This window comes from Chiroxiphia lanceolata, chromosome W (genome assembly GCF_009829145.1).
Source record: "Chiroxiphia lanceolata isolate bChiLan1 chromosome W, bChiLan1.pri, whole genome shotgun sequence".
Classification (NCBI taxonomy): domain Eukaryota; kingdom Metazoa; phylum Chordata; class Aves; order Passeriformes; family Pipridae; genus Chiroxiphia; species Chiroxiphia lanceolata.
Genome location: NC_045670.1, coordinates 9,380,157 through 9,502,052, shown reverse-complemented (window position 1 = coordinate 9,502,052; position 121,896 = coordinate 9,380,157). Strand labels below are relative to the sequence as shown.

Genomic DNA, 121,896 nt, shown 5'->3' with positions numbered 1-121,896 from the left:
GGACTGCCTGTGAATAGGCTTTGAGGAGTTGCCTCTACAGACAAGCAAAATGTGTGCCTCAAACATTTAATTCTTTGTGTCCTGTATTAGCAGAGGTGAAAAAATATGGCAAGAAGGAAGTCAAGACTCTAAGAATAAAGATCATCTTGGAATCTTTTTTTTCCCCTAGCATATCTTGCTTGTCCTACAGAAAATGTGTACTCATTTCTTACTTTGATAATAATTTTTTAATAAAAAATCCTGCTTCTAAATTATTTTATTTATTTATTTACATGTGGCACAAGTGGAAAAGAAATGGGAAAGTACATTCATCAAGATAAGACTTTATAGTGAGAACTTTTGACAAGGACAAGAGGTAGATCCTCCTCCTCTTAGCTTGAAAAAATTTTGCCCTGAACTGGATTCAACACTTAATTATGTCCTCAATTTCCTGAGATTTTGCATAAATATATGTATTGCCAATAACGAAACAAAAAAACTGACAGAAAGGGAAAAAGTTAGGATCTCAGAAAGTAGGGTATCCCACCCCTTATAAACAGGTGAGGCTTTCAGGTAGTCTATCATCCTATAGATAAACAGAGCATACACAAGGACAGACACCTCACCTCCCTCTGCCTTTCATGGTCCATTGGGTGTATGTGACAAGAATCAGGGACTACTCTATGCCTGTCACAGCCAGTTCCAGCCTGCTCAGCAACAAATCTATCACAGGTCAAAGCTGAACCAATCAGCAAAGCTGGTGGCACCTCCGTGGAAACATATTTTAAAATGGGAGAAGACACCAAAGGAAGAGGGGAAAAGGGAACAAAAAGAAGTGAAAGACAACAGAGGAAACACCAAGGTCAGAATAGAAAGAGTTTCATAGTAGAGTGAATATTCCTGAAGGAACTGCAGTCTGCAGAGAACCCATGACGGAACAAACAGAGAAAAAGTGACAAGGAATGAGCAGCAGAGAGAAGCTGCTATATGTTGACCATAACAACCCCCACATACACACACACTGCATCACTGAATGGACTGAGTGTAACCTGCAGACATAAAGGGCAAGGGGAAGAGTTCGGAGTGAAGTTGAGGCTGGAGAAGGAAAAGTGTTTCCCTAAGTGTGTTGTCCATAAGTCTTTTAATGTTTGTTTTGATTCTGTTTCCCAATATTTGAATTAGTAATTTTATATTTAATCTTATATATATATAGATAGATGAATAAATTGGTAATAAATTAAGCTTTTTCAAAGCCTCACTCCTCTGATGATTAAATTTCCCAAGTTGAGTCTGTTTTGCTTGGGACAGTTAATTGGCAAGTGATCTCCCTGACTTATTTTTGACCCACAAGCTTTCTTGCTCCTCTTCTTCCTGTTTTCTCCCATCACATCCCTGCTTCATATTTAAACTTGCCCCACCCCCACCCAAACATACAGTCTCACAGAATTGTGGTTAGAGGCCTCAGCATGACTGACAACTAGGATGTTTATTCACAGCAAAGAATCCTGTCTCAAGTCATTATCATTTGAAAATGTACTTTTCATCCAACATTGATACAGTTACATCTCTAGTCATATGAATTAACTTTGCCTCATCATCCTGTCTATACAAGCCAACACTGCTATAACTGAGGGTAGGAATCAATCAATCCCCCCCAACTTTAAACAAGTGAACTATTAGAACTCTTAGGACAGCACATAAACCATAAGAGAGGTTGCTTGCTCTCTGTCTTATGGTTGATACCTAACAGTGAAGTATGTTTATACTTATAAAATGGGGGGGGACACATGACACACACAGAAGATCAAAAGAGAGCTAATTCAAAAATACAACAAAAATAAGTCAGTAGTCACCAGAGGTGCCCTCAGCAGTCAATGGACCAAGAGAGATTTCTAACTTGATTCCCTTCTAGGAAAAGCCTTTTCCTCAGTAGAGAGATGACTCTATGGGACCTGAGGGCAGCTTTTGTGAATGTTCCCCCTACCCACGACATGTCAAACATAAGTACCCAATGATTGCCAGTTTCCTATGTCAAACACCTGTGTATTCCCCAACTCCAAAAGCATTTAAGAGTCAGATTTTTGAAAAGTATTTGCACCACACAAGAGACACAATTTTATCTTAAACTGTTTTTTGAAGACACTCCTGTCAGTGGATATTTTGACAGATCAGATATCTTATAACTGCAGTTCAACTGATGGCAAATTAACCATTAATGAAATCTTGTGTCTTCTTTCAATATTAAGACAGAGATCTTATGACTGCCCAAAATACATGAGATTAAGGAACAGGATGGGCAAACAACCATCCAAAATCATACAGATGTAGCTGTCTTTTGAGTAAGAGATGTGTTAGACAACCTACATTTTCCAAGCCTTATTTTCATTATTTGTATCATTCCTAGAAAATTTAAAGACAGTTTACTCTCCAAACATTTTACAATGCAAGTTGAAGACCAGAGATAAGTTACAGACATACAGAACAAAAAAATGCTCATCAGTATGATGATGTCCATTATCTAAGCATACCAGACTTAAGAACTGTACTGAATTTTAGTTATGTTTGACATAGTATTTGAAAAACAATAACAAGAAAACTTAATATAAATGTGTTATGGGCAAAAAGGTTTACTGATTTTTGGGGAGTTTCAATCAATTTAATTTGTTGTCAGTTGAAAACTTCTCATTACCAATTCTGTTACTGAAACAAACAAAAAGCCATACTCATTCTCTTTCAGAAATCACAAAGTCACAGAATGCTTGAGGTTGTAAGGGACCTCTGGAGGTCATCTGGTTCAATAACCCTGCTCAAGCAGGGCCACCTAGAGAATTGTCCAGTACTATGCCCAGACAGATTTTGAATATTTCTGAGGACAGAGATTCCACCATCTCTCTGGGCAACCTGTCCCAGTGCTTGGTCACCCTCACAGTAAAAAAGTTTTTCCTTATGTTCAAATGGAACATCCTGTGTTTCACTATGTGCCCATTGCCTCTGGTCCTGTCACTAGGCACCACTGGAAAGAGCCTGGCTCTGTCTTCATTACAGCCTCTCTTCAGGTATTTATAGATAAGATTCACCCTGAGCCTTCTCTAGGCTAAACATTGCCAGCTCTCTCAGCCTTTCCTCAGATGCGAGATGCTCTTAGGCCCTTAATCATCTTAGTCACCCTTCACTGGACTCTCTCCAGTATGTCCATATCTCTCCTGTGCTCTAGAGCCCAGAACTGAACATGGTACTCCATGTGCAACCTCCCCAGTGCTTACTAAGGGAAGGATCACCTCCCTTGACCTGCTGGCAATGCTTTGCCTAATGCAACCCAGGATACCATCAAGCTTCTTTGCCACAGGGGCACATGGTTGGCTCACGTTCAACCTGGTGTCCACCATGATCTCCAGGTCCTTTTCTGCAAAGCTGCTTTCCAGATGGGTGGTCCCCAGTGTGTATTGGTACATGAGGTTATTCCTCAGGGGCAGAACTTGGCACTTCCCCTTAGTGAATTTCATGAGGTTTCTGTCAGCTCATTTCTCCAGCCTGTCCAGGTCTCTGGGTGGCAGCACAACCCTCTGGTATATCAGTCACTCCCTCCCTTGCTGAGGGTACACTCTGTCCCATCCATCCAGGCCATTAATGAAGATGTTGAACAGGACTGGACTCAGTATTGACCCCGGGGTACACCACTAGCTACTGGCCTCCAACTAGACTTTGTGCTCACCACTCTATGGGCCCAGCCATTCAGACAGCTTTCAATCCACTTCATCATCCCTTGCCTCTGCAAAATCTCTCCTTCCCTCTGTTTTTTTCTCCAATCCCATCACCACACATAAAAGTCTCTTAGATGAGGCAACAGGCAGCTCAGGAAATTGGGGTCAGTGTGTGGTGGTTCCTGTACTGGTAGCAGTCCCTTTAGAGTCAGGCCTTGACTCCTGCTCAGACTACTGCTTGAGCTCCTGCTTTCCTCCTGTTCCAGCATGGTCTTCTGTCTCCTCTTTCTTCTGCTCTGCTGTTATTTCTTTTCTTCCTTTTTTTTCCCCAGCATTTACCACCCTTTCTTAGTTTTATTTTCACAAAGGCACCACAAAGTTTACCTATGGACTATCTTTGACCTGCAATGGGGTTGCTGATGAGCTGTGAGGAACCAACTGTAACCAGTGCAGGGCAGTCAACAACTTTCTCCCACAGAGGTCATTCCTGAAGCCCCCCAACCTTGCCAATTATACCCAATACAAAAAGTGTCACAAGGGAACTATTCCAGAACATGCTTTCTTCTATGCTGCTGGGAAATTCCAGATTTAAAAATCTGAACAGCAAGTTTGAAGTTATACAGTGCAATTAAACTACCTTTTTTGAACACACTAGGGAAGAATTTTTCATAAAGAAAATATATACTAGGAAAACTATTTCTGTTGTGAAAATTATTATTTGATCTCAACACATACCAGACCAGAAATATGATGTTTGATATGTCTTTCAGTTTTGCTTCTTGGAGTAAGAGGTTCATTTCTACATTTAAATGTGATTAATACAGGTTCAGAAAAAAAATAAAAGTAATTTATATTTTTCAAAGGGGGGGGTCAAGTTAAGGTGTAGATAGGTAAAGGTTTTTTTTTCAGAAATTAGCATAGTGGCAGCTTTAGATCAAGTCAGTGGACACTACTGAAAAAGTCAAGCTTACTTCTTAGTGACTGGCAGCATACAGGCAAAGTAATATCACTTTAGAAGCAGCACCAGTGGTAGACATCAGTTTGCTAGGTAAGGTTATACTTTACAACCGAGTCACCATAGTAATCTTAGAATAGTTACCCATGTTCCCTATATTCATTACTTGTTCTGACCTAATAGTAATGTGGGGAAAACAAAAGCCCACCAGGCAATACAGTGGATAGAATTAAAAAGCCTTTGAGGTACACATTCAGAGGGAATTATCACCTTAATAGGCTACACCCACAGAACTCGATATTCAGGATTACCTCTGAACCACTAGGAAGACTGAAAACAGAAGGACAAGAGATCAGCCAGTGACCTTAAATAAAAGCAACATATTTTATTGGAGCACTTTCATCCTTAAGCATTTCCAAACTTGCAGATACAAGCAGTCTTAAGCAAACAGATAAGCTCCCCAGTATTCTGACACTAAATCAAACAACCAAAAACTCCAAAAGGGAACATTAAGACTAGCCAGGTTACCACACACCACTGATCACTCCCAGGAAATGGAACTGAAGGGATTGAATCCAAAGCACTTCAATTAAAGTAGCTGGCACTGGTAATACAAGGGGGCTATCAGCTACAACATGATCAAAGAGTAAGAAAACATTGTCTTCAACCTCTCAAATAGTCAAATCAATTCACTTCCTACATTTCTGCATGTCATCACCAAATTTACATTTTAGATTAAGACAGAAAGTCTTAACCACATGGTGAAAAAAGTAATAAGCACTGTATATTATTCAATTAAATAATTTCACCATTACTTGAAAATTACTTTAGTGATTCCAGGCCCATTTTACACTGTTTATAGATAAAATACAAATTAGTTAACTAATTTTTAAATTAGTTAATGACAGAGTAACAGTGCTGCACAAATTCACCGACATATCAAGGTACAGACTTTTGCTCAGACTTTTCCATCTACAAATATTACAGTTGGCTTGGGAACTATGACATGAATATACATTTCAAAATGCAATTTGGATTACTCCAATCAAGTTTTACATTGTGGTAAACTCAATACTATAATTTATTGTCTTCTCCAGTTAATCATCACTTGTTAATGCAGATGGAAAAAGCAGGAGGAAAAAATAATAAAGAAATTATTAATATATGATACATAATTCTAGCATTAAAATGCAGTAACTACTTCTATCTCAATAAGAACAATGCTATGCCAGTGCTCCTCCACTAGAAGCTTCCAAGGCAAAGTAGCCAAAAAACAAAGTTAGGACATTACTTTAGGACACTGCTCTGATAGAAGTCATGGCTATCAATGTGTTCATGCTTTGACTAAAGACTTTGTTTTTAAATATAATCTTTGAAAATGAAACATTTACTATGAGTTACAGTAACACATGTATTTAGAAAGCAATAGAAAGCATCACATCCTTTGCACCTTGGGTACTCATCCTTAAAACCTAGATATGCTGTTCCCTAGCAGATCATTTTAGGTATGCCCAAGAAATTAAAATGTTATTTTGGCTTTATGTCATTAAAAAAAAAAAACCAACAAAAAAACCCCAATCCAATAAAATATAAGTTGTTTTCTTTGAAGCCAGAAGGGAGTACTCTAAATAACTGAGGTTGGGAGGTGCTGATCTGAACATTTATCTTGTGTTAGAAGTCAGAAATATGCTGTCTTGTAGTTCAGTATCACACTTCAGTTCACAATGCCATACCTTTTCCTTTTAAGAAAAAGTGCTCCTTTTAACAACAAAATCAACACGCTTCTGTTTGTACTATTGTCATCACAAGGGCAAATAATTCTGTGACAGAAAACTAGCATCACAAAGAGACCTGGCAAGTGTTAATTCCAGTTTTATATCCTGTGATCTGTGAGCTATTTAAGATAGTGACAAGGAGATACAAAGAGAGCCAAGAAACCCCAGAAAACCTATGCTATGGTTTTTCACTACACAGTGCCTATTCTAACATAAGTAATTCAGTTTTTTTTAATAAGACTGTGCCAAGTTGATACCTTATACTGAACTACATCCCAAAATGAAAGAAATTACTAGATCATTTGGCAAGCATAATACAGTATTTCATCTCCGCCAGCACTTTGGTGCACCAGCCCCCTCCCCCAAAGAGATACGCGCATTCCAACCAAGCCTCTCTCAGCAGGGCTCAGCCAATTATCCCCCTCCCTCCAGGCCTTGCTAGGTTTCCAAAGCCCCTCTGATTTTAGGTTTGATTTTGTTGCAAACAGCAAAACGAAAGGAGAAAGCCTCCAAAGTGATAATCCTTACCCTTGAAATCCCGCCATGCGCGCAATAAGGAGGGTGATTTTTTTTTTTTTTTAATGGGAGATGAAGGAGAAGAAACAAAAGACTAAATGGAGGAGAGGCTAAGCAGCGGAGACAGAGGGAGAAAGAGGAGAGCTTGGTGAAGGAGTAGGGCGAGCGTCAGCCATGTTGTGTGTGTGTTAGTCCAGTATTTATAAACCTGCAGCTGTAGCAGCGTTTTGAGTCTGGAAGAGAGGGGAAAGAAGGGAGGGGGAAAGAAAGGAGAGGAGGGAGGAGAGGGAATCGAGGGAGGAGGGGAAAGCGGAGACAGCAGCAGACAAAGGAACTCAGAAAAGCGCGAGCAGAGCGCGCGCATACGTACACACTCTGGGTGTCCCAGACAGCGGCGGTGGCGTGTGTAACTCCAGCGCTGCCAGCCCGACGCGTTAGCAGCTTTCACAGCTCCAGCCTTTGGCTACTGAGTCGCGGCCGAGCCCGGCCACCACCCTCACATCCCCTTCACCCCATTTTCTCATGGGGGGAGCGAAGAGGTGACAGGTCAGAGACATACCTGCCTCCCCCAACGTGCACTATCGACAGAGAGGCTTATCGGCTGGGAGCCCCTCAGCGGGCCCCAGCCCACAGTACAACAGCTCCACAGACAGGAAGGGGGAATGTGCAGCTGCGACCCCTTCTCTCCAGCAAGGGACGCGATGTGGGCGGGGTAGATACCGGGAGAGGCCATGCCAAAGGAAGGCAGCAGTTCCCCGGAGCCCAGTAAGAGTGGAGGTTGCCAAGGAACCGGGGCACTACGTGGAAAAGGAGCCCAAGGACCCCCCCCCCCCCCCGCTCTCGCCCGCCTCCCGCGGCTTCCAGGCGGGCTGCTGAGGCAGGCAGTGAAGAAGTAAAGGGTTAAGAGACGGAACATCGCAGGTATATAAATAACGTCAGCCTCGGGGGAGGGGAGGGAAAGCTCCAAGCTCGTTCCATAGCGACTCCCTCCGGTTCTACCCGGTACTAGGCTAGGCTAAAGGCGGCACGACGGGCTGCGCTTTCCTTTCCCTCCCCCCTTCCCCCGCATTCATTACTCACCTGCTGGGGGGATAGGCGCCTGGAAGTGCCAGGAGGATGGCATAGAAGCGGTAGCGCTGCAGCCGCAGCAGTCCTCCTATCTCACTAGGCCACTCAGATTCTCTGCGGCAACAGTAGGGACAGCTGCTCCCCTTGTTTCACTTGTCCTACTCCGCCGTTGTTACTGCTATCTCCTATTCGCCTCTGCTACATTTAGATCCTCCTCTCCGTACACAAACTCCACCGCCAGGATAGAGGCCTCCTCACCTTCCTGCCAAATAGTGAGCTACCCGCATCGAGACGTTCAAAACACGGGACCGGACACCGCCCTCTTCCCCTCCACCTCCACCAACGCGCAGGCGCACTGAAAATTCCGAACTGCGACAGGAGCGCAGGAAACCATCCTCCACCTAGTCCACCGCTACTCCCTAGCGCGCAGGCGCACCTTTCGCTGCTGCCGCTCCTTTTCCTTCGCTGGCGTCTCTCGGTCCTCCGTCGACGGTCGTAGCTGAGAGTGGCGTGGGCTTGTCCGCAGATGGCTGTCTGTTAGCCCTTTTCCAAACGAAGGTCACTAGGCCCAGGGACGTTGAATGTCTGTCTTTACCCTCCCATCCGCCCACCTACCGCGGTGGGTCTAGTGCTGCCTCGTGAGGTGGCCACAGTGCTTTATGGCAATGGTACTGCTTCCTTAAACAGACCTTGAAAGCCAGTGGCTGTACACTGCCCTCTAACCATCATAGGAAAGAAAATGTGTAAGCCATCATAAGAAAGAAAAATCAGCTGTGGATATCCTGTGTTACAAATTTGGCCCGTGACGACTGAGGAGAGAGACTAGGACACAAAGAATAGAATTACAAAGGTAAGTATTTATTCATGTGCGTGAAATGTCTCAGCCAAAGAAGGGATTTTTAGGGTTTTATACCTTATGCTACAAGGGTATGATATGAATCATCCACCTACTGATGCATATTGTCTAATCATAAATGTGGTACAGCATAGCAACATACATTACAAAAATGTATTTTGTAGGTCTTACAGCATAATTATCTGTCAGCATCCTTGTGATTTATCTGTTAATCCAGATGTTTCCATCATCAGCTTTGCAAATTTATTAGGCATCAGTAATTCGTGTTTCTCTTAGATATAGATCTTTCAGTTAAGGAAACCTCTGTTCTTGCAAAAATTATTTTAGTTGATCACTTGCCTTTAGTAGGGGTCTTGGGTCTCCAGATAATGATTCAGCAATTATACACTAATAATGTTCTTAGCTCCTAATGACTATATGGTCTCAATAATTTATATAATGCCTACTAGAAATGAAAATAAAGATTTGACCAGGTGCCTTGGGACCTTCAAGGCCGGTAAGGAGGGGAGTAGTCAGCATGGCACCCAAAAACCTAGAGGCCAATAGGGAAGGGGAGAAAAAGTCTGCCTGGTGTGCAGGACCTTCAAGACCCAACGAGGAGAGGAAAGGGGACTGATACGTAACCAGCTTGGTCACAGAGAATGGCCATTTACCTTATAAAATGGCATTAGTTATGCTAACCGTATTACCAGAGATCAGGAGCAGGAGGTACCAGTCACAGCTGTACATACACTTCCTAGTCTTTTTGGATGCTTGGAAGTACCACCTAGTTTGGTTAGGAATAGAATGGCTGAACTTTTATAGGAGCTTTGAACGCTATTGAGTAGCTTTGGGTGAGAACCAGGTTCCCTCTGGTCCCAGAAAATTTTGCTTTTTTGATATCCTCCCAGCATAAAGAGAATCAGCATTAAATGATGAAATAAAATCACAGCCCTCTTGATTTGATGGTAGAATCAAGAACCCTCAGAATTCAAGTGGCTAGATCTTTGCTTGATCTGAATTTGAAGGAGGAATGATATCTAGCTTCTGATCTTGGTCTTCAATTAATATCTTTAAATGCAAATACCACTTTTGCTTTAATGTAACCTTAAAGGAGCAATTATCTGTTTGAGATAACTATCTGGCTAATTTGTCTTTTCCAAGCAAGCTACTATAGAGCTATCAAAGGAATTATTTAAAGTCATCAGAAACAGAAGCCTCCTTCCAATGTGTTTGCTTTCTGACATGGTTACAACATTGATGAAATTTATCATGCCAGCAGGAGCTAACCATCTATTTTTTAGCAACTTGAATAAAACATCAATAAGTTTCAAATTCAGGTGATGTAAATTAAATGAATAGTTCCAGTTGGAAGGGACCTACAATGACCATCTAGTCCAACTGTGTGACCATTTCAGGAAAATTTGCCTTCTTTAAGTGAATTCTTGCATACTACAGGAAGTAGTGAATAAAGCCCAGCTTTATTCACTCCTAATATCCATCTGGCCTTTTGGCCACCAGGGAATTCTGTTGGGTCATATTTAGTTTACCATGAACCAAAACTCCTAGATCCCTTTCTGCAGGGCTGCACTCCACCTCTTGTCCCCCCAATCTGTGTACATCCAGGATTACACCACCCCAGGTGCAGAATCCGGCATTTGTCTTCGTTACATTTCATAAGGCCAGTGATTTCTCAGCACTCTAATCTATCAAGATCTCTTTGTAAGGCCTCTATACTTTTGAGGGAATTGACTCCTAATTTAGTATCATCAGCAAACTTAGTGTGCACTCAACTCCTGTGTCCAGGTCATTGATAAAAGCATTGAAGAGAACTGACTCTAAAATTGAGCCCTGTGGAACACCACTAGTGACTAACTGCCAGCCAGATGTTGCCCCATTTACTAGAACTCTTTGAGTCTGACCCTTCAGCCAATTGTCTACCCATTGTATTGGATGCATGTCTAGCTGTATGCTAGACATTTTGTCCAGAAGGTTACTGTGAGAGACAGTATCGAAAGCTTTGCTAAAATCCCCCAAACCCCACTGCCACTGCCTTCCCTTTGTCCATTAGGTAGGTAACCTTGTGTCGTGGGTTGACCTTGGCTGGATGTCAGGTCCCCACCCAGCCACTCTATCACTCCCCTTCCCAGCCAGACAGGGAAGAGAGTAAGATGGAAAACAACTCGTGGGTTGGGATAAGGCAGTTTATTAAAGCAAAGCAAAAGATAACATGGTTTATTCTCTACTTCCCATCAGCAGTGATGGTTGGCCACTTCCGAGAAGCAGGGCTTCAGCACGCGTAATGGTTCCTTAGCAGGCAGCCATTGGAGACAATGAATGCCTGCCTTTCTGCTCATTTCCTTAGCTTTTATATCTGAGCTAACATCATATGGTATGGAATATCCCTTTGGTTAGTTTGGGTCAGCTGGCCTTCTTGGGTCCCCTCCCAGAATCTTGCCCTCGATTGGGGAAGGGATGTTACAGTGCTGATGCTGTGCTCAGCAGTAGCCAAAACACTGGTGTGTTATCAACACCCTTCTAGCTACCAATGCAAAGCACAGCACTGTGAGGGCTGCTATGGGGAAATGAACTCCATCTCAGCCAGACCCAATGCACCTTGTCATAAAAGGATGTTAAGTTAGTAAGGCATGACTTTCCCTTCATGAACCCATGTTGGCTTTGACTGATGACTTTCAAGTGTTTTTCAATAACTCCCAGAATAATCTCCATATTATCAGGAACCAAAGGAAGACTGACAGGCCTATAATTACCAGGGTCTTCTTTCTTGCCCTTCTTGAATATGGGAATAATATTTGCTATCTTCCAGTCAATTGAAACCTCTTCAGTTTCCCAAGGCCATTGATAAATAACTGAGAGAGGTCTTGCAAGAACATCAGCCAACTTTCAGTACCCAGATGGGATGAATCCCATTGGGCCCCATAGACTTGCAGCAGCAAATCCCATACAAGTTCAAAGTTGACTGGAAACTTAGCATTCCCCCAGTTGATGCCTAAAATGGAAGAAAAGAACTTTCTAGACAATTGTAGTGGGTTTCTGTGGCTGGGTTTTGGTATGGGGGGGGGGGGCTACAGGGGTGGCTTCTGTTAGAAGCTGCTAGAAGCTTCCCCTGTCCCACAGAGCCAATACCAGCCAGCTCCAGGACGGACTTCCTGCCTCTGACCAAGGCCAAGCCAATCAGGAGCAATAGTAACACCTCTGTGATAACATATTTAAGAACAGAAGGTTGTTGCACAGAAAGAATTCCAGCCAGGGAAGAGCAGAGTGAGAACATGGGAACAACAAGGTAGACACTAAGGTCAGTGCAGAAGGAGGGGGAGGAGGTGCTCCAGGCGCCAGAGCTGAGGCCTCTGCAGCCCGTGGTGCAGACCATGGTGAAACAGGCTGTCCCCCTGCAGCCCATGGAGGACCATCGGGGTGCAGAGACCCACCTACAGCCCATGGAGGAGTCCATGCTGGAGCAGGTAGATACATGAAGGAGGCTGTGACTTCGTAGGAGGCCCAGGATGGGGCAGGGTCCTGCCAGGGACCTGCAACCTGTGGAGAGGGAAGCCCATGCTGGAGCAGGTTTTTCCTGGGTAGGACTTGTGGCCCCTGTGGGGGACCCATGCCGGTACAGCTCATTGGTGAAGGACTGCACCCCATGGAGAAGTGACCCATGGGACAGCAGTTTGGGAAGAGCTGCTGCCCGAGGGATGGACTCACGCCAGAGAGGTCCATCAAGGACTGTCTCCCATGGGAGGGACCCCACGGGAGCAGGGGAAGGACTCCTCTCCCTGAGCAGTGGTAGAAACAGTGACTGACCATAACCCCCATTCCCTGTCCCCCTGCACCGCTGGGGGGGAGGAGGGAGAACATGGAAGGAAGGAGGGGTGGGGGGAAAGTGTTTTTAAGACTGTTTTATTTCTCACTCTTTGGCTCTTATTCTGTTAGTAATAAATTTAAGTAATATCCCTGCTTGGAGTCTGTGTTGCCCATGAAGGTAATCAGTAAGTGACCTCTCCCAGCTATAATTTCAACTCATGAATCCTTAGCTGTTTTTTTTCTCTCCTCTGTACAGTTACAGAGGGAGAGGGAGAGAGTGGCTTTAGTGGGTACCTGGCATCTGGCCAGGGTCAACCCACTACAACAATATTGGTATAGATAAAATAGAGAACAGGTCTTTAATTAAAGTGCTTTAGGTACACTAAATACATAAGTGCACAATACAGCATAGGGCTCCTACAGTTTTATAACACTAATTAACTATCATATCTAATGCATACATCCAACCCAGAATTGTCTGCCCCCAGAACCTCCCTCAGGTCTTCCCCTTGGCACACCTTCTTGGAATTAAGTCGGAGGTCTCAAGACCCCTTCCTTCTTCACCATCATCATCTTCAGCATCACATGCTGCCTTTGGAGTTTCTCCAAGGTTTCTGGGCCTTCTAGGTTGCTTTGACTACAGTGATATTATGTCCTTCTAGGTACATGTCCCAAACAAGATGTACTTGCTAAAACCTTTTTCCTTGAAAAGAACGTTAAACAAAATTTGAAGAATTTCGAGAATTTGACACAAAGTGTGAGAAATGTGGGGGTTTAGTAACTGTTAACTGCTATTTTAAAGTGTTAGAAACTATACAGCTTTATTAAAAATCTATATACTACAAATCTTAAAAATCTTAAGGCATCACAGTCATAGCCCTCCAGCCCAGGGCTCCAGGGGTCCTAGGGCCCATCATTGGTGTTAGAGGTGAAGAAGGTATTAACTGTTTCTGTTTTATCTTCATCTGTATTGGCAAGGTGACCAACCTCATCAAGTAATAGACCAATGTTTTCTTTAGTCCTCCTTTTGTTAACATATGTAAAAAAGCGTTTTTTGTTATTCAGCACAGTACTGCCCAGCTTCAACTCCAATTGAGCTTTCATACAATTTTTTTCCCTACAGTGGTGAACGGCATCTCTGTAGTCCTCCTTTGTAGCCTGACTTTGCTTCCAAAGTCCACGCACTTTCTTTTTCTGCCTAAGTTCCAGGAGATCCCTGTTCAGCCAAGCCAACCGTTTATCCCAATTGCTTGATTTCTGACACACTAGAATTGCCTGCTCCTGTGCTCTTAAAAGATGTCTCTTAGAAAGTGACCAGCATTTATGGGCTCCAGTATCCTTGAAAGCAGATTCCCAGGGGACCTTACTAGCTCCTTGAACAACCTAACGTCTGTTTCCCCAAAATCCAGGGTAGCAGCTCTGCTTCCAGTTTTTCTCATATCACCAAAGATTTTCAACTCAACCATTTCATGATCACTGTGGCCAAGACAGCCACCAATCATCACTTCACCCATGAGACCATCTCTATTTACAAACGACAGGTCTATGAGGGCACCTTTCCTAGTTGGTTCCTTAGTACCTGTATCAAAAAGTTATCTTCAAAGTGCTTCAGGAATTTCCTGGATCTATTTGTGTCTGTTGTCTGATAGTCCCAGTTAACATCTGGGACCCTGAAGTCACCCATAAGGACAAGGGCAAGTGATTTAGAGATTTCCTTTAATTTCTTATAGAATAATACATCGATGTCATCATCCTGACTGGGTGATCTATAGTAGACTCCCACAACAACATCCACTTTATTAGCTTTTCCCCTAAACCTTACCCAGAGGCTCTCAACCATGTCATCCCCAACTGCAAACGTAGTACAGTCCAACCCCTTCTTTACATACATACTTCTTTACATACATTCTGGTGTGGAATTCCCCCTGGTTTACAATTTAATCAGTTGCAAAGTCATAGAATCACAGAATCATAGAATGGTTTGGGTTGGAAGGGGCCTTTGAAGATCATTTAATCCAACCCCCCTGACATGAACAGGGATATCTTTCACTAGATCAGGTTGCTCAAAGCCCCATCTAACCGGACCTTGAATCCATTCCAATGATGGGGCATCCACAGCTTCTCTGGGCAGCCTTTTTCAGTGTCTTACCACCCTCACAGTAAAGAATTTCTTCCTAATATCTAATCTAAATCTACCCTCTTAGTTTAAAGCCATTGCCCCTCTTCCTATCACTACATGCCCTTGTAAAAAGTCCCTCTACAGCTTCCAGGTTGATCTTCCTGGAAGTTGTACCTGTGGTTTCTTGATAGGCCATCAATTAGTGTGACTGGCAAGGTATGTTTCTTGTCATTGCCTCCATATTTCTTTTTTTCAGGTCTGTGTCTCTATATTTTGTTTCTGGTTTCCCCCTATAGTCCCTAGAATATAAATGGTTACAAAACAATCTATACTTTTTCAAAAAAATCTGAAAGATGTTAATTTCAGTGTTTCATTGAGGCAAGTATATTCCTGCCTAAGCAAAACTAGAATTTCACCTTAATTTCATGTGAAAGTGTTATTTTAACTCTCCTCTACAGTGATTAAAACCTTAGATTATCATTGGGGAGGATAAATAATATCACATGAAAACTAAATAAAAATTGAAAACTATAGGAAAGTTACCTCAGACAGTTCTAGCTGTCTTTATAATGATTCAGATGCATCTGAAATAAGCACAACAGCCTCACAGCATTTATACTTCTTTTGATGCGTTTTTAGACATAGGAACATTGACCAACTAATAGCCTTCTGCTGGTTCTGGTGATGCAACACTACTGCAGAAAGAAAATAAATTGAAAAAAGAGTCAAATTGTTCCCATTAATTTTTGATCCAGAATGGATTTAAAAGCAAATCAAATTATAATTTCTTACTGTTAGGATATGTTTAGAGTTAATCCACAAGAAGCTTATCATGTAATGAATTCTTGTAGAAATTGTCAGCCTTTGTAACAAGATTGTATCTGAATATTTTAACATTTGAGATATAGCTGATGTATATTGTAACAAGATCAAAGGTGATCCTTGAAGTTTTCTGTTTGTGGTTCCAGTAAGTCTAATGGTATGTTCTGCATTAGATAGATGGAAAATAATTTTTTTTTTTTTTTTTACTTTTTAACCAGCTAATGAATTGGAAGAAACAAGTAACACAAACTGATTAGTTAACACCATCAAAAAGCACCCATTTAGGAGGAAGGAGGGAGCAGTAAGTGTAGCTAGAGATACCAAATGGGGATTTAGGTTGTGGCTGTAATTTTTTCAGTAGCAGGGCTTGATCACAGAATCACAGAATGGGTCCGGTTGGAAGGGACCACAGTGGGTTCTCTGGTCCAACCTCCCTGCTCAAGTAGGGTCATCCTAGAGCACATTGCATGAGCTTCCCATTGCAAAACTTCCCATGTAGACACGTGATAAGGGTCTTACCTTTGCTGACAGAGGTCAGAGTCGAGTGCATGAAGTTTGGGTTAAAGAGTTCATGGTGTAAAATATTTATGGTGTAAAATGGGTGTGGCACCTTCCACTGAGGTACCCCTTTGCACTCCTCTCAGATGCATCCTAAAACATTGGAATAAGTTCAAAGGGAATCCCCTAAGAAAAGATAAGCTTAAAATGTACTGTAATCAATTGTGGCCAATGAATAATTTGGATGTTGGGGAACAGTGGCTGGAGAATGGGTCATTGAATTATAACACTATTTTGCAACTAATGTTTTGCAAACAGTTGGAAAAATGGTGGTGTATGTGGATTTGTTCATCTCTTTAAGACGAAAATGCAAGGAAATCTGGATCCCTTTCCCCCCATGGCGTGGGGAGGCCCAGTTCTAGTTCCATTTCCATCTGAGGAACCATTTCCGATGGCTTAAGTGGATGGGGGGGGGACTCCAGCGCCAGGGGTTTCTTCAGGTCCTGAGCCTGGACGGGAGAGGTGCTCTCCCCTCCCCCCACCCACGTGGCTCCATGGCAGGCACAGAGACAGCACACTAGCGTGGAGAGGAGGCAAGAGAGAGTTTATTGTTGGGGGGGTTACATTTATAGGGTTAGAAGGACTCGCAGAGTAACCAATTAGAAGTCTCAAGGGGCTTACAGGAACACCCAATCACAGGAAAGGGTTAACAAGGTCCAATGAGAACACCTTAGGACATCTTCCCAGGACATTCCTGCATGGGATAACACTTGTCGTGGGGGGTCTTGGGAAGAAGAAAGCATGAGTTAGCAAAGAGACTACAAAAAGCCATTTTGAAACATGTTTAAACCACAGTTTTCTCATATACTGCGGATTTACTGCCACATGGAAATGCAATCTGTTAATGAATAATGCCAATGGAATGTATGCTCTGGCAGAAAGTGTGAAAGGAAAAAAAAGTGAAAAGTTGTTGTGCAGGATGTGATGCAGGAAAGCAGTGTTTTAAAGAAAGTGATGAAGGAGAAAAGAAAACAAAACAAAAAGAGATGAAGATACAAACCTCACTATATACAGTGGCGACCACAAGGTATGCAGGCAGAGGACAAGGAAGTGCCAATAGGGAAAGGGCAGAAGAAGAGGTCAAAGAAATAGCGTAGGACACAGACAAAGATTTAACACCCAAATGCGTGCCCCATTGGGCCTTAACCAATGTGCCCTCTGCAGAAGGAAGGACCATTGGAAGAGTGGATGCCCACGTAAAAATAGATCCCAGACCAGATTTGCTGGTCAGAGTGGTGATCCAATAATGTTCAAAACTGAATGAAGGGGACTGGGGGAGAAGATTAAAATATCCCCAGCTGATCCCCTGGTTCCAGTAAAGCTGGGAGATGAAACAACTGATTTTCTAGTAGATAATGGGGCAACTTATTCTATAGTAACCAGTTGTAAAAAACCTTTGAGTAAAACTTATATGCTGGTCATTGGGGTCACAGGAAAGTGAAAATTAAGACCTTTTTTTTGAAACCAATGGAATGTACAATCAGAGATACTACTTTAACACATGAATTTTTATATATGCCAGAATGTCCCTTGCCACTTTTAGGATGAGACCTGCTATGTAAACTGAAGGCTCAAATAACCTTCTCTGACAACTCTGTCCAGTTGCATGTGCCACAGGAAACAGCATGGAAAGTGTAATTATGCTTATTAACAGAAAGTGAAGAGGAAACTACTGAGATCCCCGATGAAATTCTGAATTCTGTAATCCCTCTGGTATGGGCTTCAAAGAAACTGGGATGAGCCAAGAATGCAGTACTTTACCTTTGAGTGGGAAAGTCCAACCACTGGGAGAAAGACACAACTTTGTTGGACCATGTTGCCTCAAGGATTTAAGAACAGCCCAACCCTGTTTGGTAATGTAATGGCTAAAGAGTTGGAACAATGGCAAGGTAAGAACTCTAATATTACCTTGCTAGAGTATGTGGATGATATACTGTAGGGAAGTCTTTCCTCCCTAAGAGTACTTTTCTCAATAATAGTTGGATGTTTTTCTTTCCCTTCTCCTTTTGCATTCCAGAGAAAAGCTGCAGTTTCTCTCTGGTCTGAGGAGAGAGAAACCCTCACAGTGTTACAGACCATGCTGGTGGTGAGCCTGGGGGGAGGGAGGTCAGAGAAGATAAGAAGCCTGGATGAGATCAGGAGACGTAACTTTTTCAGGCCCAGCGTTTTTCCACAGTTGGTGCAGATTTTACTTTGTAAGTTTTTAGTGTTCCTGCCTTTGAAATAAATCTTTTTGGATTCTTTCCACTGCCTTGGCATTTTGGGGGGATACCTGCATGTATCTTACTTTACATATACCATTGAGAGCAGGCACTGAATCAGAATGCAAGCAGGTCACAATTAGCTTACTCAATTTCCTGGGATTAGCCTCATATCGAGTCTTACAGAAGAAAGCCCAGTTAGTGAAAAAGGCTGTGACTTATTTGGGCTTTGAAATATCAAGGGGACAAGGACATTGAGTGCAGAACGGAAAGAAGCTATTTGTCAAATAGCACCTCCTAAATCTAAAAAGGAGCTCAGAGGATTCCTGGGAATGGCCAGCTGTTATAGGCTATGGATACCAGTATAGTATGGCCAGTCTTCGCGAACGAAGATTTGGGAAGGGTCTTTACCCTTCGAGCCTGCGCAGTGGATTTTTTAGGTGAGACACAGTGTGCGCTGAGCTGAGCCCACCCTTTAATCCTGAGGTTCATCTGCCGGGGCCGAGCAAGCTTGGACGGTGGCAGTGAGGTCCTCAGGATGTAGGTTTGTATAGAGTGACCTTCTCTTAGATGGATGGCCTTACAGGGCTAACGAGCTCCATCTACCCGGGGGACTTTTTCTCTGACCGGGAATCGAACCCGGGCCGCGGCGGTGAAAGCGCCGCATCCTGATACCAAACTTTAGCCTATTGACCAAACCATTGTACAAGGCCGTTAAAGGACCAGGAGAAAACCTCGAATGGACCCCTGACTGCCAGAAAGGATTCAATTCCATAAACACTGAATTAATGAGTGCTCTGGCTTTAGGTCTCCCAAATCTGTCAAAACCATTTTTACTATATGCCCATGAGTGACAACATGTAACATTGGGAGTGCTCGTTCAAAGATTAGGGGAATCCAAGAGGCCTGTGGCTTACTTCTTGAAACAGTTAGGTGAAGTAAGCAAAGGATGGCCAGACTGTCTAAGGGCAGTAGCAGCAGTAGTGCTCCTCATCAAGGAAGCCCACAAACTGACCTTGAGGCAACCTATTACAGTGTTTGTCCTGCATGCTGTCCTCACTGTTTTAGACCAAAGAGGACACCACTGGATTTCCCCTAGTAAATTGTCTCAGTATCAAGCAGTACTAATCAAGCAAGATGATGTAACACTGAAAACCTCCTCAACCTTGAACTCTGCTACCCTGATGCCTGCAAATGAAATACAAGAGATGAAACATAATTGTTTGCATGCTATAGAACAGGTCTATGCCAGCCAACCAGACGTGAAAGACATGCCATTGGACAACCCAGACATCAAATTATTCACTGGTGGAAGCAACTTCATGATGAATGGAGAAAGAAAAGCTGGATATGCAGTGGTAACTTTGCATGAGGATTTAGAAACTCAAACATTACCTTCCAATACCTCTGCCCAGAAAGCTGAATTGATAGCTCTGTTAAGGAAAGTTCCTAGTCTGACCATTCACAAGACTCTGGCAGTCACACTCCCAAGGCCAGAGTTTTTAACTGCTGGGACCAAAGCCCCTTCATGGTGGGCGGCTCCAGTGAACCAATGGGTGCCCCACTTGACTCCCTACACATCCCACTCACACACAGTCAGACCGGGTTTCCTTAGTGGTTAAACCCCAGGATTCCCATAGCAGAGTCTCAGATGTCTTGTTCCATAAAACCATTAATTCATGGTGCAGTAACACAGCAACAGCTCAAGCTGGTGCCTCTGAGGAGGGACCTCCAACAAAGGACTTCCTGGGCTTTTATACCCTCACAGTCTCTCCTGCACGCAAGACTCACTCTTCCTCCTCTGTCCCCATGTCCATTCACCTCACTGGCATCACCAGTCTTCATCTCCATTGTTATCCAAAAGGTCCGGATTTCCCAACTCCTGCTGTGTCTCAGGGTCCATTCACCTGGCTGACCTCACCCATCTTCATGCTCTTTGTTATCCTAAAGGTTGGCAGTTCATGGCCTCTTGTCTCGAGCTCCCACCCAGAGCTCAATCTGAATTTCAATCTGCATCTCAATCTGCAGATTTTGAGTCCAGCTACCTGGACCAGATGTATTCCTCAAGAGCTCTCATAAGAACTCTTGGACTATTGGCAGGAAAATGAGCAAATATTTATACTGACTGCAAATGCACATTTGGTGTAGTTTACACACATGGGGCTATTTGGAATGAAAGAGGACTTATCATCACAAGGAACTCCTATTAAGTATGGGCCAGAAATTCTGGACTTGCTGCAAGCTGTTCAAAAGCCATTATGCCATTATGCACTGTAAAGCCCATCAAAAGGGTCAGACAGAAGTAATAAAAGGAAACAGAAGAGCTGATGAGGCAGCCAAAAAGGCTGCAGAGACCAGACAAGTAATCACGGCTCTCATTCCTATAGGAAAGGTGGATTGGGAGCCCCCACAGTATGCAAAAGATTAACTCGCTAAATGACTAGAATGTGTCAAAAGAGCCAAAGGATGGTGGGTAACTAAGTACAATCAGGTATTGATCACCACCCCAATGTTGAGTGAAATCTTGAAAAAGACTCATGATGAATCTCATGGGAGCTGATGCAATGGTTGTGAGCATTAAGCGATATGCAATGGGACCCTATGTGCAAAGACTCAATAATATCATAGTACAAAAATGTCAACTGTGTTGTGTAAATAATCCTAAAATAATAAGAAAACCACCTTTGAGAGAAGTAAGAAGGGAACAAGCTCCTGAAGACCACCAACAAATAAATTATACAGAATTACAAAGGTGAAAACAGTATAAGTACCTCCTAGTTTTGGTTGATAGATTTTCTGGGTGGCCTGAAGCTTTTCTGTGTTGTACCAACTGTGGTGGTGCACATCACACACACCCTCACCCCAGACCACACTAAGATCTGAGAAATCCTCATTAGGCCTCGGCCTTGACAAACAGCACCTGGACTAAGCTCCTCTTCAGCTTATCAGAAACATTTTATGTTCCCAGGAACTAGTGCTGGCTGACAAGCTCCTGGTTTTTAATGAATAGCCTTGGAAACTTATTTTTCTTGCCTGAATAACACCTCGAGTGGAATAATATTTTCATTATCAAACTTTCAAAGAAAATTGCAGCCAGGATGGAAATTTACTATGACTAAAGCCCACTCTCTTGTGACCCTATGAACAGCAATCCAAAATGAGACCCTTTGAGCTCTCCTGGACCGCAGTGGGCTGCAACCAGCAACCTCCCTTTGAGTGGGGCCTCTCAGAGCCAGCAAACTCCCGAGTTGGCTGTACTTGGAGAACCAGTGAACAACGATGACAACAGATCCTGGGCTGATACCCCAACTCCTCGAGGTTCAACCCTTCTCCCGTTGAGAAGATGCAATGGCGTCCAAAGTGAGTATTTCACTGAATTTGAGGAGCATTTTTCACAAGTATATACCTTGTACATACTCCTTTAGGTCTGTATGTGTGCTAGTGTGAATATGCTATAGCAAATGTACTAAGAATATTGTTCTAGATCTTGTAGTGCTTTAGATTTGTTAGGCCTGTGAGTCACTCTTGTGCTGCAGTAAATTCTATATGAATACTTTGCTAAATTCTTTAACTTAAACTATCAATTAAGTCATGGCTAGGCTTCACGAACAAAGATTTGGGAAAGGCTCTATCCACATTTGTTACAAGCACGCTGGTGGCTAATAAGGCCAATACGAGATAGACATGTCTGATTGCAAAAGGCACAGCAGAAAGACTCCCCAGGTGGTATATTGTGCAAGACACGGTTCTTTCTGCGTTGTCTTTTCTCCTCGAGAGTGATCCTGCATGCATTCTCAAAGGAAGCAGCAGCGTTACAGATGGTGTGTCTCCAGGCCTCCCGATTTGAGGCCAGAGTAGACCAGTTATGTTGATCAATATGACCAAGGCTGAGATGTTGTTTCAGGGAGTCCTTGTACCTTTTTTTGGGTCTCCTCTCTTGCGGCAGCCAATGGTAAGTTCACCATAAAGCATGATCTTAGGGAGGCAGTGGTCCTTCATATTTGAGATGTGACCTGCCCAGCGCAGCTGTGTTCTCAGCAACATGGTCTCAATACTTGTGACTGCTGCTTGTTCTAGAACAGATGTATTGGTTGCATAATCTGACCAGTGGATATTTAGGATCGTACGGAGACAGCGCTGATGGAAGCATTCCAGGCGACACAGGTGGTGGCGGTAGATGACCCATGATTCGGATCTATATAAAAGAGTAGACAGCACTATGGCTCTGTAAACACTGATCTCGGTACTTTCCTTCAAGTGTTTATTACGCCATACTCTTTTATGGAGTTTTCCAAAAGCACTATATGCCTTTGCTAACCTGTTGTCTATCTCTATCAATCTTACCATCCGAGGAGATGAGGCTACCTAGGTAATTAAACTGCTGGACTGATTTTAGCTCTGATTCGCCAGTGGTGATATGGGGATGAAGGAAGACTTCCTGAGGTGCCAGTTGATAGAGAACTTCTGTCTTCTTTAAGCTGACTTCCAGCCCAAAGAGCTTGGCAGTGTCTGCAAAGCAGGATGTTAAACGCTGCAGAGCTGCTTCTGTGTGGGTGACAAGGGCAGTGTCATCAGCATAAAGCACCTCCCAGACAAGATGATTTAAGGTCTTAGTGTGGACCTTCAGTCGCCCTAGGTTGAATAGGCTTCCATCAGTACGATATCGAATGTAGATACCGTCCTGATCATCGAGGTCTGCCGTGGCCCTTTGGAGCATCATGCTGAAAAAGATTGTGAATAGAGTTGGTGCAAGAACGCAGCCTTGTTTCACCCCATTGGTAATTAGAAAGGGTTCAGAAAGTGCATCGCCATATCTGACTTGGCCGCGCTGATCCTCGTGAAGTGAGATGGTCATTTTAAGGAACTTGGGGGGACATCCTAAACGTTCCAAAATCTGCCATAGACCTTTTCTGCTCACAGTATTGAAAACTTTGGTGAGGTCGACAAAGGTTACATTGAGACCTTTGTTCTGTTCCCTACACTTCTCTTGCAGTTGTCTGAGAACAAATACCATGTCTGTGGTGCTCCTGTTGACTCTGAAACCACATTGGCTTTCAGGTAGAATTCCTTCTACTATAGCGGGTATTAATCTGTTCAAAAGTATTCTTGCCAGGATTTTGCCAGCAATGGAGAGCAGAGTAATACCACGGTAATGTGAACAGTCTGATTTAACTTCTTTCTTCTTATACCAAGTGATGATGACAGCATCACGAAGGTCTGATGGTAGTTCGCCTAGTTCCCAACAGCGCACCACAAACTCGTGGAATTTAGCATGGAGTACTTGGTCCCCATGTTTCCAGATTTTAGGTGGAATTCCATCAACCCCACCTGCCTTGCCAATTTTCACCTGCTGTATGGCCTTAAGAGTTTCTCCCAAAGTGGGGGCAATATCCAATTCATTTTTCACCGGTTGTTGTGAGATGGACCAATTTGCAGAGTCTTGAACTACACGGCTAGTACTGAAGAGAGTCTGAAAGTGTTCAGACCAACGATTCAGAATGGAGGTTTTATCTGTCAGAAGCGTTTGACCATCTGCGCTGAGTAGAGGGCTTTGGACATGGTATGTAGACCCATATGCTGTTTTCAAGATCTCATAGAATCCTCTGTGATCGCCTGTATCTGTGCATAGAGTTTTTTCAGCTAGATTGATCCACCACTTGTTCTGGATGTCACGGAGTTTCTGTTGGAGCTGGTTGCATGCAAGACGAAAGGCTGCTTTTCTTATGTGACAGGAAGGCAGTACAAGGTATGCTTGATGAGCAGTTCTCTTCTTCCTCAACAATTCCTGGATCTCTGGATTGTTTTCATCAAACCAGTCCTTGTTCTTCTTGAAGGAGAATCCTAAGGATTCTTCAGAGGACTGCAGGATGCTGTTTTTAATATGGTGCCATATTGTTTCAGGAGAGGGATCTATAGAATCTATAGAATGATTTTCGAACCTAGTTTGAAGATTTGCCTGGAATCTGTCTCTCACTGTGGCTGATTGGAGATTGTTAACTTGGAATCTCCTCCTTGGGATACTGCCCCTTTTAGGTTTGAACTTAAGATTGAAGTTAAGTTTGCAGCGCACAAGTCGATGGTCTGTTTGGCATTCTGCACTAGGCATCACGCGGGTGTGATGGACATCGCAGACATCCCTCTGTCCCACCAAGACATAATCAGTGAGGTGCCAATGCTTAGATCTGGGGTGCATCCAGGTTGTCTTCAGACTATTTTTCTGTTGAAAGATAGTATTAGTGATGGTGAACTGTTGCTCCGCACAGAAGTCTAGCAGAAGGCGACCATTATCATTGCAGTTTCCAACACCATGCTTGCCTAATACTCCTTTCCAGGCTTCAAAGTTCTTTCCTACTCTGGCGTTGAAATCACCAAGGATAATGATCTTATCATCTGCAGGAACCTTCTGGGTAAGGCGGTGCAGGTCACTGTAAAATTTATCTTTTTCGGCAGGGTCAACTTGGAGAGTTGGGGCATATATACTAAAGAGAACAACATGTTGCTTGTTGTGTAGTGGAAGGCGTAGGGAGATAATGCGGTCAGAATGACCTGTCGGCAGATTTTCGAGTTTAGGAACAATAGAGTTTTTGATCATGAAACCAACTCCTGAGAGATGCCTTTCAGATCTGGGTTTACCTGACCAAAAGAGTGTGTAACCGGCACCGTGTTCTCTAAGGCTGCCTTCCTCGTGGAGACGGACTTCACTGAGAGCAACAATGTCTGTGTTGAGATGTGATAGTTCGTGGGCGATTAGGGCAGAACGATGCTCAGGGCGTCCACTATTCGCAGTGTCAAGCATGGTTCTGATGTTCCAGCATGCTAGAGTCAGTTTGGTTACACCTTTGGAGGCAGGTGTATGCCTTTGTCTCTTGATCTTTGTGTGACCGCATTAGTAGAAGATGCCCGTTGACCGCGGTTAACCAACCAGGTGAAATGTGGAGATGAGCTTTGGTTAAACCACCTTTTCTAGGCCCCTCTCTGAGTGGAGCAAGCAGTGCTGTCCTTGAAAAGGCTGTTTGGTCGTTCAGGGTGCTACCCCAAGAGACTGTCATCTCCGGTCAGTCTCACATGACCAATATCCTGAACTGCCTGCATGCAGGGTTGGGTCTGCAGCTTCCAGTGCACCTTTCACCTGCCGTTTCGACCCTCACCCGTCGCTACAGGGCTTTGTGAATGTGGGTAAAGCCTTTGAGCCTGCGCAGTGGATTTTTTAGGTGAGACGCAGTATGCGTGGAACTGGGCCCACCCTTTAATCCTAAGGTTCATCTGCCAGGCCCGAGCGAGCTTGGATGGTGGCAGCGAGGTTCTCAGGACGTAGGTTTGATTAGAGTGACCTTTGATGGATGGCCTTACAGGGCTAAACCAGCTCCATCTGCTCGGGTTTGGAGTTAGAGTTGTCCTTCTCCTAGGATGACTGCCAGAAGGCTAGCGGGCTCATCCTACCCATGGATATATTGTGTCTGACCCTGCGGTTTTGACCTTTCTGGCATGGGAGACCCTACCAAAGGCATGTACCATCGCCAGCATAGCTCACAACTGCAAAGGGGTACACAGGCTTCTTTCCACTAAAGCGGATTGAGGCAAGCCATTCACCCCCCTACTTTTCTGCCACCCATCTATGCTCAGTCTCAGGGAAATACCCAGGAACATCCCTTTGTCCTGACCATCCATTCAGGACGCAGTAAATATATCCAAGACATACCGAACCTGGGCAGTAGCCACAGGTGAGCCAAAACCAAACCGTTCCAGCCCCCGCACCCACCCCAGGCTCAGGTACTTCCCAAGGCCCCAGCCCGGTCGAGACCCCCCAACCCCCCAGACGAACCCACTATCCACCCTGACCTTATCCTCCCCCCACCGTGTTACCACATATCTTCCCACACACTGCTCACCCATGACACACCATACACTCCATACGGGACTGCCCCTCCCGGCCTCCCACCAACCTGAGGACCCCCATGGCCCACCCGACATCCCACCCCTCCCCCAAACCGGACCGCCAAACCTCTGTGTGCTCCGAGGTTCTCCCTCTTCTCTCCCACGAGGGCTCAGTCCTTGCCAGTGAAGCTCCCCCTCTTCTTTCTCCCCTCTGGGGGCCGGGGGCCGCCCCGGGGGGACCACACACCCACGGTGCATGCCCTATCAATGAAGTGCTATTAAGTGCTGTTAAGGTTTAGTGCAGTTGGGCCTTTAGATATAAACTGTTGGTCAAGTCTGGGCTCAGTTTAGCATGGGGATCTACTCTGAACTTTGTGACTCAACAGGAGGATCGTCCATATTCCTTTTTATCCTTATCCTTACTCTTTCCTACCCTTATCCTTTTTTTTCCTCCCCTCCCCCCCAGTGGGGATAATTTTTGGGTTGATTTTGGTTTGTGGAAGTTTGGTCTAGGCCTTCCTTGGTGACCAGTTTGTAACCAAGGAAGTGCCTGGATTTATCCAGTATTCCCTACAATTTTTTACCTAAGCTGGGGTATAAGAAGAAAGGAGGAAAGACCTTCACTCTCTTTCCTTCCGGCGGCTTTGGAGGTGCAGTCTGCTGTTGAGTCTGTCGGGTTGGAGAGTGAGGCCTGGTAAGGCTTTACCAACCTTGGGAGGCGGAGGTTGCCGGCAGTCGCTCCAGCGTGACTCTCTGTTGTCCCAAGGAGAGTAGTAAGATATTCTTTGCTAATTCTTTTAGTTGCTAGATCTTGGGCTATATATATATTTTATTTTGGTTTTGTTCCTTTTTTCCCTTCCCCCTTCCATTTCCCTTTTCCTTGTGAAATTGTATATATAATTCAGTTGTGTATAACTGTAATATAAGTGTAAATATATTTCTATATATTGCTTTAGCTGTCTCTCTCTCGTTTCGGTTTTCTTGGTTGTTTTTTCCCCTCTTCTCCCTGAGGTTTGGGGGGGGACGACGACTTCTTGTGGCAGGGAGCCAGTTTCAAACCATATCAGGTTTTAGATGGATTGATTTTAGGTTTTAGTTTACTTTTTTCTTGTGTGCTTTAACCGTCTAGTAAGTAGTAGAATGAACCTTGCCAACAAACTTTGTCATGCTTTTGCTTTTATATTAAACCTGTATTTGCCGATACCTTTACCAGTGATTCCTTAAGCGACCTTAAAACACTCATTCACAACACCAACAAAGCTAGAGAAGCAGTTAGGATATTGCTCAAAGAAATAATTCCTAGATTTGGTATTCCAGAGGAATATCATCAGACAATGGACCTTGTTTTATTGCAGAGATAATACAAGGAATTTTGAAGTTTTTGTGGATTAAATGGGATCTGCATACCCCATGAAGACCACAGTCTAGCAGTAAGGTAGAGAGGATGAATCAAACACTAAAGAGAAACCTTGCAAAGCTATGTCAGGAAGTACAACTAAATTGGGTAGATGCCCTGCCTATAGCTCTATTGAGAATTAGAATTATCCCCAGGGCGTAAGTCCTTTTAAAATTACGTATGGGAAACCATATCATGTAACCTTAACACGAAACCAAACCAAATGCATATAAATGGGGAAAATATGTTAACAAAATATTTGCTCTCTATGTTGCAGACTTTGTTATCCTTGCACAGATCCTTGAATCAAAAAACTCCATTGCCTTTAGACACGCCAGTCCATGATTTCCAGCCTGGAGGTGAAGTTTATGTCTGGACCTGGAAAGATGAAAGGAGAAGTGGAAAGAACCCTACTTGGTGCACCTGACCACTTATACAGCAGTGAAAGTCAATGGTATCAACTCATGGATTCATTACACCTATGTGAAAAAGGTCCCGAATGAAGAGTAGAAGTCAGAAGAAGTGGAACTCCTAAAATTAAAACTCACCCAGACTCCATAAATTGCACGTGGAATAATTGGGAAGTATACTTTGAACTAGACTGTCCAATTGGACTGGTATTTTTCTGTTTGGGAGTAATTATAATAACACTTGTTGGGTTATTTTGTGTTTGTAAAAATACTGATTTCCTCAAGATTAGAAATGAAGTTACAAAGGGGTTGGTATTCCTGTTGAAAGAGGCTATATCATGATGGTCCCAGTTATAACCTAAGAATCTTAAAAGTGTTATAGTTTAACCCTTACTGCTTAAACTTTGTAACTTTGAAACCCTTACCTAAATACTGCTAAAAAAATAAAAAGTAAAAATTAAAGAGGTCAGCAACCTATGCAGCTGTAGTTTGAATTAGTTTCAGAGACCAATACACACTAGTGAGCTAAATCAATAGAAAATTGTTTAAGTGAAAGTAGTCTAAGTCTAATCTTTAACCAAAGGTGGATAATGACTGTAACAATAAGATATGAAAATACACTCTAGAAAGCTAAATCAAAGATTAAGTAGAAGTTTAAGTTATCTTTAGCTAAAGATTGATGTTGATGTCTTGTAACAATAAAATATGAAACTATTTAAAAGATTGTTTAAGTAAAAGAAGTCTAGGTTATCTTTAACTAAAGATTGATGTTGATGTCTTGTAACAATGAAATGATTAACTGTGAAGGAAGGACTTAAGCTGCTAAAGTGTATAAAAGCTCGCAAAATCCTTGTTTCAGTGGAGTGTTTATGGAGGAGCTATCCTCAACACTACCCCAGCATCGTATTAAAGGAATGCTGGCTTAACAGTATCATACTGTTGAGTTTGATGTCTTTGAATCATTGTGTTGCCTTTGGTTTTGTGTTCAAATTTGTGATATGAACCTTTCTCTACAATTAATCCAGTCTTTTGGGAGAATCCACAACAAGGTTTTGGATTCTCCTTAACAAGTTGGCTCTGTAGCCTACTTCAAGGTGTGATATATGTTTTAATTATCATAGCAATTTTGTGTATCACTTTGAGCTGTGTTAAACAATTTTATGTGCAAGCACTGGAAGTTATGTAATGTTATTAAAAGACATAATGAAGCTTATGAGCCTTACCTGAATGGTAACACACATAAACTTCAAAGGGGGAAATGATATCTCAAGGGTCAAAAATAGTTAACAATTCGCCCAGAGAGTTACAGAGAATGAGAATAGGGTAGTGAACCCACGAACCTAGGCTTTTATATGCACAGTCTATGCTCAAGATAGTCTGGAGTCTTCCTGCTGAACCGTGGGTTCTTCCTGCTGTCTCTCAGTGTCCATCACCAGTTCATGGCCTCTTGCCTCGGGCTCCTGCCACCCAGACCTCAATCTGCAGCTTGCACTGCTGCTGCACCCTGAGCCAACTGGGTAAAAAGTAATTCCAAAGGGGGACATTACGACCACCAACTCATGGCCCACCAACTCAAGAAAACCACCAACTCAAAAGAAGAGAAAGACTGAGCATATGGACTAATTAGCATGAGAAGTGAGAGAATCATTCAACCAATAGAAGGTAGAATACTAATTAATAAGAGAACAATGTAACTTGTAGCAAATGAATGGTGATTTGTTTGCTAAAATATATAGTGTAAAGTTTTGAGAATCAGTGTACTTGATTTGTAGATTTACCACCTAGCACCCATCTTTATACAAATATGAAATAAACAAATACCTTGTCTCTGTGTGTGAGATGAGCTTACTGCACACTGGGTGACGAATTTTAGGGACAACACTATCTGAGCACAAAAGGGATGTTAAGGTTTGGCACTGGATGCTAAGGGGACAGGCAGGTGTTTTTAAGGATCCTTGGTAGAATAAGAACTGACTCCAGGATCGTAGTTATATTTAGAGCTTTATTACTTATAATTTAGTGATCAGCATAGCTTATCATTAGACAGATTTTCTAGCAATTAGCATAGCTTTCCTATTAGCTAAAATTTCAGTTACCTAGACTTTTCAGTCACCTGGACCCTCTACAGATTGGGTCAAATTCTTAATACTGCTGGTTGCCTGGGAGAAGAGACCGACCCCCACCTGGCTACAACTTCCTTTCAGGTAGTTGTAGATAGTGATGAGGTCTCCCCTGAGCCTCCTCTTCTCCAGGCTTCATGTTCATGCAGGTAAAATCACAGGTTACCCCATGGAGCGTACCCTCTCTCCCTAGCTGGGGGGCACCTGATCCTAATAGCAGAGAGTCTGGTCTGTACTAGCGGGGCATGGAAAATTTCATGTCTAAGCCCCCCTCTAAGTTTCTGGTGGCCCTCTTTAATATCCCAGCATCAGAGTAGCCAGGTCAATATGGATTCACTTGGCTGCTGGCTGAATTCTTTCCATATATTGCACAGCTCACTGGGGGATAGGGATCAGGTGATTATCTCTGGTCCTGTCTCTTCCACTGTTTGTGAGGGCCCTGCTTCCTCTTCATCCTTCACTATGCAAACTGATTTGGTCTTGGATTTCTTCTTCTGAATAGGGGCGACTGCTACTCGCTTGGGTTGTCCTTCTGGTTCAGCTGAAGTTTGAGTGGACACGGTTTTTGTTGATCTATTTTCCTTCCCATCCCCCTGAGGATGCTGTCTAGTGATGAGCAGTGTCCGATAAATAGTAGCCAGGGCCCAGCACATCGCATAACTTTGTGCCTCTCTGGAACTGCCACAGCATTTTTCCTTCACTTATTTTATCACTTTAACAGGGTCCTGTAGTTGCTCAGGGGTGAACTTCCAAACCATTGGAGAAGTCCTCCAAATATTGACCCATGTCCTCCTGCATTCCATGACACTCATGGCTATCCACCCCTGGGGCAGATCTCTGGATGACCTCCCTAGAAATCTCTCTCCTGACTCTGAACATGGTGTAAACCATACAAAGGAGACCTGGAAGGCATAGCAACAAGAATATGCTGTCCTTAACATCCAGAGGAAATTCAAGATTCTCAAAAGCTGTTGTAGTAGACCTGAAGGAGGAGAAGGGGGTGAAAGGTTGGGAAAAATCACCCTCCCCTGTTTCCCTCACAGACTAGGTACAATTATTAATGAACCCCCAGAGGTAGCAGCCAAGACCAGGTGAGTGGGTTTAATTTTCCTGCTGGGTTTTTAAACCACACAAGGGTTTAACATTGCAATGGACTATACCCCTTGTCCCTGCTCTGGAATGGGCATATCCACAGTCCCTTCAGGTGTATACCTCCTCCAGTATGGACTTATCCACAAGCCATAGTCCCTTTTAGGGATGTATCTGTACTGGTGTGGATTCATCCATGGGCCACAGTTCCTTTGAGGTGTACCTGCTCTGGTGTAGATTTATTCACAGGTCACAGTCCCTTCAACTACAGTTAACAGTGGAGCCCATGCCCAGCTAGCCCAGTCAGTAGAGCATGGGACTCTGAATCTCAGGGTCATGGGTTAGAGCCCCATGTTGAGCACCAAAACCGACTGTGCTTCCACCACTGGGACAATTGATTCCAGGTATATTGGACATCCCTCCATGTGAAAACAAACCATGACCTGTATTCTTCTGCCAAAGAGATAGAGAAAAATGGATTGGTAATATCAGTTGTGGCATACTGTAGCAAACCAAGCATGAGAACAAGAAAAAGGCCTGAGAAATGTCTAAAGATGACCTCATGTTGTTTTCTCTGGGCTGTGATTTACTGCCCAGAAATGAGCTCAGCTATCCTGTTTGCATTCTTACCATATGTGGGTGTAAAAGGAGTTCCTTGAAACTCCAAGGTCTGTGTGTGTGTGCTGTTTGTGTGAAAAGGCCCGCCTGAGTGAGTGATAGATGTGTGACTTGCTGCTGTGTTCTGTCTTAATTTGCTTAACCACTCCCAGCTAAACTTGAATGATATAAAAACCCTGAGTCATGGGGGAATAAAGCGATTTCTGTCCATCAAGTCAGGAGTCCGTGTAATATTCATTCCATCCATAAATGGTTCCTGAATGAGGCTGAATCATAGCACACAGTGCTCCGTGACGGAAGCTGCAGCCGAACGGGGTCAGTCATTTTGCATGCATCGTCCTTTGTCGAGATCAGTCCTGTGTTGGGATCATCACCCATCATCATGACAGAGGTGAGTGGCTGCAGAACTATGGCCCATGTGGTCAAATTGCTCGTATGGGTTAGAGATTCTTGTCCCTGGTTTCCTAAACATGGTTCTTATGAGACTGTGTTATGGGCTAGGGTCGGTGAGGAGCTTTGAACAAAGACTGACTTAGCTTCAAATATCCCGACTGAAGTTGTAGTTGCTTGGAAAACTGTGTATATGGCTTTAAGAGCTGTGGAACAGACAGACACAATTTCGGAGGCCACTGGTCCCCCGCCATATGCAGACGAATCCTCCAAATACTTAACGACCAGTTGACAGTGACTGATGAGCCTAATGAGCCCTTTGATCTGGATCCTGCAACCCCTGAAAAAGAGACAACTCTATATCCCCTAGAACAGGCAAAACTGTTATCGGCTTCTGCTTTGACAGCAGAGGAAATTTTACAGGCACAGTATAATCAACCTGAACCTCTGTTACCTGTGCCGCTACATATGGTGCCAGTGCAACTGGTGTATCCCCCGGAGGCAAATGTGGATTCCTTTATTTTGGAGGACTGTAAATTGGCTACCTTAAAATGCGGGGTTGTTGAGCTCTTGAACGCTATGCCAGTACTTTATAGGCCACACCGCCCACCTCGATTTGAACGCCTTCCCTGTGAAATTGTAAAAGAGGTTTGTAAATCCATCAAAGAATATGGGTCGCAGTCATTGTATACACTAGGGTTGGTTGTAGTTATGGGAGATTTTTATGTTATGACCCCGTCTGACTGGAAAGGCTTTTTATGTTTAATCTTGTCTACTGCACAGTTTACAGTGTGGGTTGCTGAATATCACGAACTGGTCAATGCTCAAGTTAGGGACAATGTCGTGAATGGGACGGCTATCGGCCATGATGAGCTAATGGGCAAGGGGCAATATCTTACCGCAACGACACAGATCACATTGCCATGGCTTGTTTTCACTCAAACTACTGATCTGACCATGAAAGCCCTTAGAAAAGTTCCAGACACCAAAAACACAGAGCCATCTTTTGCAGCTGTTAAACAAGGCCCACAGGACTCTTACGTGTCGTTCATTGATCAATTGCAGACTGCAATTTCGCAGCAACACAAGTTTTACTTTTTCAGTTAGCAATCGACAATGCAAATACAGACTGTCAAAGAATTCTGGTGCCTTTAAGAAATCAGACTAAGTCAGTTGCCGAACTTATTACAGCTTGTCAGCATATTGGTATGGAATCCTTTAAAGCTTCCTTGCTTGCAACTGCATTAGCTGAACGGAGGGTTGTAGCCCGCACTGCTATTCGCTGTTATCAGTGTAACCAAGAATGATATATTAAAAGAGACTGCCCCTTGGGGAAAAAAAAGGGCAATATTCCCCCCCTCCCACTCGTGTCCAAAATGTGACAAAGGATTTCATTGGGCAAATCAGTGACAGTCCAAATTTACTACTGACAGCAAACCCCTTTCAGGAAACTCCAAGGAGGGGGCATGGTCCAGTGCCCCGAAACAAAACAGGGTCCCACCTGTCGAGAATCACAACGGAGCATGGAACTTTACATTTCACAGCCCTCAGACAAACAAGGCATACGCGGTCTCCAACCTGCCACCTCAGGAAGCGCCGGGCTAGATTTGACCCTCACCACAGGAATAAACATACTGGATGATGCCATTGCTGTAGCAGGTATGGGTGTTTATGGCCCATTGCCCGACAGTACGTGCAGCCTTATTTAAGTTTGTTCATCTGCCAGCAAAAGTGGTCTTTTTGTTATTCCTGGACTCATTGATTCTGACTACAAAGGTGAAGTTAAAATAATGCTGTGGACTCCATGTCCCCCATGTTACATACCACAAGGGGAAAAATAGCACAGCTATTGCTATTGCCTTATGTGAAGCAGCACAAAGATCGTCAGAGAGAACAGGAGGCTTTGGAAGTACTAATACACCACAGATTTATTGGCCGACTTTAATCTCAGACGGCCAACCATTGTTAAAATTGCAAATAGGAGACAGGTACTTTACTGGTCTAGTGGACACTGGGGCAAATGTTTTCATCATTGATGTTAAAGATTGGTCTCCTGATTGGGAGTTTGAAATTACACGAGCAGCAGTTACAGGAGTCGGTGGCATGCAGGTTCTGCAGTAGAGCAAGGCAGTGTTATCTGTTATAGGCCCAGACGGGCAATGGGGAACTCTCCACCCCTATGTTCTGTCCCTTCCTTGTACTCTATGGGGAAGAGACATACTCAAACAATGGAATTTACAGCTAATCATGCAAGTGGATTCAAAGTAGGATTTTTCTCAGAGGCCACTGTGCAACAGCTGTGCCTCAAATTAGCCTGGAAAACAGACACTCCAGTTTGGTTGGACCAGTGGCCTTTGAAATCAGAGTGGTTAGAATGGGCACAGAAATTAGTACAAGAGCAATTAGAAGCAGGACATATTGTTCCATCTAATAGTCCCTGGAACACACCTATATTTGTAATCCTGAAAAAGTCAGGAAAACGGAGATTACTGCAAGATCTAAGAGCAGTGAATGCTGTCCTTCAGCCTATGGGAGCATTGCAGCCTGGAATTCCTAATCCAGCACTTATCCCTGACTCTTGGGACATGGTTGTGCTGGATTTGAAGGATTGTTTTTTTGCCATCCTGTTACATGAGAAAGATAGTGAAAGATTTTCTTTTTCTGTTCCCAGTATTAATCATAACGCTCCTATGCGACAATACCAATGGGTTGTATTGCCTCAAGGGATGATGAATAGCCCTACAATCTGCCAGTTAGTCATTGATTCTGCATTACAGCCAGTGAGACAGCAGCTCCCGAAAACCCACATATATCACTATATGGATGATATCTTAATAGCAGCAACTAATTCAGTGATGGTTGAGCAAATTTTCACTGTGGTACAACAGTGCCTGCAAATTTATGGCTTACAGATAGCGTCAGAAAAGGTACAAAGAGAAACTCCATGCAAGTATTTAGGCTGAAAAGTTTTTGAAACTAGAGTATTTCTCTCTTCTATAAAATTACACACTAATGTCAAAACACTCAGTGATTTACAGAAATTGCTAGGGACCATTAACTGGATTCGGCCAATGCTCTAAATTACTACAGAAGAATTATCCCCTCTTTTTGACCTGCTGAAGGGTGACCCTGATTTATCATCTCCATGTCAATTCACTGAAACAAGCCAGCAAACTCTGCAACTGGTCATCCAAAAAATTCACATAGCTTTTGCAGGCCCTTGATGTCTGAATGTCCTGATTCCTTTATTTGTAATTTATAGTTCTTTTCAACCCTATGCTCTGATAGGACAATGGGGCACAGAGGAACAACAAGTCATAATTTTAGAGTGGGTTTTTTTATCACACGTTTTTCCTAAAACATTAACTAGAACTGTGGATATGCTAACTTCTCTGGTACACAAAGCACATCAGCGATGCCAAGTTCTGGTTGACTTGGATCCAGCTGTAATTTATCTGCCTTTCAAGAAAGATGTTTTTCATAGTTCACTTTTTCAGTCTTTATCTTTGCAGACTGCCTTTGCTGACTTTTTAGGAGAAATCGCCTTTCAACTGCTAAGACACAGGTTTTTACAGTCATTATCCTAATTACTCATTCAGCCATAAGATCTCTGTTCCAGGACTCCCATAGCTAATGCCATCACTGCTTTTGTTGACGGTTCAGGTAAGACGGGAAAAGGTGCTGTTGTATGGAAGCCTGATAATCATTCTCCCTAGCAGTCAGCAGTGATTACCATTTCTGCATCAACACAGATTGTCAAGCTTTCTGTGACTATAAAAGCATTTGAGTTATTCAGTGACCAAGCTTTAAATATTGTTTGTGACTCTCTATATGTCATAGGTATCATAGCTCAGATTGGAGACTCTTTCATCAGAGAATCCTCTAACAAGCTGCTGTTTGAATGCTTTATCCGCCTGTGGGGGGAGATGGCAGGCCCATGGAACCCCTGGGCCCCTTGGAAGTGGAAGAGCTGGAGGCATTGAGGGGAGTAAGACCGTTCCCCTGAGAAAGGTGGAGGTGGCTGCATATTCCCATGGAAGCGGCCCTGAGAGTTGGACGGCACGATGTGGGGGGAAGACACAGCCCCACAGCTGAAGTCTGAGGACTTTGGAGTATTGTGGAGTGTTAGACCATTTTTCATGGGAGCAGTGAAGCCAACCAGATAATCCCCATGGACACAGCCTTGAGCTGTGTGCAGGTGCACATTCCTTAGTATTTTTGTAGAAAAATGTTTGTGTTATGTGTGAGAAAGTAGAGGTAGGAAAACCTAATAAAAGGCTGCCTGCTGCTCTGAGCAGGCAGACATCCCTTTGTCTCACCATCCTTATGTGTGTCGTCTGTCCTTCTTTCCCCTTTGAAGCCGAGACCTTTCGACAGATACCCCACAACAGTTGGTGCCCTGGTGGACCACGCGAACAGAAGAGAAAAAGACTGTCGAGTATTGCCTGGGTCATAGGGGTATCACGGCTGGAGGCAGGTGAGCTACGGGGAGCGGCGCAGCGGGGTCTCGGTGCTCAGGAGCTGTATAGCAGCGGGGTGCGCTGCAGGACCCGGGTCTGATTTTCTCTACACCTGCACACGAGTGTTTCTGCCGCACTTGGAAGACACGAGTTGCCTGGGAAGCCTGGGTGCATTTGGCACTTGTCAGGCGCAGGTGGGTTCCTGAGAATTTTTTTCTAAGTCACCATGGGGCAGACCATGAGTGCAAACGAAAGGCGTGTGTTTACCGCCTGGAAAGCTTTGTTACGGCGTCGTGCTGTTAAGTACTACGAAACTAAGTTACAGCGTTTATTACTTTGGTGTCTTCGGGCTGGAAGAGAGGCTGCGTTGCCCACGGCGTTCAGCATCTCTGCCTGGGAGGACACTGGCAAAATGCTATTAGATGCTATTGCGGAGGGTAATCGTGAAGTAGACGGACTGGTTCCTACGTGGAAATTAGTACTTTCTACCCTCAAGGACTGGCAGGCGGAATTACAGGGCCAGGACAGTCCCGGGACAGCCGCGGAGGACGATCTAGTGGACGCTTTAGCTAACTTCCACCTTAAAGAGCCTTCTGTTTTTTGTCCAAGCAATGCCGCGGGGCTGCGCGATGCGCCTACTGCCGCATCCCCGGCGCCGGGTCTCTACACCATGGCGCCGGATACCGGCACAGTTGTGTCGAGTCCGCTCACTTCGGGTGCTTGCGGGACGGCACCGGGTGCCGGCGCGGTCGTGGCGGGTCCATCTGCGGCACCCGCCGCGGTGCCCGCGGACCATCGCGGCGCGCCGGCAGCCGCGGCTCCGTGTGCGGACGCGGCGCCCGGCGCGGTTGCGATGCCGGGCGGGGCGCCGGGCGGCGCGCTGCCGGGGGCCGCGGTGCCCGCGGATCCCCGCGGTGGGCCGCCGGCGGCGGCGGCGGCGGCGCCGTGCGCGGTCGCGGTTCCGAGCGGTGCGGCCGTGCATGCATTCACAACAAGTTCATATGTGCCGGCTACTCTGGCGCCGACCCCGGCCCCGGCCAGCGGGCTACCGGCGATCGTGCCGGCTGCGGCGCCGGCTTCTAGCGGCACCGCGTCGGCAGCGGCGACCGCGTCTCCTTTCGGTACGCTCGCGGCCGCGCTGCCGGCGGCACCGGCCCCGAGTGGCGCGGCCCCGGAGGTGGCGGCGGGGGAGTTTCCCTGCCCTTTCTTCGGTAATTTTTTACGGCGAACGTTTCCCCTGGCAATCCTCCTCTCCCTTGCAGCGCATCTACAGCAGCGTTGGCTCCGGGAGGTTCCAGGCTAGCAGCCGCGGGTCCGGGTGGCACAGTGGGAGGGCAGTCTGTCTTCTCTCCTGTTAACCCCCCCCCTCCCCCTCCTGTAACATATTCCTCGGCAGCTGTTCCTCCTTCCCCCATACATTATCCTTCACCGGCAGATCATTTGGCACAGTCGCGACATAAGGAGGGCAATGACAATTTGCCCCCCCTTATAGATTTTTCCCCTCATGAACCCTATCGCTCCCGCCCTCCCTCCCCCTCTTCCTCTGACTCGGATGGTGACAACTCCCTGAATGAGGCAGCACTTTTGCTTCGAGGGGGACCGAGTTCTCAAAAGACACGGGACACGCAGAGCGGGCTTAAAGTTGGGAAAGGGACAGACAAGACAACAAAGGGTGTGGTCCTACCCCCAGCTGAAGTGATTGTGCTACCTAGAGACCCTGGCTCTTTTTGGGAAGGTTTAAGGCAACAGGCTGCCCTGAATGGAAACTGGGATTTTTGTGATAAAATAGGATATCATTGTTCCACCAGAAAGATTGAAAGTTCCCAGAATAATGTCTTGACCTTTCCTGTTATAAAGGCTATACCTAATTCAGGGGGAGCTGATCGGCACGTAGCTTATCAGTGGAAAGTTGTACAGGATTTGCAATTTAATGTTGGCAAATATGGCATAAATTCCCCTCAGGTTATGAGACTGCTAAGAGTTTTAAATGCTGATTTACTCGCTCCCTACGATCTTACACATCTGGCACAGGTCCTATTTGAACCGGTACAGTTGCAATTGTTTATGCAGAAGTGGACTCAGCTGGCTAATTGGTCAGAGCGAGAAAATCTCCTTAAGGCTGAAGGGGACCCTTTGAGAGGTGTAGGTGCACAGGCTTTGATGGGACTTGGTCCATATTCTAATCCAGATGTTCAAACTGCTTGGAACCCCGCTGTGCTCCAAGAGGTTCAAAAGCTAGGCATGACAGCCTTGTTTCAAACTATGGAAGTTTCATCCCCGAAGCCGAGATATACGGCTATTAAGCAAGCTAATGGGGAACCATTTTTACAATTTGTTGAAAAATTGGCTCAGTCACTAGAAAAACAGGTAGAGGATGAATCCTTGTGGCAGAAGCTTTGTTTGCAGCTAGCATGTGACCAGGCTAATGCCGATTGTAGCAAAATTATCGATTCTTTGCCCGGTCAACCTACTTTAACTGACATGATAGAGACTTGTTCTAAGGTGGGGTCTGTTGAGCATAAGATGTCTGCTTTAGCAGCTATCTTACGTCCCTCTAATAAATGTCACAACTGTGACCAGGAAGGGCACTTTAAGGCACAGTGTCCTTCGGCGAAAAAGAGGTTTTTCAGGGGAAATGTTGGGCCTTTTAAGGGGACCTGCGGTCGTTGTGGTAAACTGGGACATACTGCAAAGTACTGTACTTCTCAGTATGATGTTAGGGGACATCCCTTGTCGGGAAACGGGAGGTGGAGCGCGAAGGGGCGCGTGAAGACACAAGTACCCCCAGCTGTACCACAGGGGCTCAGGTCATGTCAGGATCCACCAGAAACACCGATGACATTCCCTTGTGTGAACGTCTCACAGGAAGAACCAGAGGGTCAGAAGGAATGTATGTCTCCACCGCTGACACAGTAACCATTCTGTCAAGAAACGTGACTAAGGTTCCTTTAGATGCCTGGGGACCTATTGGACATGGGTTAAGTGCCTTATTAGTCGGACGTTCTAGTAGCACAATTGCAGGCATTTTTATAGAGGTCGGAGTCATTGATGCTGATTATACAGGACAGATCACTGCTTTGGTGTCCACACCTTATCCGCCCGTGACAATTCCTAAAGGGACGAGGATAGCTCAACTTATACCTTTTCCAAGTTGTGTTCCTCGAACAGAGCCTCGTGACCGTGGAGATGGGGGATTTGGTTCTACTGGTGCACCACGAGTCCTTTGGTTCATTGTTGCCGGGACAGAGAGAATGAACAATTTTCCTGCACTCTGTAGGCCTTGCTTGCCATGGAAGTGACAAGCTGTATTGTTTATACTTATAGACTGTGTGAAAATATGTGATGCTTATACTTGTTAGCTGTGTGTCTAATTATAAGGTTTGAGAACATAATATGTTTATAGAAAGAAAACCTTGAGAAACTGAAGATAATGAAACACCTGCAAATTTAGTAAAACCCTAAAAGCAGATTAATTAGAAAGAGGTTTCTATGCCAAGGATGATTTCAGGTCGCGTGGACAGAACAACAGGTCCAATGAACTGGGGACATGAGACGCGTGCACAGACTGAGCTATCCAATCATCTTATTATGAACATGTACCCTGAGCAAACTAAACTGTATAAAAGTTAACTGATTTAAATAATAAATGGACATATTGCCGACCATAATGGCCTGTGAGCATTATGTTCATGCCTCCCCATCGATAACTGGTGCCCGAAACGGGACGGGACATCCTCTTCGTCGAGTTCTGAGGGACGTAAGGCGAATAGAAGGACGTGGGAGAAGCAGCCGTTTACAGGTAGCGTGTCCCCTGGCGCTATGAAAGAAAGCCATGCGCATGGTGAAAAAAGAAATCTTGCCCTGATCAGGTGAGTCGGCTGAAGAAAGGAGAATCGGGGTCTGCAGAAAGAGGCAGTGCAAACGCTCCTTTATTTTATTCTCTCTGAGAGAGATTCTAATTATGATGAAAAAGTTCTTAAAGAGTTACTAATCCCCACAGTTAAAGCTGCCTTTGAGGTATCCATTTGGGATGCTATTAAGGAACTGTTAAGGGAAAAAATCACAAAAAATTTGACGAAGCAACTCGTTATTTTACATTGTGGCAGCTGCTGACTGAAACAGAGCAATTTCTAAGGACTGAGAGGCAAGTTACAGCTTTAGCCTATGCTGCGTTAGCAAGCAGCGAAACTGAAAGCAAAGAAAGCGAGTCATTTTATCAGCTTTTATTCATTTTGTCAACGATTGTGCTGCCGGCGAGTTTCAAAGTGCAGGCTTCTGCCCGACCGTCAGCCAGCGGCCCCAAGAGCAGTTCATCCTCAGCCCCGGAGAATTCCAAAGTGCAGGACGTTAGGGAGGCCACTGCCAGCTGCGCCTTCCCTCGCGGTGAGCTCTCCACCACCCCGCCCGCCGCCGCTTTTCCCGCCGCTGCTTCTAAAGTTGCTGCCGCGCCGCCGCCTAAAGCCGTGCCCGGCACTGTCCCGCTGCTGCGTGGAGCCGCTCCCCCCACTGCTCCCCCGCCCGCGCCGAGCCCCGGCCGAGAGTCCCGAACTGACGGAGCCCCTCCGGCGCCACCCTGGCCAGGAGCCGCTTGCCCATCTGCGAGCGCTGACCGACCACCGTCGCACCCTGATCGACATCATCACCGCGCGACACCGACCCCGACCCGCCGAACCCGGCAAGAGACAGTCTCGGGAAGAAGAAACGGGGAGGGGGGAAGGAACCACAAACCAGCCCACTCCCGTGCCGCCCTGTCTACCGCTGCTGCCGTCTGCCCCCCTGTTCCCGATTCGACATCGGACTACGAGGACAGAGAGAAAAGACCCGAGTGCAGCTGCAAGAAAAGTTTTGCAGACATCTGTGGCAGTACAGAAGTTAAAGCGACAAAACCCCTCTTGCCAGCTCCCTGTACCCCCATGCAAACAGGTTTCCCCAACCCCTTTTTTTTTCTGTCGCTTCCACCACCTCCTCAAACTCTATTTCAGGGAGGGGGGAGGAGGGTGGGACCGTGCTGGAAAGATCTGTAAATCTGCTGTTTGAAAGATCAGGGGCTGGCGAAAGTGAAAAGTCTGGAGCAGAGATAGAAAGAGATTCTGTGAGATGCTATAATAAAAACTTTAGTTGTTAACTCCTGACACATTTCCAGTTATAACAGATGCGAGAGACAATAGAAGTTATTAGGCATTAAATTAGAAGATGCTAAAAGAAGCTACATCTATAATTATTCAGTATGGGTTGAGAACAGTTTATACTTCATTTGTGTTACAGCATTTTAAGAATAAGTATTATCTTCAATAATAATGATCTTTCTTTTTTTCTTAGCTCTTTAAACTTTATCTGAGATTCTAGTAGCAAGAATGCTTGTATAAACTGGAAACACTGAAGTCTGTAAGAGTCTGTACTGTTCCTTGATTAAGTAAAGATATTGATAATTCAAGAATTCTTAACACACTTTTGCAAAGTGAAAACGGGGAAAGAAGGATATCAGTTCTCCTCTATTGACCTGCAAAAGTGTTTCATGTGTTTAAGTCTTTTGCAGACAGGTGTTTTTTGGTTATCTGCATGATGGATGAAGCCTTGCTAAGAAGCTGGTTCTTTAGAACAAGGTTGATGTTGTTCCTGCAGGTGACTGTGACACCAAAAGTTGTTGCAGCTAACAGTCTCTTCAATATTATTACAACACAATTTTCTGGTATTATGAGCACAATTTTTCAATACTCTTAAGGCACATAATTTTAGAAGTTAAGAGGTATATAAGTTATAGAGGGTAAGAATTTAAGTATAATGTATTGTATTACCTTTAGATTACTCACTAAGTATTGGTAAGGGAAAGTTTATCTATCTGGTTAATTTTATCTGTTTGGTTGAGAAACTTTGACATTATAAAGTACTAGAGAATAATTATGGTTTCTTAGTTCATGAAACACAGTGACATGAATTTCAAAAGTATGTCTGTGTGAAAGTTTGTTTGATGGTGGCCACCATGTGAAAGTGAATGAATGAAAGCGTTTGCATGTATGTGTGTGAATATATGAACAAATACACAAACAACTTTGACACAAACACCTTAAATAAAAACAGAACACACATAACCCTAAGTTGAATGAAGTTCCATTTACAGAAGTGTTTTTAGATTGAATAAAAGCTTCCAAGAATAAATCCTATATTTAGAAACACCTTTAAGCACAGAGTTAAGAGCACAAACTTTGAGATCAACAAGTGGTTAAGTTTGTTAATGGTAGTGGTATTATTATATGTAATTGTGTTTGTTAATATGTTATAGGTATGATGAAGAATGTTGCAGGAGTGCAGAAAAAATTGTTCAAAGCAGAACTGGGGAATTGTTGCCGGGACAGAGAGAATGAACAATTTTCCTGCACTCTGTAGGCCTTGCTTGCCATGGAAGTGACAAGCTGTATTGTTTATACTTATAGACTGTGTGAAAATATGTGATGCTTATACTTGTTAGCTGTGTGTCTAATTATAAGGTTTGAGAACATAATATGTTTATAGAAAGAAAACCTTGAGAAACTGAAGATAATGAAACACCTGCAAATTTAGTAAAACCCTAAAAGCAGATTAATTAGAAAGAGGTTTCTATGCCAAGGATGATTTCAGGTCGCGTGGACAGAACAACAGGTCCAATGAACTGGGGACATGAGACGCGTGCACAGACTGAGCTATCCAATCATCTTATTATGAACATGTACCCTGAGCAAACTAAACTGTATAAAAGTTAACTGATTTAAATAATAAATGGACATATTGCCGACCATAATGGCCTGTGAGCATTATGTTCATGCCTCCCCATCGATAGTCCATGCCAATCTCTGCGTAGCGTCCACAACTGACGTGCACTCTCTACAATGCCCGAAGCGTGCCATCATCTGTCCAGACGACTGGACTTCTGGATTCTGGAGCTGACATAACTATAATTGAACAGACATCCTGGCCAGCCCATTGGCCTTTGGTCACGACAGGAGCCGGGGTTGTGGGGCTGGGAGGTACTGCTCAGAGTTTTGTTTCCAAACATGCTGTGCTCATTACTAATCCCGAGGGACAAACTGCTACTGTCAAACCATATGTCACTGTGGCACCTTTAACCCTATGGGGACGAGATGTTCTATCTCAGTGGGGGGCAAAGATCACTACGGATTTTTAACTGGGGTCACTGTATTGCAGGGTGTGACTCGACCCACCATTGCTTTAACTTGGCTTACAACTACTCCTGTGTGGGTTAAGCAGTGGCCCCTACCGACAGAAAAGTTGTTGGCCCTGCAAGAGCTTGTTAGGGAACAACTTGAAGCTGATCACATTGAACCATCTCACAGTCCTTGGAATACCCCAGTTTTTGTCATAAAGAAAAAATCTGGAAAGTGGAGACTGTTGCATGATCTCAGACGAATTAATGCAGTTATGGCTACCATGGGGGCATTACAACCTGGTTTACCAACCCCTTCAATGCTTCCTGCAGGATGACCCATTGTCATTATTGATTTGAAGGATTGTTTTTTCATGATCCAGTTGGACCCCAGAGATAGAGAAAAATTTGCATTTTCAGTTCCATCTATTAATCCTACAGAACCTTACAAGCGTTTTCAATGGAAAACCCTCCCCCAGGGAATGAAAAACTCTCCTACGATTTGTCAGTGGTTTGTAGTTTTGGCATTGTCTCCTGTACGAATGCAATTTCCTGACTGTTGTTGTTATCATTATGTAGATGACATCTTACTGACTGCAGCCACTGAGGATCAGTTGGGTGTGCTGGAAACTGAAACCAGAAAGAGTCTACAATCTTTTGGCCTGATAGTTGCTCCTGAGAAGGTGAAGCGAAAGGAACCCTGGAAGTATTTAGGGTTCAAAATTGCACGAAAAGCAGTCATTCCTCAGCCAGTCCAATTGGATATTAATGTCAAAACTCTAACTGACATACAAAAGCTGTTAGGATCCTTGAACTGGATTAGGTCATACTTAGGATTAACAAACACCCAGATGACACCTCTATTTGACCTACTCAAACATTCCGATGATCCTCGAGAACCGAGGGAACTGACTAAAAGAGCGGTTCAAACCATCCAGCAAGTAGAGCAGGCTTTAGATTCTAAATTTGTTTCACGAATTGATAATTGTCAAATTGTCCAAGTTTTCATTCTTGCAGACCACAGTGTTCCTTTTGGAGCATTGGTACAGTGGTCCGACCACTGGTCTGACCCGCTGCACATCCTAGAGTGACTGTTTTTGCCTTATCGGGCTCAGAAAACTGCTCCTGGATTGTTTGAGCTCATAGCTCAAATCATCATTAAGGCTAGAAAGAGGTGTGTAGAGTGTACTGACAGAGACCCAGCTCGAATTGTTGTACCTGTACAATCTCATTACTTTGAGTGGTATCTGGAAAACAAATATGAATTGCAAGCTGCTTTAGCTGGGTTCCACGGCCAAATTTCTTATCATTTACCTTCGCATCCCCTTCTTAAGTTTTTTAGGGAAATTCCGATTGGACAAAAAATACTACGCAGCGCAGAACCCCTCGATGGTCTTACAGTCTTTACGGATGGCTCGGGGAAAACAGGTAAAGCTGCGGTAGTTTGGAAAACAGAATGTGGATGGCAACATCAAATTGTTCATCAAGAGGGTTCTCCTCAAGTTGTGGAACTTCGAGCTGTAACTCTTGCTTTTCAGTTATTTCCTAATCAGTCTTTAAATGTTATTACTGATTCTGCATATATCGTTAATTTGTTACAACGACTTGATCAGGCGGTGTTGTATTGTCCATCTCCAGGCCTTATTTTTCAGGTCTTGTTTGAACTCTGGAGAACACTTTTGCAGAGGTCTGTTCCTTATTTTGTGCTACATGTTCGTAGTCATACCTCTTTGCCAGGATTCTTCACAGAGGGTAATGCCCGGGCAGATGCTCTTGTTTCTGCTGTTGCTTCTGTCTGCAAATCTGTCAAAGATTTCTTTGCTTCGTGGGGGGTCACCCATGTGACAGGTATTCCACATTCTCCTACAGGACAGGCTATCGTAGAGAGGATGCATGGTACCCTGAAGCAATTGCTTCAAAAACAGAAAGGGGGAATGAGGGGACAACCCCCTCAGTCTAGGCTAGACAAAACTGTGTATGTCTTAAACTTTCTGACCTTCTCTGGCAACTGTCCTTATTCACCTTCTTTTCGGCATTTCTCCTCTCTTTTGTCAGCTCAGCCACTGTCTGGCAAAGCTCCTGTGCAGATACGGGATCTTATCTCGGGTCAGTGGTCTGGTCCACATGAGTTGATAACTTGGGGAAGGGGATATGCTTGTGTTTCCACAGGTGATGGCCCTCGTTGGGTACCTGCCCGGTGTATTCGTCCTGTGCTTGATGATCCTTCCCGTCAACGGATGGATGGTCCTGCAACCCAAGCAGAATGTGTGGGTGACCCTAGCTGAGATGATCCATCAGGAAACCTTGTGCCTTTCTCTAGCCAACCCAGAGAATCCTTTTTCTACCTACTTAGTCGGACTACCTCTGGATAAGTGGCCTTGTCCAGAGTTCCAGAAAGTCTGCAACAGCTCTGCACCAAAGATTAATGTTGATAACTGGGACCGCATTTATGCATACTTACCTCGAGTAACACAAGAACCTCAAGAACTGGAATTGCTAGGCTCAGTGGTCATGGATGCTTGTATAATGTTTAATTATACATATAACTCAAAAAGAAGAGGACAGAGTGTGAATGCAACATTACCTGTATATAGAAATGCTACTGCTTGGTGTAATTATACTGCTAAACATATTTCACGATCTTTTAATGTACCTATTGCCTTACCTAGTGGGGTTTTTCTTACTTGTGGAGATAGAACCTGGAGTGGAATTCCATCTAGACTGAATGGTGGACCATGTAGCTTGGGGAGGCTTACTCTGCTCACTCCTAATATTGCCATGATTCATAATAAAAAGCGAGGGAAACGCAGCATTCATCAATTTTCAAAACAATGTGATGATCGGGTAACCTTTTGGGGACCCGGGGAAATTATAGCAGCATCAGCGCTTGCACCTGGAGTTGCAGCAGCGGCAGCATTAAAAAAGTTGACAAACCTGGGATGTTGGTTGAGTAAGCAAACCAATGCTACTTCTATTGCACTGAGTGGTCTATTAACTGACGTAGATAGTGTTAGGCATGCCACACTGCAGAATAGAGCTGCACTTGATTTTCTGTTGTTAGCACAAGGTCACGGTTGCAATGAGCTTGATGGAATGTGTTGCATGAATTTGTCGGACCATAGTGAATCCATACACAAAAGCATTCAGCTTTTGAAAGAAGGGGTCCGCAAATTACAAGTTGATGATGAATGGGATTGGTTAACTAAGTTGTTTGGTAAATGGGGTTTGTCTGGTTGGCTGTTATCCATCATGCTGCCGTGTTTAGTATCGCTCCTGCAAAGGGCCCTGCAGGATATGATGCGGGCAGTCTTTGTAGCACAATTACAGACAGGGGGAATTGTGGGGGAAGATGGCAGGCCCATGGAACCCCTGGACTCCCTGGAAGCGGAAGAACTGGAGGCATTGAGGGGAGTAAGACCGTTCCCCTGAGAAAGGTGGAGGTGGCTGCATATTCCCATGGAAGCAGCCCTGAGAGTTGGACGGCACGATGTGGGGGGAAGTCACAGCCCCACAGCTGAAGTCTGAGGACTTTGGAGTATTGTGGAGTGTTAGGCCATTTTTCATGGGAGCAGTGAAACCAACCAGATAATCCCCATGGACACAACCTTGAACTGTGTGCAGGTGCACATTCCTTAGTATTTTTGTAGAAAGATGTTTGTGTTATGTGTGAGAAAGTAGAGGTAGGAAAACCTAATAAAAGGCTGCCTGCTGCTCTGAGCAGGCAGACATCCCTTTGTCTCACCATCCTTATATGTGTCGTCTGTCCTTCTTTCCCCTTTAAAACCGAGACCTTTCGACGGATACCCCACGACATCCGCCTGTCTCATTTGATACGTTCTCATCATCATGCTTATTTTGTTTGTCATATTTGTTCTCATACCAACTTGCCAGGACCAATCTTGGAGGGTAATTCAGTGGCAGATAAGTTAACCATGCCAGCTGTGGTACCAAATCTTTTTGAACAGGCGCATCTGTCTCATTCCTTTTATCATCAAAACGCCTTGTCCTTCCAGAAATCTTTTCATTTAACAAGAACGCAAACATGGGATATCATTCATGCATGCCCTGATTGTCAGGTATTTGCCTCATTACCCACAGCAGGAGGAGTTAATCCACGAGACCTTTCAAGCAATGAACTGTGGCAAACTGATGTTACACATGTGCCCTCCTTTGGGACCCTTAAATACTTGCATGTTACAGGTGGCACTTTTTCTGGTTACATTTATGCATCTGCTAGAACAGGTGAAAAAACTAAAGACGCTTGAAGCCACTGGCTTGCTGCTTTTGCAGTCACAGGTGTGCCAAAATCTATCAAAACAGACAATGGGTCTACCTACACTGATACTTCAACGCTGCATTTCTTTCAGGACTGTGGAGTTACGCATGTTACTGGTATCCCTCATGTTCCCATGGGCCAAGCTACTGTGGAACGTACTCATCACACTCTGAAAGTGATGCTGGAAAAACAAAAAAAGGGGAACCCCTAACCTCAGTGCATGATCGGGTACAAAAAGCCCTGTATGTTTTAAATTTTTTGAATATGCAGGACGATATCTCTCCAACTACTGCAGTATGGCAACATTTTTCAGCAAAACCCTTTTCAACATCTAAACCAAAGGTCTGGTATAAAGATCCTGAGACACATCAGTGGGGAGAACCTCTTGAGCTAATTACTTGGGGAAGAGAGTACGCGTGTGTTTTTCCTGCAGATCCTAGGTGATTGCCAGCTAAATATATTTGACCTTATCATGAGTTGGAAGGACGAACTGCAGAATCCACTCCCAGAAATCCAGGGCCTGCAGGTGGTACCTTGGAACAACAGAGCCAGGAAGAGAGAACAGATGACCAGTGACACCAGCATTATCTGGGGTCAACTCATATTTCTAGATGAGCAAGTATAATGTATCATGACTGTGCTGGTTTGAAAGTTAACCAGCAGAGGAAACCAAACCAACTCAAAGAGAGATTACAAGTCAGAATAACAATTTAATAAAATAATACAATAAGTACGACCACACAGACAAGCAACAGGCACTAACCTACAAAGTCCAAATGTACAACCCAGTACCCCGGGGCACAAACAAAGCGGTGCTACCTGGGCCCCCCACTGAGTCCAAAGCAAAGGGAGAGGGGAAAAACCTGCTGGTGGGAGAGCTGCTGCAGTCCAGCCAAAAGTGGTGATTGTAGTCCAACCGAGGGTGGTGGTGAGCTGCAGTCTGGCCAAGAGCGGTGAGCTGCAGTCTGGTTGAGAGTGATGAGCTGCAGTCCTCCTCTGGATCCCACGAGTGGTAAAAAGGTTCCGAAACTCCAGGTTTATATACTCTCCAGTTCAGGCAGGAATGTTCAGTCCTTCCCTCAGAGCAGGGAATTCCATAAAAGGATGTTTAGTCCTTCCCTCAGAGCGGGGAATTCCATAAAAGGGTATGAGGATGCTCATTCCATAAAAGGGTATGAGGGCGCTCAGGAACATCCCCCCCCCCCCCCCCCCCGCACCTCACAGGCCTCTACTGACAACAGTTTCTGGGAAAATGGCATGGAAGGCTATAGAATACACAGTTTTGGGCTACACCCATCCAGTGATGAATTGGTCCCAGTTGTTCTAACCAGGACAATGACAACAGTGGGTGTGGTGTAAACCCCTGGCAACTTCCGTTTAGCTTATTTTGCCTTGATCTTTTCTGTATCTAAGGTCTGTATTGCTTAGCTATTCCGTATCATATTAACAGTAGTCACTTTAGTTACTGCCTCTGTTGCAGTCACCTTATTAACAGAAATCTGTGTAGATTACACTGCCTCTAATAACATCTTGCAAGAACTATGAATTTAAGCAAGTTAATTAAACCCTTATGGTTTGTTTAGATGCCTTAGAATCTGCTATCATGTGGTTAGACAATAGATGACATGCCTCGTAAACTAGAAGTAAGTTGTGGTGTGAACTATAGTAATCTTAGTTAAGTTTTGCAGTGACTACATTGAATTTCCCATCGAGCAGAATCAAGCACCGAGCGATGGCTGTCTTCCTCCATCGTGCTAAATGCAGTAAGGAGGAGATGTAACAAGGCAAGCATGAGAACAAGAAGAAAAAGACCTGAGAAATGTCTAAAGATGACCTCATGTTGTTTTCTCTGGGCTGTGATTTACTGCCCAGAAACGAGCTCAGCTATCCTGTTTGCATTCTTACCATATGTGGGTGTAAAAGGAGTTCCTTGAAACTCCAAGGTCTGTGTGTGTGTGCTGTTTGTGTGAAAAGGCCCGCCTGAGTGAGTGATAGATGTGTGACTTGCTGCTGTGTTCTGTCTTAATTTGCTTAACCACTCCCAGCTAAACTTGAATGATATAAAAACCCTGAGTCATGGGGGAATAAAGCGATTTCTGTCCATCAAGTCAGGAGTCCGTGTAATATTCATTCTGTCCATAGCATACCATGTGACTGCCTTTAACTCCCCTTCATAATGGAATTCTAACATGTTCACTATGGCAGCACTTCATGACTGCATGACTTTTTTCAGGCCACAATAGTTTGATTTTAGCCTCCATCCTCTGTCAGACTTTCATGCTGGCTATATGGGACTATCAGAGGCTGCGTGAGTCTTACTGATTACTCTCTGGCTCTCCAGTTGAGGAATCAACATGGATGGTAACCAGGGGGACTTGATGTGATATTGCCTCTGGTGCATCGTCATGGTAGCAGTTGGCACCTGTCGTTCTTTAACACACAGCAACCCCACCACAGAGGGATCCACTGAGAGGCCAGGTGTCATGGTTTGAGATAGCCCCAAAATCCAATCCCCTAGCTTCATCCCCCTCCCACATCTCAACCCAATGTGAGATGGGTTTTTCCAGACAAAACACAACCAGACTCAGAATGGGGGAAAGGGAATATATTACAATGACTGTACAAATAAATACTACAATACATTATATACAACCTTAGCTATCTCTACTATGACATAAGTATTTACAATGGATCAGATCTCTTCTTCCCTCCAAATAAAAGTCCGGAGGGAAAGAAGGACAGATCCCTTCTTCAGAGCAGCAATGTCTCTAAGGCAGCAGTCATCTGTCCTTTTCTCATGCAGCGGCTGATGGTTGGATCTCTACCAGCACTCACAAGGGAGGTCTCCAAGCTCCTCTCGACCCCTTGACGCAGGCAAAGGGGTCTTCCGTGGGCTGCGTTCACCCCAGACAAAGGTTGCTTCACCACGTCATATCACGAAGACGCAGGGGGTCTTCGTGACGGTCTGGTATCTTCAGGAGACTCCAGCTCCTTGCAGGGCCTCTGTGCCCTGTCTCAGGCTGCGAACTTCTTTGTAGCTTGCAGCAAGGGAGGGCCCCCAAGGCCAACCTCCCACACCGTCCTGACTGAGCTCTCAGGACAACCGAACTTCTTAACTCCTTTACTCCATCTAGGACTTCTAATCAGTTAGAGTCCACCCCCTCCATCTTGGAGGGATCTCAAAGAAAGTTTAGGGGAGTTTTGCAGTTCTTACCCCCAAACTCTCTCCCTGTACAACTTAGTTCTGTTCTCTGTTGCTGTTCTTTCTCTCCCAGCTTGCAGAAGTTCTGTCTGCTTTGCTGCATGGTTGTTTTGCTGCTCTCTTATCTTCTGACTCCGTGCTGCCGCTTTTTCTCTGGTCAGTGCTGGTCTACCGCTGCTTTCAGTATCTCTTCTGCGGCTCAGAGTGGGGAAGGATCTCCTAGCTTATAGCTACAGATACATAGTCCAGCTTAACACTGTTCCACGTCCCTGTAGCCCCCCACTGGGGACTGGGGGGGGGGGGGCAGAGGCTCCCCCCAGAGGGCTCCTGCCCTCTCCTCGTGGATTTTCAAAACATGGTCACTTCTTCTCACAACCAAAAACTACAACTCTTCTCTTCCGGTCTGGTTGTGATATGTTTACACTTTTGCAGGAGCGCCTATTGGGCAGAATTTCAAAACTTCCAGGGGTTTCCACCCCTTGGGGGTTACCACTTTCTTAACCTCTGGGGGAAAACAAAATCCAAACCACTACACCAGGTAAGGTAGACAACTGTTTAATCTTCTCTGCATCAACAGAAGCTACACCAAAACCCCATCAGTACCCCTTTGGATCTTCAAAATACCCTCTTCTGAGGTAGTCTGCCAAGGGCACACAGGGCCTTTGGGTCAGTCACAATAGGATGCTTCTGCCACTTCTTCCTTGTCAGACTCACAGCATCCTCCAACACAAACAACTGTTGTGATCTGTTGCTCCAGAAATTCAGATGGGTTCTGCCCCACTTGTATATTCCTAATAGCATTAGAGTCATATTGATCACCATAACTGGTCTACTCTGGCCTCAAATCGGGAGGCCTGGAGACACGCCATCTATAACGCAGCTGTCTCCTTCGAGAACACACGCAGGATCACTCGAGGAAAAAAGGCAACGCAGAAAGAACCGTGTCTTGCAGATTACACCATCTAAGGAGTCTTTCTGCTGTGCCTTTTGCAATCGGATATGTCTGTCACGTATTGGCCTCATAAACCACCAGCGTGCCTGTAGCAAATGTGGATAGTGCCTTCTCAAATCTTCGTTTGCGAAACCTAGCCATGAATGAATGAAGAGTACGCTGTGCACCAGTGTCCACCAGAGCCTTATACTCTCATGGGTCTGATGTGCCAGGTCATTGAATCCACACAGTCCTGTGTCATGGTTTAACCCCAGCTGGCAACTAAGTACCACACAGCCGCTCACTCACTCTATATCCACACAGGCCCCCATTACTCAGCGGGGAGGACAATCGGAAAAAAAATAAACTTTATGGGTTGAGATAAGAACAGTTTAATAATTGAAACAAAATAAAATATAATAATAGTAATGAAAAGGAGAGAGAGGAAAGAATAAAACCCAAGAGAAGCAAGTGATGCACAATACAATTGCTCACCACCCACTGACCTATGCCCAGCCAGTCCCTGAACAGCCATTGGTGGCTCCCTGGGGCAGTTGATTCCAGGTATAATGGACACCCCTCCAAGTGAAAGTGAACTGTGGCCTGCACTCTGTTGCTAAAATGATTGAGAAAAATGCATTAGCAATATTATTTGTGGCACCACTGGGCTACCTTTGACTTCAGCTCATATCGAAGTTCCATCATGTCCAGTACGGCAGCACTCAGAGGCAGCAAGACTTCATTCAGGTCATGATAATCTACTGTTACTCTCCATTCTCCATTAAACTTTCACACTGGCCATATGGGACTGTTAAAGGGTGAGCAGGTCCTGCTGATCACTCCTTGGGTCTCCAGTTGATGAATTGGTTTATGGAGGGAATCACAGAATCTCGGTGCAATATTGCTTCCAGTGCACTGTTGTGGTAGCAATAAGCACCTGTTGTTCTTCAAGTTTCGGTAATTCCACAGCAGAAGGGTCCTCTGAGAGACTGGGCAATGTAGACAGCTTCTTATTTTCCTCCATCTCCAAGGTAGCTATACTGAAAGCCCAATGGTACCCTTTTGGGTCTTTGAAATACCCCCTCCTGAGACAGTCTATGCTAACGATGCATGGAGCCTCTGGGCCAGTCCCAATGGGGTGCTTTTGCCACTCATTCCCAGTCAGGTTGATTTCAACCTCTAATACAGACAGTTGTTGAGATTCCCCTGTCACTCCAGAAATACAAATGGGTTCCACCCCTAGAATCATAGAATTACAAGGTTGAAAGAGACCTTTAAGATCAAGTCCAACTGTCCACCCAGCACTACCACTGCAACCCCTAAACCATATCACCCAGTGCAAGATCCAGACGCCTCTTAAACACCCCCAGGAATGGTGATTCCACCACCTTCCTGGGCAACCTATTCCAATGCCTGAACAGTGAAAAATTTTTCTCTAATATCTAATCTGGATCTCCCCTGTCTCAGTTTAAGACCATTTCCTCTAGGCCTCTCACTGAATGCATGGTAGAAGAGACCACCCCCCACCGCACTACAACCTCTTTTCGGGTAGTTGTAGAGAGCGATGAGGTCCCCCCTGAACCTCCTCTTCTCAAGAGTAAACAAACCCAGCTCCCTCAGTTGTTCCACGTAAGAGCTTGATGCCATTAGGGTACTCTGTGCAGTGGTATCTATTAGAGCCTTATACTCCTTGGGGTCTAATGTGCCAGGCCATCAATTCCTCACAGTCCAGTAAACCTGGTTGTCCCTCTCCTCCACCTGGATGGAGGTAGGGTCCCTCTAATACTCATCATAGGATATTCCACCTACTTCTTGTAGAAATGGATTAGAATTTCTTTTCCATAGAATCGGGAATAAAATCAGTCCTTCCACTCTGCCTGGGAAACTGCCCACTGGAGACTGGAGCAGTAACATTCCTGGAAGAACCCCCATTTGTGAATGTTTTTCCCTGCAATTCACTTACCCGTGCCTCTAGGGTCGAGGTAGGTTTTCCATCCCACTTCCTCATGTTCTCTCTGTGGTCTCAGCTAAAACCACAGGGTACCCCATGATGTATGCCTTCCATATCCTCTCTTGAGCAAAAGAATGCTTACTGTTAATAGCTGAGATGCAGGTCCATACAGATGGGGGGTAGGACATATCCTCTTTTTGTTGCTGGAACTCCTGGAACAGTTTTTCCACACCTTTCAGACAGTTTTTCCACAGATGAGACAAGGGAGGAAGAGATAATTGTCTTCATATTCAGAGTTGGTGAACCACTGCATCCACTGTTGGTAACCTGTCGTCTTTCCAGATTGTTGTTGCCAATAGGTTGGTGTCTTGGGTTAAAGACAATGTATGCCAGGGAGGCAGGACCCTCAAAGGAATAGAAACCCCTCCCCCCAAAAATTGTGCAAATTTGAAATTATGTGACTCTTAAGTAAGGTGTAGAAACAAAATAATGGTTTACTAAAGACAGAGAGAGCAAAACACAACAAAACAACATTCACACAATAACAGAGAAAATGTCACCCAGAAATCACCGACAACGCACTGTCATGTGATCCCAGCAGCGACTTCTACCACTCAGAAGCAACCACAATGGCGATGTCAGGCAGGGACGGGCAGGCGGCTCTGGCTCTGCCTGCTGTGTATTGGTGCTGTGTATAGGCAGTGGGAAGCAGGCAGGTCTCTGCAGTGAGTGGTAGGAAACCAGCAAGAAAAATTCTGCTACATGGTGCGGCCCTGGAGATGGACGCATGGGGTGGGTACCTTGCTTCAGGCAGTCAGCAGGCTCCATGCGAGTCAGGCTCCAGGAGTGCTGTGGGTCCAGCTGGCACCACGCAACAGCGAGTTTGCAGTCAAAAAGTGGCAGAAAGTGGCAAGACCAATTGGGGACCTGCCAGGTTCCGTGGAAGGGCAAGAGAGACATTGGTAGCTGTTGTCCCAAGACAAAGAGCGGCAGTGACGGTGGGATGCCAGCATGGGGGGGAATGCAGAAGCTGGCACAGAGGTTTCCCGGGTCTGTGTGGGTGGCGGGGTTCACCAGGCAGAGAGGGAAACCAGAAACTTCTGCATCTTTTATTACCCCAGTTCTCATGCAGTTCCCGCGGGAACCTCCATTTTCTCCCCTGCTCCTCCATGGCTGTTACCTTAGCGGTGGTCAGAGAGCGGCACTGTCAGCATGCAGTGCAACGCAACCCTCCTCCCCCCTCCATGGCTGGTATGGGGAAATTCAACAAGACAATCTAATCTACAACAGGGTGAGACAATGGTGCACACCTCACAAATTTCCTCCACATGGGTCCTGTGCATTGGACTTCATCTGGATCTGTGAGTAACTGTGCATTGTTCAAGTCAAAATAATTCATCTTCAGCACAGCTAATTCCCTCAGGTACTGGATACCTTTCTCTACTGTGGTCCACTTCCCTAGGTGATGTATAACATCTTCCTTGAAGGGATACCATTCCTTCATGCTTGACAGTAGTCACCTCTAAAGACTAAGGATTCATCTCCCTCTTTCAATCACCTTGCCAATGCTTGCTTCCCTAGAAAGTGATCCCGGTTGTTTGGCTTCCACACCCTCTAATTCCAAACTGTTAGCCCTGTGTTGTAGTTTAGTTAACTGAGGAAAACTTCAGTAATGAATATTCATTCACATTACATCATCTGAAGCAGCAGGGGACGCTCTTGCCTGTGCCACCCAGAGAACAGGTGGAAAAAAAACCGGAAAAGCAGGCGGAAGGAACTTCGGTTTCCTTCCTTCCCCTGCTCAGGATGGGACCTCGTGGTGATGGGTAGCTGCAGGGAGACACTTTGCCACTGTGCCGAGTACCTAGCCCCCCCCATCATCCTAACTGGGAACTGCCACCACATCAGTCCAGAGGTAGTCCCAGTCCCCACATGGCTTTTGATTTCCCCGCTGCAACCACTCAACTCACTTCCCCTCCCCCACCCTGGACCGCACCACCATGGCTCATCGCATGACCGATTGCCACTGCCACCTCACCCCTGCACCAGCCCAGTGCTGCTTTGCCCCAGCCCGGAGCCGCTGCTGCATCAGCCTGGGCATCGCCCCCTGCCTCAGCCACAGCTGGTCTCTCCCACCCCCGCCATAGCCACAGAACTTCGCGGTTCCGCATTCCAGCCAAGCCACCTAGCCCCAGCTGTGGAACCATTCACAACATCTGCCCAGAACTGCAACTGGAGTCCCAGTGCCATCTGCCTCCACAGCTGCTCTGTTAGGAGATTTCAAAAGTAAAACAAGAGCCACGCAAACTCAAGAGAGCGGTAACCAACGGCAACCCGTTTGCTACAGTAGTTTTCTTTGTTTCCTCAGACCGCGTGAACCAGCAGTGCGGGAACGAGAGCCATTGTGGGGGTTTTTTTCTTCCCTAGGGGGAAGGCTAAGTAACATCCTGTTACTGTTTGTTCTTTTTGTTGTTGTCGTTTCTTTCCCTTTTTAGTAAAATTGTTATTTTTTTTCTTCATTCAGACTCCTTGTAATTTTTACCCTCTCTGTATTGGGGCAAGGAAATAAAAAGGGGAGAGTTCAACTCATTAGAGGTCTCAACCTCCCGAATATATATAGTCATTAAACCAAGACACCCCATTATCCCAGCATGGGAGCAACCAGGTGGTAATGTGCTCACTAGCTGACGGCTGAAATTGTTTCATGTATCCTGCAGGTCACTTAAGGATAAGGATCAAGTGGTTATGAAACAAAGACAAAAAAATAAAATTTAGCCATGTTAGTTGAAATTTATCATGAAATGTGACTTTGCAAAATGTAGCCTCCTGAAAATAGGGGTCTGCCCAATTGTGGGCAGTTAAGATAAAGGGAACTATGGCTTGCATGAACGGATAAGATAAGACACTGACAGAGAAAGTGGGAAAAGAAAGGCTTTTAGCACATAGCATTGCAAGGGAGACAGGAGAGGGGTGGGGGGAAACATAACTGCTTGAAATTATAAAACTTTATGTAACTACTCTATAGTAATAAAAATAGGGGATAGGTAACCGAATATCTATTTAGATAAGGCAGACTTCGTACCAATTCTCAAAGAATGTATATGATAGATAATTTTTGAAACTTACTTCTTCCAAATGTATAAAGGTTTGGTGTTTCTTTTCTCGGTGGACATGCACTGGGGGCAAACCCCCTCCCTGCATGGTCCCGGCTGTAATAAAAGTGTGCTTTACATATTGTTTAAGGATTTCCTTGAATCAATTTGGCACCCCAGATGGGATGTACCTCTGCTCGTCTGTGAGACCCTGCAGAACCGGGGATCCTCTGAGCGCCCCAGGACGTTACTCTGGTGAGGTTCCCCAGGCTCCGCTGGATCATCACGGGAGTGGACGAAAATCCTGTGCAAAGGTATACAAATTCTAAAACACTCTTTTATTTTTCCCTATGGTTTTGGGAAGGAAACAATAAATCGTACGCTGTTGTCCTGGTTAGAACAACTGGGACCGATTCATCACTGAATGGGTATAGCCCAAACTGTGTATTCTATAGCCCTCCATGCCATTTCCCAGAAACTGTTGTCAGTAGAGACCTGCGAGGTGGGGGGGGGGGGGGGGGGGGGGAATGTTCCTGAGCACCCTCATATCCTTTTATGGAATGAGCACCCTCATACCCTTTTATGGAACTCCCCGCTCTGAGGGAAGGACTAAACACCCTTTTATGGAATTCCCCGCTCTGAGGGGAGGACTGAACATTCCCACCTGAACTGGAGAGTATATAAACCTGGAGTTTCGGAACCTTTTTACCACTTGTGGGATCCAGAGGAGGACTGCAGCTCATCGCTCTCAACCTGCAGCTCACCACCACCCTCGACCGGACTACAATTACCACTTTTGGTTGGACTGCAGCAGCTCTCCCACCAACAGGTTTTTCCCCTCTCCCTTTGCTTTGGACTCAAGGGGGGGCCCAGGTAGCACCGCTTTGTTTGTGCCCCGGGGTGCTGGGTTGTACATTTGGGCTTTGTGGGTTAGTGCCTGTTGCTTGTCTGTGTGGTCGTACTTATTGTATTATTTTATTAAATTGTTATTCTGACTTGTAATCTCTCTTTGAGTTGGCTTGGTTTCCTCTGCTGGTTAACTTTCAAATCAGCACAATTTTGGTGCCCACTCGTGGGGCAGAGAGAGAGAAGTCAGAATCACAATTTCATTTTAAGCATTTGTCTATTTGGATATAGAAACTCCCTGATCACCATGTTGTTTGATGCATTCACGTGGATGTTGTATCTGAACATGTTCATATTTCCACAAATGGTGAACTATTTGCCTGTTTTGATGCTCTTTTTAAAACCAGGGAGAGGGATCCAAATTGCTTTATTAGTTTACTATATTTATGTCATCATAACATCAGAAGCAATGAGTTTCATTGTAAATGTGTATTCAGTCCTGTTTGCCTGTCCTGGTTTGGGTTGCTACCTCTGGGGCCTCATTAAAAATCACACCCAGCCCTTTGGGGAAACAGGGGGGAATGGTTGTTTCCAGCCTCTCACCTCCTTCTTCCCCTTCAGACCTGCTACGACAGTTTTTGAAAATATTGAGTTCCCTTTTGATGTTAAGGACAGCATAATGTTATTGTTAGTGTTGCTTTGTCTGCTCTGTACTGTCTACACCATGTTTAGGGTCAGAACAGGGCCTTCTAGGGAGGTTGTTTGGACACCTGCCCTGGGAGCAGATAATGCTGAGTGGCACGGGAAGTGGGAGGACATCGACCAGTATTTGGAGAAGTTTTCTCCTCCAATGATCTGGAAATTCACCCCTGAACAACTGCAGGATCCTGTTAGCATGATAAGACTGGTAAAGGGAAAATGCTCTGGCAGCTCCAGAGATGGCCAGCTCACAGCAACCTGCTGGACCCTGGCCACTGCCTGCCGGACACTACTTGACATGGTACAGTGCTGTCAGGGGGAGGAGAGAAGGAGCAGATCCACAGGCCCCACGTCCACCCAAACCACAGTTGAGTCAGAGGGAGAAAGAAATAAATCAACCGGCACCGTGTCCACACAAACCATCGAGGAGCCAGAAGAACAACCCAAACCAATAGCAGTCGCCCCTGTCCAGAAAAGGAAATCAAAGACTAAATCAGTCCGTATAGCAAATGATGATGAAGAGGCAGGACCTTCACATCCACCGGAGGAGACAGAGCCAGAAATAATCACTCGGTCCCTATCCCTGGGTGAGCTACGTGAGCTCCGGAGAGAGTTCACACGACAGGCGAACGAGTCCATTCTGACCTGGCTGCTCCGAATCTGGGATGCCGCAGCTAACGATACAATCCTAGATGGGAGTGAAGCCAGACAGCTGGGATCCCTGTCTCGAGATGTAGTCATTGATCAGGGGATTGGAAGGAGGCAGGAAACTCTCAGCCTCTGGCGGCGACTGTTGTCCAGTGTGAGGGAGAGATACCTTTGTAAGGAGGACCTCCACGTACAGCAAGGACAGTGGAACACGATGGAACAAGGTATCTGGTGCTTAAGAGAATTAGCTGTACTGGAGATAATCTTTTCAGAGGATGAAAGATTCCCTAAAAGTCCAGATGGTGTACAGTGCACATCCCAGATGTGGTTAAAGTTTGCACGACTCAGGTCAGAAATGTATTCCCGCTACTTAGCAACGCTGCAATGGAGGGAAGGAGAGGACAAGGTGGGTGCGTTGGTCAGTAAACTCAGGATTTATGAAGACACTGTCACCGCCCCATTACGAACCCACGTCTCATCTGTGGAAACCAAACTGGCCGAACATGTCCGAAGCCTGGAAGAGAAGATTGAAGAGGGACACCAGAAGCTAAGAGAAGAAATTAAGGAAGGGATCTTCCATATCGCGCCAGGACAAACAAGAGTCTCTGCTATTAGGAGCCAACGTCCCCCAGCTAAGGAGAGAGAGTACACTCCACATGGCAATCTATGGTTTTACCTCCGTGAGCACGGAGAAGATATGAGGAAGTGGGATGGGAAACCCACCTCTTCCTTAGCAGCCCGGGTACGTGAACTGAAAAGAGGAACAAGTACCACAAGGAACTCTTCAAGGGCAAATGCTACTCCAGTCTCTCGTGGGCAAGACTCCAGACGGTACAGGAATGATGATACGTCTGATCCTCTTGAAGGGACCTCCAGGTCATACTCACAAGAAGAGCACAATGAGTACCATGACTGGGACTAGGGGTGCCCTGCCTCTAGCCAGGTAGAGGAGAGGGACAATCGAGTCTATTGGACAGTGTGAGCCACAAAGATATAAGGCCTTAGTGGACACCGGTGCACAATGTACTTTAATGCCATCAAGATACGTAGGGGCAGAATCCATCTCCATTTCTGGGGTAACAGGGGGATCCCAACAGCTGACTGTACTGGAAGCTGAAGTGAGCCTGACTGGGAAGGAATGGCACAGACACCCCATCGTGACTGGCCCAGAGGCCTCGTACATCCTTGGCATAGATTACCTGAGGAGTGGGTACTTCAAAGACCCAAAAGGACTTTGTTGGGCTTTTAGCATAGCTACTGTGGAGACAGAGGAAATTAGACAGTTGAACACCTTGCCTGGTCTCTCAGAGGACCCCTCTGCTGTGGGACTGCTGAAGGTTGAAGAACAATTGGTACCGATAGCCACAGTAACAGTGCACCGTCAGCAATACTGCACCGACCGAGACTCTGTGACCCCTATACATAAGATGATCCGTGACCTGGAGACCCAGGGGGTGGTCAGCAAGGCTCGGTCACCCTTTAATAGCCCCATATGGCCAGTGCGTAAGTCCGGCAGAGAGTGGAGGCTGACAGTGGATTACCGTGGACTCAATGAAGTCACACCACCCCCAAGTGCTGCTGTGCCGGACATGCTGGAGCTCCAGTACGAGCTGAAGTCCAAGGCAGCCAAGGGGTATGCCACCATTGACATTGCCAATGCCCTTTTTCTCCATTCCTTTGGCAGTGGAGTGCAGGTCACAATTTGCTTTCACTTGGAGAGGTGTGCAGTACACCTGGAATCGACTGCCTCAGGGGTGGAAACACAGTCCCAGCATTTGCCATGGACTGATCCAGACTGCACTGGAAAAGGGCGAGGCTCCAGAACATCTACAGTACATTGATGACATCATTGTATGGGGGAACACAGCGGGGGAAGTCTTCGAGAAAGGAGAGAAGATAATCCAGATTCTCCTAAGAGCTGGTTTTGCCATTAAATGAAGTAAGGTCAAGGGACCTGCTCAGGAAATTCAGTTCCTAGGAGTGAAGTGGTAAGATGGACGCCGCCTAATTCCAATGGAGGTGATTAACAAAATAGCAACCATGTCCCCACCAACCAGCAAGAAGGAAACACAGGCTTTCCTAGGCGCTGTGGGTTTTTGGAGGATGCATATCCCCGAGTACAGTCAGATTGTAAGCCCTCTCTACCTTGTGAGACGGAAGAAAAATGATTTCCAGTGGGACCCTGAACAACAACAAGCCTTTGAACAAATTAAACAGGAGATTGCCCATGCGGTAGCCCTTGGGCCAGTAAGGACAGGACAGGACGTGAAGAACGTGCTCTACACTGCAGCCGGGAAGAATGGCCCTTCCTGGAGCCTCTGGCAGAAGGTGCCTGGGGAGACCCGAGGACGACCGCTGGGATTCTGGAGTCGGGGATACAAAGGATCTGAAGCCAGCTATACACCAACTGAGAAAGAGATCCTGGCTGCTTATGAAGGAGTTCGAGTTGCCTCAGAAGTGATCGGCACTGAAGTGCAGCTCCTCCTGGCACCCCGACTACCAGTGCTGGGCTGGATGTTCAAGGGAAGAGTTCCTTCTACACACCACGTCACCGATGCCACATGGAGTAAGTGGATCGCTCTGATCACGCAGCGAACCCGGATAGGGAATCCTAATCGCCCTGGGATTCTGGAAAATATCACCAATTGGCCCGAAGGTGAGAGTTTCAGACTATCCTCTGAAGAAGAAGAGGAGCAGGTGACACGGGCTGAGGAGACCCCACCATATGACAAGTTACCAGCAGATGAAAGGCGATATGCGCTCTTCACGGATGGCTCCTGTCGCATGGTAGGGACAAACCGAAAATGGAAGGCAACCGTGTGGAGTCCCACACGGCGAGTTGCAGAAGCGACTGAAGGACAAGGTGGGTCAAGTCAGTTTGCAGAGTTTAAAGCCGTTCAGTTGGCTTTGGATATAGCTGAACGAGAGAAGTGGCCAAGACTCTATCTCTACACTGACTCATGGATGGTGGCCAATGCTCTGTGGGGATGGCTGGAGCAATGGAAAAAGGCCAACTGGCAGAGCCAAGGGAAACCCATCTGGGCGGCAGAGATGTGGCAGGACATCGCTGGCCAGATAGAGAAGCTGAGTGTGAAGGTCGGTCACGTAGACACTCATGTAGGCAAGAAACGGGCTACTGAGGAGCATCGTAACAATGAGCAGGCGGACCGAGTTGCCAGGATTAAAGTCTCTCAGGTAGATCTGGATTGACAGCACAAAGGAGAATTATTTCTGGCTCGATGGGCCCATGATGCCTCCGGTCACCAGGGGAGAGATGCAACATACAGATGGGCTCGTGACCGAGGGGTGGACTTAACCAAGGACATTGTCTCACAGGTCATCCATGACTGTGAGACATGTGCTGCCATCAAGCAGGTCAAGAGGGTGAAGCCTCTATGGTGTGGTGGACGGTGGTCAAAGTACAGGTATGGGGAAGCCTGGCAAGTTGACTACATCACGCTCCCCAAAACCCGCCAAGGCAAGCACTATGTACTGACCATGGTAGAAGGAAGTACTGGATGGTTGGACACATACCCTGTGCCTCATGCCACTGCCCGGAATACCATCCTGGGCCTTGAAAAACAAGTCCTGTGGCGACATGGCACCCTGGAGAGAATTGAGTCTGATAATGGGACCCATTTCAAGAATGGCCTCGTAGACACCTGGGCCAAAGAGCACGACATTGAGTGGGTGTATCATATCCCCTGCCATGCACCAGTGGCTGGAACAGTTGAGCGGTGCAACCGACTGCTGAAAACCACCCTGAAGGCACTGTGTGGGAAGACTTTCAAACACTGGGAGCTGCATTTAGCAAAGACCACCTGGTTGGTCAACACCCGAGGCTCCATCAATCGAACTGGCCCTGCTCAATCAGAACTTTTGCATACTGTAGATGGAGATAAAGTCCCTGTGGTGCATATGAGAGGAATGTTAGGGAAGACTGTTTGGATTAGTCCCACCTCAAGCAAAGGTAAACCCATCCGAGGGATTGTTTTTGCTCAAGGACGTGGTTCCACCTGGTGGGTAATGCAAAAAGATGGGGAGACACGTTGTGTACCACAAGGGGACCTAATTTTGAGTGAGAATGGTCTGTAATGTTTCATTGTATATATATATATATATATATGTAAGTGTATATAGTTTTAAGGAGACATAGTTTTTAAGGGGGTTAATTTGGGCATAACATGGACGGCATAGAATAAGGGGTGGATAATGTCCTGGTTAGAACAACTGGGACCGATTCATCACTGAATGGGTATAGCCCAAACTGTGTATTCTATAGCCCTCCATGCCATTTCCCAGAAACTGTTGTCAGTAGAGGCCTGCGAGGTTGGGGGGGGGGGAATGTTCCTGAGCACCCTCATACCCTTTTATGGAATGAGCACCCTCATACCCTTTTATGGAACTCCCCGCTCTGAGGGAAGGACTAAACACCCTTTTATGGAATTCCCCGCTCTGAGGGGAGGACTGAACATTCCCACCTGAACTGGAGAGTATATAAACCTGGAGTTTCGGAACCTTTTTACCACTTGTGGGATTCAGAGGAGGACTGCAGCTCATCACTCTCAACCTGCAGCTCACCACCACCCTCGACCGGACTACAATTACCACTTTTGGTTGGACTGCAGCAACTCTCCCACCAGCAGGTTTTTCCCCTCTCCCTTTGCTTTGGACTCAAGGGGGGGCCCAGGTAGCACCGCTTTGTTTGTGCCCCGGGGTGTTGGGTTGTACATTTGGGCTTTGTGGGTTAGTGCCTGTTGCTTGTCTGTGTGGTCGTACTTATTGTATTATTTTATTAAATTGTTATTCTGACTTGTAATCTCTCTTTGAGTTGGCTTGGTTTCCTCTGCTGGTTAACTTTCAAACCAGCACAGCTGTTTTTACTGGACTCTGGCTTGCTAGCAACTAACAAGAGCTGCGTCCTTCTAATTGTGGGTTAGAGTCCCGCTGGAGGGTTGCATGGGCTTTGATTGTGAGTTAGAGTCTCACCAAAGCTATACCAAATTCCTCAGTCTAAGAGGATTTGGAAGAAAGGGACGGATGGTTTTGGGTTTACCTTTGTGGTTGGATGGTGAACTTGGACTCGGAATTTCAATCATTATAAGTCTGGTAATATATTTGGGTTTGTTTCAAACCATCTGTGGGGATCCCTTGTGTGTGTTGATTATATTGTTTGCATTTGTTTGTGAGTATTGTCTTTTATGCCATAAAATTACTGTTGTGTGTGTGTTAAGTAAGCAAATATTGGGAATTATGTTTGTTTATATTTGTTACTGTTTTACTTCCAACCACGGCAAAAGACTACCTTCATGTGTTTATGGGAGATAGTAGTTTCATTGTTTATAAAACTAATTGGGCAGGAAACTGACTCTAACACTTATTATTTGCAAGAATAAGACCCAGAAGTTTGCTGGTTGCTTGTAAATGCCACCAACTCCAGACCTGTCAGCCTCTCTGCTAACAGCTGACAGAACTGGTTCAAAGCCTCCTTGTTTTAAGGACTAATTGAACCTGCAGATAATTGAAAACTGGTGCTGTGTGGTGTGTGCTAGAGTGTGCAACTCAGACGTGCAAGTAAACACAAAGCAAGTGTGGAGTCCCAAACTGCGGCTCCACTTCTCCGCGAGGAGTGTGGCCAGTGAAGGACAAAGTGACCGGTGTGAAAGGACAGAGTGGGACTGACACGACTGAGATGTACAATTACGTGCAAAGTGAGTGGGAGCCTGAATTTGCGTTTCTGTTGTCCTGCGAAGGGCACGGCCAGAGACAGGCAAAGTGAAAGCTGAAAATGGGAAACTAGCAGGGAAAACAGGAGGTTGACAAAAGCCCTTTAGGGTGTATTTTAATACACTGGAAAGAAATAGGGGGACCCCAGGGTGAGAACACTAGCAAGAAGACTCTAATCAAATACTGCACTCAGTGGTAGCCCTTTTATAAACTAGGGGAAGGCGCAAAGTGGCCAAAGCATGGATCATTAGACTATAATATCTTACTGCAGTTAATGTTGTTTTTGTGAAGGGAAGGAAAATAGGATGAAGTAATTTATGCCGATATGTTCTTTGCTTTGAGAGAACACCCAGAGAGGCAGAGAGAGTGTGGCATTAATTTGACCCCGTGAGATCCATTTGTTCTAACTTTAGAACGAGAGAATCAAAGAGAGGGAATAGGAAAAGTTAAGCGATGTTGTTCAGCATGTTCTATAGGACAGAGGTGTTTGAAATATAAGAACAGTGAACCAGAAAGTGGAGACAAACCATGTTGGGACTACAATAATCCTGACCATTACCAGCTTCTCCAGAAATATTGGGGGTGAGTGACTCACAGAATGGAAAATCCAATTCCCAAAGCTGTAAACTGGGGGTCTCTGTATGCGGTAAAACAAAACATAGGAGAAACCCCCACTGAATTTTTAGATCAATTAAGGGAAGCAATGCGAACTTACACCACCCTGGACCTGTTAGGGGAACAGGGCAAACAGCAGCTAATCTCACTGTTTCTGGGTCAGTCCTCAGATGACATCTGACGCAAACTACAAAAGTTAAAAGCTGAAGATCAAAGGGACATTGAAAAATTAATTGAGGAGGAATGGTGGGTATATAGGAACAGGGAAGGGGTAGAAAGGCAGAAATTAGGTAAAACTACCACAAAGGCAACTATCACCGCCCTGGATAGGAGAGACCCTTGCTCTGGAAGACCTGGAAACAGTGACTATCAAAAATTGAGACCAAACCAATGTGCAATTTGTAAACAAAATGGACGCTGGAAAAGAGAATGCCCCCAAAATAGATGAAAACCTACTTTGGTGGCAGAATTAGATTAGGACTAAAGAGAACCGGGGGGTTTGCACTCCAGAGACCCCCTGGTTATAATGGAACTGGGGAAAGACAAACATAAAATAGAGTTTTTGGTGGACACTGGTGCAACATTTTCTGTGTTAAATCAGGAACTAAATGTTATAGATAATGTATCTTTGAATGTTATAGGAACAACTGGCCAACATCAGAAGGTATCATTTATGAAACCTTTAAGTTTCAAATTAGGTAAGACCTTAGGTATGCACAAGTTCCTTTATATGCCTCATGCACCTAAATTGCTTTTAGGATGGGATTTATTAGAAAAATTGAATGCAGAAATTAAGTTTGAAAATGGGGAGATGGAAATTAAAGTAAGAGAAAATGAACTAATCAAAGTCTTAAGTCTTGCTTTAATTCAGCCACAGATATCAGAAGAAGTGCTATCATCAATCCTTGATCAAGTTTATCCTGGGGTTTGGGCCGATGGGACCCCAGGAAGGACTAATACTGCACAAGTAAGGCTAAAACCCAGAACACAGCTGGTAAGAATCAAACAGTATCCTCTCAAACTAGAAGACAGAAAAGGTATTAAGGAGATAATTGACAATTTTATCAAATTTGGGTTATTAATTGAATGTGAATCAGAATCATCATGGCTGGGCTTCGCGAACGAAGATTTGGGAAGGCTTTATCCACATTTGTTACAGGTACGTTGGTGACTTATGAGGCCAATACGTGACAGACATATCCGGTTGCAAAAGGCACAACAGAAAGACTCCTTAGATGGAGTATTCCGCAAGACACGGTTCTTCCTGCGTTGCCTTTTCTCCTCGAGAGAGATCCTGCGTGTGTTCTCAAAGGCTTCCGCAGCGTTATAGATGGTGTGTCTCCAGGTCTCCCGATTTGAGGCCAGAGTGGACCAATTATGGTGATCAATATGGCCAAGACTGAGATGTTGTTTCAGGGAGTCCTTGAATCTTTTCTTCGGGGCTCCTCTCTTGCGGCAACCAGTGGCAAGTTCACCATAGAGCAAGATCTTAGGGAGGCGGTGGTCCTTCATCCTGGAGACGTGCCCTGCCCATCGCAGCTGTGTTCTCATCAGCATGACCTCTACACTTGTGACTGCTGCTTGCTCAAGAACAGATGTATTGGTCACATAATCTGACCAGTGGATGTTTAAGATTGTACGGAGGCAGCGCTGATGGAAGCGTTCTAGGAGACGCAGGTGGTGGCGGTAGATGACCCATGATTCGGAACCATACAAGAGAGTAGACAACACTATGGCTTTGTAAACACTGATCTTGGTGCTTTTCTTCAAGTGTTTATTACGCCATACTCTTTTGTGGAGTTTTCCGAAAGCACTGTATGCCTTTGCCAACCTGTTGTCTATCTCCCCGTCAATCTTACCATCCGAGGAGATGAGGCTACCTAGGTAATTAAACTGCTGGACTGATTTGAGCTCTGATTCGCCAATGGTGATATGGGGATGATGGAAGACTTCCTGAGGTGCAGGTTGATGGAGAACTTCTGTCTTCTTTAGGCTGACTTCCAGCCCAAAGAGCTCAGCAGCATCTGCAAAGCAGGATGTTAAACGTTGCAGAACTGCTTCTGTGTGGGCAACAAGGGCGGCGTCATCAGCATATAGCAGCTCCCGGACAAGATGGTTTAGGGTCTTGGTGTGGGCCTTCAGACGCCTTAGATTGAACAGGTTTCCATCAGTACGATATCGAATGCAGATACCGTCCTGATCATCGAGGTCTACTGTGGCCCTTTGGAGCATCATGCTAAAAAAGATTGTGAATAAGGTAGGAGCGAGAACGCAGCCTTGTTTCACACCATTCTTAATTAAAAAGGGCTCAGAAAGTGTGTTACCATACCTGACTTGGCCGTGCTGATCCTCATGAAGTGAGATGATCATTTTAAGGAACTTGGGGGGACAACCTAAATGTTCCAAAATCTGCCACAGACCTTTTCTGCTCACAGTATCAAAAGCCTTGGTGAGGTCGACAAAGGTTACATAAAGACCTTTGTTCTGTTCCCTACATTTCTCTTGCAGTTGTCTGAGAACAAATACCATGTCTGTGGTGCTTCTGTTGGCTCTGAAACCACACTGACTTTCAGGTAGGATCCCTTCTGCTATAGTGGGTATTAGTCTGTTCAAGAGTATTCTTGCCAGGATTTTGCCAGCAATGGAGAGCAGAGTAATACCACGGTAGTTTGAGCAGTCAGATTTAATACCTTTCTTCTTATACAAAGTGATGATGACAGTATCACGAAGGTCTGATGGTAGTTCACCGAGCTCCCAGCAGCGCACCACAAACTCGTGAAATTTGGTGTGGAGGGCAAGGCCCCCATGTTTCCAGACTTCAGGTGGAATTCCATCAACCCCAGTTGCCTTGCCGATTTTTACCTGCTGTATGGTCTTGAGGGTTTCTCCTAAAGTGGGAGCTGTATCCAGTTCATACTTTACTGGTTGTTGTGTGATGGACTGAATTGCTGAGTCTTGGACCACACGGTTGGTACTGAAAAGAGTTTGAAAGTGTTCAGACCATCGATTCAGAATGGAGGTTTTATCTGTTAGAAGCGTTTGGCCATCAGCACTGAGTAGAGGGCTTTGTACCTGGTATGTAGGCCCGTATGCTGTCTTCAAGGCTTCATAGAAACCTTTGTGATCACCCATATATGCGCATAATTGAGTTTTTACAGCTAGATAGATCCACCACTTATTCTGGATGTCACGGAGTTTCTGTTGGAGCCTGCTGCATGCGAGACGAAAGGCTGTTTTTCTTGCGTGACAGGATGGCAGTGCAAGGTGTGCTTGGTGGGCGGTTCTCTTCTTCCTCAACAAGTCCTGGATTTCTTGATTGTTTTCGTCAAACCAGTCCTTGTTCTTCTGGAGGGAGAACCCTAAGGATTCTTCAGAGGATTGCAGGATGCTGTTTTTAATATGCTGCCAGGTAGTTTCAGGAGAGGAATCTGCAGAAACTGTGGAACAGTTTTCAAGCCTAGTTTGAAGGTTTACCTGGAATCTCTCTCTTACTGTGGCTGATTGGAGATTGTTAACTTGGAGTTTTCTCCTTGTGATGTTGCCCATTTTGGGTTTGAATTTAAGTTTGAAGCTGAGTTTGCAGCGCACAAGCCGATGGTCTGTCTGGCATTCTGCACTGGGCATCACGCGGGTATGGAGGACATCGCGAACATCTCTCCGTCGCACCAGGACATAATCGATGAGATGTCAATGCTTAGATCTGGGGTGCATCCAGGTTGTCTTCAGACTATCTTTCTGCTGAAAGATAGTATTAGTGATGGTGAGCTGTTGCTCTGCACAGAATTCTAGCAGGAGTCGACCATTATCGTTGCAGTTACCAACACCATGTTTGTCTAATATTCCTTTCCAGACATCAAAATTCTTACCTACTCTGGTGTTGAAATCACCAAGGATAATGATCTTATCATCTGCGGGCACTTTTTGGGTAAGGTGGCGCAGGTCAGCATAAAATTTGTCCTTTTCGGCAGGGTCAGCTTGGAGAGTTGGGGCATATATACTAAAGAGGACAACGTGTTGGTTGTTGTGGAGTGGGAGGCGTAGGGAGATAATGCGGTCAGAGTGACCTGTTGGCAGATTTTCGAGTTTGGGAAGAATAGAGTTTTTGATCATGAAGCCGACACCTGAGAGATGTTTTTCGGTTCTGGGTTTACCTGACCAGAAGAGTGTGTAACCAGCACCATGTTCTCTGAGGCTTCCTTCCTCGTGAAGGCGAACTTCACTGAGGGCAGCTATGTCGATGTTGAGACGAGCCAGCTCATGGGCAATTAGGGCAGAACGCCGCTCAGGACGTCCACTATCCGCAGAATCAAGCATGGTTCAGATGTTCCAACATGCTATAGTTAATTTAGGTACACCTTTGGAGGCAGGTGCATGCCTTTGTCTTTTGCTCTTTGTGTGACCGCATTGGAAGAAGATGCCTGTTGGTCTGCGGTTAACCAACCGGGTGAAAGTGGAGATGAGCTTTGTTTAGGCCACCTTTTCTAGGCCCCTCTCTGAGTGGAGCAAGCAGTGCTGTCCTTGAAAAGGCTGCTTGGTCGTTCAGGGTGCTGCCCCAAGAGACTGTCATCTCCGTTCAGTCTCAAATGACCAATATCCTGAACCGCCTGCATGCGGAGTTGAGTCTGCGGCTCCCAGTGCACCTTTCACCTGCCATTTCAACCCTCGTCCATCGCTACAGGAATCAGAATATAATACCCCTATATTGCCAATCCGAAAAACGGATGGCAAAAGCTATAGGTTGGCACAAGATTTAAGGACCATTAATAAAATTGTTGAAGAGCTCCACCCAGTGGTAGCAAACCCATATACACTTTTGACCAAACTAAAAAATGAATATGTTTGGTTTTCTGTTCTAGACTTAAAAGATGCCTTTTTCTGCCTGCCTTTGAACCCTAAAAGTCAAAAATTGTTCACTTTTGAGCAGGAAAATCCGAACACAGGTGACCGATCCCAGCTCACCTGGGCTGTATTACCTCAAGGATTTAAAAATAGCCCCATGATCTTCAGGAATCAACTTGCAAAAGATCTTGAAGAATGGACTGCACCATCAGACAGCTAAGTCCTCCTGCAGTACGTGGACGACTTGTTAATTGCCACCAGGACCCAGGACGAATGTGGAGAATGGACTGTAAACTTATTAAACTTTCTAGGACTGAAAGGGTATAAGGTATCCAAAAATAAAGCCCAGATTGTCAAGAAAGAAGTCACCTATCTAGGCTATGAAATCTCAGGAGGACAATGTTGACTGGGACCAGAGAGGAAAGAAACCATCTGTAAAATACCTTTGCCCCAGACTCCAAAAGAACTTCGCACATTTTTAGGAATGACTGGCTGGTGTAGACTTTGGATCTACAAATATGGACTGATAGTCAAATCCCTATACCAGATTCTACAAGACGGGATTAAACAATTAGTGTGGACTGGAGAAGCTAAGCAAGCTTTCCAGCAATTAAAGAAAGAACTTATGCAAGCACCTGCCCTAGGCCTCCCAGATGTGACCAAACCCTTCTGGCTTTTCTCACACGAAAGGCAAGGGATTGCATTGGGAGTCCTAGCCCAGCAGGTAGGACCATATCAATGAGCAGTGGCATACCTCTCTAAACAATTAGATGAAGTAAGCAAAGGATGGCCGGGATGCTTGAGGGCAGTAGCAGCAGTAGTGCTAAATATACAAGAAACACGAAAGTTCACAATGGAACAGAAAATGACTGTTCTGGTGTCACATGTGGTTTCAACAGAAAGGGAGTCACTGGCTCTCACCCTCCAGATTTCTCAAATACCAAGCCATCCTAGTAGAACAAGATGATGTCAAAATCATCACCACTAACATCGTCAATCCAGCCACCTTTTTGTCCAGTTCAACAACTACGGGGGAACCAGTGCATCATGGTTGCATCGAAACAATTGAGGCAACATATTCCAGTCAACTGGACTTAAAAGATACAGGACTGCCTGAGGTAGAAACGTGGTTTACCCAACAGGAGCAGCTATGTGAAAAATGGAACCCGCAAGGTAGGGTATGCAGTAATGACTTTAGATCATGTCATTGAAGCACAGGCACTTTCTGCTGGCACTTCTGCACAAAAGGCAGAGATAATTGCACTCACCAGAGCATTGCAATTAGGAAAAGGAAAGGACATTAATATATGGACAGACTCAAAGTATGCTTTTGGTGTAGTGCATGCCCACGGAGCAGTATGGAAAGAAAGAGGATTGCTCACATCACAAGGAAAACAGATAAAGTACGTTGAAGAAATCTTAAAGCTACTTGAAGCTGTCCAATTACCAAGAAAGCTTGCCATTGTGCATTGCAGAGGACATCAAAAAGGTAATACGGACCAGGAAAAAGGCAATTGATTGGCAGATAGAGAGGTGAAAAAGGCAGCAGAAAACAGCCAGGTAGGGCGCACATCCTTAATCCCTGATGGCAAAATCATAGAGGTAAGCTCTAATGTTTCATATTCAAAGGAAGATTTAAAATTAATAAAAGATCAACAAGCTCAGCTCAAAGGTAACATGTACCACTTAAAACCAGGACAAGTAGTAGTACCTGAAAGGGTACTGTGGAAAGTTGTACAGGCAGAACATAACAAAACCCATTGGGGGGCAGATGTGCTGCATAAACACCTAAAGAAACAAATTATAGGATGAAATTTATACACTACAATAATCCAGGTTGCTAAACAATGCAAAACTTGCCTTTACAATAATCCTCACACAACCAATAAAACAGACATAGGGACAACTGGAAAGGGTAACCTCCCAGGACAACAATGGCAGATAGATTTTTTAGAACTGCCCTGAAAAGGTGGGTACCGATGGGTGTATGTTAAAACTTTTTCAGGCCAACCACTAGTTGAGAAGTGGAAAGGACCATACCGAGTGCTCCTGATGACCTTCACAGCAATCAAAATCAAAGAACAACCTACCTGGATTCATTATTCACGAGTGAAGAAGTCACCTAAGGAAACACGGGTGTCAGAACCAGTAGGACCAACAACCCTCAAGTTTACTTGACACTAGCCATTGGAACTCTGATAAGTATAATAACTCTGGCTCAAGACATTACCTTAGACTGACCATGGTCTCAGGCTTATATCGGATATTCCGGTATGTCTGGAAGAGACATTTCTAATTCAAACCTGACCACTGTGGTCATGCACAAAAATGAATCATGTTTAAAACATGATTGGGAGAAAAGGAATGAGCTAAGTACCTTAACCAGAATAATTGGGGTGGAAATACAGATAGGATGTAGAGGAATTAATATATCTGACCATGAGAAACAAATGTCCCAGACCCAAATCACTGTAAAAGACTCCATAGAATATAACAGGGGAAAACTGATTGGTAGGTCCGCCTGTGCGTCTGATCAATGCTGGCACAACTTTACATTGGACAAACCAGTTTCCATAGTATGTCTTTGGGCTACTTTAAAAGGAGACAAGGCACTATCAAAGAAATTTGTAATAGACACTGAAATAGACACCACAACAACAGTATCCACTTCAACAATACAGACTTCTGCTAAACTGACTCCTTACTCATATACACCCTCAGAATTTACAGAAAAAAGTCATAATCTTTCTCTTGTAGGACCCTACATAATTAGACAATCTAACGAGCAGAAGTTACTCCTGGACCCTATATATTCAGTAAAAAAGGTCCAGGTAAAAATCCAGACATATCCTCTATAAAAGGGGATTGTCGACCCTTCATTCTCCAAGATCTTAAAGGATGGAGTGCTTGGTTGAGAACTAGATCCCACCATGATAGAACACGAAGAGATCTAACAGGATGATTTGGATCAGGACTAGGTGTATTAAATTCAATAGATCAGGAAATATTAGTTAATAAACTCAGCACTGTAACCTGATTTGGGAAAACTGGAGGTACCACTGAGATCATCATTTATGACTATAACTGAAACAGAATCTCTTACTACAGACTTGATGATTTTGTTAGCTAAAAACACACACCTGAAGATTTTCAGGTTGTGACTAATTTTTTAGAAGGTTTACAAGAAAATGTCTCAATAGCAATACAGTACATCCAAGCCCAACAATGGATACAATCCGTAGCTGCAGGAGTCATAAGAGAAGGAACATCAGAAATTTTGCCTCAAGAAATAAGAGATCATATCCAGAAATGACACCACAACCAAGTTTGAGAAAGAACATCAGGCATGGTGGCAATTAGTAAACTTCACATATAACTCAAAACAGGAGCAGATAGAGGCATATGTTCTTACCATCCATGAGGCAAAAGAACGGACCATATTTCCTGTCTTAGCATTAGGGGCAATACATCAAGACGTAGCAGTTAGACCCATGGGACATAATGTCTGGGCAAGCTATGACAGGGACACAGGGAGATGGCAAACTATCACCACAGAAGCCTGCATACCCAGAGAACAACTAGGATATGTATGTGAAAACACTGTAACAGAAAATGAGGATTTATGTTTAGATACGGAAGATAGTGTATGTACCTTTGAAATGTTCCCAAATACACAGGCACAGTCCCAAGTATACTATGTAGGCAAAGGATGTGCATGCATCAGGACACATTGCACAAATGTAACTACTGATGATTGTGAAGAATCAACCAATGGTACTAACTTCTGTGTTTGCAATTTCACTAAGATATTAGGATGTAACTTTAGTTACAGTGCTCCTGTGACCACTATGAAACTGATTTTGGATAAATATATATCATGAAGTGCCTAAACTACAAATAGGCATGGACATTAATATCCTCCAGAAAATGCTCTATCATCCTGATATTGAACAAATGATGGAAAAGGTAAATGCTACTTCACGTCGCATGCTGTGACAAGTGTCTCAGTTTAAAGAGACTGGAATGTTTACTAAGGAAGATGAGTTATGAGACAGACCAAACTCCTCTCTCTCAGCAATTGTATATCCAAAATTAAGAGGTTCCAATCGAGGGAGGATGGAAATAAGGAAGAAATAACAACCCTTTATTAAAAGATATATGTATATTGGTAAAGACAGTAACGGAACACAAAAACAGCTAAGCAATAATCCTGTACTCAAAAATCCCCTTCAAAAAGGAAACAGTCTGAATACTTCTCTGTCCTCTGGTGCGGTTCTAATCATGGTTGGCAGGGGACGCTGTTGGATCACTAGAGGTGCGGAGCCTGCAGTGCTCTGTGGTGGCCTGCAGGGGGCGCTGTTTGATCACTGGAGGTGCAGAACCTGCAGTGCGTTGTGATGGTCAGCAGGGGGCACTGTTGGGTTCTGGCAGTCATTGCGTGGGGTCTCGGATCATGGGAGAAACCGTAGTGGGGGTTTTCCCCCACCAAGAGAGGAAGGCAAGAAAGGGAAAGAAGGGCAGTTTATTTCCCACAGAACTCACTGTTGTCTTCAACTGACGGTGTTCAAAAAACTCCTCTTTTTCCCAACGAGCACAAGCTCTCCAATGAAATCGCAGTAGGTTCAGGTTGGAGGCAGGGGTAGCGTGCAGGCAAGCCCAGGTGAGTGGTCAGATGACCAGGTCGAGAGTAAGAAAAAAAACCAGCCTCAAAGCTTTTCCAAATGCACCCAGACACTTTGCCTCTGTTCGAGTAGAGAAACCAAACTGTTCTCTCAGTTTGTGAGGAGAGTAGCAGCAAAAAAAACCTCCTTCCCCCTCCCTGCAGTTTTAAATGGGCCATTAGCCGGGAATGCAGGCTGGTCAACTAGGTCTTTTGTAAAGTTAATTACCTCTTTCCCTCCTCGTTCAACCTCCTTCTTCTTGCAGTGGGGCAGGGAAAAGGAAAAATTCCTGCTTGGATTTTTTAGAACAAGTAAACCTATGATAGGAAGTAAAACACGACACTGCAGAGATTAAAAACATCATTACCAAAGTGGCAAAGACTGGAGAACATCATTGGTGGAACATATTTCTAGGAATAACCAATATACATTCATTGATGCTGGCAGTTTTCCTCCTTATAATCATCAATCTATGGATGTGGTGGAGAATTAAGACCATAGCGCGACAAGTACATGTGCTCTGGACTGTACAAAGGGTGATGCAAAAGAATTTGCGATAGTTAAAAGAAAAGGAGGGATTGAAATAAATACAAAGCAAAATAAAATTTAACCATGTTACTTGAAATTTATCATGAAATGTGACTTTGCAAAATGTAACCTCCTGCAAATAGGGGTCTGCTCAATTGTGGGCAGTTAAGATAAAGGGGACTATTGGTTTGCATGAACGGATAAGATAAGACACTGACAGAGAAAGTGGGAAAAGAAAGGCTTTTAGCACATAGCATTGCAAGGGAGACAGGAGAGGGGTGGGGGGAAACATAGCTGCTTGAAATTATAAAGCTTTATGTAACTACTCTACAGTAATAAAAATAGGGGATAGGTAACCGAATATCTATTTAGATAAGGCAGACTTCGTACCAATTCTCAAAGAATGTATATGATAGATAATTTTTGAAACTTACTTCTTCCAAATGTATAAAGGTTTGGTGTTTCTTTTCTCGGTGGACATGCACTGGGGGCAACCCCCCCCCCCCCGCATGGTCCCGGCTGTAATAAAAGTGTGCTTTACATATTGCTTTGCCTGATGCGCTCCAGGACAAAGTTGGCCCTCCTGGCTGACAGGGCAAACTGCTGACTCATATTCAACTTGCCATTGACCAGGACCCCCAGTTCTCTTTCTGCGGCACTGCATTCCAGTATCTTATTCCCCAGTCTGTATGTACATCCAGGGTTGCCCCATCCCAGGTGCAGAATCCGGCACTTTCCCTTCTTGAACTTCATATGGTTGGTGATTGCCCAGTCCTCCAGTTTGTCAGGGTCTCTCTGCAGGGCCTCCCTGCCTTTGAAGGAGTCAACAGTTCCTCCCAGTTTTGTGTCACCTGCAAACTTGCTTACTATGGAGATATTGAAGAGAACAGGGCCTAAGATGGAGCCCTGCAGAACCCCACTAGTGACAGGTCATCAGTCTGATGTTGCCCCATTCACTATTACCCTTTACACTCTACCCATGAGCCAATTTCTCACCCATTACATGATGTGTTTATCCAGTTGTGGGTTGGACAGTTTGTCCAGAAGGATCCTGTGAGAGACGGTCTCAAAAGCTTTACTGAAATCCAAAAAGATTATAACCGCTGGTTTCCCTTGGTCACCCAGGTGGGTTACCTTGTCATAGAAGGAAATCAGGTTTGATAAGCAGGACTTTCCTCTCATGAAACCGTGCTGGTTGTGACCAATGACTGCGTTGTCTTTCCGGTGTTTTTCAATACCTCCCAGAATAATTTTCTCCATATCTTTACCAGGCACTGAAGTGAGACTGACAGGCCTGTAGTTTCTGGGGTCCTCCTTCTTGCCCTTCTTGAAAATTGGGACAACATTCCCCAGCTTCCAGTCAGCTAGGACCTTTCAGGATTCCCAAGACCACTCGAATATCATCAAGAGAGGTTTTGCGATGACATCTGCCAGATTTTTGAGGATTCTGGGATGAATCCCATCAGGACCCATAGATTTGTATGGATCCAGCTGGAGCAGCAGATCCCACATAATTTCAGTGTTGACTGGGAGTTGATCATTCTCACAGTCATGGTCCTCCAGCTCAGGGCACTAAGACCCCCTTGGTTCATCATCCTTGTTGAAGAGAGAGGCAAAGAAGGCATTAAACACCTCTGCCTTGTCTCTGTCCCTTTTTGTGAGGGGATCATCCCCATCACGTAACAGTCGGATGATATTTCTATACTGACTATTGCCACCAATATATTTGAAAAAACTCTTTTTATTGTCCCTCACATTTCTGACCAGCGTCAACTCCAGCTGAGCTTTGGTTGTACGAATTTTCTCCCTACAGCAGTGTGGGAAGATGGTTGGGGTTAAAAATTAGAGGAGACTAAGAATTGCAGGGTAAAATGCGGCTGCTACTCCCTGGGTGGAACGCGGTCAACATGCTCCATGATGACTCCATATACAATGATAAGAACGTGCTACAGGGGATGGAATGGAGGGTGGAGCGCAGTGGAGACGCCGTGGCCTCCCTCCATAGAAATCCCTGCAGGGAGGGGAACATAGTAGTACTTTATAATTCATAAGACTGCATAGCACCTGTCAACCAAGGAGATAGATGAAGGTGTCCTGATGCCAAGCCAACAACTATGTCAAAATCTCTCTCTTTGGATGAACTTGGTTCATTAAAGCCTAATGTATTAGGGAGGGTCTGAGATATACAGACACGTGAAAAACAGACACCGTTGCTAGCTCAACAAACACCAATATTTATTATCAAAAGGTGGCCAACAAAGCGAACAAACCCAAAAGGGAGGAAGGAGGAGAGAAATAAGCCCCCAGTACGACTTTGTCAGTTACCCAGCTGTCGCCTATAAAGTTATCTTACCAACCTAGCATGCCTATAATCACCCATAGCAGAAGCTGCATCCTTGGAGAGTCAGTAAGTTCACAAAACTGGCAGGTGTCCCTGCCGAAGGCAACGTTGTCCTTGGTGTGAAGATTAACTCTCTCCAAGAAAGCACTATCTACTTTTTATACAATTAATTGAGAGACCACAACCTCCCAGGTGTGGTCAGCACCGCCCAGCCAGAGGCCCTCAGTCCCACCTCCTGGTTACGTAAGTGCACCTCTTCTGTGCATGTGTGAGAACTTCGGAAATCCCCTAATGCATGCACAGTGTGTTTTGGGGGTCTTTCTTAATTGAGTCTAGGGGCGAGCCTTCCTCACTTCATCATCACTTTCGCCTCCAAATGCCCTTGACGGACAATTAACCAATCACAGAACACCAATTAAAACAGTTTATACAAGAAGCTCTCTTCAAGGACAACTTTCCCGTTTATCAGTGCTTGTTTTCCCATAATTTGGCAGGGAAAGAGCAAAGCTTTCACAGGTGGCAGGGCCAAACACAGACCAAAAGTATCAACATAAATTCACCCTGGTACACCTAATAGTAATATTAATGCACACCTCCATCCCAAAGTTACCCGCCTCCAAGGTGCGACCACCCCTCACCAAGCATGCACCCTATATTCTTTTGACTGTATCTTTAAAGGTGAAGCAAGAGAACTTTACACCAATCAGAAACAAAAGTATTTATAACTAAAGTCACTCAAGCTCCACCTAAACATAAAGAAATAGTATAAAAGTAAGTTGAGAATGGGGAGAAAATCAGGGAAGACTCCACCAAAACTGCTGGGATCAGTTGACGAGCTGAACCTGTCTTCTCCCCCATAGCGATGCCTATTGGGTAAGAACCATACTCTACGTGCACTGAATATTGCTATTAGGATTAGAACTTGTTTTATAGTGTAGTAGATTGCTTTAAATACATTTTTGCAGTCACCAGCAATCTTCAAACCTTATTAACCTGTCACAGTTTTGTATTAATAGTGTTATTCCGTAAACTGTTAGTGTTCTTTATAGGTGCTAGCAGTTGCTGGCAGCAGATAACACATTCAAATAAAGTGGGAAGACCCAGTGAGGGGTCTCCCTTATGCTGTTGGCTTAGCCCCCCCTGAAAAGGGCTGTTGAATCGCTCTCCGATCCAGTGGAACTGTTTGGTGAAGGGTCCCCATTACAGACTCTGACAGACTGGTCCGGCACAAGGCTTTCCTGGGGCACTGACAGACAAATAAATCACTAAGGGTTGAGGAAGTCTTCCCATATTAAGGTTCGAGGAAATCTCCCCCTTTTCACATGACAAGAGGCAAGTAGAGCCTCTGTATTCTTCCCATTTCACTTGATCTTGCTTCCACTGGGCATACACCTTCCTTTATTGCCTTATTTCCAAGGGAAGATCCCTGCTCAGCCAAGCCGGTCTTCTGCCTCACCAGTTTGACTTCTTACATTTGGGAATTGCCTGCCCCTGTGCCCTTAGGAGGTGATGTTTAAAAAGTGACCAGCACTGATGGACCCCAGCACCTGCAAAAATATTTTTCCAGGGGAACTTACTTAACAATTCCCTGAGCAGCCTGAAACCTGCTCTCCTCATGGTTAGAGTTGAGATTTTGCTGGCACTTTTCCTCCTGTCAACAGAGATTTTAAACTCAATCACTTCATGGTCTCTGTGGCCAAGACAGCCCTCAATCTCCACTTTGCTCACAAGATATACTCTGTTGACAAGCAGAAGATCAAGGAGGGCATTTTTCCAAGTTGACTTCCTTAGGACCTGTTCCATAAAGTTGTCATCCAGTTTTTTTAGTTATCTTCTGGCCCAGGTTGTACCAGATGTATGGTGTTCCCACTTAATTTCTGTCAAGTTGAAGTCTCCCATAAGGACAAGGGAAGTTGACTTGGAAGTGTCCCTTAGTTCCTCAAAGAATAATTCGTTGGTTGGGAGGTCTATAGTAGACTCCCACAATGATATCCGCATTATTTGTTTGCCCCTTGCTTCTTACCCAGAGGCTCGCAACTGTGCCATGGCCAACTGTGAGCTCCATGCATTCTAACCCTTCTATTATATACAGTGCCATACCTCTGCCCCTTCTGCCCTGCCTATCCCTCCTGAAGAGCCTGTAACCATTCAACAGGGCACTCCAGTCACAGGACTCATCCCACCAGGTTTCACTTATGCCAATGATGTTAAATCTCTGGGACTGGGCCAAAGCTTTGAACTCCTCTTGTTTGTTCCTCATGCTGCATGCATTAGAGTGTAGAAACATTTCAGGTGTGATACATTGTAGCCAACTCCTCGTGAGGCAAATTGAGGGACCCCATGAGTGCTCATTTCCTCAAGTTTTGGCACACCATCCCATTGCTCATCACTGACAAGTCTGGTTTTGGTCCCTTCCCCCTTCCAGTCTAGTTTAAAGTTCTATCAACAATTCCTGCTAGCTTCTGTGCTAGAACTCTTTTTTCCCCCCTCTGTTTTACTTGGTTCCCCGCCAAGTCCTCAGACCCAACGAAAAAGAACTCTGGCAAAGAACTAAGAAAAAAACTATGAAAAATCCAAACTAGCCAAACTTATATAAAAATAAATGTATTTATGTATATTACAGATGAAATACTATATACAATTTCCAAAAGGAAGGGGGAAAGGGAAGGGTGAAGGAGAAAGGAACAAAACCAAAATAAAATATACACGATCAATAACCCAAGATCTAGCAACTAAAGAATTAGCAAAAGAATATCTTACTACTCTCCTTGGGACAACAGAAATAGCGTTGGATGACCGCCGGCAACCTCCGCCTCCCAAGGTCGAGAAGGCCTTACTAGACCTCACTCCCCAACATGGCAGACCTGACAGCAGGGAAACCCGCACCTCCAGAACCACCGGAAGGAAAGAGAGTGAAGGCCTCTCCTCCTTTCTTCTTATACCCCTGGCTTACGTAAAAATCGTAGGGAATACCAGGAAATCTGGGCACTTCCTTGGTTACAAACTAGTCACCAAGGAAAGCCTAGACTAAACTACCACACCCTCTGAGAAAGGTACATCCCGTCAAGTGTCAGTAGATCAAGTGTTGAATAGACCATCCCACGGTCAAAAAATCCCAAATTTTTCCAATTACACCAACCTTGGAGCCACTCATTGATCTGATGGATCTGCCTGTTCCTATCAATATTATTCCTCATTACTGGAATGTAGCAGCCAAGTGTGAGAAAGGCCTGAAGAATGTTCAGATTACTTTGTGTTGTTTTCTCTAAGCCATGATTTACTGCCCAGGGAGAGTTGGACGATTCACCATGCGGGGATGTGAAGACCTTGAAACTCCAAGGTCTGTGTGTGTGGTGTGCGTGATGGGTCAACCTGAGAGAGTGATGGATGTGTGACTTGCAGCTGTGTTCTGTCTTAATTTGCTTAACCACTCCCAGCTGAAAGTGAATGAGATAAAAACCCTGGATCAAGGGCAATAAAGCGATTTCTGTCCATCAAGTCAGGAGTCCGTAATTCATTCCGTCATACCGGAAGGATCAAGGAAATCACCATCTGTGCTCCTGATCCCTCTACCAATATTCTCAGGGCCCTGAAGTCTTTTTTGATTGCCCTCAGACTTCTCTTTATTTAGTAGTTGCCAGTTTGAACAACCAATAGAGGGCCTTACTAGACTGGAGAGTTTTCCAATAATGTCCCTTATCTGAGCTCCTGGGAGACAGCAGACTTCCCAGTGAGTTGGGTCCAGTCTGCATATCAGGTCCTCCATTTTCCTTAGAAGGGAGTCTCCTATTACAACTACCCTTCTTTTCCTCTTGACAGAGGAGGTCGTGATGCGGCATACAGGTGGTATTGTTTTAGAAGACCCCACTACCCCAGAAGGACCTTTACCCACCTCATCAGTTGTCTGGCCTTCTAGTTCCAGAGCCTCATACGTGTTGTAGAAGGTGCCAGTCCTACCTGTCAAATTTAGAGGAGAAGGAATCTTCCTCCTGGTACATGCAGTGACCTGCTTCCAGCCTTCACCTTTAACAGACCCTTGAGTAACAGTCCTTTGAGTAATTACCCTGCAGGGTTCTGAGTCTACCTGCTTCTCCACTGCAATGGAGGTTCATGACTCCTGAGAGTCTTGAGACTGTAGTGTCACTTAAAATAATCAGTCTCTCTCTTGCCTGTTTGTTCGAATACTTCTTCCTGTAGCTCCTTCACCTGGTGACACAGCTCTTCAATCACAGCACATCTGGCTGGCTGGAGGCCTCTGACATGGTTCGTATGGTGACTCCTGCAGTTACAAGGGATTGAACCTTCCTGCGTGTCAACACCATAACTGAGGTAGTTTAAACTAATATGCTAATAAGACTTGGGCTGAAAAGATCTCTTTGGTCTCCCTTACCAGCTACTGAGTCCATTTGCTGCCTCTATTGGCTGCTCCCAGATGGTCCGAGAGGAGCCCTTCCTGTTCACCCTGCCTGCGTACCCTCACTGTTGTGCCACCCCCTTCTTTGCCCGCTCCTGTTAGCCGTGCCCTGGGTCACTCATGCCCCCTGGAGACATTTAAATGCCCTTTGGTCTCTCTCAACCCCATCCCCTCCTTGCCTGCTTGGCTGCTGAGGGCTTCCAGGTCATGGAGCTGCTGCTTGGGTGTTCCTGGACTCAGGAACCCCCCTGTACAGTTGGCGATGACCCCCTGGACTTCCCTCACCCACAGCTACCGGATCCTCAGTCACTAAGAGTTTGTGCAGGTATGGAAATATCCACAATGCCTGTCACTGGAGTTTGAGTAGCCACAGTTCTTGTCATCAGAGTTTGAGTAGTTGCAGTGCCTGTTGCTGGAGTTTGAGTCCCTTTCTTTCTTCAAGCTGCAGTGCTTGTCACAGGAGTTGGGGTAGCCACAGATAGTTGCTTAACCCTAAACAAGATGTGAACCATATGCAACACCATTCTGATTCCTAACAAAGGGGCTTCAAGGGTACTCAAAGAATATTTTAAATCCTTAAAATTCTCAAATGCCATTGTAATCAACCTGGAGGGCTTCCTAAGAGGGAGGGAGTGAGATGTTGGAAGATGTTTCTCCCATAGGTTAGGTCTCCAAGGAAAAAAGGCAAAAGGTGTAATTATTGATAGTTCCCACTAAATGACTCCTGAGGTACAGAGGGGATGGCAATGCTGAGTGCACATACCAGATTAGGTCAATGACCAGCGATCCTATCATATCATAAGCCACTACTGCAAAGAACAAAACAATGTTAACCTTAGCCCAGGCCCAACATGGAGGATAAACATCATCACAAGAAACACATATGCCAAGAAAGGTATTATATTATGCACCTGTGAGCACATACGCAGGAACTCTGAAAGCAAACAAAACAACACTGTGACCAGCAACTACTAAACTAATACAATAAATGCTTGTAACAATTTTGGTTTAGCACATTTTGGTCATATCTGTCATTATCACAGCCCTCCATGCCCCATATTGGGCACCAAAAAGGACTGTCATGGTTTAACCACGGTCAACAACTAAGCACCACACAGTTGCCAGCTTATTCCCCCCTCTCCCCGCCAGTGGGGAGAAGAATGGGGAAGAAAATTGAACTGCGTGAGTTAAGAACAGTTTAATGATTGAAACAAAATAAAATATAATGTTGCCTAAAAGAAAACTCAGGGAGAAAAAAAATCTGGGGCAACTTAATTGGGAGGTAAGGTGAGGGAAGATTTTAATGATGCCTCTCAGGCATTGGGGTACAAGTTACATGCGCTGCTCCCCAATCCAGTGTTACAATTTTTATAATGTCCATCCAATCCCTGAATCATCCACCCCTTGGCCTTTACCTCGTACTGCCCCCTGACCTGCCCCTTGGCCTTTACCTCGTACTGCCCCCTGACCTGCCCCTCGGGAACTGGGTTTGGGGTCGTACTGGGACCCTCTCTTCATCATCTTGGTCTTCTTCGGAGCACACAGTGCACACAGTCCTTGGTTATATCTTGCGGTTCAGGCTAGGGAACAGATGTTCTTAAACAGTAGAAGGCCTACCTTGAAAAGAAGACTAAATATGCTAAATGGAATTTAAGGGGGAATTGATATGGGGAACATGGAATGGGGTAAGAGGGTTGGGGATATGTGAAACTACTGTGCTAAAGGGTGAGGGAATAAATGCAACTACTTCTAAAATCTACATTTACTGTATAATTACTTATAAAACTTATAAAAATTAGAAAAATCAAAAAATAAAAAAACCCTAGGGCAACAACAATAATAATAATAATAGTGATTATAACAGTATTGCATTCTTCCCCAGCATGAGCTATCTACTTTTTATCCAATTTACCAGTGATGTCTACCTGGGCAGGTGTGGTCAACACCGCCCAACTAGAGGCCTTCAGTCCCTCCCCCCATTATGCAAGTGGCATCTCTTCTGCACATGCATGGGTACTCTGGGTACGGGGAACTGTGCTGCACCTCAGGGAGTCTTTCCTAAAAGAGTCTGGGGGCTTACTTCATCCTCCTCCTCTTCAACGTCTCCTTCAAATGCCCTTGGAGGGTTGTCAACCAATAGCGAGGTACCAATTAACTATAGTTTACACAAGATGCTCCCTTCAAGGACAAAGTTCCTGTTTTATCAGTGCTTGTTTTCTCATAACTTGGCATGAAAAGAATAGATTCTCACAGGTGGCTGGGCCAACCATAGACCAAAATAACAGCATCTAATTAAGCATGAATACACTCGTCCAAATTGGAATCGGAACACAGAGGAGGGAAGACAGAATATGATGGATTATCGGAATTGTATTGTGGGGGGAGTTCAGGAAGCAGCAACCCAGGTGCAGAATATGGCCAAGGCTTTTAGCGGGAGGCAGGGGAAGGATGAGTCACCGACTGAATGGTTGGAGAGACCGAAAAAAGATATACAACAATATTCTGGAGTTCAGTTAGATACTCCAACAGGGCAACAGTTGTTGAAGGCTAACTTTGTGACTCATTCATGGATAGATATCAGGAAAAAGTTAGAGAAATTAGAGGACTGGAGTGAAAAAGATCTGAATGAATTGTTAAAGGAAGTGCAGAAAGTATATGTTCAAAGAGATGAGGAGAGACAGAGACAAAAGACCCGACTGATGGTAGCTACAGTTAAAGAGGTGAACAAACAAGGGGATAGACAGGTTATAGGGCAGGGATGTGTGGAGACGTCACAAAAGAGGTATGGTAATCATGGAGGTAGCAAGAGACAAGAACTTCAAACTTTCAGGGGACCTCCTTGAGTGTCGCAGAAGTTAGGAACAAATTTAACTTGCCTGCCTGTACAAGAGGGGCAGGGAGAGTGCTATTATTGTGGGCAGAAAGGACATTTCAAGAGAGAATGCCCTAGGTGATAGAAAGACATCTGGGTCTTCCAACTGCAGGAGTGCTCAGACTGGGGGTGTCGGGGGCTCTACCTCCTGGGGGTAGAGGCAGAGGGGGAACCCTTGGTGAGTTTGAAATTAGGACCCCGAGGGGAAAGATACCACCTTTCTGGTGGATTTGGGAGCTCAACAGACCTGCATAACTCGACCCCCTTTGAGAATAGAAGTATCTGATCAAAGAGTTGTTGCAGTGGGAGCTAAGGGGGAAAAATTTGAAGTTTTTGTGGCACCCTCAATATTGATACAAGGGAACGGGAAGACATTGAAAAGGGATTTATTAATAGTACCCCAGACTGGGACAAATTTGTTGGGAAGAGTTTTAATGGGATCCTTGGAGATAGGACTGATACCTCAGGGAAAAGAACTTAAACTTTTTGTATTAAGTGAGGGTTTATATATAAATCTGCAGATATGGGCCGAAGACGGGAATAGGGGAAGACTAAAAATAGAACTTTTTTTGGTAAAACCATATACAAAAACTCCTGTTCAGGTTGGGCAGTACCCCATCTCCCTAGAAGGGAGAAAGGGATTATCCCAGATTATAAAGAAATTAATTCAGGATAGGTTGTTAGAATTTTGCATGTCCCGATATAACACTCCCATCCTACCAGTAAAGTGATGGGACGTACCGATTAATCCAAGACTTTCGTGAAATCAATAAGATAGTTCTGACACTGAAACAGGAGCCAGGCCTAAAAGAGTTAACTGAGATATCTTGACCTGCTAAGAAACCTCAATATCTGTTTTGCTAGAAGAACATTTTAGGAGCACTGGTTAATATCATGTTCTGTTCTGCTCACTGGACCAAAGGGTTTATTATAAAAAGAATAGGAGTAGTACACACACAGTAATAAATTAGGTAAACTAGATATTTGAATAAGATCTAGAAGGTCCAGAGCCAGGATTTTGCAAACTTGAAGAATTCAGGTCACCTAATTGAAGAGGTCAAATTGAGAAAGACATCCATGGCCACCACCAGAGGGATGAAGGCTTGAGGAGAAGACCCCCACAGTAGAAGATTGCACATGTCTGGAAAGACTCCGCCCAGAGACTCACCTGCTTATTAATATGTATAATAAATGATGTAACCATGTATCTAAAGTGTATAAAATGGCTTAGTTTTGCACTTGCGAGTCGAGCAAGTTTGTCCAGCGCGAACTGACTTGCTCCCAACGTTGAATAAATAAATACCTTGCTGCTTAAAGATAAAAAAAGTCTCTAAGCAGTTTCTCGGACCGATTTTTTGGATTCATTTGGCGACCTGTGGTAGCACACCTTCTCCACCCGGCTGCGGAATCCCTCGGAGGACGGGACCCCCTTGGGCGCCCTCGGGTAAGTCTTTTTACCTGAAGGGGCTCCCTTCTTCAGTGGTTTCCTGCAGGGGCTGGACAAGAACACTGCCTATTGATAAAAGGTATTTGTAATTGGTTTCTGGTTTTGTCTATTCTGGTTCTGGTTATTCTGGTTCTGGATTCCCATAAGTCAAAGGCGGGATGCCGTCACTCACAGGGATATGGGAGAGGACACTCTTCCAGGGGAATATCCCCTCTGGTCTGGTCTGGTCTGGTCTGGTTTTGTTTGTATTTGGCCAAATATTTTTTATTTTGAGAGAAGCAAGGTTGTCTTGTTCGTTTTCAGAAAAGTTATTGTGTACCTGATATACCTTGCTTACCTTGAAACATCCAGGAGCACATAGTTAAAGGTATTATCATGCTAAGAATTGCTATATGAGAGGTAATACTGAAGAGTTACCTACAAGCACACCACTTTGGATAAGACCTAGAATTAAATTTGTCCATTTTGCAACTGATAGTTATATGTATGAGCCTTGTGTAACAGATGTAAAGTTTGCCTCCCTGACAAACAAGCACAATTCCCTCAACTGTTCCTCATCAGACTTGTGTTCCAGAGGCTTCACCACCTTTCTTGCTCTTCTTTGGACACACTCCAGTACTTCAATGTTCTTATTGTAGTAAGGGGCTGTTATGGTTTAGATAAATGAAGATTTTCTTGTTGAATTTTTTCATGTCATCATATGGTTTTGGAGAGCATGGGGGACACCCCCCCTTCCCCCCCACATGGGGGAGAGGTCCCACACACAGATAAGACTGCTGACGTTGTGAGATCTCACTCTCTGGTTCCGGTGGGGGGGTGCAAATGCAGTAGCGTGATTGGGCTGCTGGCTGGCTACATTGTGATCATATGACCACGTTGGGACTGGGTTGCCATCTCAGTGGCACAGAATTGAAAGAGTGGTTTTAGGTGACATTTTCTCTGTTATTGTTTGGTTTTTGTTTTGTTCTGTTTTGTTCTCCATTTTTTTAGTAAAATTGTTATTAATTTTTAATACTTCACTTAAACGCCTTGTAATTTCAAAAATTTTTGTAATTTAGGGAGGGAGGGGTTTCTATTCCATCGGAGGTCCCGTCTTCTGGGACATATTATCAGTAAACCAAGACAGAGGCCCAAAACTGAACACAGTTGTGGGATGATGGACAGTTTTAAAATTTAGAGGATGCTAAGAATTCTAGGGTAAAAAGTAGCTGCAACTCCCTGGACAAAATGTGGTTAACATGCTCCCATACAACGATAATCATCTGCTCAGAGAGTGAAGACTACGTGGTCCCCCTCCATTCAAATCCCAACAGAAAGGGGGAACACTGTGATACTTTGAAGATCTTGAGACCATACAATACCTGTCAGCCAAGGGAGAATCAAGGTGTTCTGCTGCTGAGCCAACAACCATGTCGAACCCCCTCCTCAGGTGCCAAGCCATGACCACCTCCCTCCCATTAGGTATGGTGAGAGAACTTTACACCAATCAGAAATGAAAGGTATTTATGACTAGAGCCACTTGACCTCCACCTAAACATAAAAAAATAGTATAAAAGTAAGTTGGAGATGGGGGAGACTCCACCGAAACTGCTGGGATAGGCTGACGGGTTGAGCCTGTTATAGGTTAGAAATTCAGGAGAATTTTTCTTTCCCTCACCCCCTCCACTGTAGGAAAGACAGAGTTTGAATGGAAAGGGGGAAGGGAGTTAATTAGCCTTACAAAAGAACTAGCTAACCAGGCTGCATTCCTTGCTGATGGCCCATCAGAGGCTGGGGGGAGAGGGGAGAGGGGTAGACTGCGGAGTTCGCTCTCTGGGTCGGAGATGGGGATCTGCGTGGGGGGCATTTGGAGAGAAGACCTGGGAGTCTCTTTCTGGCTTTTCATCCTGGTGAGGTCGGACCACTGGCACACTGCCTCGTGACTCCAACCGGGACCTACTGGGTTTTCATTGGAGAGGTCTGTGCTTGCTGGGAGAGAAGGGAAGAGCCTTGGAACACCGTCATCTGGGAACAACAGTGAGTCCCGTAGGGGTGAACTGCTTTTCCTTCTGCCCTTCTCCCATTGGGGGAAGGGTCTCCATTTTCCTTTTGGCTCCTCCCGCGATCCGAGACCACCCCCCAGACCCCTCCCCCCGTGGTGACTGCCAGAGCCCAACAGCGCCCCCTGCCGACCACCACAGAGTGCTGCAGGCTCTGCACCTCCAGTGATCCAACAGCACTCCCTGCAGGTCAACACAGAGAACTGCAGGTTCTGCACCCCCTGCCAACTGTGATTAGAACTGCGCTAAAAGACAGAGAAGTATTCAGACTTTTTCTTTTGTTTGAAGGGAACTTCTGGGTACAGGACTATTGTTTAGTTGTGTTTATGTTCTGTTACTGTTCTTGCCAATATACATATATCTTTTAATAAAGGGTTATTATTTCTTCTGTTTTTTTCCACACTTCCTCGATTAAAGTCCCTTAATTTTAAACTTGCAATTGCTGAGAGAGAGAAGTTTGGTCTATCTCATACCTCATCCTCTTTATCAAACATTCCAGTCTCTTCAAAATGAGACAGAGCCTATCTTGTTCTCCCATAAGGACACCTTGCATAAGAATTATACTCTACGTGCATTAAATATTGTTTTTAGGATTAGCACTTATAATTGCTTAACATTTATATCAGTAGATTGCTTTTAAACGTATTTTTGCAGTCAGACCCTATCACTGTTGACCACGAACCTTATTAACCTGTCACAATTTGTATTAATAAAGAGTGTTATTCTGTGAACTGTTAGAGTGAGTCCTTTCAGTTGCCGGCAGTGGATAACACTTTGGCAGGGCACACTGAGGGATCTTCACACTGTTGACTGACCCCCTCCTGACAAGGGCGATTGAATCACCCTCCGATCTTGTGAATCTGTTGGTGAAGGGTGTCATTACGAAATGCTGACAGACTGGTCGGACACAAAGGTCTTGACTTTCCTGAGGGCACTGACAGGCAAAATCTAAACTCCTCCCTTTCACATAACAACAGTGTTCAAGGTGTGGTCTCACCAGTGCTGAGTACAGGGGGACAATCACTTCCCTTGTCCTGCTGGCCATACTATTTCTGATACAGACCAGGATGCCATTTGCCTTCTTGACCACCTGGGAACACTTCCAGTTCATATTCAGGTGGCTGTTGACCAGCACCCCCAGATCCTTTTCTGCTGGGATGCTTTCCAACCACTCTTCATAGAATGGTTAGGGTTGGAAGGGACCTTACAGATCATCTAGTTCCAAACCCCCTGCCGTGGGCAGGGATGCCTTCCAATAGACCAGATTGCTTAGAGTTCCATCCAATCTGGCTTTAAACACTTCCAGGGATGGGGCATCAACAACTTCTCTTGGTAACCTGTTACAGTGCATCACCACCCTCACAGTAAAGAATTTCTTCCTAATATCTAATCTAAACCAACTCTCAGTTTAAAGCCCTTTGTCCTGTCACTATATGGTCTTGTTAAATGTCCTGCTTCACCTTTCTTGTAGGTTCCCTTCAGGTACTGGAAGGATACAATAAGGTCACCCCAAAGCCTTCTATTTTCCAAACTGAACAAACCCAGTTCTCTCAACCTTTCTTCATAGGAGAGGTGCTCTATCCTTCTAATCATTTTGGTGGTCTTTCTCTGGACTTGCTCCAACAGGTCAATGTCCTTCCTGTGCTGGGGGCACCATAGATAAATGCAGTACTCAAGGTGGGGTCTCACGAGAATGGAGTAGAGGGGCAGAATCACCTCCCTCGACCTGCTGGTCACACTTCATTTGATGCAGCCTAGGACACGATTGGCTTTCTGGGCTGCAAGCAAACGTTGTTGGCTCATGTCCAGCCTCTCATCCACCAGCACCCCCAAATCCTTCTTGGCAGGGTTGCTCTGGATCTGGTCATCCCCCAGCCTGGATTGATACCGGTAGTTGCCCTGACCTGAGTGCAGCACCTTGCACTTGGTCTTGTTAAACTGCATGAGACTCAGAGACTCACAGAATCATAGAAACAACCAGGTTGGAAAAGACCTCCGAGATCATCAAGTCACACCCTTGATCCAACACCACCGTGGTTACTAGACCATGGCACTAAGTACCACATCCAGTGGCATCTTAAAAACCTCCAGGGATGGAGAATCCACCACCTCCCTGGGCAGCCCATTCCAATGTCTGATTACCCTCTCTGTAAAAAATTTCTTCCTAATATCCAACCTAAACCTCCTCTGGCAGAGTTTAAGACCGTGCACTCTTGTCTTACTGATAGTTGCCTAGGAGAAGAGACTGGCTACAACCTCCTTTCAGGTAGTTGTAGAGAGTGATGAGGTCTCCCATGAACCTCCTCTTCTCCAGGCTGAACAACCTCAACTCCCTCAGCCTCTCCTCATAGGACTTGTACTCGAGTCCCTTCACCAGCCTTGTTGCTCTTCTCTGGACCTGCTCCAGCCCCTCAATATCCTTCCTGAACTGAGGGTCCCAGAACTGGACACAGTACTCCAGGTGTGGCCTCACCAGCACTGATTACAGGGGAAGAATCACTTCCCTGGTCCTGTTGACCACACTGTTCCTGATACAGGTCAGGATGCCATTGGCCTTCTTGGTCACCTGGGCACACTGCTGGCTCATGTTCAACTTCCTGTCAATCCAAACTCCCAGGTCCCTCTCTGCCTGGCTACTGTCCAGCCACTCTGTGCCCAACCTGTAGCGCTGCATGGGGTTGTTGCAGCCAAAGTGCAGGACGCATCACTTGGCCTTGTTGAACCTCATCTCATTGGAATCAGACCATCTCTCCAGCTTGTCCAGGTCTCTCTGCAGAGCCCTCCTGCCTTCCAGCAGATCAGCACTCCTCCCCCAACTTGGTGTCATCTGCAAATTTGCTAATCATACACTCAATTCCTCATCCAGATCATCGATAAAGATAATAAATAGAACTGGGTCCAACACTGATCCCTGAGGGACACCACTAGTGACTGGCTGCCAACTGGATGCAGCACCGTTCACCACTCTCTGGGTCCTGCCCTCCAGCCAGTTCCTAACCCAGCAGAGTGCCCCTGTCCAAACCGTGGGCTGCCAGCTTTTTCAGGAGTATGCTGTGGGAGACAGTGTCAAAGGTTTTGCTGAAGTCCAGGTAGACTACATCCACAGCCTTCCCCTCATCCACCTGGCGGGTCACCTGATCATAAAAGGAGATCAGGTTGGTCAGACGGGACCTGCCCTTCCTAAACCCATGCTGGTTAGGTCTGATCTCTTGTCCTTTCTGTAGGTGTTGTGTGATTGCACTGAGGATGATCTGCTCCATAACCTTGCCAGGCACTGAGGTCAGGCTGACAGGCCTGTAGTTTCCTGGGTCCTCTTTCAGGCCCTTTTTGTGGATCAGTGTGACATTTGCCAACTTCCAATCATCTGAGACCTACCCAGTGAGCCAGGACTGTTGGTAAATGATGGAGAGTGGCTTGGCGAGCAGTCGCTGTTTCCTCCTGGATTACAGGGGGGCTATTCAGCTTCCTGTCTCTGTCTACCAGCTCCAGAGGCCAGTTGTCCTCAGGACAACCTGTCTTACTGTTGAAAACTGAGGCAAAGAAGGTGTTAAGTACCTTAGCCTTTTCCTCATCTATGGTGACTATGTTCCCCTCCACATCCAACAAAGAATGGAGGTTTTCCTTGCCCCTCCTTTTGATGTATTTGTAGAAGCACTTCTTGTTATCCCTAACAGAAGTGGCTAGATTGAGTTCAAATTGTGCCTTTGTCTGTCTAATTTTCTTTCTATATGACCTAACTATATTCCTAAACTCTTCATGAATAGGCAGTCCTTTTTTCCATAATCGGTAAGCTCTCTTTTTCCCCCTAATTTCCTTCAAAGTCTCCCTTTTGGCACACTGGGACAACCTGCTCCTGTGCATTCAAGACTTCCTTCTTGAAGCATGTCCATCCCTCCTGGACCCCTTTGTTTTCAAGGGCTGTTTCCCAAGGTACCATCTGAACCAGTCTTCTGAGTAGGTTGAAATCCACCCTCTGGAAGTCCAGGGTAGAAGTTTTATTGATGGCCCTCTTTGCGTCCCTGAGTATTGAAAACTCTATTATTTCATGGTCATTGTGCCCCAGATGGCCTCCAACCACCACATCTCCCACCAGCCCCTCTCTGTGAACAGCAGGTCTAGCGAGGTCCCACTCCTGATAGGTTCATTTACCAACTGGAGCAGGAGATTATCCTTTATACACTCTAGGAATCTCCTAGACTGCCTCTCCTCTGCTGTGTTGAGATTCCAGCAAATATCTGGCAGGTTAAAGTCACCCACAAGAACAAGGGCTGGCGATTTTGAGACATCTGCCAGCTGCTTGTAGAATAATTCATCATCCTCATCATCCTGGTTGGGTGGTCTGTAACAGACTCCCACCAGGATGCCAGCCTTGTTGGCCTTCCCCCTGATTCTGATCCACAGGCACTCAACCTTATTGTTACTGACTTCAAGTTCTACAGAGTCAAGAGACTCCCTAAGATACAGAGCCACCCCTCCACTTCTCCTACCTTGCCTATCCCTTCTGAAGAGCTTGTAGCCATCTGTGGCAGCACTCCAGTCATGTGAGTCATCCCACCACCTTTCTGTAATGGCAACTACATCATAGCTTTCCTGCTGCACGATGGCTTCCAGCTCCTCTTGTTTGTTACCCATGCTGCATGCATTGGTGTACATGAACTTCAGCTGGGTTGCTAATTTCACTTCTAACTCTGGCTTTCCACCCTTAGGTTCATCTCTGGAGAGCCTGGTTTCAACCCCTTCCCCCCTTCAAACCTAATTTAAAGCCCTCCTGATCAGCCCCAACAACTTATGGACTAGAGTCCTTTTGCCCTTGCTAGATAGATAAAGCCCATCTGGTTCTAGCAGGTTAGGTATCATAGAATTTGCCCCATGGTCGAAAAAACCAAAATTCTGCTAGTGGCACCAATCCTTTAGTCACCTATTGATAAGATGGGTTTTCCTACTCCTCATTCATCCCTGCTACTGCAGGAACTGTTCAGACTAGATCCTGTAATTAGTGTATGAGCCATCCACATCTGCCACAGGAAACTAATACCTTCTTCTATTGTACACCAACCTTGGAGGGATGACACAAATTCAGCAGTATCTGCTTATACTGTTCAAACTGCTGCACACAACCACCAATATAGCATAGGTGTAGCAACATCCTGCCCATCCGTACCCCTGATATTTTGTAATTGATCATATTCCTGTTGTATTTCATCCTCACTGGCTATAGGGCTTAATAGATTATTTTCACCCATTAATAAGTGAATATATGCAGCACCACTGTCCAAGTTTGCAAAATCTGTGCCAGTGTCCCTTCCCTGCTTTCTGTTGATAGATTTCTAAAAATTCCCTTAGCTCCTTTGGGGTATAAGTAGAATATATAGAATTTATATATAGAATTTCTTCCTAATATCTAATCTAAACCTACTCTCTTTCAGTTTAGAACCATTACCCCTTGTCCTATCACTATACTCCCTGATAAAGAGTCCCTTCCCATCTTTCCTGAAGGCCTCCTTCAGGTTCTGAAAGACTGCTCTAAGGTCTCCTTGGAGCCTTCTCTTCTCCATGCTGAACAACCCCAACTCAGTCTGTTCTCATAGGAGAGGTACTCCAGCCCTATGATCATCTTTGTGGCTTCCTCTGAACCTGTTCAAGCAGGTCCACATCTTTCTTATGTTGGGGGCCCCAGAGCTGAACACAGTACTCCAGGTGGGGTCTCACAAGAGCAGAGTAGATGGGGAGAATCACATCCATCAACCTGCTAGACACACTTCTTTTGATGCAACCCAGGATACAGTTGGTTTCCTGGGCTGTGAGCACACATTGACAGGTCATGTCAAACTTCTTGTCTACCAACACCCGTAAGTCTTGCTCCTCAGGGCTACTCTCCATCCACTCACTCATCACCTGACCTGTATCCATGTTTGGGATTGCCCCAACCCAGGTGCAGGACCTTGCATTTGGCCTTGTTGAACTTCATGGTGTTCATATAGGACCACTTCTCAAACCTGTCGAGGTCCCTCTGAATGACATCTCTTCCCTCTAGAGTATCAATCACACCACTCAGTTTGATGTCATCCGCAAATTTGCTGAGGGTGCACTTAATCCCACTGTCCAAATCACCAACAAAGATATTTAATAAGCTTGCATGCCCTTTGCAAACACTTAAGGCATGGTTGTCACTCAACTTGTGACAGCGCAAAATACCATGCATTGATCTCTTGCTCATGTTGGTTGAGGAATACATGTGGTGCAGGTAGCTTGGTTTGCAAGATGCAGTTCAAAATGCAGATTGAGATGCAGATTGAGCTCTGGGTGGGAGCTTGAGACAAGAGGTTGTGGTTAACAAAGGGCACAAAGACCAGTGGTGCCAGCAAGGTGGATGGACACTGGGAGACACAGAAGAAGCGGAGGACTCAGGAGGAAGAGAGAAACTTGCGCACTTGGACTGTTAGGGGATAAAAGCCCAGGGGTTCCTTTGTTGGGGGTCCCACATCCGAGGCACCAGTTCGGGTTGTTTCTGTATTACTGTGCCATGAATAATTTGCTTTATGGAACAAGACATCTGAGTCTCTGCTATGGGAAACCTGGGGTCAAACTGGTAAGGAAACCTGTTCTGTGAGCGGGGTGTGCAGGGAGTCAAGTGGGGCACCCATCAGCTCACTGGAACCAACTGCTGTGAAGGGGTTTCGGTCTCATCAGTTAAAGTCTCTGGTGTTGGGAGTGTGACTGCCAGAGAGTCTTCTGAATGGTCAGACTGGGAAGTTTCCTTAATACTCAGATTCCTGAATACTACACTACTTGTTAAGCTTTTCTTGTAAGGTACTTTCTTGAAGAGTTCATCCAGCTGGGCACACTTGCACCCATGACATCCACCTCTGCCTCTGGACCTTAGGGGGACTTCCAGGTTCCATGCAGTTCTTTCAGTTCTTGGGAGGTCAGTCTGGGTGCAGGTGTCCACACAAGGAGGTTTTATCACTTCTGCCTGGTTCAACCACACCTTCGCAGTTATGGTGTGTGGGCACCATTTTGTTTCAGCAGAAGGTTGCCTCCGTTTGGCTCCCAGAAGAAAATAGTCCACTTTCCAAAGCTATTACATGACCTGATGATACTGTGAGCAGAAAAGGTCGATGGCAGATTTTGGAACGTTTAGCTTGTCCCCTCAAGTTCCTTAAAATGATCATCTCACTCCATGAGGATCTGCACGGCCAAGTCAGATATGGCAATGCACTTTCTGAGCCCTTTCTAATAACTAATGGTGTGAAACAAGGTTGCGTGCTAGCACTAACCCTATTCACAATCTTTTTCAGCGTGATGCTCCAAAGGGCCACAACAGACCTCGATGATCAGGACGGTATCTACATCCGATATCGTACTGATGGAAGCCTACTCAACCTAAGGCGACTGAAGGTCCACACTAAGACCTTAAATCATCTTGTCCGGGAGTTGCTCTATGTTGATGACACTGCCGTTGTCGCCCACACAGAAGTAGCTCTGCAGCGTTTAACATCCTGCTTTGCAGACGCTGCTGAGTTCTTTGGGTTGGAAGTCAGTTTAAAGAAGACAGAAGTTCTCTATCAACCGGTACCTCAGGAAGTCTTCCAACATCCCCATATCACCATTGGAGAATCAGAGCTCAAATCAGTTCAGCAGTTTAATTACCTAGGTAGTCTCATCTCCTCGGATGGTAAGATTGGCAGAGAGATAGACAACAGGTTAGCAAAGGCATATAGTGCTTTCGGAAAGCTTCATAAAAGAGTTTGGCGAAATAAACACCTGAAGAAAAGTACAAAGATCAGTGTTTACAGAGCCATAGTGCTGTCTACTCTCTTATACGGATCTGAATCATGGGTCATCTACCGCCACCACCTGCGTCTCCTAGAACACTTCCATCAATGCTGTCTCCGCACAATCCTAAACATCCACTGGTCAGATTATGTAACCAATACATCTGTTCTAGAACAAGCAGCAGTCACAAGTATTGAGGCCATGTTACTGAGAACACAGCTGCGTTGGACAGGGCACGTCTCAAGGATGAAGGACCACTGCCTCCCTAAGATCTTGCTTTATGGTGAACTTACCACCAGTTGCTGCAAGAGAGGAGCCCCAAAGAGAAGATACAAGGACTCCCTGAAACAACACCTCAACCTTGGCCATATTGATCATCATAACTGGTCTACTCTGGCCTCCAGTCTGGAGGTCTGGAGACACACCATCTATAACGTTGCCGATGCTTTTGAGAAAGCACGCAGGATCACCCTTGAGGAGAAAAGACAACGCAGAAAGAATTGTGCCTTGCAGAATACACCATCTAAGGAGTCTTTGTACTGTGCCTTTTGCAATTGGACATGCCTATCTTGTATTGGCCTTTTTAGCCACCAACGTACTTGCAACAAACGTGGGTAGAACCCTTCCCAAATCTTCGTTCACGAAACCTAGCCATGATGATGATGACATAACCTGATAAATTGTGAAGGCACCAGATCTGCTTTCAGTAGAAATGTATTAATATATTTTCAAGTGACACAGCATTAAATCATCAGCAAAAAGCTGTTTTGCTTATAATATTACTATAATTGTCATCAAGTGGGCATCGTTTAACTGTTACCCCTCTCTGATTGAGCCTTCTGAGATGTGGGAGTTAATGAAAAAAGGAAGTTTGAAGGGGGGAGGAGGAAAAGTGTATTGAAAGGAAGCTGAAAACCCTGGAGTTTAAGACCTCGGAGCCAGCACTGGCCAGAGGAGTGATGATGGTTGTGGGCCCATAGGTACTTCACTCCCCGCACACCGACAACCCCATGGGCTCCCCAAGCATGGTACACCCCTGAGGCAGAGGGCATCTGGGATCTGGCCCCATCCCCAGGCCGGGACACCCCCTGTGAAACTACTCATAGCCCTGTCAAGCTGCAGGGAGCCACCAGGATGGGGCAAGCACCCTGGTGGAAGGTCCTCTACTGGTGGAAAGGCAGTTGAAGTGGTGGGGTGGGGGGACAACAAACCCGATGGACATCTGGACCACCCTGTAGCTGTGGGGACTGCAGCTGCCCCACTTGAGGGAGAGAGGACAGGTGGGCCCATCCTCCTGCACAATGTGGAAGTGACTTTCACCAGGACTGTGTTTATTTTTCAGTGCAATTTCACTAAAATTCTGTGGGGGTGTGTCATCTTCTTCCTCAACAGTCACAGCATATCCCAGACAACTCCACAGCTCCCCTACCCATCGCTCAACACTGCTGCCATATGCAGGACAACCCAAATATTACACACTGGCACCAACTCCTTCACCTCCTTTCATCCTGCTGCTGCCTTGCACTCGCCTCCTTGGAGAGGTGAGGGCCTGTTCCTAACTGTCTTGCTTTGGAAAAGATGCTGAAGCAGTGCAGGGACCCCAGAGAAAAGAAGCCTCTCCCACAGCCAGAGCAGCAGGTAGGAGCACCCACCAGGAGCAATCTATGTGCTGCCAGAGAGAGGAGGTGGTTGTGATCGGCTGCAGTACCAAGTCTGCCACCTCTAGGAGGGTAAATGTCTTGGGCTCTCTGTGTGTGTGGTGCCTCCTTCCTGCAGCGGCGACTCTAGCCCCACTGAAGTTCATGTGGAGAATGGCAAATGGGCCTCTCCTGAGGGGAGGTGATGACATGTGGAGCCAGTATATGTGGGACCAGTGTATGCAAGGCCACACCACAGGAATGTGGATGGCAGTGGGACTTGGGTCTCATGGTCAACCATTACTGCTGCGACGGGAGTGGCCCCAGCTGCCACAGGAGGTCATTACCAGTGCAAGAGCAGAGGTCAGTAGGCCCACCCTCTTCATCTAGACTCTTGGAGGTGGGTTTTATGCTGTTCCGACAATACACTGCCTTGGGGAGGAGGCAGTGGACTTGATACATGCAAGCTGTGATGGGGAGGTGTGATACAATGAGGTTTTCGTTTCTCTTGTTAGTCTCCATTATCAATTTGTCCAGAGTCCGATAAAGAGGAGAAACTTCACTCTCAACAAAAGGGTGAAAGTTGACAGCTTTATAAATGCGTGTGGTTCCCTCTCAAGCTCTGCTGACTTTGGCAGTGGCTCTCTCCCCCTCCCTCCTGCCTGTCTATAGCGTCTTTGTAGTTGTTATGTTTCAGTCCCCCCTTCTCCCCAATATCAACAACTATTGTATTAAACACTCAATAACCTTTTGTTAACCTACTTGCATTGATACATCTATGAACTGCCAAAACAGTGTGGCTTTATATCACTGCAAGAATGAGAGATAATCTGAATGCCCTGCTACTTCCCTAGTTGGTCTGCTTTCTGGGCACCTGAAACTCAATTACCCTCTTTATGCAGCATCTAATTGGGGAGGATTTCTAAACTGCTTAAAGTCAGTGTTATAGGTTTGAAAAGAGATGTTGGAATTTATTTTTTTTCCCAATATCAATTACTGGGTAGTGTGCACTGATAAGGGGTGATCAAAACATAAAGTGGTGACAAAAGATTAGTTGCTTACTAGAGCTAATTTTTAGATAGAATACTGTTAACTTAGAATAGGACCTTGCTGGCTTATGCTAACTTACAGACAGGATACAGTTAACTTTATAATGAGGATTCTAGCAGAAGCAAAAAACCTTGGAGTTTTGATAAGGAGTTTTGAGGGAGACCTTGAAGGTTGATAAAGGGGGGCTTTGAGAGAGATACAAGATGAAACCAGTTTTGAGGTGAGTGGCTCTGGGTCTCTTTCCCCCCATGGTGTGGGGCGACCCAGTTCTAGTTCCATTTCCATCTGAGGAACCATTCCGACGTCTTGAAGGATAGGGAAAGGGAACTCCAGCATCAGGGGTTTCTTCAGGTCCTGAACCTGGAGGGGAGAGGTGCCCTCCCCTCTCTCCACCCACGTGACCCCATGACCGGCACAGAGACAGCACACCGGCATGGAAAGGAGGTAAGAGAGAGTTTATTGTTGGGGGTGTTACATTTATAGGCTTAGGAGGATTCACAGAGTAACCAATTACAGGTTGCAGGAAGGGGTTAACAACCAATAGGAAGGGGTTAAAAAGGGGCCAATGAGAACACCTCAGGATATCTTCTCAGGACATTCTTGCATGGGATAACACTTGTCGTGGGGGGTGTTGGGAAGAAGAAAGCATGAGTTAGCAAAGAGACTACAAAAAGCCATTTTGAAACATGTTTAAACCACAGTTTTCTCATATACTGCAGATTTCCTGCCACAAGTGGCCAGTGCCAACTCAGCATTTCTTTGCAAAGTTGAAAAGTTCAGAGCTGAGGAAGACTTCTTACTTCATCCAAAAGACCCTTAATGAAGACCCCCAAGGGGTGTTCCGAGGCAGAGTTATAGGAGTGGTGTATGTTAATGATTTCCCCTCCCAATTTTCAGGAATTTGCTGACACAGCTAATGCATATGTAACACAACTAATGTATATGTAACACAACTAATGCATATGTAACACAACTAATGCATATGTAACATTGTATCACATAAAAGAAGCTGAACAAAGGCAATAGGTGTGCATGATAGGCGAATTTATTCCCCATGCACCCGGCACTGTAAATAAACATACCTGCTTCAATACTCTTTGTGAGTTTTGGGGTTTGTTTCTGCAAGTCAGCACCTACAATGAAAGGGGAACCCCCTACCCCCTGCTCTTTTTTCCGGGGTGGAGCGGGGTCAGGCACAAAGGGGCACGGGAGTGGAGGAGACTTCTTTTTAAAACCAGCCGGCACCACGTATCCGAGCCGTTTGTTTGTGGGTCTTCCTTGCTCTTCGCCCGATGGAGCCAGCAGCCACCTTTTTATTCTCCTGTTCGACCCCCCGAGGAGAAACTTCACCCTCCTGCCTGGCACTGCCATCGGGGATCGTCCGGAGTCCTTTGCTGGCCATCACAGCAGTCGCCAGGAGAAGCCCTGGGAGAGCCCCCGCCGACCCTCTTGGAACAAGGTATCTGCCCCAGGCCGCGGTGCTGCATGTCAGACCATTTTCCTGAGGCAGCTGCCTATCCCTCAACTCCCGCCAGTGCAGGCAGTTATTTTCTGAGCTGCAGAGCCCGGAGTTGTTACCGAGGGCCATGCCCATAGCCTGGGACCGGCTGGAAAAAACCCCTCCATTGTTTGTAGTAGAGCCACCATCGCTCACGTGGCTGTGAGCAATTGTTGAACCGCCAGGAACAACTCTCACTCGACCCCTGATTGTCACGGGGAGCCATGGCAACCCCCACCTGGGGAAGTAGGACTTTGTTTTGAAAGTTTTGGTTGCACCACTGTTGCTTATTTGGGTTTGTTATATATACATATATATGTTAACAAAGAGCTGTTATTTTCCTTTTCCACACCTTTCACCTGAAACCTCTTAATTTTGAAGGTATAATAACTCAGAGGGAGGGGTTTGGTTTCTTTTATTTTCCTAACCCACCCTCCTTAGCAAACATTTGTGTCTTGCTAAACTAAGATAGCGACTTAGCTAGAGTTGGAGGTTGCACTGTTCTCACCCTGCTTCTCTTACATGCAGCTATTTTAAGTGGTGCATGTTAAATAAACATTATATTTTAAAACATATTTGCCTCGGTCCGCAGGGATAGGGGAAATTGGGACCAGGCACTGCGATTAGGGTTCGGACACAGTTGAGGTCTCGTGATGCAATGCCCGTTTATTCAAGGGAAACAAGGGTTTAAAAAACCGCGGTTTGAGGGGTGGATGCTAAACCAGGGAGGTGCAAGAGATTGACAGCTTAGGGAAAGATGTGGTAGGGGGACAGGGGAGAGATGGGTGGAACTCTCAAGTATCAGCGAGGGCTGATTAATTGTAGCTCTCTCTGCACTGTGATAGCTACAGCTTATCAGTAACAGAGGCATGGGAAAACAGGGGAGAAGAAGAGATAAACAGCTTTCAAAAGGGAAGCCTGAGGGAGAAATAGGGACAATATGGAGGTACAGCAGGATCTATAAATTTTGACAATAAACTGGGGTGTACAAGGGTTCATAAGCACACAACAGCAAACTGGGGAAAAACTGCCAGTCTGCTGGGTGGATTATTCAGTGAGTAAAAAGTCCATTCAGACTCCATTAATGCTTTTCCAGGTCACATATCTCTCCCATTCTGTCTTTTCATCCATCGCATCTCCCCCTTCTCTGTTTTCAGTCGTGGTGACATTCACGGAGACACTGTGGATGACCATCTGGCGAACACAAATGACAAAGCACGGCAAACAGGCACACAAGAACACAAGGGCAAATAGGGAAATCACTAGCATGATTATGATTTTGCGGGACCAATTGGGTAAAGAGGGGAGTTTTATCCAATCAAAAAGTCCATCTAATCCTTCATCACGGGACTGGTGGATATCTTTTACAAGATTTTTTAATTGATGTATGCCTTCATAAATTGATTGTGAGTGATCTGAAAAATTCATACAACACATTCCTTCAAAATCCTGGCACCCATGACCGTGTGCCAGGAGTAAGAAGTCAATGGCTGCACGATTTTGGAGACTAATTTCTTTCAGCTTTTGAGTGTCTGCTAGCAGACCCTCAATTGCTTTCGTGGTTGCATTCGCTTCTTTAGTTAACCAGCAACCAAGGTGGGAAAGCAAGGAAAGGGCATGGGCAGTTCCTATCTCGGGGATAGGGAAGGAAGCCCAAAAGTTTTTCATGCGGGACCAAATGTGAATGCTGGAATCACAGTCTGCTGGGAAGGGTAGGGGCGGTGGTGGAGTAATGATGGTACCTACCACACGTGGTGCTGCATTAAGGGGAGGAATGATTGGGTTCTTTGGGGCCACATTTTTTTTAGGGTTGGGAGACTTTCCTCTTTTTATACGGAGGGACCTTTTGACTTTATTTTTGGGAACAATCGATTGATCTGCTAATTGAAACTTCGCCGGGTTATACAGAGCCAGCTTCCCTACTGTACAGGGACCCCCTTCCGGGTAGGCAGGAATACCCTGCCACGCCCGATCCCCGCACAGGAGGAAAAACCCTTCGGGGAGCTTCATGTTCCTAGGAACGTGCTCTGTTGGTACTGTGGTGGCAATTGAATTGTTGCACCACGGCGAAGTGGCCCCTTTGTAAATTAACTTATTGGCGGTGACATTGTGGGGGGTAAATAGGTGGGGCTCTGTGTGCCGATGGAATATAACACAATTGCCAGTGGGTAGCGAACCGAGCAAATCTATTTCTTGTGGAGGGATGGTGGTAAACACCTGCCTGGACACCATCTGTGCTAGGGTGACTGAATTTAGCTGTAAGAATCCTAGACTCCGGGTTTTTTCCACGAATGTGTCCCAGTCTTTGCCTGGAGTCACAGGAATCCCTATAAGGCAGGTTTTGAATGGATTACTAGCACTGGAGGGGCCCTCTGGTGGTCTAGTGGTTAGGATGCGGCACTTTCACCGCCGCGACCCGGGTTCGGGTCCCGGTCAGAGGAGTCCCCCGGGTAGATGGAGCTCGTTAGCCCTGTAAGGCCATCCATCTAAGAGAAGGTCACTCTATACAAACCTACGTCCTGAGGACCTCACTGCCACCGTCCAAGCTTGCTCGGCCCCGGCAGATGAACCTCAGGATTAAAGGGTGGGCTCAGCTCAGCGCACACTGTGTCTCACCTAAAAAATCCACTGCGCAGGCTCGAAGGGCAAAGACCCTTCCCAAATCTTCGTTCGCGAAGACTGGCCATACACATACTAGCACTGGACAAGGTCAGGCACAAGGTGTCAGTGCCTGTGGCCTTGGCCAGGGTTACCCAGAGGTTCTCGGAGGGCTGGTTCATCCAGTCCCTCAGAGGGGACGCAGTGACGTTGGTGACAAATCCGAGAAGACAGATCAGGATAGCGTAGGCCTGGAGAGTGTGCATCCTTCGTCTCAGTCCTGGTGTATCTTCACTCTTCTTGCGGGGACCCACTTTGGTCCGTTGTTGCCTGAAATACATGCGTACCCCTTCCCCCAGGTGATTAAAGGGAAAGGGCCCATCCACATCTCTGTAATTGGATCTTTAAACATAACTTTTGCTTTTTGCTGTGATGGAGTAAAATCTGATTTGAAATGTCTGTCTATTGGACTTCTGTTTATGTGAGTGTCTTGTTCCTCCATCATATTTAAAAAATTTAAAACATACATAACTTTTTCTAATCTTTCTTGAGGGGTCAGACCAGTACTCCCCCTGTTTTGTTTTTTGAGCAAATTTTTAATGTTTTGGTGAGCACGCTCTACTATGCCTTGTCCCGTGGGGTTGTGAGGGATTCCGGTGGTATGGTGTACCCCCCATTCTTCAAAAAACTTTTTTGTGTCTGCTGATACATAAGACGGTCCGTTATCCGTTTTCACCTGTTTGGGGACACCCATCCTTGCAAATGCGGACAGAAAATGCCTTTTAACATCTCGGCTCTTCTCACTAGAATGTGCAGTGGCCACAATCATTTTTGAAAAGTTGTCAATAGACACATGTCCATACTTTAGTTTGCCAAATTCTGCCACGTGCGTGACATCTGACTGCCAGATTTCTAGGGCTGTCAAACCCCTGGGATTGGTCCCCTCTGGAACCATCGGTGCAAGCATTTGACAATCAGGGCACGCTTTCAAAATTTCTTTGGCTTGGGATAATTTTAGTCTGAATTGTTTCTGTAACGATCATGCATTCTGATGGAAAAACTCGTGTGAAATTTTTGCCTGTTGATAAAGGTTAGGGGTGACCACCATACCTGCCAAATGGTCGGCGATTTGGTTTCCCTCTGCTACAGGACCGGGCAAAGCAGTGTGTGATCTGGTGTGGACAATGTAGAAGCTGAATTTTCTGTTTTCTATTAAAAACAACAATTTGGTTAACAGCTTAAAGAGATTTTCATTAGATACGTTTTTTAGATAGGAATTTTCAATCCTTTTCACCACACCTACAACATAGGCTGAATCTGAAACGATATTAATTGGTTCTTCACTAAAAATTTGAAAGGCACGAACAACTGTTGAGAGTTCTACGATTTGGGGGGAACCTTGAACTTTATGTATATCCTGGTGCCAATTGCCATTCTGCTGCCAAACAATAACTGCATTTCCGGTTCTCCCTGAGCCATCAGTGAAAAGGGTTTTTGCATTTTTAATTGGTAAGTCTGATTGCACAATTTTTAATTTCAGAGGAATTGGAATCAATCTTTGCAAAAACGGGCACGCCGGGAGATGGAATTTGATTTCTCCCGGGTAGCCTCCGATGGCAATTTGAAAATCAATAGAACTCTGCATCAGTTTTTCCAGGTGCTCAGAGGTCAGTGGAGGGTAGATGAAATCTGGCTCTTCCCCACTGAGCTCTAAACACCTGGTGCGGCCCTTAAATATCAGCTTGCCAATCATTTCTGCTAGGGTTGTAATTGTTTTGCCGAATTGATGAGGGAGGAATACCCACTCCCATAAGCAGAAGTCTCTATTATCAGTAGTAAACTGACCCAGCAGGGCCAGTGGTTGTCTCTGTTCATTAATTATTACAAGGGAGGATGGCAGTCCCTCCATCCTCCTAAAAGACTGTCTCTCTGATATTTTTCTCTCAACAATGGCAAGGGATTTCTCAGTTTCTGTTGTTAATGATCTAGGAGAGGACAGGCCAGCATCTCCCTTCAGCAGCTCAAATAATGGGTGCAGATCACTGGTTGTGATCCCCAGCACAGGTCTAATCCAATTGATGGCTCCTAGCAGCTTCTGGAGGTCATTCAAAGTTTGGACTCGCTTGTCTATTAACACTGACTGAGGCTTGATAGCCTTCTCTGTAATTTGGAGCTCAAGATACTTCCAGGGTGCTTCCCTCTGCACTTTTTCAGGGGAGATCTCTAATCCTTTAGAATTTAGAGCCTCAATGGTTGAATTTAGGGTTTTTTCTACAGCCAATTGTGTTTTGGCACAGATCAACACATCATCCATGTAATGGAAGATGATTGACTGCGGAAATTTTTTCCTGATTGGTTCTAACGCTTTAGCCACAAACATCTGGCAAAGAGTTGGAGAATTTTTCATCCCCTCGGGAAGCACTCGCCACTGGAACCTGCGGTGAGGTTCACAAGCATTGATGGCAGGGACAGAGAACGCAAATTTGACCGAATCAGCCGGATTTAGGAATATGTGAAAAAAACAGTCCTTAATATCAATAATTACCAGAGGCCATTCAGCAGGGAGCATAGATGGAGATGGCATCCCCTGCTGGAGGGCTCCCATGGGTTCCAGGACCTCGTTTACTTTCCGCAGGTCCTGGAGAAATCTCCAGGAGCCTGAGGATTTTTGAATTACAAACACTGGGGTATTCCAGGGACTGCTGGAAGACTCCAAGTGCCCTCTTTCTAATTCCTGATCAACTAATTTATTCAAAATTTGCAGCTTTTGTTTGGGCAGGGGCCACTGATCCACCCAAACTGGCGTTTCTGTCTTCCAGCTCAGTTTGGGGAGCTGCAAATGCTCAGTGACCCCTCCTAAAAATTTTCATCTGGAGACAGGGTTCCCAAAGTGAGCTCCCACTGCTCCATTGCGTCCCTTCCCCACAGTGTGATTGGGATGTTAAGTACATACGGTTGGAGCAATGCTGGTCTCCCCTCTGGTCCATAGACTGTTAGTACCTCTTTGCTCCTGACAGGATACTGTGATCCTCCTATCCCACTGACTCTGACGTTAGTAGACTGAGCTGGCCAGCCATATGGCCAGTCTTTGGAGGCAAAGATCGATATATCAGCACCTCTATCAAGTAAGCCCTCTATTTTGACTTTTTGGGGGTGTTTAGGCTGTGAAAAATAAACCAGACATGTTAGAAGTGGGCGGGAGGTTTTCACTGAGGTAGTCCAGTGGACTTCCCTCAGTGCTTCCTCCCTCTGCTCCTCGTCTGAGGATTTCACGCAGAGCAGGTCATCTGTGGAGATCATCTTTGCCACGGGGAAGCGTTCATCTAGCTGCACAGGAGGGAGATGCACAGTTAGGCATATAGCAATGTTGGTATTTGTAAGTCCTGTCAGGAGGGTGGGTACAACAATGATTCCCTTAGCCACTGCTGAGAGATGTGATATCATTAGATATGTTTTGTCAGGGTCTACTGGGGCAGATGGTCTGACTTTGGCCAATTGCTCATAGGAGCGTAGGTGTGTTGAGGGGTGAATAACAGAGAGAATGTTCCAGTTAAGGGGAACACATTGATTTTGAACTGGAACAGGGTCTGCAAAATTAGGGGAAACACACGGAACAGGAATAGGGTCTGTTGGATTCAGGGGAATAGGATCTGCCGGAGGCTTTGGGCTTACAGGGTAACAGGGTGAGGTGTGGGACGCAGGATTGAGCGGAGAGCAGGGGTGATTTGTGTCATCGCGCCCCCCCGGGCGCTCTGCTCCCCGTTTCCCTGATGCTCACAGGAGCAGGGACGAAGATCAGGCAAGGATTGAAATGTGACTTTTTTCCTTGGCCCTGGGGATCTCCTGGGGGGCAAAGGTTCACCATTGAGGTTGGTTATGGACCTGCAACTAGAGGACCAGTGACGCCCTTTCCCACACCTCCGGCATAAGGTTTTAGGTAAATTTGGTTCAGGGATTAATTTAGGACAGTGCTTTTTAAAATGTCCTTTCTCCCCACACTCAAAACAATGCTGAGGCCCTGTAAAAGCAGCAGCCAATAGACGTGCCTTATGGGAATTAGAGCCTATGTTCTTACAGGCTTCTATCATTTCTAGTAAGGAGGGATTTTTTAACATTTTTAATGCTTTCTGGCAGTCCTCATTAGCTTTTTCAATAACCAATTTATTAAACAAAATTTCTTGGCTCTCCTTTTGATGGACTTGCCGGCTGATTGCTTCTTTTAACCTGGTTATAAATTCCACAAAAGGTTCTTTTGTACCTTGGTTAATAAGAGTGAAGGAGGGTGTCTGAACATAGGCATTAGCTACCCTCTTCACAGCTTCTAATGCCAATTCTTTGATTACTTCTAAAAATTTGGGGTCAATTCTAGCTTGATCCTTCCTACTAGAATAGTTCCCTTCCCCATAAAGCATATCTATTGCCTGCTGGATAGGAATTCCTCTTCTTTCCATTTTTTCATTCACATATACAGTAATCAGTTTTTTCCATTCAGCCTCAAATACTGAGGACTGCACTGTGGTGAACAATCCTCCTATTACTGCGCGAATATCATAAGGAATTAATGTATAAGCAAGAAAAAAGGATTCTAGCAGCCCGATGGTAAAGGGTGCTCCCAGCCCGTATTCAACGATTGCTTTTTTAATGTCTTTGAGCATGGGGTACGATATGGGTCTCCACTCCGGGGTCTTTCCTTCTTCTACATAAATAGGAAACGCTTTCAGGAATTCGGTATCCTTAGCTGAAGCAGCCTCTTCCCTGAAAGTCTTCCAGATGTCCAGGAGTTTTGGCTGCCATTCAGGGGAGTCTGTGTCCGGCTGCAGGTACTGACAGGCAGGGTAAGCCTCTGTGTCTGAACCCGGTTCAGGGTAGCTGCAGACTCTGGTGCTGTGAGGCTTATGGGCGCGGCCACCTTTCCGAGAAGAGGCTCTGACTTTCGCCCTGCCCCTGCTTCTCGCTACCCTGCTGCCCCGGTCAGGTGACCGGTCCGGGGAAGAGGCGGGACTGGAGGAGGTAGGCGTATCTGTGGGCAGGCCGGGGGAGGGATCCCTGACGCGATCGGGCAGAGGCGGGGGCGGTCTAAGGGCAGAGCTTCTCCCGTTCCGCGCGGGTTTTTTCTGCGCCGCCCCTTTCTGCCTTTGCTCCGTGCAGTCCCCGTGTCCCTCCTCCTTGATATCCTTTTGAGATCGCCGCGATGGTTTCTTCCCTTCCCTGTCACATGGTGTATCTGTCTGCCCAGTGTCCATCTCCGCCCTTTTAGTTTCAGTTTCTGGGAGGCTGATATCCTTGTTCATCACCTGGTGCTGTAGCACCATGAGGATTAGACGCCAACCGATAAGAGCTTCTTTGGCTAAACTGTCCCCCTTATCACTGTCCCGTCAGAGGTCGTATCCCACAGCTTACCACTTCTCGATATCAGTGTCCTCGGCAAGCTTATAGCTTTTGTGGTCAAGCCATCTGGCAAGCGCTTTAGCTGATCGTTTGTCTAGCGGATGGCCATGCTCTATAAGAAAATCTTTCAAGCGCCGGTATACAAATTTTTGAGAGGTCGATAGAGTGAGTCCCATGGTGCAGGTCCCCACTCCAGTCTCGGATGGAAAATCCTCTCTTTCAGCGTCCAATCGGGGTATGGGTGATGGGGTAGGGTGCAGGGAATGTCCCCAGCAGCTCACCTTGTGCGGTGCGTTGACCCGCGCAGCTTCTACAAGCCCGCAGCCATCCGTTCTGCTGGAGAGGACCGGCGGGGACGAGCGCCTTCCCCGGCGTCGCCTGAACCAGAGTGCAGGCACAGGAGTTCTCTCAGTATGAGAACCCTCAACTGTGCCCCACGTTCTGGGTGCCACTTGCCTCGGTCCGCAGGGATAGGGGAAATTGGGACCAGGCACTGCGGTTAGGGTTCGGACACAGTTGAGGTCTCGTGATGCAATGCCCGTTTATTCAAGGGAAACAAGGGTTTAAAAAACCGCGGTTTGAGGGGTGGATGCTAAGCCAGGGAGGTGCAAGAGATTGACAGCTTAGGGAAAGATGTGGTAGGGGGACAGGGGAGAGATGGGTGGAACTCTCAAGTATCAGCGAGGGCTGATTAATTGTAGCTCTCTCTGCACTGTGATAGCTACAGCTTATCAGTAACAGAGGCATGGGAAAACAGGGGAGAAGAAGAGATAAACAGCTTTCAAAAGGGAAGCCTGAGGGAGAAATAGGGACAATATGGAGGTACAGTAGGATCTATAAATTTTGACAATAAACTGGGGTGTACAAGGGTTCATAAGCACACAACAGTAAACTGGGGAAAAACTACCAGTCTGCTGGGTGGATTATTCAGTGAGTAAAAAGTCCATTCAGACTCCATTAATGCTTTTCCAGGCCACATATCTCTCCCATTCTGTCTTTTCATCCATCACACATATTCTTAGGTATTTCACTGCAATAGAAGTAAGTGAAGGTCTCTTTCAGTCAGGCTGAAATTAAATCTTGATCTGGACTGCTATCATTAGATTCAGTACTATCCAGTTTGCAAAAGGTGCTGGATAATTTAGTAGATGCTTGTACTTTATTCTGATTCTAAGAAAGGCTTCTAAAGTGTACTTCTTATTTAAATCCATAAAAATACTCTGATATAAATGCTATGGAATTTTATTTTTAGTTCTGAACTACCTAAATATTTTGTTTGGATTTTCCATTTTCTTCAGGAAAAACAGAATCCCCAGGGCACAGTTGTTGCCACACTTTTTTTTGGTAGATTATAAGAAAATAAAGTACTTCCTATGAATGTTCAGAGATACGATCTCTTTTTTTCTTCTCTTTCCTCCTTACCTCCATCCCCATAGTTATAGGAGAAATAGAAACTTTACTCACAGTATACTGGAGTGCCCAAAGAAGGAACAATATAATCTTAGAGAAGTCCTCGAGAATTAGATAAGGGATGTACTCAAACAAACAGGAAGTAGACTAAGATCTGTGTACCCAAACAAGATAAAATAAAGAACAAACATAGCAGGTTTTGGTGGTGAAACACAATGACGCTGTGCCTGCTCAAGAACTGAGGTCAAGACAATGAAGAAGACCTGGAAGGACCAAAAAAGGACTTCCAATAGGGATGTGAGTATGTAAACAAACTAATAAATATGTATTAAGTAAGCGAGAATATCTAATGAATATGTAAACAGTATGGCACGTTCAATTAGAGGAGTTATCCTCCGAACGTCCAGCATGCTGAATAAAGAAGAATGCCCTTTTTAACATCTACAGATTGGTGTTAAGAAGTTTGTTTCTGCTGCTTTTCAGTATCAGCAGTATTTGGTGTCCAAGTTAAAATGAGAAGTGAAAGGCAGATGTAATTGCTGAGGTTGACTAATATCGCTTGCATGCCTTTGAAGCTTCCAAATACTTTATCTTCTAAAGATTCAACTCATTTAAATCATAGAATTCAAAAAGTAATTCCTGAAGGTGTGTGACCATTGAAGTGTTATTTGTGATTGGATGCTAACCTACTAGGTTTCCTACTAAAGTTTAATGACTTGTAGACATGGCAGAAAATTTTTCGCTGTGACTCACTTTTAGAAAAAATGCATGGAGCACAATAATGTATTCTGGCAACGTGTGATAATGAGGATGAAGACATGAAGGTGAGAAAGAAAGAAAAAGGAAGAAAGGAAGGAAGAAGGTTGGTTTGGAGACTTGATGTCACAGTCAGAGGAGACTGGAATGTTTACTAAAGAGGATGAGTTATGAGATAGACCAAACTTCTCTCTCTCAGCAATTGTAAATTCAAAATTAAGGGGCTTTAATCGAGGAAGTGTGGAAAACCAGAAGAAATAACAACCCTTTATTAAAAGATATATGTATGTTGGCAAAAACAGTAACAGAACACAAAAAAACTAGACAGCAATCCTAGGAAAAAAAACAACAAAAAAAAAGTCTGAATGAATACTTCTCTGTTCTTTAGTGCAGTCCCTCCCTGCAGGGGGCGCTGTTGGATAGCTGAAGGTGTAGGGCCTGCAGTTCTTGTTGTTCCCAGATGACGGTGTTCCAAGGCTCTTCCCTTCTCTCCCAGCAAACACAGACCTCTCCGATGAAAACCCAGTAGGTCCCGGTTGGAGTCACGAGGCAGTGTGCGAACCGACCAAGTCCGGTGGTCCGGTCTCACCAGGACAAAAGCCAGAAAGAAAGACTTCCAGGCCTTTTCTCCAAATGCCTGCACGCAGATCCCCGTCTCCGTCCCAGAGAGCAAACTCTGCAGTCTGACCTCTCCTCTGTCCGGGCGACCAGCTCCCCCAAATCCCCAAAACCTTCCCCTCCCTCACTCCAGCATTTGATGGACCATTAGCCAGGAATGCAACCTGACCAGCCATTTCTTTTGTAAGGCTAATTGATTCTCTTCCCCCTTCCCTATTCGAGCTCTGTTTCTCTTACAGGGAAGCAGGGAAAGAAAAATTCCTCTCTCAGATTTATAACCTATAACACTTAACTTTGACCAGTTTTCGGATATACACCCAACATCTCTCCTTTCCTCACCTCAACAGGACAGGCGGAGAAAATAGGATGGGAGATGTGAAGTAAGATAACACGCAGGTACCCCCAAAATGCCAGGCAGTGGAAGGATTTCAGGAAAATCATTTCGTTAGTAGTTCACACAGTTTTAGGTGGTGTGTGGGGCAGAAACAGTCACTCTAAAATTTGTAGTGGGTCTTTCTCAGTCTGATCCCGCTGAAACAAAACTGCAAATGGTTGGTACCTACTGGGAATAAGGGCCAGGCAGATTTGCAGTTCAGGATTTCTCCTTCTGCCATGTCTGCTTTCTATTGCCTTGGCACGAATGTCTAACGCCTGCTTTGCCTCTGCTGTCAGAGACCTGTCAGATGTTAGGTTGGAGTTCCCTTTTAACAGCTCAAATAGAGGGTGTAGCCCCTCTGGGGTTATGCCTAAAACAGGCCTTAACTAGTTGATGGCTCCCAGAAGTTTTTGCAACTCGTGTAAAGTTAAAGTGTTTTTTACCTCGTGCTGCAGTGGTTGTGGAGAAATTTTCTGCTGTGTGATTTTCCATCCAAGGTAAGTCCAGGGCTGTGATCGCTGGATTTTCTCTGGAGCAACCTGTAACCCTGCATCTTGGACATCTTTGATTAGAGCAGTAACAGTAAATGGTAGTTCATTTCCTGTGGTCGTGGTTATTAGTATGTCACCTACATGATGGTGTATGATAGCTGTTTGATTTCTCGTCGGGCTATTTTGCATTCCTTGAGGAAGGACAACCCAGCAATAGCTTTGCATGGGCTGTGCATTGTTCAAGACCATGATGGAAAAGGTAAACCTTGGTGCGTCCTCAGGGTATAGGCAGATGGTAAAGAAACAGTCCTTTAAATCAATTACTACTAGTGACCAATTTGCTGGGAGCATAGCGGGTGAGGGTAGTCCTGGTTGCAACGCTCCCATCGGTTCTACGACCGCGTTTACCGGTCTTAACATTTGCAGTATTCTCCACCCCTCACTTTTCTTGAGGGTGCAGAATACAGGGGTATTCCAGGAACTGTTTGTGGGCACAATATGTCCTGCTTCTAACTGTTCCCTTGCAAACTCTCTTAAATGTTCAAACCGTTCCTTTTTCATAGGCCATTGGTCCACCCAGACTGGTTGTTCGCTTTTTCAGACCAGCCTAATAGGTGCATGGGACGGTTGACCAGTGACCCCTATTGAAAAACCTGGCTGCTTGCAGGAGGAATTTGCATGACTGTCGAATTGTTCAAACTGCCCTAGAATGTCTCTCCTCCACAGTGTACAAGGAATGGGAGCAACAAAGGGAGCTATCTTGGCTATTTGTCCCTCTGTCCCCAAGACAGTGAGTACTTGGGCACCCTGTCTGGGTCTTTGTGTACCTCCCACCCTCTGAATGGTTGCAGTTGGGCAAACAGTGGGCCAGTTAAGTGGCCATTCGGAGTCCTTTATGATGGAAACATAGACTCCCGAGTCCAAAAGGCCTGTAAATCTGTGCCCATTAACTTGGCACACATCATGAGTGGTTGTGTGGTTGTGATGGTTGCTGCCCAGTAAACTTGTGGCTGTCCTGTGCTACCGAAGGCCCCTGAACCCTACTCCCCCTTCCCCGCAGGCGACGCACTGTAGAAGGGGATTAGTTGGGCGATTTTCTGTCCCTTTGGAATGAAACAGGGGGGTGAAGGGGTCCAGGCTATTATTAGAATCTCACTATGAGAATCTGAGTCTATCACTCCAGGCAGCACAAATAAACCTATTTTGGTAGTGGAGGACCTTCCAATCAGTAGTGCGCATACTCCTGGGCTTAGGGGTTCCCAAAGCCCAGTTGGGATTAGTACTACTGTTACGACCCGCCCCAGGAAAAGGGGGGGAGGGGGTAACTCAGGTTTTTATCAATAATTCCCTTGGGGTGGATTAAAGTGAAACGACACTAAATAATCAGTGTCTGAAAACATATACTGGCAAGGTTTATTTTAACAATTCTGTATCAACAGGCATGCTAGCAGTTTGGGTGCTGTCATACAACAATGTGATACAGAGATAACCTTTGGGGGGCGAAGAAAATGCATAGGGGAGAGAAAAAAAAAAACCCAGGATGACAGTAAGGGAAAGTAAGAGAAAGAAAAGCTGAGGGTGGACAGATGTATATAGTCACCGCCCACGTGGTCCAACGATGCTTCCATGTCTGAAGTGGTGGCCTTGATCTGCTGGGGGTGAAGGAAGGAAGCCCCCACACTCCAAGAAGTTGTGAGTTATATCCATGGTCAGTGTCACAGGCCGTGCCTCGAGCCTCCAAACATCTCCCGGGTCTGTGTTGAGTTTTTTTTTTTTGTGCCTTGCCTGGTTCCCGCCTTTCCAAATTAGCAGAGGGAGGGAGGGGCCTGATTGCTCAACAGAGGTATCAACAGTCAAAGGCCTGCGAGCTGGGCTTCTTGCCTTTTCAGGATTTCACACCTTCAGCACTGGAGGGAGGGAGGGGCCCAATTGCTCATCAGAGGTATCATGCAAGTCAAAAGCCTGTAAAAGTCTCCTAGAATGCATAAATCATTAACCATTTCAGTCTCTGACAACTACCTTTGTGGAAGTTATGAAGACTGAGTCCCGGTTGGATAAGTCCAGCCCAGTTCTGGCTGAGGTGGAGGGACACAAATTGCTAGCCTGTTCCCTTGTGTCGCATTTATTTGTTCTACCGGGGCGTGCGACGACGCCCCTCACTTCCAGTTTTTTGGTCCCCTTCTCCCTTTTGGGGGTTTGTGGGTTGCTGCTAAGGGTCTCCAAGGACAATCTCTTTGAAAGTGGTCAGGGTCATCACATCTAACACAACTCGCTCTGTGTCTGGCCTCTTCTTGCACTCCTAACCGGGCGCTTAGGGTTGCAGTTAAAGGGGCAGACTGGTGCTCCACTGAGCCAACTCTTTGGTAGGGTCGAACCAGCTCAGCAATGCTGTAGCTCTCCCTTTCAGGAAGGGCCTGCAAAGCTCTTTCACAGCCTGTGTTCGCCTTTTAAAAGCCAATTGCTTATACAGCATCTCTCTGGCTTTATTATACTCAACTTACTTGTTTAAAGCAGATTGCAGCCGATCTAAGCATTGTGAATTTGGTTCAGTACAACCTTGTAACACTTTTGTGGAGGACAGGTTGCTGTCTTGGTCTGTAGTGGGAAGGTTTCTCATGGCTTTCAAGGGCTGTTTGGCTATTACTCTGCACATTTCCTGGGGATAGATTGATTAGGCATCTACTGTACTGTAATTTCCCTCTCTGGTTAATTGGTTTGTTGTTATGCCTGCTTGGGTGTTAGTTGCATACGTAGTACAATTCTCCTAAAAGTCAGCTAACCAGACTGTATATTGGGTGTTATTAAGAACTAATTTCATTAGATTCTTCCAGTCATGTGGGGTGAAAAAATAGATGGAACTCAATGTCTCCAAATACTTGAAAGTATTGGTTAAGGACATACCAGCATCTCTTACCGACTGCCTCAAATTCTCTGTAACCGCATATGGCAGAGGTTGGAATTGAGGGGGTTGACGTTGGCTAAATTCGATTGAGCATACCTGAATATCCTTCAAGCCTCCCACTCGAAATGCCTCATCCCGACATTGCTCCCACTTGTTAACTGACCTTCCCCTGTTTGCCTCCTCGCTCCCTCCCGACGGAACTATCTCTGGTCCCTCCTCCTCATCCCCCTTTACTTCCCCCCTTGTGGCCCCAGTGAACCCGGTTCCCTGTGGGGGGGTGGTGCTGTGTGGTGGCGGCTGTGAGGGGGAGGGACCTCCATCCCGGTCGTACCTATGGGTGGAGTGGGGCAACGTTGGGACCAGAAGAGACAGATCAGTTTCTGTTCCATTTGGCAGGCAAGATGGCTGCGCCCACTCCGAAACACGAGGTCACTGGTCATTCGCAGCGTGGGGGGGCAGAGACGCTGGGTTACCTTCCTCATCACTGTAACAGAGCTCCCTGCGCTGATCCCATGGCTTGGGATCTTGCATTTCAGGCTCTATTCCCTCCCAGCGACCTATGTTCCCATGGCTTTTGGCTCCCAGCCCGTAACTTAATTCACGAACAGTTCCTTTCCCTCCCTCCAGTACACCTCGTGCATTTCTGTTACTATGCCTAGGGGTTGTGCTGCTGCTAACAGTGTGAGTGGGGGGTGGGGTGTGTGTTAATTGTTTCATTCACTCGTGTGCCTTGTGGAGGGCAGACATTATCACTGTGTAAACTGGTACTATGTTGCAGGCTCCGCAATCTTAGCAGTAGAGTTAATGTTTCAATGTCTCCTGAGGTTTCCATGGAAACAAAACTCCTCATGTTTACCTTAGTCCCGGAGTGGCAGGCATGTGGGCAGAGTTCTTTGTTCGGCTGCTGAGTTTAGTTTCGCTTTCTCAATTGCTGTTTTTTCTCCAGGGTTTTTTTCCTTTGTGTCTGTGTCAGTGTCCGCTGTTCTCTGGGTCTCTGCTGTTGCTCCAACACTTGCAGGCGACTGGATCGCTCCCAGCGCAGCGCTGGGGTCCAGTGGCGGCAGGTTCCGGGGTGGGTCTCACGGTGTGACGGCACGGTTGGTTCCCAACGGCTGCATCTGATGACAGCATGGCTGCAGTCCCTGCAACAATCCTGGCGGTGGTGGTTCGGTGCATGGGGATCGCGGCAGGAGGTTGCAGACGCTCGCAGGTCAGTAAAAAGTGGCGACGGCTGCGGCGGGGGTCCTTCGGTGCGGCGCGGGGTGCTAGCGCCACTCCGGTGGCTTGTTGACCATGGTAGGTGGTGGTAGGCGACCTCCGGTGTGGATGTTTAGGCGGCACCGGGCTCTGTTCAGCGGCAGTCCCGGCGCATCCGGTGTGGGGTTCCTGTGGCGGCTCTTTCCCAGTGGCGGGGGGGAAAAGGTGGGGCGACCGGCAGCATGTGCGTGGCTTGGCTGTTTCCCTGTGCTTGCAGACTGAAGCACGCATGGGGGGAGGGGCGGTGGGGTGGTACACGGGGTCCTAGGGTCTCCAAGGGGTCCAGGGGGGGTGACGCGGGGCGGCTTAGCTGCCTCTGCACGGGTCTCCATTGCTTTTTAGCTACAGAGCCCCCGGAGGTGGCTCGCGAGGTATACACAGCAGCTCCGAGCCCCCCTTGGTGGGGGTTGGGGGTTGCAGTGTTGATAACTCACTCAGCTTCGCTGTTTCACTGCCTGCTTCTGCCTGGGTGGTTCCTGACTCCTCTCCGTTTCTCTTTCTTCTTTTCTTCTTTCTTCTTTGTTCCTGTGCACTTTTCCCTAATATTTCTGAGTTCACTATATTAATTCTCCATTTCTCATATGTGATTGAGACAACGGTTTTACAGACATCTGAGTTTTTTTGGTGAAAATTCCCATCTCCAAACAATCGAGACGATAAATGGAATTACCGAGTTTTCTGCCTGATTCAGGATATGCTAAACTAACCTAATATAGGTTTCAAGTCCAGGTTCGGTGTACCATATGTAACGTTGCAGTCTTTATATGATAAAGAATGATGTACGCTCTTCTGAGGTGGAAATCAAAGAGGTCTATTTCAAATTCGGCACTTCCTTATATCCCCTAAAACAATGTGACCTTCTAACCAATGGAGTTGTCTGTCCCTGCGCATGTCCCTTAATTCCTCTGCCCCTGGGACACGCCTCCTACGCAACCCCCCTGCCATTACCAGGGACATCTTTCACTAGATCACTCAAAGCCCTGTGCAGTCTGACCTTGAACATTTTCAGGGATGGGGCATCCACAACTTCTGTGGGCAACCTGTTCCAACGTCTCACCACCCTCATAGTAAAGACTTTCTTCCTTATGTCCAATCTGGAATAGAATAGTTCAGTTGGAAGTGACCTACAATGATCACCTAGTCCAATTTATTCTCTTATTTTAGCTATGTGCATAGCAGTGCCCCAGTCTAATGCATGGAGGACCCCAATATAGAGGAAAGCAGGGTTTATATATTTTACAATACAAGTTGTAATCAGTATGTGCTTGTTCCATACAGGATCAGTACATGCTTGTCCCATGCAGGTGGTGTGGATATATGGTCAGTTTATCTTCACTGTTCTAAACTGATGTCCTGTGCAGGCATGTACAGGGTTATACTATATTCTGGTCTATTGCCATTCTGGTCATTGTTACATGCCTGGTTTCATTGAAGAATAAATCCTGTCTTGTTTTATCATTGGTTATGGAGTGTTCTCAGCTGGCAAGAGCTGTCTTAAGTTGGGTTTTTGGGTCACATTGACCCTGAGGTAAAAGCTCATAGACTCAGGTAGTGTATAAACTTTCAACTCTGCCACCAGATCATCTCCTTATGGGACACCTGTAATAGGAGAAAACTCGGTCCCATTTAGACTTGTTAGAAAGAGACAGTAATCTAATAATTAGACTACCAGTGAAAGGAGCCTAAAAACAACATAGGACAGAAGATAACAAAAATAAAGATACAATAGTCATTGCACCATCCGGTGTTTTGACAGTGTTATTCAAATTGGAGTTTGATTCTTGTGTACACCACCTTTGGAGGCCACAGGATGATTTTACAGCAGTTCCTAACCGTGGCAGAAGCTTTCTCACAAATTGGTCTTTCTTGTTTACTTACTCCTGGCCCACCTCAGGAATTCTTGTTACAGTCCAAAACTTTTGTCTTGGTGTATCAGATGGTAAGGCCTCTTGTATTGGTGTATCTCACTTGCAGTTGTTAAGGTATGTTCTGTTATTCGATTACTATTCTGTGGGAAGTTGTTCCATCCATTTTACTCCCAGCCTGGGTTTTCTGGTGGCACAGCTTTCAAGTCTGTCTGCTGGTAAAGGCTTTCTGCAGTCAACTTCTGATACACCGTTAGTTCACATTGAGGACAAAAACAGTGAATGACAACCAGGTGGCCCTTTATCTTGTTCTGCCATAGCCCCCTGAGCTGAATCAGGGCACAGAGGGCAGGAATATTCCCCACAGGCTGCAAGCCTGGAACAGACCCAGAACACACAGGGGCCAACACAGTTAGCTCTTCTTTACCCCCCCCTTTTTGTCTTAGCCAGTCCATCAGGAGGGGGGAGGAGGGGTCGCAGCGTCCGGTCTCTCACACTTCCCCCACAGTTCCCTACGGGTGTGGAGAGACAGTGCTCAGTGGACTCCCCTTGGGAACTCCCCTTTTCCCTGTTATAAAAAGTATCTTTTCCTGTTTTTGGCTCTCTCTGCACTCTGTTGCTATGGCAACTATTGCAAGCTGGGAGCTTACATAGGCAGGGCAGTGCCACTGGCCATGCGGCTGGGCTGGCCTAGGAACAGGGGTGGGGGAGGTCCAGGGGCAGGTCACGCCTCCTGCCGCTTCTGTCTCTGGGACAGAGCCTGATATTTCATTTTTAGGGCTTCTCCATTTACAAGCAACCGTAAACCTTCCCAGGTTCCTGGGCAGGACTCCAAGCTGCAGTTGGAGAGTGACATCACAAAGATGTACATGATAAAATGGAGGCTAATCTGGATTTAACTTTTTTTGTTTGGTTTGTTTTGTTTGTTCCTTTTAAAGAATATCTGTTTTCAGTTCTACCAAAGATAAAGTATTATAATTTTGTTTTTTGCTAGAAAAAACATGCAGGGTGTAGGGAAGAGACTTAGAGACATGGAAAGTCTTGAATTTATATTTGAATTATTTATCATTCTAAATTTGTGGTTTGGGAGAATACTTATTTTTTTTAAAGTGAACTATGATTTTTTTATCATAAATCAGGTCCTTGAGGTTTTATTTGGCTTTGCTTAGGTTTACTGCAATTAAACTCCCAAGTCTGAAAAATTTTAGGACCAGTTGGCTACTTCTTGCTGTGACAGATGGATTCGTATCTCACTAGATTGCTTTATCTTTGTGTCAGATCAACCATCTTGTCTGTGTGTGGGGGGGGAAGAACTAGGCCTGCAGACACATGGTCTGGTCTGCAGCCTCATGGCAGAGCCGGAAGGCACATAGTAAGGCCTGCAACCAACACGGTTGAGCCCACACAACCAACATGGCTGAGCCCACAGAGAGCACATGGCAGCACCAAGAACCATGTGGCTGGGCTCAGTCAAGGAAGGTCTGTCTGGTAGCCTGCCCACACCACGCCCCCTAGAGCCTCTGATTGACTACAGCACGCCTCACTTTGACCTGGAAGACATTGAGTGGAAGTCATTGACAATGACACAGATGTCCCAGGCAGGACCAAACTATATAAATGCAGGAGCACGAGGTTCCACGTAAACTTTCTCTTCTGGTTGCCACCATGTGAACCATTGGATCTTGGCAGTAACTATTATTCTCTCGTCTCTTCTCTCTTTCTTCCTTCTTTTTTAACTCTTTTAATCTCTTTTCTTACTTTACCCCCGCTACCAAAACTTGGGCACAGAAACCTGATACACTCAGTAAAACTGTGACTCCCACTTCTGGTCTCTCCTAGTGTTTTTTCCACTGCTGGAAAGGGGCAGAGGAGGGCATCTGAGTGGGGTTAATTTCCAGCTCTCCTTTAATGGCTTGTAGACCCAATCTCCTGGCTGGATGGTGGACAGGATGGTCCAATGCAACTTGGTTCCAAAGTTTAAAGTACCTGTTGATAGAAGACAAAACTTTCCCTAGAGAGATAACATAATTTCTCAAGTATTCCTGACCTAAAATGTTTACAGAATGTGATTTGTAAGTACCTACCTGATAGGAGCTTCCATATAGAATTTCAAAAGGACTAAGTTTATCCCTGGATCTTGGAGTTATTCTGACTCTTATTAATGCCAGTGGTAACACCTTGGACCACTTTAGATGACTTGGCAGATTTTGCTTAGCTGTCTTTTATAGACTGGTTCATTTGTTCTACCTTCCCACTGGACTGAGGCCTCCATGGCATGTGTAAATCCCACTTATTTGACAGTGTCCTCAACAGTTCTTTTATAACATTGACTACAAAGTGAGATCCTGTATCTGATGATATAGTTATAGGTATCTCATACCTAGGAATTATCTCAGTAATATTTTGCCTACCTCTTCAGCTTGATTGGTACAACAGGGAAAAGCTTCAGGCCACCCAGAAAATGTATCTATCAATATCAATAGATACCAATACCCATTTTGCTGTGGTAATTCTGAGAAATCTATTTGCCAATAATCTCCTGGTTTGTTTCCCCTTTTGGTTTGTCCTGGGGCAGGTAGAGGCTGAATTTGTGGATTATTTTTCTGGTTCTTGCTATACTTTTTGCAATGCTTTCCATTCCAATACCAAGAATTCACAATTTTACATTATACATCAATGCTTTGGCACCCCAATGGGTGTTTGTGTTCTTCTTCCATTACTTCTCTTAAAACTGAATTTGGCACCACAACTCTATTATCTTCTGTGACCCATCATCCTTCCTCATTTTTATGGACTTCCAATAGCTCTGCTAAGTGATTGGCCTTTTTTACTATACTCTGGAACTTCCTTTAATTCCTAATATCTCTCTGGTATTGCTAATAAAACTTGACCTTCAGCTGCTCTTTTTGTTGCTTAATCAACCAATCACTTTCTGATGGCTACTGGACTACTGTCAAACTGATGTACCTTACAGTGCATTACTGTCACCTGTTTTGGTAAATCAATAACTTGCAAAAGGAGTGTCTTTCAAATTGGCTTGGCTGGGGTATGCTTGTTTGATTGTCTGCAGGCAGTCTTGTGTCAGTTCTGCTTCCCCTGAGCTGGGTAGGAGAGTCACAGGATTAAGGATTGTAGTTACTTTCAGTTCAATATCATCTTGTTCCAAGAGTACTGCTTGATATTTCATCATCCTACTGGGTGATAACTAGCTGGCCCCTTTTTGTTCCAAGACAGTTGTTACTGCATGGGGCATCTAGACCATTAATTTTTGTCCCAGTGTTAACTTCCAAACCTCCTGT

The 121,896-nt window shown here is 45.5% G+C and overlaps 1 long non-coding RNA gene across 1 annotated transcript; it reads left to right on the top strand.

The window, feature by feature from the left end:
• The first annotated feature begins 3,502 nt into the window (after nucleotides 1–3,502).
• Nucleotides 3,503–88,428, top strand: LOC116780071. Its single transcript, XR_004354314.1, has 3 exons — nucleotides 3,503–3,553; nucleotides 26,916–26,920; nucleotides 88,305–88,428. It is a non-coding gene; the product is annotated as an uncharacterized LOC116780071 (long non-coding RNA).
• The last annotated feature ends 33,468 nt before the right edge of the window (nucleotides 88,429–121,896 follow it).